The 106,857-nt window shown below is 43.2% G+C and overlaps 1 protein-coding gene across 1 annotated transcript; it reads left to right on the top strand.

Moving 5' to 3' along the window:
* The first annotated feature begins 17,564 nt into the window (after positions 1-17,564).
* On the top strand, positions 17,565-102,388 carry LOC140187771 (clathrin heavy chain 1). Its single transcript, XM_072243462.1, has 33 exons — positions 17,565-17,681; positions 17,773-17,915; positions 44,908-45,115; positions 50,484-50,752; positions 51,759-51,920; positions 53,176-53,289; positions 53,662-53,835; positions 56,599-56,796; positions 58,325-58,525; positions 59,806-59,958; positions 60,607-60,729; positions 64,238-64,375; positions 66,749-66,913; positions 67,041-67,221; positions 69,206-69,369; positions 75,183-75,308; positions 75,493-75,635; positions 78,584-78,818; positions 80,783-80,905; positions 81,577-81,722; positions 83,213-83,396; positions 83,481-83,673; positions 84,729-84,886; positions 85,976-86,140; positions 87,134-87,241; positions 87,573-87,740; positions 87,822-87,971; positions 88,845-88,976; positions 90,776-90,886; positions 91,704-91,874; positions 93,310-93,531; positions 100,804-100,879; positions 101,419-102,388. Exons 2-33 carry the CDS (start codon positions 17,874-17,876, stop codon positions 101,538-101,540), a joined length of 5,025 nt encoding a protein of 1,674 aa, XP_072099563.1. The 5' UTR covers positions 17,565-17,681; positions 17,773-17,873; the 3' UTR covers positions 101,541-102,388.
* The last annotated feature ends 4,469 nt before the right edge of the window (positions 102,389-106,857 follow it).

The following is a 106,857-nucleotide window of genomic DNA, read 5'->3' as shown; positions in this document are numbered from 1 at the left end:
GGTTACAAGTCTCCTTTCCTCCAGTGAAATCCGGACTCTGATTTGTTTAATCAGAGACACACAGGTTTCTGTAAATGCTGGAAATCTAGAGCAAAACACACAAAATGTTGGAGCAGCTCAGTGAGTCAGACTGTACCTACGGAGAGGCTCAGTGGGTCAGGCTGTACCTACGGAGAGTCTCAGTGGGTCAGGCTGTACCTACGGAGAGGCTCAGTGAGTCAGGCTGTACCTACGGAGAGGCTCAGTGAGTCAGGCTGTACCTACGGAGAGGCTCAGGGGGTCAGGGGGTCAGACTGTAGCTACAGAGTGGGTCAGACTGTACCTACGGAGAGGCTCAGTGGGTCCGGCTGTAGCTACGGAGCGGCTCAGTGGGTCCGGCTGTAGCTACGGAGAGGCTCAGTGGGTCCGGCTGTAGCTACGGAGCGGCTCAGTGGGTCAGGCTGTAGCTACGGGGAGGCTCAGTGGGTCAGGCTGTACCTACGGAGAGGCTCAGTGGGTCAGGCTGTAGCTACGGAGAGGCTCAGTGGGTCCGGCTGTACCTACGGAGAGGCTCAGTGGGTCCGGCTGTAGCTACGGAGAGGCTCAGTGGGTCCGGCTGTACCTACGGAGAGGCTCAGTGGGTCCGGCTGTAGCTACGGAGAGGCTCAGTGGGTCCGGCTGTACCTACGGAGAGGCTCAGGGGGTCAGGCTGTAGCTACGGAGCGGCTCAGTGGGTCAGGCTGTAGCTACGGAGAGGCTCAGGGGGTCAGGCTGTAGCTACGGAGAGGCTCAGTGGGTCAGGCTGTAGCTACGGAGCGGCTCGGGGTCAGACTGTAGCTACGGAGTGGGTCAGACTGTACCTACGGAGAGGCTCAGTGGGTCAGACTGTACCTACGGAGTGGGTCAGACTGTACCTACGGAGCAGCTCAGTGGGTCGGGCTGTACCTACAGGGAGGCTCAGTGGGTCAGGCTGTACCTACGGAGAGGCGCAGGGGGTCAGGCTGTACCTACGGAGAGGCGCAGGGGGTCAGGCTGTAGCTACGGAGAGGCTCAGTGGGTCCGGCTGTAGCTACGGAGAGGCTCAGGGGGTCAGGCTGTAGCTACGGAGAGGCTCAGGGGGTCAGGCTGTAGCTACGGAGAGGCTCGGGGTCAGGCTGTAGCTACGGAGGGGGTCAGGCTGTAGCTACGGAGAGGCTCAGTGGGTCAGGCTGTAGCTACGGAGAGGCTCAGTGGGTCAGGCTGTACCTACGGAGAGGCTCAGTGGGTCAGGCTGTAGCTACGGAGAGGCTCAGTGGGTCCGGCTGTACCCACGGAGAGGCTCAGTGGGTCCGGCTGTAGCTACGGAGAGGCTCAGTGGGTCCGGCTGCAGCTACGGAGAGGCTCAGTGGGTCAGGCTGTAGCTACGGAGAGGCTCAGTGGGTCAGGCTGTAGCTACGGAGAGGCTCAGTGGGTCAGGCTGTAGCTACGGAGCGGCTCAGGGGGTCAGGGGGTCAGACTGTAGCTACAGAGTGGGTCAGACTGTACCTACGGAGAGGCTCAGTGGGTCAGACTGTACCTACGGAGTGGGTCAGACTGTACCTACGGAGCAGCTCAGTGGGTCGGGCTGTACCTACGGAGAGGCTCAGTGGGTCAGACTGTACCTACGGAGTGGGTCAGACTGTACCTACGGAGCAGCTCAGTGGGTCGGGCTGTACCTACAGAGAGGCTCAGTGGGTCAGGCTGTACCTATGGAGAGGCGCAGGGGGTCAGGCTGTACCTACGGAGAGGCGCAGGGGGTCAGGCTGTAGCTACGGAGAGGCTCAGTGGGTCCGGCTGTAGCTACGGAGAGGCTCAGGGGGTCAGGCTGTAGCTACGGAGAGGCTCGGGGTCAGGCTGTAGCTACGGAGGGGGTCAGGCTGTAGCTACGGAGAGGCTCAGTGGGTCAGGCTGTAGCTACGGAGAGGCTCAGTGGGTCAGGCTGTACCTACGGAGAGGCTCAGTGGGTCAGGCTGTACCTACGGAGAGGCTCAGTGGGTCCGGCTGTAGCTACGGAGAGGCTTAGTGGGTCCGGCTGTACCTACGGAGAGGCTCAGTGGGTCAGGCTGTAGCTACGGAGAGGCTCAGTGGGTCCGGCTGTACCTACGGAGAGGCTCAGGGGGTCAGGCTGTAGCTACGGAGCGGCTCAGTGGGTCAGGCTGTAGCTACGGAGAGGCTCAGGGGGTCAGGCTGTAGCTACGGAGAGGCTCAGTGGGTCAGGCTGTAGCTACGGAGCGGCTCAGGGGGTCAGACTGTAGCTACGGAGTGGGTCAGACTGTACCTACGGAGAGGCTCAGTGGGTCAGACTGTACCTACGGAGTGGGTCAGACTGTACCTACGGAGCAGCTCAGTGGGTCGGGCTGTACCTACAGAGAGGCTCAGTGGGTCAGGCTGTACCTACGGAGAGGCGCAGGGGGTCAGGCTGTAGCTACGGAGAGGCTCAGTGGGTCCGGCTGTAGCTACGGAGAGGCTCAGGGGGTCAGGCTGTAGCTACGGAGAGGCTCGGGGTCAGGCTGTAGCTACGGAGGGGGTCAGGCTGTAGCTACGGAGAGGCTCAGTGGGTCAGGCTGTAGCTACGGAGAGGCTCAGTGGGTCAGGCTGTACCTACGGAGAGGCTCAGTGGGTCAGGCTGTAGCTACGGAGAGGCTCAGTGGGTCCGGCTGCAGCTACGGAGAGGCTCAGTGGGTCCGGCTGCAGCTACGGAGAGGCTCAGTGGGTCAGGCTGTAGCTACGGAGAGGCTCAGTGGGTCAGGCTGTAGCTACGGAGCGGCTCAGGGGGTCAGGGGGTCAGACTGTAGCTACAGAGTGGGTCAGACTGTACCTACGGAGAGGCTCAGTGGGTCAGACTGTACCTACGGAGCAGCTCAGTGGGTCGGGCTGTACCTACGGAGAGGCTCAGTGGGTCAGGCTGTAGCTACGGAGAGGCTCAGGGGGTCAGGCTGTAGCTACGGAGCGGCTCAGTGGGTCAGGCTGTAGCTACGGAGAGGCTCGGGGTCAGGCTGTAGCTACGGAGAGGCTCAGTGGGTCAGGCTGTAGCTACGGAGCGGCTCAGGGGGTCAGACTGTACCTACGGAGAGGCTCAGTGGGTCAGGCTGTACCTACGGAGCGGCTCAGTGGGTCCGGCTGTAGCTACGGAGCGGCTCAGTGGGTCCGGCTGTAGCTACGGAGCGGCTCAGTGGGTCCGGCTGTAGCTACGGAGAGTCTCAGTGGGTCAGACTGTACCTACAGAGCGGCTCAGTGGGTCAGACTGTACCTACAGAGAGGCTCAGTGAGTCAGGCGGTACCTATGGAGGGAAACAGTTGACATTTTGGGTCGAGACCCTTCATGAGGATCGATAAGATTAGTATTTGCTCTCAAGGTGTGGTTAGAGAGGGACAATGAACAACTATATATTTTGATCTAAATTTTTAAAAAGTATTCAAAGATAATGCTGTAAACAGTGAAGTTTATAGGGCTCAGTATTTGGAATTACTTAGTAACCTGTTCTTTCAGTACTGATGCAGGGTTTCGACATGAAGCATCAACTGTTCCTTTCCTCTCACAGATCTTGCTGGACACCAAGTTTCTCCAGCAGATTGTTTGCTGCTTCAGGTTCTAGTATCTGCAGTCTCCCTGAGCCAGCACCTCTCTTTTTCATTGAAGAGTGGCCACTGACAGTGCTCTTTGTGCTGCACCTGCGTGGCTGGTACAATTGGAAGGCGTCGGGTCTGGGTTTCACTCCAGAGGTTGGAGCACAAGATTCCTGGGCCAATGCTTCAGCAGCAATGTGGCATTGTCATTGGAGACATGGTAAACTGAGACTCTGTTTGATGGGTGTGGAGAAAAGCAAAACTCTTCCATGGCAACTCTCACAAAAAGCAGGGGGTCTCAGCAGGTCAGGCAACATCTATGGAGAGGAATAAACAGAGGACATTTTCAGGCTGAGACCCTTCATCAGGACTCTTCAAGTGTTCCACATCATTATTTTGAGAAGGAGAAAGGGAGTTCTCCGCAGTGACCAGGGCAATATCACTAATAAATGGTTGACATGATCATTATTACAGTACTGTGCAAGCCTTAGGCATCCTGGATATATATATATATAAGTGTGTGTGTGTCTAAGACTTTTGCACAGTACTGTAGTACTTTATTGCTGCAAAAAAAACATTTCAAGACATGTGAGTGATGATAAACCTGATTCTGATATGATTCTCTATTGTGGACTGAAAGTGGATGGGGACAAGGAGAGGAGAATCATGGTTGGGAAGAGGGGAAGGGAGGGAGCAGGAAGGATCAGAGGGACATTTTGTGACGATTAATAAGCCAATTGTTTGGAATCAAATGACCTTGCCTGGTGTCTTGGTGCTGGGTGAGTCTGCACCCAGGCCTCCCTCCACCCCTGGCACTCCTTCTCTGCCACCTGTCCCACGCCCCTCCCATGGCACTCCACCCTCACCTTTCCCAACATCCTTGGCTCCTGCCAGGTTTACAAACCCGCCCTCCGCTTCACTTTGACAAATACAGTACTGTGCTAAAGTCTTAGCCACCCTAGCTATATAGATGTGCCTAACACTTCTGCACCGTCCTGTAAGTGGTTGCTTGTTGGTGTTTCTAGTAAGCAAATTTACTCCTGTGCTTCATGCATAACAACAGTGATTGCACTAAAAGTTATTCATTGACTAAATACTTACAGCGTTGTGTCATTTGCTATATATAATAATCCATGTTTATGTGACTTCATGTAAGATTTTGAGCAACACACGCAGAATGCTGGATGAACTCAGCAAGTCAGGCAGGAGAATAAACAAGTCGAAATCATCATCGTCATCATGTGCCATCCTCTGCCAGAGCCTCAGTGACCACTTTCTTCCACTGTGGTCTGTCGGCAGTCAAACCTCTTGCATCTCTGGTGGTGAGGCTGGTCCACTTCTTGATGTTGTCGATCCAGGTTGTCCTCTGTCTGCCTTGGGAACGGTTTCCTTCTACTCTACCTTCAAGCACAGTGCGTTCCAGTGTGTCATCAGTTCTTGAGATGTGCCCAAAATAGTGAAGTTTCCTTTGGATAACGGTTTCCAGAAGTATTGGTTTTGTGCCAATCTCTTCTAGGATGAAATTGCTGGATCTCCCTTCCCTGAGGATCCGTCTATATGTCCACATCTCAAATGCTGTCAACCTCTTTTCATCAGCTGCTTTGAGGGTCCATGTTTCACAGCCGTATAGGGCTACTGGCCAGACGAGACTCTTGAGGAGGTGTATCCTGGTGTCAGTGCTCACAGATCTATCTTTCCAGATGTTCCAGAGTTTGATATATACAACAATAAATGTTTATGTGACTTGATGGAAAATCTTGTCTGGACAGACTATGTGAAATCCCTTGGAATGTTTTCCGACCTTAAGGACCACCATCACCAAGGATGTTTTCAAGAGGTGGCGTCTCGAGAAGGTGGCATCCATCTCTAAAGACCTGTCGCATCTGGGACATGCTGTCTTCTCGTAATGACCATCAGATAGGAGCCTGAAGACCGACTGGCGCGGTGTCACCGTGGCAACAACTGAACCAAGACTCTGGGTACTGGCAGCGACTGAGCCCAGGTGTGGAGGAACGGCAAAAAACTCTGCCACTGTGAGCGCTGGCAGCGACTGAGCCCAGATGCAGATGAATGGCAGACTACAAGTGAAAGTCCTACCGTTTTACTCAGTCCCCCTACAAGATTCACTCAGACTGGGTCTGAGCAGGTATTGCTAGAAGTTGAAGTTACTTTACACATGCAATAATGGGAGGATAAACCAACGGATTATTGGGAAGCCAGGGTAAGTCATTTACTGCCTCTTTCACTTTTTAATAACTCTGCCATGGTCGACCCCAAGCCAGGCTGTGAAGGGAGGAGGGTTGGGCATGAAGCTAGCAAACCCATCGCATAAAAACTCGGAGCTACAGAAACACCAGCAGTTGCTCTGAAGACCTCATCCCTGGGAGAGGAAGGAAGAGATGGGCTACACCTGGCATAACTTGAAATATTGGCCCAGGACCAGGGAATCTGATGAGGTGTTGTCAGTGGCCTATGCAGGGGTGATGGGTTGAACTCAACAAACTCACTCTTTTTGTTCAAGGGATGTGGACTTTACAGACTGATCGAGCACTTAATTGCTCGTCCATGATTGTCCTTGAGAAGGTGATGAAGGGCTACTGCCTTGTAACGCTGGGTCCAAGGTATACCCACAATACTGTTAGGGAGAGACTGCCAGGAGTTTGGGAAGGACAGTGTGTGGCTTGGAGGCAACATCCAAGCAGTAGTTTTGGTGCTTCTGTCCTTCTTGTTGGTAGGAGGAGGACAAAAGCGCCTCCATACAAACTTCTATTAAATGTTGAAATTGAACCCAGATCCAGCAGCTCGTGCCACACTTGCATCAACCTCAGAGTGAAGAAGCTCCCCCTCTGGTTCCCCTTAAATACTTCACCTTTCACCCTTAACCTATGACCTCTGGTTCATGCATCATGTCACATAAGGTTCAAACGTCAGAAAATGTATACAATATACATCCTGAAATGCTTTTTCTTTGCAAAACATCCACGAAAACAGAGAAGTGCCCCAAAGAATGAAAGACAGTTAAACATGAGAACCGCAAAGTCCCCCCCAGCTCCCCCCGTGTATAAGCGGCAGCGAGCAACGATTACCCCTCCCCCCAACAGCAAAATTAAATGCGCATCAGTGCAATCACTGAGCCCAAGCATGTGCTAAGTGATAGCAAAGACACGGACCTTGCAGTTACCCCAGAAGTTTCACATTTCATCCGAATTCAACAACCCACAGGTTTTCTCTCTCTCCACGGCAGGGGAGAGGGAAGTGTCCCCCATTTTCACAGCGGGCAGGAGACATAACAACAACCTGCTGCTTTACGATCTTAACAGATGACATAAGATGACATTCCACAGAGTTACACTTGTCCCTCTTTTGGTCACTGTGCAATTCAGTGTGTATGTTATCTCTTCTCCCAGCATTGGCCCCAGGGTCATTTGATGAGGTAGCCAATAACATGGCTACAAAGAAACAAAAGTCAATGCCACGGTTCTTTTATGCACACACTTTTAAATTTGTGTCACTGCAGTGTAAATCTATAGTGTCCAAGGCACCATGGTAGTGTAGCAGTTAGCATGGTCAGGCCACACTTAGATCCCCTCCAGTTTGCCTACCAGCTCCAACTAGGAGTTGAGGATGCCATCGTCTACCTGCTGAACCGTGTCTACGTCCACCTGGACAAGCCAGCGAGCACTGTGAGGGTCATGTTTTTTGACTTCTCCAGTGCGTTCAACACCATCTGCCCTGCTCTGCTGGGGGAGAAGCTGACAGCGATGCAGGTGGATGCTTCCCTGGTATCATGGATTCTTGATTACCTGACTGGCAGACCACAGTACGTGTGTTTATAACGCTGTGTGTCCGACAGAGTGATCAGCAGCACTGGGGCTCCACAGGGGACTGTCTTGTCTCCCTTTCTCTTCACCATTTCCACCTCGGACTTCAACTACTGCACAGAGTCTTGTCATCTTCAGAAGTTTTCGGATGACTCTGCCATAGTTGGATGCATCAGCAGGGGAGATGAGGCTGAGTACAGGGCTACAGTAGGAAACTTTGTCACATGGTGTGAGCAGAATTATCTGCAGCTTAATGTGAAAAAGACTAAGGAGCTGGTGGTAGACCTGAGGAGAGCTAAGGTACTGGTGACCCCTGTTTCCATCCAGGGGGTCAGTGTGGACATGGTGGAGGATTACAAATACCTGGGGATACGAATTGACAATAAACTGGACTGGTCAAAGAACACTGAGGCTGTCTACAAGAAGGGTCAGAGCCGTCTCTATTTCCTGAGGAGACTGAGGTCTTCTAACATCTGTCGGACGATGCTGAGGATGTTCTACGAGTCTGTGGTGGCCAGTGCGATCATGTTTGCTGTTGTGTGCTGGGGCAGCAGGCTGGGGGTAGCAGACACCAACAGAATCAACAAACTCATTTGTAAGGCCAGTGATGTTGTGGGGATGGAACTGGACTCTCTGACGGTGGTGTCTGAAAAGAAGATGCTGTCTAAGTTGCATGCCATCTTGGACAATGTCCCCCATCCACTACATAATGTACTGGTTAGGCACAGGAGTACATTCAGCCAGAGACTCATTCCACCGAGATACAACACTGAGCGTCATAGGAAGTCATTCCTGCCTGTGGCCATCAAACTTTACAACCCCCCCCAGAAGGGGTCAGACACCCTGAGCCGATAGGCTGGTCCTGGACTTATTTCCTGGCATAATTTACATATCACTATTTAATTATTTATGGTTTTATTACTATTTATTATTTATGGTGCAACTGTAATGAAAATCAATTTCCCCTGGGATCAATAAAGTATGACTATGACTATGACTATGACGTTGTCACAGCTTGGAGCATCAGAGTTCAGAGTTCAATTCTGATGTCATCTGTATGTCCTACCTATGAACCCTGTGGGTTACCTTTGGGTGCTCTGGTTAGCAGGTTAACCAGAGCAGGTTAAGTGTAAATTGTCCAGTGATTAGTCTAGGTGGGGGTTGCCGGGTGGTGCAGCTCGAAAAGCCAGAAAGGTCTGTTCCATAATATATAGTAGAAGAATTATGTCATTTGGCCCATCAAGTCTCAGCTCCAATCTCCTGCCTTCTTCTCATATTCTTTCTTGCCCTGACTAATCAAGAACGTATCAAACTCTGCCTTAAAGATACCCAACGATTTGGCCTCCTCAGCTGCCTATGGCAACAAATTCCATAGATCACCACCCTCCGGCTAAAGAAAATGTATCTGAATAAATAAATATTTAACATTTAATTGATGTTTTTTAAAACATTACTGATTTAAAGAATTTTTGTGATCACAAGCATGTACGTAATTATTTTTTGACTTACACCGCTAAGGTTCAAAAGGCCTAGGGAGCTTGTGTGCGTCCAGTGCAGGCAAGTTTGTCCCGACCTTTGGAACAGGCACCTCTCAGAAAAAAAAACCAAAAGAGACGAAAGTCAATCCACACCATGTCTGGCTGAAGTTTTGATTTACAGAGGAAAGAAAGAAACTTGTCACTTGGCTCCCCATCCACCCTCCCCTTCACCAGGGTTCACCTATCACCTCCCAGCTTCTACTCCCACACCTTCCCCACCACCTTCCTCCCCCTCCTGATGAAGGGTCCAGTTCGAAACAATTGGGCTCTTTATTCCTCTCCATTGAAGCTGTTCGACCTCCTGAGTTCCTCCAGCATTTTGTGTGACTGAGTATGACCTCTGCTAGACTTCTGGCCACTGACTACGATTGCGAGGGACTGTTGCCAATTCCTGCGGAATAAAAGCGGAGAACTCGGCTGGTCGGTTCCCACCCCGGGGTCCACAAACCCCTTGCTTATGGTATTGGTCCATGCAATAAAGAACGTTGCCCATCCCCGTACCCCTGCAAAGATGATGAAAGGTCACCAGCTGAAATGCAATGTGACCTTGATTCATTTCTCTTCAGATCCTGTGTGTTTCCAACACTCCTCCTTTCTACTGTAGATTTCAACTGCATATGATATTTTGGGGAGAAACGGTTAAGTTACTGGACAAATTTGTCCGTCTTTTCTCTGTGCAGTTTTTCAAACAAGAGAAAATCTGCAGGTGCTGGAAATCCAGAGCGACACACGCAAAATGCTGGAGGAACTCAGCAGGTCAGGCAGCATCTGTGGAAAAAGGTACAGTCGATGTTTCGGGCCAAGACCCTCCAGGAGGACTAACCGCAGGGTCTCAGCCCAAAACATTGACTGTAATTTTTCTATAGATGCTGCCTGGCCAGCTGAGTTCCTCCTTTTCACTGATTCTATTGTGTTTTTTTGTATTTACTGTGAATACCCACACGAAAATGAATCTTGGTAGTATTTGGCGACATAGTATATATGTACTTTCATAGTATATTTTACTTTGATCTTTGAAAATATATAGTGCCAATTAATTTAAACTCTTAAATAAGTTTTTTTTGGGTGGGTGGTTGCTTCATGATCAATTCTTCATGGAATACAAACGTAGTGTGGTGTCCCAATCCTGTTCGCCAGATCTGGAACACCTCATGATCAAGTGCCGTCCATTTTACCTGCCACAGGAGGTTTCAGTAATCATTTTGGTAGCGGTGCACGTTCCACCTCAGGCCAATGTCCAACAGGCTCTAGACGAACTGAGCGATGTGATCAACAGGCATGAAGCAGCACATCCTGATGCCTTCCCCGTCACTTTGGGGAATTTTAACTAGGTCAGCTTCAAAAAGTCGCTAAATAATTATTATCAACAAATCACTCGTAGCACCAGAGGAAACAACACACTGGACCATTGCTACACCACCATCAAGAATGCCTACCGTGCTATTCCACGCCCTCACTTTAGTAAGTCTGATCACCTGGCTGTACTTCTACTCCCTGAGTACAGGCAGAGACTGAAGACTGCAGCACCAGTAGTGAGGACCAAGAAGGTATGGACAAGGGAAGCACAGGGGCTCTCACAGGACTGCTTTGAATTGGTGGACTGGATTCATCTTCAAGTCTGGATGAGCATACTGCAGTTATTAGCGACTTCATTAAAACCTGTGTGGAAGAGTGTGTGCCTATGAAAACCTGCTGTACATTCCCAAACCAAGAGTCATGGATGAACCAGAATGTTCACAGCCTGCTGAGGTATAGCCAAGGCTCTTACCATTAATACTATATTCTGCCATCACATTTGACCTACTAAAATGAACCAGCTCACACTTATCTGGGTTGAACTCCATCTGCCACTTCTCAGCCCAGTTAGAGGCAACATTGGATGCACGTCAACTCTGGCAGGGTTTGTGGTCTATTACCCCCTGCAAAGTAAAACCCAACATCATGAATGGCAGTGATGTTTCACTACCAGACGAATTATGCCCGCTTTGAAAGGAAGAAGAAAAGATCCCTGCGGCACTCGGTGACCCCGTGATCTCTGTCTCGGAGGCCGACATCAGGCTGTCTTTCACGAGGGTGAACCCTCACAAGGTGGCAGGCCTCAATGGAGTACCCTGTAAGGCTCTGAAAACTTGTGCCAACCAACTGGCTGAGGTACTTGAAGACATTTTCAATCTCTCACTGCTATGGTTGGAAGTACCCCCCTGCTTCAAAAAGGCAACAATTATACCAGTGCCTAAGAAGTGTAGTGTGAGCTGTCTTAATGAATATCGGCCAGTAGCACTCACACTCACGGCGATTAAATGCTTTGAAAGGTTGGTCATGGTGAGAATCAACTCCTGCCTTAGCAAGGACTTGGACCCATTGCAGTTTGCCTATCACCACAGTAGGTCTACAGTGGACGTGAACTCAATGGCTCTCCACACAGCCTTGGATCACCCGGACAATACAGATACGAATGTCAGGATACTGTTCATTGACTGTAGCTCAGTGTATAACACCATCATTCCCACTGTCCTGATCCTGCAGAACTTGGGCCTCTGTCCCTCCCTCTGCAACCGGATCCTCGACTTCCTAACCGGAAGACCTCAATCTGTGCGGATTGGTAAGAACAACCCCACCTTGTTGACAGTCAAGACTGGTGTACCTCAGGGGTGTGTGCTTAGCCCACTGCTCTACTCTCTCTATACCCATGACTGTGTGGCTAGGCACAGCTCAAATACCATCTACAAATTTGCTGATGATACAACCCTTGTTGGCAGAATCTCAGATGGTGACGAGAGAGTGTTCAGGAGCGAGATATACTCCCAACAAAGATAAAACAGCCTACAGAGAAGTCAGTGCCCTGACACAGTGGTACCTAGAAAACAACCTCTTCCTCAATGTGGAAAAAAATAGTTGCTCATGGATTACAGGAGGAATGGAGACAGGCTAGCCCCTGTCGATATCAGTAGCACTGTGGCTGAGAGGGTGATTAGTTTCAAGTTCCTGGGTGTACACATCTCTGAGGATCTCAGCTGGATTGTACATACCGGCTGTGTGGTGATAAAAGTACGGACGGACAGCTGAAGAAGTTCGGCATGTGTCCCCAGACTCTCAGGACTTTCTACAGGGGCACCATGGAGAGCATCCTGACTGGCTGTGGCACCGCCTGGTACGGGAACTGTACTTCCCCGAATCGCAGGGCACGGCAGAGAGCGGTGCGGCAGCCCAGCGAATCTGCGGATGTGAACTGTCCTCCATTTGGGACATGTACAGCAGCAGGTGTGTAAAAAGGGCCCGGAGGGTCGTCAGGGACTCCAGCCACCCCAACCACAAACTGTTTCAGTGCATCGCACCATTAAGGCCAGGACCAACAGGCTCCAGACAGCTTCTTTCACCAGGCCATCAGATTTATCAACACAAATTGATCTGACTGTACATATGTGTATACAAAACAATCATGTCTAGTCAAGTCAAGTCACTTTTTATTGTCATTTCAACCATAACTACTGGTACAGAACATGGTAAAAATGAGACAACGTTTTCCAGGACCATGGTGCTACATGAAACAATACAAAAACTACACTAGACTACAGACCTACCCAGGACTGCATAAAGTGCACAAAACAGTGCAGGCATTACAATAAATAATAAACAAGACAATATGCACAGTAGAGGGCAGTAGGTTGGTGTCAATCCAGGCTCTGGGTATTGAGGAGTCTGATGACTTGGGGGAAGAAACTGTTACATAGTCTGGTCATGAGAGCCCAAATACTTCGGTGCCTTTTGTCAGATGGCAGGAGGGTGAAGAGTTTGTATAAGGGGTGCGTGGGGTCCTTCACAATACTGTTAGCTTTGTGGGTGCAGCGTGTGGTGTAAATGTCTGTAATGGCAGGAAGAGAGACCCCGACGATCTTCTCAGCTGACCTCACTATCCGCTGCAGGGTCTTGCAATCTGAGGGTGCAATTTCCGAACCAGACAGTGATGCAGCTGCTCAGGATACTCTCACTACAACCTCTGTCGAATGTGGTGAGGATGGGGGGTGGGAGATGGACTTTTCTCAGCCTTCGCAGAAAGTAGAGACGCTACTATAAATTCTAAATACTAAATTCTGAATTCTGTATCAGCAGACTGAATGGTGTCACAGCAACGTCAGTAAGACCAAAGAGCTGATTGTGGACATCAGAAAGAGTGGGAGGAGGGAACACCAGCCTACCCTCAGAGGGATCAGAAGTGGAGAGAGTGAGCAGTTTCAAGTCCCTGGCTGTCAATACCTCTGAGGATCTAACCTGGTCCCAACATATCGATGCATCTATTAAGAAGGCAAGACAGCAGCTATGTTCCATCAGGAGTCTGAGGAGATCTGGTTTGTCACTGTACTGTGGAGAGCATTCTGACTGGCTGCATCACCATCTGGTATGGGGGGGGGTCACTGCACAGGGTCGAAAGAAGCTACAGTAAGTGGTAAACTCAGTCCGCTCCATCTTGGGCACTAGTCTCCAGAGTACCCAGGACATCTTCAAGGAGCGATGCCTGCAGAAAGGTGACGTCCATCATTAAGGGCCCCCATCACCCAGGTCTTGCCTTGTTCTCATTGCTGTCAACAGGAAGGCACACACTCAACGATTCAGGAACAGCTTCTTCCCCTCTGCCACCTGATTTCTGAACGGACATTGAATCCATGAACACTACCTCACCACTTTTTAAAAACATTTCTGTTTTTGCACTACTTTACTGTTTAATATACACATATATTCTTAATGTCATTCAGTTTCTTTCTTTCAATATCATCATGTACTGCTGGCGCAAAGTTAACGAGTTTCACGACGTACACCAGTGATATTCAATCTGATTCTGTTTACAATGAAACCAGTGGACTGAAATTTACGAAAATAAACCTGGTTTGATAAATGCTTCACAGAAGGTAGTTGGCTATCCCTTTGTGGTGTGACGTCTCGTGATCTACCAGTATAGCTGACTTTTCAGTGCTTTAGCGGACTATTGAGTTTGGGGCAATCAGTGGTGACAATGTCTGAACGATGTGCAGAAATAAAGTACTAAGTACGTATACATCACCATACACTACCCTGAGATTTATTTTCCTGCAGGCATTCACAGTAGAACAAGGAAGTTTATTTATTTTTATTTGGAAAGGGCCCTTCCTGGCCAAAGAGCTGCATTGCCCTTTAACCCACCTACTTGACCCGAGCCTAATCATGGGACAATTTACAATGACCAATGAAACTTACTAACCTGTACGTCTTTGGACTGTGGGAGGAAACCCATGTGCTCATGGGAAGAATGTACAAACTTGTAACAGATGATGCCGGAGTTGAACTCTGAACTCCAGAACATCCCAAACTGTGGTAGCGTCATGCAGTAGAATCAATAAAAAAATACAAGAAAAACAGACTGACAAACGGCCAATGTGTCCCGACGAAGGATCTCGGCCTGAAACGTCGACTGTACCTCCTCCTATAGATGCTGCCTGGCCTGCTCCGTTCCACCTGCATTTTTTGTGTGTGTTGGCTGAACGACCAATGTGTAAAAGGCAAACTGTGCAAATGCAATAATAATACAAAATAAGTAAATAATACTGAGAAAATGACTTGTTGAGTCCTTGAAAGTCAATCCATGGGTTGTGGAATCAGTTCAGAATGGAGGTGAATGAAGTTGTGTCCACACCGGTTCAGGATCCTGATGGTTGAAGGATAATAATGGTTCTTGAACTGGTGGAGTGGGTCCCAAGGCTCCTGTACCTCCCTCCTGAAGGCAGCAGCAGGAAGAGAAATGAATAGTTCTCCTTTCATAGAATCTTATTTCTGAGGACGTTTGTATGAATATTGGTACTTCCAGAGTGTAAGTCACAAATACACCTGTTTTCTAGCAAAGGTGAGTTCAATATACACCAGCAGGAATGGTAGCCCAAACTTGCCCTGCATCGAGAATCCAATAGTTAGCTCTTAGCTGAGATTTATTATCTCAGGACTTGCCCTGTGTGTCACAGAAGCAGATGGAACATGGTATTAACACACTCAGCTGGGACTCCAGACCGGTGTCTGTGGAGGCATTGACTGCTGGAATGGGTTCCTGATTTTCTTGGGCCGTCCAATGGAGAAAGAATGATAATCCGGGAGAGGTGAGAGAAATGTGTCAACTGTGTCTGTAAATGGCCGTTGCTCCTTCTCTGGGATGGTTACAGTGACTTGCAGATTCAGGTGGATTGGATGAGATTAAGGAAGTAATTTCTAACTGCATCTGCAAGATATATTGATTCACACCCCACAACAACTCACCCCTTTCTCTTCCTGATGGCACTTCCTCGGCCTGAAATGTAGTCTGTTTAATCCCCTTCCATTCAGACTGCCTGACCTGCTGAGTTCCTCCAGCATTTTGTGCATCTTGCTCTTAATTTCCCTAAGAAAAGTATTGTGCAGCGTGTAAGTTCAGGGCAAATCTCCATGGTTTGAAAAATCTTAGATGATAGGGCATATACAAATAACTGGGGGATCTCCCTCCGTTCACATGCATACTTCTGGTCTGGTCGAACACTGCCCTACGGTCCACTGAGAGCCCTGTCTTAGTTCAACCCTGCTGTCTTATCCATCTTCCACTCCCTCCACTCCACCTGCTACCACTCGTGCTTTCCTCTACGCAGTTCTCAAGCTCAGGGATTCTGATCTAAACTTCTCCATGTCTAACTGGTTGGGCGCTGGATGAGAATTGAACCTGCACACAGCAGTAATGGGAATATTGAAGGTCAACACCCGTCAGAATAAAGTTTATTATCACTAAAATTTGTTCTTTTGCAGCTGCAGTACGACGCAAAGACAAGCTTAGTATTAATGACAATAAATACGTAGAGCAAATAGTTCATGGACCATTCAGAAATCAGATGGCAGAGGGGAAAAGCCATTTCTGAATCACTGAAGGTGGGTCATCAGGCTAGTAACAAGTAACTAGTAACTAGGAGAGTGCATGCCCTAGATAGTGAGGGATCTCAATGATGGGTGGCACTTTCTTGAGGCACCACTGCTTGAAGATGTCCCCGGGGTGGGGAGGTTTCTGCCTGTGGTGGAGGGATCAGCCATGATGAAATGGTGGAGCACACTCAATGGGCCCAATGGCCTAATTCTGCTCCCATATCTTAGAGTCATATGGCTGTTGGTTTCTGCTTTGAATGGAAATGTCTGAGAAACTATGGGTATGAGTTCAAGTAATATGGGTTAAAGTGTGACCAGGACACAAATTATAAAGATAAACTTGTAAATTTAAGATCTTTCTTACACAACAGTTGGGAAGGGTGGAATTGAGACACAGAGGCCAGTGATGATAGAAGGGACCAGACAAAAATAGAAATAGATAGAGCAAGCAACACACACAAATTGCTGGAGGAACTCAGCAGGGTTCAAAGGATTTTGACCCGAAACATCAGTCGTACTCTTTTCCGAGATGCTGCCTGGTTTGCTGAGTTTCTCCAGCATTTTGTGCGTGTTGCTCGGATTTCTAGCATTTGCAGAGTTTCTCGTTTGTGAGTAGATGGAGTGAGATGTTTTCCCCCGACTGCCTCATCCATCTCCTAATTCCACCCCTCCCTCCCCACCCTAACCTAGCTCGACCTGCTTGTCATCCTCCAATTGTCCTCAGTCGACCCATCACTCAATCCTGTATCAACATTCCCCCTATCCTCTTAATACTGACTATCAGTCCCGATGCAGGGTTTCAACCTGAAGCATCTACGATTCCTCCCACACCACCACCTGCAGATGCTGCTCCACATGCTGAGTTCCTCCAGCAGATTATTTGTTGCTCCTGATTCTGGTATCCGCAGTCTCATGTCTCTGACTGTATCTATTATGTATTGTAGGACAGAGGTGTCACCTTTCAGGTGGATCTTAAAATAAGGCCTTGTGTTTCCTGTTGCAGTGCAACTGATCAAATAACCCTCTCCAAAGAGCAGGGGAGATATTCCAAGTGTCCTGATCCGCAACAATATTATCCTTCAAACACTGTTACTAAGTAAGTATTATTTGATCACTTTATTGTGAGATTATGTTTAAGCTATTTGCAGAATTCTTACAACACAACTCAATTTTCCTTTTTAAGTTGAAAATATGTGCGGGTTATAAAGTTGACCTGAAGGATTTGTCTTTCCACTGATGTTGCTTAACCTGAGTGTTTTCCAGCATCAAGATGAGCAGGAAAGGCATATGCACAGAGAAAAGAATATGTTCATGCAACTTGTTAGTGTTTGGAATGGAAGACCCGCGGGGATGGCCGTGCGCCCAGCTGAGAAAGGACGGTGCAACCCGCCAACACTGCACCAGCCGCAGCTTCCAAATGAATGAAACCCGCCGCAGGGAAGGGGGCAAAAACCCGGAAGCTCCGTCGGAAGTGGCGTCAGTCACGTGTCAATGATGTGGCAAGAAATTTCTATCGAAACCTCCGCAGAACAAAATAGTCCTCCCAGCTCTCCCTACTCGGTGAGGGAAAAATAAAACGAAAAGCGCAAAAATGTATTTTTAAAAGTTAAATGTAGGTGAATACGGATGATTCTGGGCCGGTGAAGAGGCGATGTTGAAGGGGGTAGGAGGTACTCTCCCCTTCCCAGTCCTCGAGGCCAGGCTGGCGGCGGTTCACCTCCACGGCGGGGCGGGGCGGGTGTAGCACTCCGCCGCGCTGTTTCCGGTTGGCCGCCATTGCGGGTTGGTGGCTGCGCTGCGGCTCGTCGCCCCGGACGGTTCCCAAGCAGACGGAGGGAGCGCCGCCGACGGACAGGTGAGGCGCCGGCGGGCGGCCAGGCTCTCGGGAGGACTGGCACGGGCGTGGTGGCCGCGGTGTAACCGGCTGTCAAATTTCTCCCCCTCAGGTTCCTCACGCCCTCCCTCTCGCACCGACCTCCCCTCAGTCCGTGAGGCGCGACCCCGACCGCCGACACCACAGCCCCGGAGCCGGGACTCGACCGCCGACATGGCGCAGATCCTGCCCATCCGCTTCCAGGAGCACCTGCAGGTGAGGTCAGGTCAGGCCGGGCCGGGCTAGGCCGGCTGCGCCCTCGGGCTCGCCGGGGCCCGCGTTCGCCTCTCAGCCCAGCCCCTCTGGGAGGGGAGGGGAGGGTGGGTGGGGAGGTGGCGAGTGTCAAGCGGGAGCCGCTATCCCCGGCACCCGCCTCCCTCTGCAGCTCGGGTCTCGAGTTTGAATCCAACTCCCCGGGGGCCGGTTAAACCTTGAACCGCAGCCGGGGGCTCAATGTCAGCCGCGGGAGGAAATGTTTAACATTTCAGCCCTTGAGTTGTACTTCCTCCCCCTCCGGCCCTGCGCCGAGGAAGCGGACGGTCCAGTGGCCGGAGAAGGGCTCTCGCCGGCAGGGCTCCGGTATGCGGACTGCTGCTGCCTTTTTTAGTATGAACTCTCGGCCGCTTGAAACGTTTAACGGCTTGACACTTACGGCGGTTTCGCACTGAAACCGAGAGATTTCTCAAACTTTAATTGCCTGCATCAGGTTGAAGTTAGGAGTCACTACAGATAAATTATAAACGGGCTGGTCGCTGTATGTATCGAGCTGCTGACATCTCGTGTTAATTCGATGTCATGACTTTGGTGTTTTTTTTGGGGGAAGAAAGATTGTAAAGTGTTGCTGTTTTCGTACTCCCTGTATCCACACGTTTTTAATTACAGAGGAACAAGCTGAGGTGTGGGTGGACTGTGCTGTTTGAAGAATAAATACTTTGACTTGCTTGGCAAATCGGAATTGGAGGGAGGAATTAGTCATGTGACCTTTAGAACTCGTTCCGCCATTCATTCATCTTGTCTGACTGACCTTCTACCTCGGGTGGTTTCCTGTTCTCGTACGCTAATATGCAGGGATCCATTGATTTAGTTTAAGCTCCCACTAAGTAGGGGGGACAATTCTTAAACTTCCCATCTTTTAAAGTGAAGAAATTCCATCTCAGTTGTGCCCCTTCCTGCCATAGGCTCCTGGTGACAAGTTCAGCCAGGTGACACATCCTGCATCTGTGTCATTCAGCTGAGATGCAAATTTTAATGAGATCAAATTTCGATGAGATCACTTCCCCACTTTCAGCCGTGGGCCAGGTTCTTTTGCTTTTTCCTCATTGGCATGCCTGCCCATTCTAGAGCCAAACTTATTAGACTCAGTGCCATACACACAAAATGCTGGTAGAACACAGCAGGCCAGGCAGCATCTGTAGGAAGAGGTACAGTCGATGTTTCGGGCCAGGACCCTTCGTCAGGACTGACGGACTCAGTGCCAATTGTCTTTCAAGACCAAAACTCTATATAGTACTCCAGTGTAGTCTTGTAAATGCAGTAAGATGTATTTAACAAACTCCTGTGTATTTAAGGTAAATGTGTAATTTTCTCTGTAGTTTCCCTGCATGTTAATTTTCAATGATTTGTGTACAAGTGTATCTAGGTCCTTTTCAATATTATTCAAATCAGTTTGTCAAAACTTTTCAAGGCACCGACTTAACAGAAATCTGTTAGTGTAAACTAAATCTTAAACTGCTGATAGAATAATGATCTTCCCTGCAGTATGGTTGTAAATGCTAGTTTCAACTTTTCAACATGTAATGAAGGGATTGCTCATCTTTAATTGCCTGATAAACGTGCTATTTTTAGACTATGTGAAATTCAGGGCATTGTGGTAGTAGTTGAGTCGTGTTAGGGGTTGACATTGAATTTGTCTTGAAGTGCAGTTGATTGCTGTAAGTAGGTGGCGGTGTGTGGTTTTTCATTTTGAGAGCAGGGTAATGATCTGTTTGGGGGCTGGGGCAGTTGGGGTGGGTATTACAGCAAAACTTCAACCTAGCACAAGTGCCAGCTTGTGTACTCTCACTTAACATCCAAAACAAAGATTCTGAAGATGCTGGAAACCCAGAGAAACAGACAAAATGCTGAAATATCCCTTTCCTGGTGATTGGTCTTGGCCTGAAACGTCAACTATTTATTGCTCTCCAAAGATGCTGTCTGAACCACTGAGTTCCCCTGGCATTTTGTACATTAACATCCAGATAGCTTTAATTTACTTGATAGATGTCAAGCTGTGTTCCCAGTGAGCAGGTTAAAATTAAAGTGAACGTGGCCCTGGTGAGTGTAAAGGGCGGGGGGAAATTGCTGCTAAGCCAGATGTCATAGATAATGGATTATCAGAGTTCTGCTATACCATGGAACAGAAATACTGCACTGAAGTGTGGTGGCCTTCCCCCAAAAATCCTCATGTCAGGTGTATGTTTCCAGTACTTAAATTGCAAGCATTCTTTGAAAATGACTAATCAGATTTCAGTTCCTGTCAGACTTCGCAAATGAACCTGGCTATGCTACGATGTTAATTAGGGGCATAAGCAACCCTAAGCTCACCTCATTGATTCCACTGTTTTGGAAGGAACCCTTTAACAAACCCAGTTTACCATTGGAGCTTCGCTACCCATGTGGAAGGAGGAGGGCTGTGTGAGAGAGAAGGGTTAGATTGATCTTGGACATACGAGATTTTGTAGATGTTGGAAAGTCAGAGTAGCATAGACATGCACATATGCTGGAGGAACTCAGCAGGTTGGGCAGCATCTATGGAGAGAAATAAAGAGCTGACATTTTGGCCCAAGACCCTTCATCAGGACTCATCACGTCCAAAACGTCAGCTCTTTATTCATCTCCATAGATACCACCTGACCTGTTTCTCCTGCATTTTGTGTGCTCTTGATTGATCTTGGCACACCATAATGGGCCAAAGGGCCTTTACTGTGTTCTGTGTACCCCAGGTGGTGGTCATGACCTAGGTTCCCACTTATTTGTGTTGCTTCTTTATAATGGTCTCCAATTTTAAAACTGGTAAAGGTCCTCCAATTGAAACAAGGCTTGACCTGGTGAGCTCTTCGGGCAGATGGAGTCATCAGCCATGGTTGGCAGCTAAAGGAAAGCTCTGATCTCAAACTTCCGCTGCCTTGCGGCCATACCCATTCATGGGCATGCCTTCGTGAGTAAACCCTGAGGAACTGCAGTTCCTGAGGCAGCCCAATGTTAACTTTAATGCTGATACGCAACTCCTGTGACACAACTGGTGCCAAACTGTATTGGTGTCTGCCGTTCATTAGGATTCATCAGCTGTGTGGAGACGGAAGGTGGGGCATGGGCAGTAGTGTGTTCTCCATATCATACTTGGTTTTGTGATGTAAAATTTCTTTGTATGTTCATTCTGGATTGAAATCCCAATAAACCCGCTCATCTCACATGCTGGGATGTACAGTCTCCTCACTGGCATCTTGTAGGATGGTAACTGGTGCAGTATTCATTGATCATTACTGCATGCAGTAAATTGATATCTTTTGGTACTCATATAGCTCCAAGGCAGTTATGCACATCATTTTTCTGTTAAATAGTTATAGTCATACTTTATTGATCCCAGGGGAAATTGGTTTTCATTACAGTTGCACCATAAATAATTAAATAGTAATAAAACCATAAATAGTTAAATAGTAATATGTAAATTATGCCAGTAAATTATGAAATGTCCAGGGCCAGCCTATTGGCTCAGGGTGTCTGACCCTCCAAGGGAGGAGTTGTAAAGTTTGATGGCCACAGGCAGGAATGACTTCCTATGACACTCTGTGTTGCATCTCGGTGGAATGAGTCTCTGGCTGAATGTACTCCTGTGCCCAACCAGTCCATTATGTAGTGGATGGGAGACATTGTCCAAGATGGCATGAAACTTGGACAGCATCCTCTTTTCAGACACCGCCGTCAGAGAGTCCAGTTCCATCCCCACAACATCACTGGCCTTACGAATGAGTTTGTTGATTCTGTTGGTGTCTGTTACCCTCAGCCTGCAGCCCCAGCACACAACAGCAAACATGATCGCACTGGCCACCACAGACTCGTAGAACATCCTCAGCATCATCCAGCAGATGTTAAAGGACCTCATTCTCCTCAGGAAATAGAGACAGCTCTGACCCTTCTTGTAGACAGCCTCAGTGTTCTTTGGCCAGTCCAGTTTATTGTCAATAAAAACCAAACTTCCAGATTCCTGACCTGGATATCAAGGGTTGGGATGTTTAAAAACTGTCTCATTTTGTCATTTGCTTCTCTCCCACCCTTGTGGTTATTACCTGTTTTCGTCTAGCTGAAATAGAAAGTTATGCAAAGGGTCTTTTAAGAGACTCCTGGACAGGTATTTGGAGCTCAGAAAAATAGAGGGCTATGGGTAACCCTAGATAACTTCTTAGGTAAGGACATGTTCGGCACAGCATTGTGGGCCGAAGGGCCTGTATTGTGCTGTAGGTTTTCTATGTTATTACACCTACCAGTTTGTAGACCCTTTTCTTGTGTCATTTCTATTTGTACACCAACCTTTCATTCACAAAAGATGGACAAGTACATTACCACAATTTGGAGTTTTTGTGTGTACTTTAGTTTACGCAAGTCATCAGATCCTAATTCTGTGGTTTTGAAACTTCAAGTTTGTGAACTTTTTCACTAAAAGGAATGGTATTACTGGAACTTTGTGTTTGTCTTCAGGAAGTTTATCTATTTGTCGGTGTAACACTTAAAATTTGCAAATTTGAATTATGACCAAACTGCTGCTTTGAGTAACCTTTAAATCTATTTAATATTGTATTGATCCCAAGATTTTTAGTGTAAGCTTCACTAAATTTCTTAAAACCAAGGCTTGACAAGGCCTGACCGTCTTGCCAACATCTGTTTGTCTAGCAGGTGCCATCAACTAAACAGGATACTATTCATAAGATTAACATTATCAAAATGTAAGCACAACATTTTCCCCAGCCCCGTGGGTTTGGTTTAATACCCTATAACAAAGTTATGTGGTTGGTAGGTTAACTGGCTACTGCTGGTTATTGGGTGGTGGGGTGGAGATGTGTCTCTTATCAAAGGAGGTGTAAGGTGCTCCTTCCCTCCATTAGCCCGCAGGTCACCCTTGGAAAAAGTGTAGCACCTGCTAACCTCTCTTCCTCCTCTCCCCCCCCCCCTCCCCCCCCTCCCCCCTGGATCAGGGTCACATGAAGTCATGGGAGCAGGTGGTGAATGGTTGTGTGAGCAGCTGATGCATCTCACAAGTTCTGGTTATGTGACCGTTGATCCTAGGCAGACAGTTTCTGAAAAATATTGATAATGGCTGGTGTCACCCGTCCTGTAAAGGCACTGCCCAGAAGAAAACAATGGCATACCACTTCTGCAGATAAATTTTGCCAAGAACAATCATGGTCATGGAAAACCCATGTCAAACAACACGGCACATAAAGATTGAACAAAGTATTTACAGCTGGGTAATTGAAATAAGTTGAGCTTGTAGATGTTAATGGAGAAATGGCTAGGGGAATAGACTGCTTAAGAGCTGCAATAGACTTAATGGACTGAATGTCAAATGAAATGTAACGGCAGATCACAGCCATAGACTGGTGTTGGCTCTAACTCTTCAAATTTGACTAAAGTAACTTGCTCACTTTTTCAGCCCACAAAATGCTGGAGGAACTCAGCAGGTCAGGCAAAGCAATTGACATTCGAAGTTTTGGTCCGAGACTGATCATCAGGACCTCTACATTGATGCTGCCTGACCAGCTGAGTTCCTCTAGCATTGTGTGTGTGTGTGTGTCTGTGTTGCTCTGTATTTCAAGCATCTGCAGAATTTTGTACTTGCAATTTGCTTACTGTTTAATAGTTTTTGTGTAATTGTGAGACAATGTATTCAAATCTGTTTAAATTGATAACTGTAATGAAGTGTGTGCTTAATTTGTACCCTCAGATATTCTTTAACTGGTTTTCTGAATGCTCATGTTAGTCTAATCCAGGGGTTCCCAGCCTGGGCCCATGGACCCCTCAGTTAATGGTGGGGGTCTATGGCATAAAAAGGTTGGAAGCCTCTGTTCTAATCTATTAAATGACTCACCGTCCTGTAATTGAACATGTTCCAGTGGTATTGAACCATCATGTTGTAGTTACGTCCATGATGTATGTGAATGTAATATTCCTGCTGCAAATTGTTAGAACAGAATTAAATTGTAACTAACAACTTCACGTATGTGGGTGGTGTAAGAACATTTGCAAGGAGTAGCAATTGTTGCCTTTGGTTGACAGCTACATATTGGTTGATGTTCCTTCAGAGCCAAATATTGCAAAAAGCCAGCTTTTGGATCAAAAGAATTCTCTACCCTTAGCTATTGGTTTCATAACTTCAATTTGCTGACACTGCTAGAACTGAGATTGCCAGTAAACCTTGGGGTATATACTCTTGCAACTGCTGTTTAGATTGTTCTGCCTGCCTGACTAATTTTCTGTCTTTTTAGGTTGACCCTCAGTACAATGAGGCAAATTCAGTAATTTCTTAGTCCCCACCCAAATTTCAGTAGTTCTGGAACCCTATGATGGTGGGTTGGGAAGGGATCACCTTGACTGCCAGGCCCTGTCATGTGTGGGTGCAGTAGTTCATAGTTCTCTTGCAGGCCTTGTCATAGCCCACAAAAGGTTTGGTAGAAAAACTTTCTAAAATACCTACTTTCCCTGAGTCATCATGTGACCTCAAAAGCTGCTTGGATCTTCACGTAACCTTTCCATTTTTGTTTTTTACCACTTTCCTGCTGGTGCTTCCTGGCCCAGTTCCTTGTTTCCTAGATGACAGGACGTGATAATTGGATATTATGGGGAAATTGATGTTTTTGGAAACGTTAGCCCTCCTCAGTTGTTGAGGTCCCTGTAGGTTCAATTGCATCTTAATGAATTTTTGGCTCTAAATTGCATTATCACGTTAAACTTGATGGAGGATTGTGGAGACTGATTTGTACAGCCCTCTAAATTATGGTCTTTTTTAACTTTTGAATGCAGAGTCATTTGTAATTGGACTGCTACTTGCTCTGGTTAGATAACTACTACTTGGCAGCCATACATCTGTGTGACTTGATTAAATGGATTATTTCCCTGTCTTGGTTTTTTTTTGGGAGTATTTTAGTAATATGTGTATAGAATTTGAGCTAATTTTACCAAGATTCCAAGGATCAAACTGCAGACTAATTAATCACCACTTATTGTGCCTTGTTTTGAATTTTTAGTTGCTTCAAACATGCTATGCCTGATTACTACCCAAAACCTGGCCACTTTTCAAACCCACCACTTCCCACTTTCAGTTGAAAGTCCACAATTTGACTTATTTTAAATTAAAAATGCAATATTAAAAAAAATGCAACATTAAAAGTTTGCATCTGTAGCTTTAATTCATGAGCCATTGTTGTTTTTATGACTGGCTCTTTATATTGGTAGTGAGCATTCGTATTTTAACTTTATGCCAGTTTCCTAGGCAGCTGGTAACTTGGAAATCAGACCATGGTGTTCACAGAATTGGAATAAACTTGTTTCTTCACCAACAAAAGGCACATCTGCAGCAGCTTTATACTTGTGTGGGGTCTTCACTGAGTATCAGCTGCCTGCATGTAGATCAATATTTTAAGATCCCCTTCCCAGCATTGCATATGTTGGACTAACAGGCCTTTTTTTTTGCTTCTAGCTCTAAATTTCAAGGCTTGTTACATTTTGACTACCATGGTGTGCATTAATCATTAACAATATGGACATAGTAAAAGTATGCCAAAGAGTGAAACGAGCTAGTCCCTGCACATATTTGTAGGATCTATTGAGACTTGATGTACCAGCACACTTGCTATAGAATATTAGATGGGCTTTGTAACTTGTATACAAATCAGTGTTGTGAGCTTGCACCCTGGTACAATGGCTGAACTGTTACATTTACTTTTTATGTAAAGAGAATGTTGTGCTAGGGCTACTGACGAACCATTCCATTTTCGGGTATGCAAAATTAAATGGTCACCTCCATAATTCAACTTGCGTCACATGAATTTTGGTAAAGACATTTGAGGGAATCTGCCACAGAGCATACAAGAGGCTAAGGTCTGGCAATATTTTGTATCTTGGATTCATGACTTGTAGATTCTACATTTAAATAGTATTAAGAAGGTGAAATGATACCAGTTTTGGTCTCTGGGCTAACTTAGCCATAAGATAGTTCATGGACACCCAAGTGCTTGAAGTAACTTGGTTAAGTTAAAATCATCTCTGATGCTTGACAAGATGTGCCCTTTGGCAGGCTTGCTTGCAGGTTGACTAGAATCTAATTGTACTTGAGATGTTGCCTGCCAGGTGAGGGAAAGCAACAATAGTGATTGGTGTATCAAATGTTGGATTGTTCCACCCCAGATTTGACATGTCCTGTCTGAAGCAAGTTGGAGCTCCAGCACCATGTCATCACTTGGTTTTCAGAATGACTGAAGCAGATTTCTTGTCTCATCAAGATGGGGGGAGGGGTGGAAGGGAAGACTCTCTTTGCACAAGATCCTGGCTCATCTACGTTCTACATTGGAGTAGGCATCTTTGGCTCCGAAAAGCTTTTGCTGCCACCCTCTGCATTCAGGTGCTCTTCCACAGGATGTAAATTATGTGGGTAAACAAGGCATGGCTGTGCAGGAGATGTGTAAGGTGGTATGTATATAAATATAGCTATTGTTGCAGACTGCTCTAGAGGCAAAGTTATTTACAAAATGCCAGCTACATTGGTTAAAGTGTGGACCGGTTAAAAGCAGAAGTTGGTAGATTCTTGAATAGTAATGACACTGAAGGTTACGGGGAGAAGGCAGGAGAATAGGGTTGAGGGGAAAGTAAATCAGCCATGAGTGAATGGTGGAACTGACTTGATGGGCCAAATGGCCTCATTTTGCTTCTTTGTCTTGAGGTCTAACACTGAACCTAATTTGTTTCTGTAAGTTGCTTTTCAAAATGGGCATAATTGACAAAGTTGGTATTTTGTGAATATTGCCCTCCGACCAATGTAGCAGTTGTGATTTAAAACTGCATAACTTTCTGAGTAACTTGAAAAGGTTGAGACCCCCACAGTATTGTGAATCTACGGTTGAGGAGACGAGGACAGCAGGTTACTTGGCGTGAAGATAAATAATTTGAATGGCTTAACAACAAACCTGTAGTTTTATAGTTCTTGTTAATCTAAATTGAAATTCCATGATATTTTGAAAACTCTCCTGAATTAAGTGTAGGCTTCTGTGTGATGTCGAGTGACTTAAATTCTATCACCAGCCAATTCCGCGTAATCCTCTTTCTGGATTTAGAAGCATCCAGTCATCGGCTTGTCAGTTACCACTGGATGGTATCCCAGATTATATTTTGCCGTTGGTCTGATAATTGGAAAGGAGGCCAAGAGCTGCATGTGCATTTGATTCTAAATTTTTATTGAATGATCTTTTGTCCATTTCTTAATCATTTGTCTTAATGTATAGAATGTCTACAGGAGCTGGATTACATTGAGTACCTGCAAGTTCACTGCGCAGTACATTGGCATGTGCTACCAGTGTGTAGTGTCATGGCATTCTTGGTTATCAGCACATGCCTCAGCTTTGGTTAGATTGCTGCAACTTGTGCATTCCACTGGAAATCCTGAGTTTTTCTTGCCACTTTTAGTATGGGTGTTTTGCTATTGGCCGGATTGCTGTCACCCGACAAAACTAACAGAAATAATTTTAAAACAGTACTGTGCCTACTGTATTACTGGGAGTTATCCTACAGCAGTCTGGAGCCATTGGTTTTTATGTATAGTGAAATAGTTTTTGTCCACTTCCCATGGGACCAAGTTGGCAAATTGCTATATTATCAGTAATCGAAATGATAATGTTTCACAGTAGAAATGTGAAACATTTTTGAAGTGCTACTTTTTAAATAGGGTAGTATAATAAAATTGAATTATGTATTTGAGTAGTCTCTTGGACCAGTGATTGATTCAAGTCATCGTTGGGTAAAGGATAGTGTTCTCTTCAATAATATGCAGTTAATGTTTTAAATATATTGAGCATTCCCAGAACTACCTGCAGTACTGAATTTCAGTCTTGTAAATTAGTATTATTTAAGTTTGTGCTGTCCAGTGGGAATGACCTGTTAATCCATTGTTTCTAGTGTTGGACTGTGAATTTGCAGAAACTCTGGGTTCTGAGATTTGAGAATGGTCTCAACTGGAATGTGGAGCTCAACTGATGATGCCTGGGGGTCTGTTGAATCTGGTTTCTTCGTGAACTGCAACTGGTGACTGGTTGGAGTCCTGATTTTTTCCCTCTCTGCCTTAACAGAGGACTGCATGTTAAGCATGTGTTTTTTGCTGGCATTGAATTTATGTACCTTGTTGAGCACAAGTTGTTTCTTGCAGAAAAAAAATGTCAACTGTGACTCCTCTCCATAGATGCTGCCTGTCTTGCTGAATTACTCCTGCGCTTTGTTACTCATGAATGGATCTGCACCTTGTGGTATTACAGGATTGGATCTATTGAATGCTTATGGCCCTGCCGGTATTTACTTGAATGTTATAGTGCTGGGTGGAGACTTGGCAAGGTTTAGAAACCCGATGAAGGGTCACGACCTGAACATTGACTTTTTTTTAGATTATGAGAACACTCAGTCCTCTTTTATTGTCATGTAGAAATGCATACATGGATTAAGAAATAATACAATGTTCCTCCAGAGTGATATCACAGAAAACAGGAAAACCAAAGGCTAACACTGACAGAACCACATAGTTATAACATATAGTTACAGCAGTGCAAAACAATACCATAATTTGATGAAGAACAGACCATGGGCACGGTAAAAAAAAAGTCTCAAGTCCCGATCGGCTCCCGAGTCCCTGATAGTAGGTGGCAAAGGGGAGAAACTCCCTGCCATAAATCTCTAGGCACTGACAACTGCCGATGCATTGGAAGCAGCTGACGCAGAGTCCGTCCATCCGAAAACTTTGAGCCTCCCTCCAGCCTCTCCGATACAGCTGCCCGAGTGCCTTCAACCTAGCCCCGGCTGCCGAAACAAAGCCAAGGATTCGGGGCCTTCTGCTCCGGAGATTCCGGTTACCATACAGTATCAGCGGCAGCGAAGTGGGCATTTCAGAAGTTTCTCCAGTTGTTCCTCCGTACTGTCACGTCTGTCTCCATCAAATCAGAATTGTGCACAGTACCCTACTTGACAGATTACAGATATTCATCACCGGAAGGGCCGCGCACGCTGTGTTGCGTCGCCATCTTCTCCTCCTCCTTTTTATTCCTCTCTTTAGCTGCTGACTGATGTGATGAGTTCTTCCAGCACTTTGTGTTATTCAAAGTTTAGAACTTTGTGTCTGGAGCTAGTAAAGGCTTCCATGGAAGGAGTAACTCTGCAGATTTGTATCTGTAATACAATTATCCTGGTTTTAAATGTTAAGTCACTTGTACACTGGGAAATTAGCTTAAATTTTTAGCAATCTATCATCTGGGTTTAGTTTCTGCAGTATTCATGTAGTGCATTCTGCTGAAGTCCCAAGCAGCGCTATCTTTCTTGTACCATAACTTAAGTCTCTTCACACTAGAGGTGGCAGAAATGGTGATTGAGATGGACACATTGGCAATGTTTAAAAGCCATCTAGCTAAATACTTGGATAGGAGAGATTTGGACGGCAATGGGTCAAACGTGGGCAGGTTGGAATAGAAGGGCCTGTTCCCATGACATATGACTGACCCAAGATGTGGTAGAGGCAGATACGTTAGGGACTTTTAAGAAACGCTTGGATAATCATAAGGCTGATTAGGAAGAAATGGAGGGCTATGATGGAGGAAAAGTTTGAATTTATCTTGCGGTATGTTAAAAGGTCAGCAGAGCATGGGCTGAAGGGTCTGTACTGCTCTGTAATGTTCTGTTTTGATGTTCTGTAGGTTATACACTCAATGGCCACTTTATTGAGTGCACCTGATTGTTAATGCAAATATCTCATCAGCCAATCATGTGGCAGCAACTCAGTGTATAAAAGTGTGCAGCATGGTTAAGAAGTTCAGTTCACACCAAACATCTGAATGGGGAAGAAATGTGTTCTATGTGACTTTGACCATGTTGGTGCCAGACTAGGTGGTTTGAGTATCTCAAACTACTGATCTCCTGGGATTTTCGCTCATGCCTTTTATAGAGAATGATGCAACAAACAAACATCCATTGCATGATAGTTTGGGTGAAAAGCCTTTAGTGAGTGAGGTCAGAGGAGAATGGCCAGATTAGATCTAGCTGACAGGAAGGTGACAGTAACTCAGATAATCGTGCATTACAAGTGGTGCAGAAGAGCATCACTGAATGTACAACATGTTGAACCTTGGATTCACGATGGCCCACAGCAGCAGAAGACCACGAACATACAGAATTGTACTCAGTGGCCTGTTTATTAGGTACCGTTTAATTAGGTACTTTGGTCTGAAATCTAGAAATAATTTTAGTAAATTAGTAACAAATAGTAGAGAAAAGATACATTGCTGAACTAGCAGGGTCAGTTTGTAACATTAAGCTCTATATGGTCATAGTAATATTTGTTTTAAAATGTGATTTTAGCATTGTAGCCTTTCTCATTGATCTGCCAGTTGAGATTCATATTGCCTTGCAGTGGCTGGCTTTGTTCTTTTGGGAACATATTTAAGGTAACTGTTGTTGATCAACCATTTCAAATTGGTACAAGTGCACAAATAGTAATTTAGCTGAACAATTTGCCTATTGTCCTTCCTGATTAAATATTGTGGCATTATGACTTGAGTGTGGGTTTAGTTTGTGCTTAGTTGGCTGGATCAGCACTTGGAAAATTAAGTTGCCATTGATATTAATGACTTACCTGGCTCAATGCCGCACTATTTTCAGCAATATTTGTGGGGGCAGGAGAAGATTCAGACAATGGCCTTTTAGTCGGCTTCTATTGAGGTATATCTGTGCAAACATCTCGGCTTGTACAATGTTAGAACTTCGGGGGGGGGTGGAGTATGAGGTTAGTTGCCCATGAAACATACCTTTGACTTTTGAGATGCAAATATTTGGGTGCAAAATCATTGATTTGGGAGTGGAGCCATTTAAAATTTGTCTTTTAAAATGCAGTCAGACTATATTGACACTAGACTATCCTTTTGTAACACAAAGTGCACCTAAAGACAGTGATGTCTTGGGCCTTGACCTGCTTTGTTGATAACATATATAACTTTATGACAGGAGTTGCAGCATTGAAGTGGGCCCCTTTCAGTTCAGTTTGTGTTGATCATAAACCATCCACTTGTTCTACTCCTGTTTCTGCAAGACATTACATAAATATTCAAGCCCCAGCTGCAACTGGTACAATTGCTTAGTCTAGTAGATTGCCCATGCAGAGTATGCATTTGGAATGAGGAGATATCTGAGCTGCTTCCTTTACTGAACTTTGAGTGAGTAGTTTCTGTCCTGTAGACACAAACTCTGATCATGAGATTTTGCTGTTTTAGTGTACTTGTGTTCAAACCTAAATCTTGCTAGGTTGTAAGACTAAAATTGAGAACAAAGCAGTTACACTGGGATCTTGGTTCCTGTTATGAATGCTGGATGCAGCAGATTTGCATCCTTTCTGGAACTTGGTATGCATTCTTTCCACTGGAATAGGTTCCAGAAAAATGTTTTTCTAGGACTTTGAGCTTTAGTAAATAGTTCAGTTCTTTAAAATCTTTGAACTTCTCCTTCAGCTTCATTTAGTTTTACTTCATTTTGTGTACTTGACAGCTTCATTTTTGTCAAGTTTTCCAAATCATTGAAGATGGTAAGACATTTGCTTAGTGCAGTGTCCTACCTTGCCACATTCTAGGAGAGGGGCTGATCTTCGCAACCAGTGGGAAATCAACTTGAAGCAACAGCCACCTGAGCCTCTGTAGTTGACTTGCAGTATGTAGACAGGACATGTTTGCCCAGTTCCAAGATGTCAACTCTATGTATGATGATGGGACTTGTGCCACCATCAGATCATGTTCTCCTCCAACCTGCCATACTGCACCTTATTAGCCCCCGTTCACAACAACACTGTCTAGCCATATTCTGGAGTTTCTTCTCATTATAGACTAACTTTGATTCCATGTGTCAAAATAGCTGTTGGTTGAACTTGAGGGAAAGTGTGTTCTTAAGGTGACTACTTTGGTCGTGGCTTTAAAAAAAAAACACCCACTAAGTTGAATAATCCTCCCCTTGCTTAGACCTCAGCTTTACAACAGTCATCTTGATGCACAGGAAAAGATGCACCCAATGTCGTCTACAGTTCTTCTTTCACTGGAAGGGTTAACAAACTAACGTCAAACCTCTCCTGGACAAATATCCCTAACACGGGTTCTAGTTGCTGTGCCAGTTACATGGGTAGATTGCATTGCTAGCGTGTGGATTAGGGTGTACAATTGTTATTTTTATACTAGTGAATTTTCCTGTTTATAATTTTTATATAATCACTTATATACATGTAATTCAGTCATTTTTTTCTAGTAATTTTTCTGTAACAGGTGTTGCACTTGAAACTGGCTATTTTGGAGATTAATTGTTATCACTGGAATGTTATCCTAAGCCTGAGCATGCGATGGTCACAACAGTTCTCTTTCTTGTTTGTTCTTGTAGCACTTAAAATAGCCATATCCACCAAGCTTGTTGCTTCATTCTTCTGAACCTCTGGACTGCAAACTCATCAGATATGACACATGCTTGATATTGAACTCCTGAAGTGGAGATTCTTCTACAACTGTTATGTGCAGTGATTTTTTTTTTGATCAGCTAGATAGTAAGACTTGAGCATGTGCTGGAAGCTTCCTTGAAATGGTAACATCTGACTCCGAACAATTCCTTGCCCATGACTCATTAAGTCATTAATTAGAATCTGTGTCCATGCATTTAATGTTGTGTGGACATGGACTGACCTGACATTGCACATTTAATGCACAAATAGTAATTCGCGATCCTGCATTTAAACAAATAAGATGGGAGTGTAATTCCAAGTTGATTCTTGCTGAGAGAACAAAAATAAGGGATGTAGACTTTGTTCCTGAGCGTATTCTGTAACTTCCTTTGGCTCAATCATGATAATAAACTGCCGGTTGCTTTGCTTGTGTCCTGAACTTGAGGACACTCAAGGCTGCTGCGCAGGTTGACTCTGTGGTTAAGAAAGCATACTGTGCGTTGGCCTTCACCATAGAAAGGGTGCAGAGGAGATTTACAAGGATGTTGCCCGGATTGGGGAACATGTCTTATGAGAATAGGTTGAGTGAACTTGGCCTCCTTTTCCTCGGAGCAACGAAGGATGTGAGGTGACCTGATAGAGGTGTATAAGATGATGAGAGGCATTGATCGTGTGGCTAGTCAGAGGCTTTTTCCCAGGGCTGAAATGGCTAGCACGAGAGGGCGCAGTTTTAAGGTGCTTGGAAGTAGGTACAGAGGAGATATTAGGGGTAAGTTTTTTTACGCAGAGAATGGTGAGTGTGTGGAATGGGCTGCCGGCGACAGTGGTGGAGGCCGATATGATGGGGTCTTTTAAGAGACTTCTGGACAGGTATATGGAACTCAGAAAAAGAGGGCTATGGGTAACTCTAGGTAATTTTTAAGGCACGGATATGTTTGGCACAGATTTGTGGGCCGAAGGGCCTGTATTGTGCTGTTGGTTTTTTATGTTTCTAATCTGATTTATGATCACTGATATTGAGTGAGATTTGTTGCTTTGCAGCACCAGTAAAATACAATACAAATTTTATTCTAAATTACAATGAAAATATATAAACAAAATAGTGTGAAAGAGCAAAACAGTGAGGTTGTCCTTATTGTCCATTCAGAAATCAGATGGCAGAAGAGAAGAGGGTATTCCTAAAATGTTGTCTTCAGGCTCCTGTGACTTCTCCATGACAGTAATGAGCATGTATTAAGGGTCCTTAATCATGATTTTTGTCACCTTGAGGCACTGCCTATTGAAGATGGCTTTGATGGGGAGGCTAGTGCTCATGACAGAGCTAGCTCAGTCTATGACCCTCTGCAGCCTCTTCAGATCCAGTACAGATGGTGATGCAACTGGTCAGAAGTCTCTCACGGAATACCTGTAGAAATTTGCTAGATTCTTAAGTTACATACCAAATCTCCTCACTCCTAATGAGATACCGCTGCTGACATCCCTTTATAATTGCAACAATGTGTTGGGTTCAGAATATATAGCATTTCCCAGGAATTTGTAACGGCTCAGCCTCTTCACTGCTGACCCTTTCAGGACAGTTGTGTTCTCCTGAAATCCACAATCAATTCCTTGATCGTACTTGAGCTATTTTATGGAATTAAGTATTCAGCAGATCACCTTAAGTTGTCTTTTCCCATATATTTTTTTTAAAGCTGCAGCACTGACCCTACTGCCTTCCTCCACTATAAGCAGTTATCAGCTTGGGTCCAAATACCATTAATATTTTTGCGCAAACTAGTTTCTCCTGCACCAACTGCAGTTGGAGTATGGAAGCTTTTACTGGTGCTGTGCAATTGTTTTAGTAAACATTGACTTGTTCATATCTGTAGTCTAAACATGACCTTGTCTCGGAGACAACTGTCCTGAGTGTAATTGCAGCATTTGCTAATTGTGATACAGATTGCCTTGCTGTAACTCTAGGACGTTATCAGGAGCTTCAGTATTTGTCTAATGTGATAATTCTTCTGGCTTATTTGTACTGAATTGCATGCCCCTTTTTAATATCTAAGTAGCTTGTCAAGGGAAGTTGCTTTTTCAGATGGAATGAGGTTGCTGAAGTTGTGCAGCCAGCTAAGCCTGCTCTGATAGAGTACAAATGCAGAATTATTTTCATTGTGTAACTTATAGGAGTGGTGCAAGGAGTAAACCTCCAAAGCAGCACTGATTTCCCATCTCTTTCGAAATAACCAGTGCATGAAAGAATTTTTGCAAGAGTCTGACTTTCAGTTTTAATCGTAACCTTGGAGTGTTCGTTAATAGTAGGTTTGAAGGTGACATGGTAGCATAATAGTGATCGAAAGGTTGGGATTCCATTCCTGCTGCTGTCTGTAAGGAGTTTGTACATTCTCCCCATAACCATGTAGGACATTCTGGTTTACTCCTGCATTCTAAAGACACATGGGTTAAGGTTAGTGAGTTGTGGGCATGCTATGTTGGTGCTGGAAGCATGACAACACTTGCTGGCTGTCCCCAGCTCATCCTTAGACTGTGGCTGTTGATGCAGGCGATGGACTTAACAATGTTTTGACATACGTGTGACAAAACTAATCTTTTAAAGAGAATGAACTGTTGTAGTACTTGGTCACTTAGAAAAGACTGTTATAATTTTGGGTGTGCACAGTAATCCAGTGTCTGAGCCAATACACCAAGTTCATCCAATTAAGTTTGTGCTTTCATATTAAGTTGGCAGAGGAAATCTTGCTTTTCTACTGATTTTGATATACATATAAAAATAAATAAACAAACAATACCCTTGAGGCAAAAATCTCAGTTCCCTTTAACTACCCGTCCTTCAAATAGACTAACAATTCTCACCTGCTAAATGCAGTGTTAAAACCTTCATTTGTAAAATATGCAATTAATACTGATATTGGCTGTTCCTACACATCACAAGAATTCAAGAAACTTGATGAAATAGTTGATTAGTGCCTTAGAAGGAGTCTGTTACAGTGCCAAGTTTTCCTCCGTGTTGGTTGCTTTGAGCAGATGCCAGTTTCTTGCCTGCATTCAGCTGGTGTCATTTGATTGTACAATGCTTGGACCTTGCTGGTGGTTTGTGCATCAGTATTCTTTTTTAAAATTGCTCGTTTAAATTTCTGCCAGTTCTTGGTTCCTTGTATGAAAGAATCTTCAAGCTGTCACCTAATTTGAATGTTGTTCTTGCTTGTCATTCTGCACTTGGGTCTTGTGTAGTTATCCTCGAGTCCTGATCTTGCCTCCTGGTTTGCATTCATCTCTTCGTATAATTCTTGGAATTTTGAGAATGTGTAACTTGAGCCTAAACGTATTGAAAACGGAACTACCAAATGCCTTTGATTTGACTGTTGCAGGCTTGTGTTCAACTCTACCTCATGCTCTGGTTGTTATAAAATTTGTGCCCAGCATTTGGGTGATTTTTGTGGTTGCTGTTTGGATGCCAAGTGCTGATAGCATCACTTGGAAACATCAGCAGCAGATGTGCAAAGTTATTTGGAGTAGAGACCTGAGTATTTAAAAAGCTTCACTATGGTGCCACCAAACAACTTTTTTTTTACACAAATAGTGAATTACCACGATCACTGCATATGCCAAACTTGAAATGGGTTTCATTTAAAAAAAACTTTTCTCAGTCTTTCTTGCCCAAGATTACATGTATTCTAGGAGTCCTGGCAAGATTGACTAAATTGCTTCCTGTAGAGTTTGTGTTATAAGCCTTTCCTAAAGAGTCCCCTATTCTAAATTACTTGCTCTAGGCCAAGGTTTGTCAAAGTACCTGATCATAGTTATTTGATAGCAGAGGACTAAACTTCAAAGCCCGTGTTTAAATAAACAAGGCTGTTGCACACTTAATTGATAGAGCTCTGACCTGTCTGCCATTGGGGAAACTGGAATTTTAGTCAAAGCTGTGTTTAGATCTAAAACTACAGCTTTGTCTGCAACATTAAGTTATCCAGAGTGTAGCTGCTTGGTTCATGTAATTCCATGAAACTAGATAGATCAACATTGAAATTTGGTTGTTTAGCAAAATTTAAGCAGCTTGATCTTGTGACTAGGGTAGGTCTTACACAGTGAAGAGTAGGGCACTGAGGAATGTGGTAGAATGAAGGGATCTGGGAATACAGTCCATAATTCATTGGAAGTGGTGGCACAAGTAGGGCTGTAAAGAAAGCTTTTGGCACATTGACCTTCATAAATTAAAGATGTGAGTACAGGAGATGATGTAATGTTGAAGTTTCAAAGGTACATTTAATGTCAGAAATGTATACAATATACACTGAAATTCTTTCTTCACAACCATCCATGAAAACAGGAGTGCCCCAAAGAATGAATGTTAAATGTTAGAACCCAAAGCTTCCCCCTCCCACGCATAAGCAGCAGTAAAGCAACGATTATTCCCTCCCCATCTGTTTAAAAAAAACCTCAACGCTCCCCACCGAGCACTCAAGCGTGCAGCGAAGCATCAATAAAGACAGACTTGCAGTACCTCAAAGACTACTTGTTCACGTGGTAATTTGACATACTACAGGCTCTCTCCCTCCCTGGTAAGGGAAAAAGAGATGTCCCCATTTCACAGTGAGGGGGAGACATAACAAACAACTCACCAACTTGCATTGTTAAAAGTATGTTACGTCGCCTTTTCCGAGCTCTGTGCCCAAAGAACTCGGGTCTCGGGGCATGCAGCTAGCAGCTGCTTTTGATCTTCCGTGTACTCCCATGACACCAGATGGCGGCACCGACCCCAAGTCTGCCCGTCTCCAGAGCCACAAAATCCCAAAAACCCGAAGGCGCGCTAGTCTTCTAGGCCACGTCCTCGCTATATCGAATAGCACCAGTCATGAGACCGAGAGTGGATCCCATTCCCGCAAAGAACCGAAGTCAGCGTGTAACTCTAGGTCAGGGTCTTCAAAAGAACCCTGAAAGGGAAAAAAATAGAGATATTAAAGATAGAAATAGAGCTTTTTCTGAAGATGTTAGCAAAGGAGTCACTGTTAGGTGCCATCATCTCCTTAGTGTAAGTCGTATAAGATGGGTGAAGCCTAATTTGGTGTACTAATTTGGAGTACTGTTTGCCGTTTTAGTCACCTACCTACAGGAAAGATGTTCAGAGAAAATTTACAAGTATGTTGCCAGATCTGGAGGGCCTGGGCTACAAGGAATAGGTTAAACTCTTTGAACGTAGAAGATTGAGAGGAAATTTGAGAGGTATACTAAATTAGGAGGTATACAGGTTAAATACAAGCGTTTTCCACCGAGGCTAGGTGAGACTACAACCAGCTGTCACGGGTTAAGGGTGAAAAGTTTAAGAGGAGCATGAAGGGAAACTTTGCTCAAAGTGTTGTGAGTGTGGAATGAGCTGCCAGTGCAAATGGCACATGCGAGCTCTATTTCAATGTTCAAGTTTGGTAGGGGTATGGTCTCGGTGCAGGTCGATGGGATTAGGCAGGTTTCAGCATGAACTAAGTAGGATGAAGGGCCTGTTTCTGTGTACTTTTTGTCTCAACCATTGAATGAGAACGAGGAATTATAACATCTGTTTATTTTTGCTGTGAGGAGAATGAAAAGCAGCAAGATACATCACCTTACCATAAGTGAATACATGTAGCTTGAAACATTGTCTGTTATTAATTGCCTGCATTTAATTTGAGAACTAACAATTTAATTGAGAGGTGAGTGTGGTTTAATACACATCCAGACTGGTGATCTTGCACAATATATTCAGCAGTGGCTGAATAGTCTGACTACCACGAACTGTAGGAAGGTCGTGTTTTGTGGCCAGTGTTTGGGTAGACACACCTTGAATGCCATTCCTTGTACTTAAAGATTTTTCCCTTCCTAAGCAAGGAACTAAGAAAGAAAGCAGTTTTATAAAGGCCGTTTTATACCTCTGTACTTCATGCCTTTTAAGCCCTTTTTCACCAATGAGCTTTTTAAAAGTGAAGCAACACACACAAAATGCTGGAGGAACTCACCAGGCCAGGCAGCATATATGGGAAAGAGTGCAGTCAACATTTCAGACAGAGACTCTTCATCGGGTCTGGAGGGAAAAAAAGATGAGTAAGCATAGGAAAGTGGGGGGGGGAGGAAATACGAGGTGATGGGTGAAACCAGGAGGTGGGGGGAGTGGTGAAGTAAAGAGCTGGGAAATTGGTGAAAGAAATACAGGGCTGGAAAGTGGAATGCGATGGGAGAGGACAGAAGGCCATAGAAGACAAAAGGTGGAGCACCAGAGGGAGGTGGACAAGTAAGGGGATATGGTGGGTAGGGGGGGGGGCCAAGAAATCGATGTTCAAGGTGTTGCTCCTCCAACCTAAGTGTGGCCTCGTAGCAGTAGAGGAGGCCATGGACTGGGAAGTGGAATTCAAGTCGGTGGCTGATGGGAGATCCGGCTTTTTCTGGTGGACGGTGGAGTGGTCTCCCAATCTATGTCTGATCTCACTGAAATACAGGAGGCCACACAGGGAGCACTAGATACAGTAGATGACCCCAACAGACTTGCAGGTGAAGTGTCACCTCACTTGGAAGGGCTGTTTTGGGGCCCTGAATGGTAGTGAGAAAGGAGATGTTGGGCCATCTTCAACAGGATCCCACCAAGCACATCCTTTCCTCTTCCCCCACTTTGGTTTCTGCAGGGATTGCTCCTTGTGCAACTCCCTTGTCCATTCGTCCCTCCCCACTAATTTCCCTTCTGGCACTATCCTTACAAGCAGGACAAGTGCTAAACCTTCTCCTACATGGCCTACTGACCTTTCCTAACAGGTTCCCCCTTCTCCAGTCCTTTTTCTTTCAGCAATCAATTTGCCAGCTCTTTACTTCACCCCTCTCCCACCCCCCACTGGTTTCACCTATCACCTTGTTGCTTCCACCCCTCCCCCACCACCTCACTCTGACTCCTCATCATTTTTTTTCCCTCCAGTCCTGATCAAGGATTCAGTCCGAAATATTGACTGTACTCTCGTAGATACTGCCTGGCCTGTTTGCGTGTTGCTTGGATTTCCAGCATCTTCAGATTTTTCTTTCGTTTTGAAAAATGAAAATGTTTTGTTTGTGTTGGGGGGGGGGGAGGTTCCTTTGAACTTGCCAAAACAAATACAGGGTAATTACAGAAATTTTTCCCTTTCAGTTGAAATGGGAAATTCATTGCCAAAAATGGGGGTTGATTGGTTAAAAGTAAAGTTCATTGTCAAACACATGAGTACATGTATACTCAGGTGCAATGGGAAAAACTTGCCATTGCATCAGAGGCACATAATGTCAGCAAAGTTGCCAGAATACAGGCAGTTCTTGTGTTAGAGCAGTTTGGGTAACAGATGCAACCTTAGAATTTGCAAATCAGAGCAGCAGAGTAAAATGGATCCCTGTGTCACACTTTTGGCTCATTTTATGGCTTGTGTGCAGCTGATTCACAACAAGGATAATTGTGATGTAGATGTTTTTTTTTGGAACCACCCCCATAATGCAGCAGGTGCCTGTACATTTCAAATTATAGTTGATTACTATGCGGCAGGGATTGTACCAGTGTAAGAGTAGGATACTGGTGAGAAATCACTAATGGTCTTGAATGGTAGAGCAGGTATGAAGGGCTGAAAGAAACACCACATCCACAGTGGATTCAGATTAATGGGGACACGTAGGGATCAGTACATTTTGGCCCAATTAAGTGGCTGTCCCAATCAATTTAAGTTTCATGGAAATAGTTAAAAGGCTATTTTAAAAAGCTGAGTAAAAATTTAGTATTTAAAATAAATACAGAACAAATTAAAAACCTGCCAATACTATAAAACTGTATTAGTTCCTAATAGTTATTGACAGAGAAATTCATTCAGTGTATGCTGTCATGTTCTTCACAATCAGCACAGACACCTAGTGCAGATAATGGACTGCCTTCATACAATGCTGCCAGTGATTGCATCCCCAATCTTTTTCATTTAACATTCAAGATGATTGTCAATACCTTCATTCTTTATTGATCGTGTGGATATGCAGAGGCTTTTTCCTAGGGCTGAAATAGCTAACACAAGAGGGCACAGTTTTAAGGTGCTTGGAAGTAGGTACAGAAGGGATGTCATAATTTTTTTATACAGAAGAGTGGTGATTGCGTGGAATGGGCTGCTGGCGACGGTGGTGGAGGTGGATACAGTAGGGTCTTTTAAGAGGCTGCTGCATAGGTACATGGAGCTTAGAAAAATAGAGGGCTATGGGTAACCCTAGGTAATTTCTAAAGTAAGTACATGTTTGACACAGCATTGTGGGCCAAAGGGCCTGTATTGTGCTGTAGGTTCTCTATGTTTATAGTTCCTAACTTTAAGTAGTGAAATAGTTTTCACCAAGTATCCAGGACATCTTTAAGGAGTGGTTTTAAGGACCTCCAGCACTCAAGTCATGCCCTTTTCTCACTGTTTACCATCAGGTAGGAGGTACAGAAGCCTGAAGGCACACACTCAGCGATTCAGGAACAGCTTCTTCCCCTCTGCCAACCGATTCCTAAATGGACATTGAGGCTTTGGACACTGCCTCACTTTTTTTTAAATATACAGTATTTCTGTTTTTGCATGTTTTTAAAATCTATTCAATATATGTAATTGATTTACTTGTCTATTTATTATTATTATTTTATTTTATTATTTTTTCCCTCTGCTAGACTATGTATTGCATTGAACTTCTGCTAAGTTAACAAATTGCACGTCACATGCTGGTGGTAATAAATCTGATTCTGATTTCATTTTTACTCCATTTCTGGTATTTCCAAGCCTGAATGCTTGAAACTGTGGTGAGCAAAAAAATTCTGAATTACCTTGCTGCTTATTTCTTGCCAACAATCAGTGGCAACAATCACTTTTGAACAAAAGCACACACAACCGATGTGCTGTTTTAAAAACTGTATACTGTAAGCGTGGTTCACTCTATCGGCCACGCAAGTGCTCATGATTGATGCTAGTTAGAAACTGTTGCAACGTTCTTTTGTCCCAGTTAAGCAGCATAGTGTCCTAAGTAAACATAGAGAATCCTGGTTATTTTGTCAATTAGTTTTTGTTCTTTAAGAGTTGTCCCAAATAAGCGGCTGCCCCAATTTAACTGGAATCCACTATATTATAAAACTTGAACAGTGCAGGATGCTGGTGGTTTGGCTTTGATAGTTGAAGGATGAAGTTACTAGTTCTCCATTTTTAAACAGTGTCATTGTTTAATTATTCAGCCATCCTAATGTAACCCATGGCTGCCTTTGGGTGAATACTAGTTGATGTTGGGCCTTGTATCCAGTATGTCACAGTGACCCATTGCAGCTGATGAATGAAAAGCCCTTGAATCTGAGCATGTGATTTTTGTGGCGTTACATAATGGGTACCCATGGGCTTTCAGCTAATCTGATGCAGTTACAATGACTGGGTTTGCTTGAACCCAAGTAAGCTGAGGAGTAGCTACAGAAGACTACTTGTACCCTTCTGATGGATCTCCTTTTGGATCAAGATTTTTGCAATTAAAGCTTACCTGTATTTGTCACATGTACATCAAAGCATTCAATGAAATGTATTGTTAAACATTAAATCAAATTGTGCATCTGAAACATTAGGTATACTGAAGAATCTAAAGTAGTGATTGCAAAATTTTTCTTAATTATTGCTTCATCCCCTTGGTCTCGGATCTCAGCTCTGCTGACCAAGTATTAAATGAGTTAAAGATCCTTCTGCTTGTAGTCTGGGATTCTGGTCTGGTTGTGATGTAGTCCAACTTTGTGGAATCTTATGCATTGCTTCATCTTGAGGCTCTTCTAGTTGCTGCCTGTATTGACAATTTTGAATATGCCGCTGAGAGTGGAACTTGTTCACTCTGGATTTCGATGCAGGATACTCTTCACTGGAAAGTGGCCCTGGTTGTTTGGTATAGACCTAGTCTGACTAACTCTGGTTCAAACCCACCTCAGATGTGTGGAAGTCCATTATTCCTAATGGAGGGTACACTATTGGTGTTGGTTTTGAGTAGGCCTTGTCCTTTGGGTGAACAAGAACGAAACATACAGTTCTTCAGTGATTTAGGATATAGAACACAGAACAGTACGAAATAGACTTTTTGGCCCATAATGTTGTGGCAGCCATTAATTAATATTTTTTTTAGCTGATTTTGTTCCTCAACGTCTGGTCTTTGACATCTGGGACACAACATTGATGGTCATTTTTATTTGCACTGTGGAACATAGACTGTATTACAAACTTGCATTCTTGTATTCTTATGTCATTAAATTTCTGACATTCTGCAATTATTTCCTGCCATCAGCTGTGCTAGTTAGGATGTCTTCGTTCATGTGCTTGTAATTCTGTTAGCTTTGGACACTGCCAAAGGTTATTATCTACTTTTAAGCAGAAAATCTTGGAGCCCAGTAATCTGATCTGAAGAGAATGTAGGTAAGTATTGATCACTAATTTTTGTTCCAAATTCTAGATGTTGTGGTACATAACATCCTGAGGTGAGAAGTAAAGCTAAACATAAATTTTAAATTGAACCATTATGGGCAATGTTTTAATCTCTCCTGGATTTTTACAAGTGTTGAACTTGCAAATGAGGAATAGCAATTGTGGTGAGCTTGGTCTTATTAAAACCTTGTTCATTGCAAGTTTTAAATGAAGGCAATTTAATTCTTTGGCTTTCTCTTTTTTTTAAAGCAAGAATTCTGTCCACTTCTGCATAGCCAAAGAAAATGCAGTTACAAAATCGTGAACTATCAGTCACCCCACCTCCCTAATCAGAGCCTTCCCATCATAGTTTTTTCACTTGCTGCTTGGCTAGATTGTGTACAGTGTATCATTCCCGCTTTATCATCTGCCAGCAGGATGAGTTGTAATGCCAATTAAAATTGGTAGTTCAAATTTTAGCAGCAAATTTTGACAATCTTGACCATTTTTTCTACTATATTTCAACATTTGTTCCCAGTTCCCTTTGTCTAGTCTGATTATCTTTTTTTAAAGAACTAATTCTTCCCGTTTCTGGTGAGTGTGGATTCATGGGGACTTTTACCTTTGTATGTTATGTTGCTTTCTGGGCCTCTGTACCTTGCTGTGCAACTGGATTCTTGATTCCCCCCCCCCCGCCCCTTGGGAGAACAGAGCCAATGGAGACAGCTTTAACTAGTTGCATCAGCATCTGATGTGGACGTACAAGATCAGAAAATAAGTTGTGGAAAGTTGCAAGTTCAGCCAGCACCAGCCACCCCAGCATCCTGGACATCTTTAAAAGTTATTGCCTCTAAAAGGCAGTATCTATCATTATGGACCCCCATTACCCAGGACATGCTCTCTTCTCACTGCTGCCATCAAGGAGGTGGTTCAGGAGCTTGAAGATGACTCAACATTTTAGGAACAGCACTTCCCATGTACACCACCTCCCTTCCTTTTTAATGCTTCCTTTTTGCATTACTTAATTTGTATCTTACTGTAATTTAGTTTTTATATATTGCATTGTACTGCTGCAAAACAAATTTCACGACATTTACCAGTGATATTAAAGCTGATTCTTTGTCATTTTACTCGTTGGTAAATTGGCTTATTGTCACATTTACTGAAGTATAGTGAGAAACTGTTTTGCATGCCATCTATATAGATCATTTCTTCACCCAGTGCATTGCGGTATTAAAAAGGAAAACTAACAGAATAGAGTTTCATTTGGACAGTTTAAGGTAAATTCAGGTAGAGTTCATCTTGCTGTACTAAACAGTGTGATAGAAACTGTCCTTGAGCCTGCTGGGATGTGATTTCAGGCTTTTGTATCTGTTTTTGGGGAGAGGTTAGAGTATATCTGGGCTGGGTGGAGTTTCAGTTCATGCTGGCTGCTTTATCACGGCAGCAAAGTGTAGATAGAGTCCATGGAGGGGAGGTTGGTTTTAGTGATGAGCTGAGCTGTCTCCATAAGTCTCTGCAGTTTCTTGGAATCGCAGGCAGAGCAAGTACCAAGCCACGAGCCATCCAGATAAGATGGCGGCGTATAAATTGTTGTCCTCCTGAGGAAATGGAGGTGCTGGTGTGCTTTCTTGCAATGGTGTCTACATGGCTGGACTGGCTGTTGATGTTCAGTCTTAAGAACCTGAAATTCTCAACTCTCTTGAACTCAGCATTGTTGATGTACACAGAGACATGTACACCATCCATTCTCTCCTCCTTCCCCACCCCCCCCTTCCTGTCCAGTTCTTGTTTTGCTAACAGTGAGGGAAAGTTTGTTGTGATGACACCATGTCACTAGGCTTTCTGTCACCTTCCTGTACTCTGCATCTTATTTGGGATTTTGCCCACTGGAGTGTTGTCAGTACTTGTCAAAACGCCAGGTTGTTAGTGTATGTAGGGTAAATGCTGGCTAATAATTTAATCCTGCTTCTATTTGGTGCATCAGGGTGAAATGTTAACATTTTTCTTACCTTTGTTCATAAATGTATTGAACATTGACTCATTGATGCTCTTCTGGTTTCAGCTCCAAAATCTGGGCATTAATCCTGCTAATATTGGATTCAGCACCCTGACTATGGAATCAGATAAGTTCATCTGTATTCGAGAAAAAGTTGGTGAGCAAGCCCAGGTGGTTATCATTGACATGAATGAGCCCAACAATCCCATTCGCCGTCCAATCTCAGCCGATAGTGCCATCATGAACCCAGCCAGCAAGGTTATTGCATTAAAAGGTAAGATTTCCATTCCCATTCTGATATGCATTTTAATTCCACATCTCATTCCCATTCTGATATCCATTTTAATTCCATGTCCCATTCCCGTTCTGATATGTCTATCCACGGTCTCCTCTGCTGTCAAGATGAAGCCACACTCAGGTTGGAGGAATAACACCTTGTATTCCGTCTGCGTAGCCTCCAATCTAATGGCATGAACATTGACTTCTCTAACTTCCGTTAATGCCCCACATCCCCTTCGTACCCTGTCCCTTATTTATTTATTATTATTTTTTTTTCTCCCTCTGTCCCTCTCACTCACCCATCCTCTGGGCTCCCCTCCCCCCTTTCTTTCTCCCTGGGCCTCCCGTCCCATGATCCTCTCCCTTCTCCAGCCTCGTATCCCTTTTGCCAATCAACTTTCCAGCTCTTAGCTCCATCCCTCCCCTCCTGTCTTCTCCTATCATTTCAGATCTCCCCCTCCCCAGTTTCAAATCTTACTATCTCTTCTTTCAGTTAGTCCTGACAAAGGGTCTCGGCCCGAAACGTTGACTGTACTACTTCCTATAGATGCTGCCTGGTCTGCTGTGTTCACCAGCATTTTTTATGTGTGTTGCTAAGATTTTTATTTTCTGTGGCCTGATTTGGTCTCCCTAATGATACCTGTATCAGTATTGATTGTTGGGCCAAGACCGTTTACAGATTTGGTCTTTAACTACAAGTTTGCACCATCAATCATGTCACTGCTTTAGCAATTTCCTGCAAATGTACTTGTGAACAAAAACTGTTGGCAATGCAGCTTAATTTTCCATCCCATTCTGACCCATCTGTTTGTGGCACTGTGTTGTTTTGAAGCCTAAGGAGCACCTGAATTGGACCTTATTTTCCATACGAGTATGTTACAGCCTTTCTGGCCCTCTCCAATATTAAAAAAAAATGTTGGGGTATTTTCCAATCAGAGCTGAGTTCTGCAAGTCATGCATCTTGTACTGACTCTCCTTTGCCATTATCTTGATCTCCCTTAACTGAACCCCCCCCCTCCCCTCTTGTTAACCCAAGAACTAAGTGATTATAACACTCATCCCCATTGTAACCCTGGCCTATTCCTGTTATTCTTTGTCTTGTCCATTCTCTCCTCACCATCTCCACTATCAATTCTGGCATCTTCTGTAAGGAATTTCTGCATGTCCTCCCTGTGGAATGTGCCGGTTTTCTCTGGGTCTTGCAATTTTCTCCTGTGGTCCAAAGATGTTCCAGATAGGTTAATTGGTTGTTGTAAATTGGCTTGTTATTAGCTTGGGGTTAAATTGGGTTGTTGGGTTGTTGGGTTGCTGGATAGCGCAGCTCGAAGAACCAAAAGGGCCTTTTCTGCGCTGTATCTAAATAAATAAATCACTGCCTCTCCAGCTTTATTTTCTAGTGATCCAATATCCACTCTCATCTCTTTTAACCTGTCCTTAAGATCAATCTAACCCTTCCCTCTCCATAACCCTCTATTTCTCTTTCATCCATGTACCTATGTGAATGTCTCTAATGTATTTGCCTTTGCCACCACCCATGGCAATGGGTTCTATACACCCATCACTATCTTTAATAAGACGTATCTCTGACATACCAACAGACTTTCTTCCAGTCACAATAAAATTATTCCCCTTTGTATTCCCCTTTTGCCCTGGGCTACATGATCTATGCCTCTTGTAGACATCTATCAAGCCATCTCTCACCCCCCTTTTCTCCAAAGAGAAAAGCCCTGGCTCGTTTATCCTCTCCAAATAAGGCAAGCTCTCTAGTCCAGCTAGGACTCTGGTAAATCTCTTCTACACCCTCTAAAGCTTCCATATCTTCACAATGAGGTGGTCAGAACTGAACATAATACTCCAGGAGTGATCTAACCAGAGTTCTGTAATGTGTTCCTAAAGTCCATAAGGTTTGTAATGCAAGAACTGAGGTTTAACCCGTAAGATGACTTTTCCTTCAGTTAATTGTAGAATGATGCATTGCACCACTAACTGTAATTCAGAACTGGTTTTGATTGCTTTTTGGTTAACTTTTAAGCTAATGTGAGCCATTCTGAATTTAAACTGGAATCTAAATAACTGTTTGAATATTTTGGCTATTCAACATTATTAGTTTTCAACTTGATGTATCTTGTCAAGTAAGCATCTAGTCATTATTGTGTCTAGTCATTTGGCCACTCTGGATGAGAGTAATATAATTGGCTGCTAATCCAATCGGTGTAAATCTTGAGCTTCCTGAAGGAAATTTCAAAGGAAATTTATGAAAGTATGTTAACATGTACTACGTTGAGATTCTTGCAGGCATATACAGGAAAAATACAATTTATAGAACTTCATATACATTAACAAACACCAATATTCAAACTCAGACAAACTGTAAATAAAAATAATACTGAGAACATGAGTTGTAAAGAGTCCTTGAAAGTGGCTATTAACTTTCTGTGTTTGGTTTCTTGGTCTCAAGCTAGTTAACAGGAACCTATAATTGAGAGCTTGTTTTGCATTGCTTAATTGCAAACCAGTTTCTTTTGACTTTAACTTTGGTTAAAATTGTCCAAGCTTTATCTTGTATTGCAGGCCCTTCACTTCGTACTTTCCTCACTGTCAACATCATTTAAAAAGGCACAAAATTGAGCTTCCCAAGATTAGTTGTAACTTGTTTATGAATTGGCTTTAGATGGAAATAGTGCTATACACATCTGTTAGCCTGACATTTATTTGGGTTTGGTTTTATTATTTTTTTAAAAAAAAGAATGAAGAGTCCAAGCAAGGAGCCTTTTGGGGATGGTGCATCAGTTGCTCTACACTTCTAGTTCTTCAAAACCTTGGGTAGATTGTGAAACCAAAATTATTTCTGATTACCTGGCTACTTTAGTGCGGTCTTGCCTGATGCTAGCCCCCTAGGCCTGAGTCGATGTCCTAGTAGTTTAGTGCAGTTTAAACCAATTTGCTCAAAATTCCCTGTTCCTATTCAACATGGCAACCTGGTAAAATGTCTAACTCATAGTAAGTTTTGTATGTCTAGATTTCAGTGGTTTGTCCTGCTGCAGAAGTTCAGTTGTATGTTAATACAGTGACACTATTTAAATATCTGTCACTCTAGTATGTTACAGAGTACACTGCAGCATTGGGATGTGAACTGGAGAGGTGTGCATCACGCAGACATTAAGATCAGCAATGCTTGTGCTATACGCAAATCCTTAAGTTTGAAATTGGATCTGCCATGCCTGAGATGCAGGTGTTAGTAACATGTGTTTAAGAATGAAATGCAACTAACTATAACCTTTTTAATGTTATCTGAAATTAAGGAACAATTTATTTGGTTTTTAACTTTTTGGTTGAACTTAAATATTCAAATTAAGACCAGCTTTAAAAATCATTATTTCCTCTAATTTCTTCTAGCAACTCCTTCTCTCCGCCCCCCCCCCCCAAACCCTAGTAATTATTTTCAGTAATTTTCTTGCTCCCTTTCTACTCACCTGCCCATCACCTCTCTGGTGACCCTCCTTCCCTTTCTCCCATGGTCCATTCTCATCTCCTTTCAGATTCCTCCTTCAGTCTTTCAGCTCTTCCCCCCCTTTCCCCTCCAGCTTCTCCACTTTGTCTTTTTCTCCCCCCCACCTTTTTCTGTCTTTGTTCCCTCTTTCCAGTTCTGATGAAGGGTTTCTACTGGAAATGCTGTTTATTTCCCTTGTAGATGCTGCCTGACCGGCTGAGTTCCTCTAGTATTTTGTATGTTGCTCTTAAAATCCATCATTTTGTGCAGAATATTTCATGCTGACTTTCTGCAGGGAGTCAAGGTTTGGAAATTGGAACTACTGTCTGCTCACTTAACAGTACAATTGTGGAAGCTATAGTTGTGGCACACACTTGAAACACTAGGAGGATACAGATGATATGTGCACCATATAGTTCATTCAGATCTTCAGCTAGCTTTTTATGATGCCTAGTATCTGGTTTTTTACTGATTCAATTACTTTTTCTTTACTGCTTACTTTGTATAAGTAGATGGTGAGTTTTTAAAAAAATATATTAAACTCCGGTTACTGGTCCCGTTTGTAAATATATAACTTCCTTATTAGATCCTGACCAACTTCACATTTCAGAACTGAGATTCTGAAATGTAGTACTCGCGTCGCAAAAGTTGGAAGCTCTGAACTTCTGCTTCAAAAGTGACCAGTCTGGACTTGCATTTGTAGTTTGAACATGTCTTTTACACTTTAGCATAATGAATGGATTAGCTTAGCCTTGGCCAACTGCAGTTTGAATCTCCCTCTTTGCAGCTATGTAAAGCTGGAGAACTTGAATTAATTGAGTAAAATGCACATTTTTAAAAAAAAAAAGTAAACACTTTGGGTAAGATTTTAGAAAAAAATTGGTTGTATTGGGAATGGGTGGCCAGAATTAATTTTAATTTCAAAGTTTTTGGAGCTCACCAGTGTGACTTCAGGGCATTTTTTATGAAGTCAGAATTCTAAAATGTAAGTGCATAAATGCAATTTGCACTTTATGAACTGGACCAGAATGGAGCTTTTAAGTCTAAATTTTGCATCTTGATTGGCAGTGTTGTGTATCACTGAATATTTGGGATGGGAACAAACAAAATTGGGAGTTTCCCTCCTATTTAGCCATTAATGTGTTTGTAGAACTGGGAAGAAGTTCTAATAGCCTTTTGACCACAATTGGGTAAATGTAGTTTTTTATGTAATCAATTTATCTTCAATTGCTAAATGGTCTACTAGTGAAGATCAAAACTTGTCTGGTGTTTTGGATTCTGAATGGGTGAGTGGAATTCCTAATTAGTGTTGAATTGTGGGTGAGTTTTGGGTCATTTTACTTCAAAGTGATTCAGGATTCTGGGAATGTATGGTTATTCTGATCTTGTAAACCTTGGTCCATGTCTCTTTTTTTAAAAGTAGAAAAACTGTAGCATCGTTGCAAGTGCTGGTTGTAGATGTTCCCATCCTTGAGTGGTGTGGTTTGTTCTAGAAATGCATACAGATGAATGTCTGCCTGGTTTAGGCCTGTCACCATTCACATGTAATGCAATCTTGTAAAAGGTGCATCTTTTTACAATAAATAGTACATTGCTCAATACCTTTATTTCACACCTCTGTTATAAAGCTTCTTTCAAAGATGACGAGTCAGTCCTGGAGATTCTTCACTTAAACTGCTCACCAATTTGAAAACTAAAATTTATCATTCCACATCCTTTAGTTTAAGAATGTGCAGCTGACCTAATGGTAACAAATTGTGGCATTAAATTAAGTCCAGAAGGGGGATGTGGAGAGCAGAATAAAGATGGTTGAGCAATTTGGCAGTATCTTTGGCAGTGACTTTGGATTAATGAATCATTCAAATTCCTACAGCTGGCAAAACATTGCAAATATTTAACATTGAAATGAAAAGTAAAATGAAGGCTCACACGATGGTGGACGATGTCACTTTCTGGAAGTGGATCTCTCTGAACACAATTGCCCTGGTGACTGACACTGCTGTCTATCACTGGAGTATGGAGGGGGAGTCTCAGCCAATGAAGGTCTTTGACAGGCACTCCAGTCTAGCAGGCTGCCAGATCATCAATTATCGGACTGATGCCAAGCAGAAGTGGCTACTGCTTATTGGTATATCTGCTCAGGTATGCTCTTTTTTTTTAATTAACCAGATACTCATACTTTTTGTCCTGTATGGGCATAATTATTTCCATGAGCAGGCTTGTTGGAAGTTTGTTCAATTGTCTCAATTTCAAAGGTGGGGTGATGGTAGTGTTAAATTTGTATTGAAGCTTGCTGTAATGTTACTTTAATGAATAGCATTGATTTAAGACAAATTAAGCCTTTGTTTTATAAGCAGCAGCTAGGAGAGATTGGGGAGAGAGATTGGAGAAAGAGATTGCTGTCATGATGGATTGGAAATGCATAAGTGAGGTTTATGAGCTAGTTTTGTATTTCCGTACAGAAGTCCCTGTACGGTGGGAGGGGAGGGGACGTTGACTCAGACCATGAGAGGCCTGCGTCGGGCATTTTCATGCCTTACAAGGCGCAGATTGGAAGTCTGTGTGGGGTGCCACTCACACAGACACTAGAGCAATGTGTGATTAAGTGCCTTGCTCAAGGGCACAAACACGCCGCCACAGCTGAGGCTCAAACTAGCGACCTTGAGATCACTAGACCAATGCCTTAACCACTTGGCCACGTGCCCAACACTTGCATGGTGGTTTTCATGTAAAATTTTGACTCTCGGGTACCATAGCAAATAGCACAACACTATTTCAGTATCTGTTTCTCCCAGGTGCTCAGGTTTCCTCCCACAGTCCAAAGATAGACGAGTTAGTAGGTTAATCGGTCATTGTAAAGTGTTCTGTGATTAGGTTAAGGCTACATAAGTGGGTTGCTGGGTGGTGAGGGTCGTTGGGCTGGAAGGGCTTGTTCTGTGCAGTATCTCTAAATAAAACTAAAATATTAACTCTAGAGGCCTATGGTTTCGAGTTTCAACAGCCAAGGCTGTCCAGTTGAAAAAGCTGGTAGTTGGCAAATGACTATCTATTAGTTCCAGTGCACCAAGGGTTTAGTGCACATGATGGTCTTCATCAAACTTGGGGGCATAATTGGTCGGAAACTTTTAAGTTGCGCTTCTACTTACAGCAAAACAGAGTAGTGGGTGCAATGCAGCTCTACTCTCTGGATCGGAAAGTGTCTCAGCCGATTGAAGGCCACGCAGCAGCGTTTGCGCAATTCAAGATGGAAGGGAATGCGGAAGAGTCAACACTGTTCTGCTTTGCTGTTAGAGGCCAGGCTGGTGGAAAGGTGAGTCCACTGCATGTAGTAGCAGGTCACCATAGCTTAATAGTCTTTCCCCAGTTAACTGGGTAATTGCTGCTGTTCAAAATATCTCGATTGTCCCTCTGAAGTCCAAATGTGCTAAAGAAGCTGGCAAGAAATTTATTACCAGCTCCAAACCAATTTGCTACCTAATCTATTCATGGTTGGCTATGTCGCTGGCAGTTGCAAGGCTGTAAATACTGGGATCTACAGCAAAAAAAATATAGAGCCACTCAGGCTAAGCAGCAGTGGAGGAGATGAGGGGTCTAGCGGTGGGGGCAGTTGAACAATGCTATGCGGTCAGGCATTCCTGTCTCTGGAGTTAAAATTTGACCTACTTTCTGCAAGCTTCTGCATGCGACTTTGCAAGTGCTGAGCTTACCCATGGAAAGATGGTTCTAAAAATCCTAGTGAAGTACCTACCTCAAAGCGAAAAAAACCAAACTGCCACTGCTGGAGGAGCTCTAAGTCAAGGAACATCTGGGGAGAAAATGGGATAGTTGACATTTTGAGTCAAGACCCTGCATCAGGACATGGTAAAACCCTTTTTCCCCTTTTGCTGGGTGATGGCTTCCACAGATATCCCTCTTGTCTCCTCCATTGCAGCTTAACCTCAGTTCCTCTACTTTTTTATTTCCCTTTTTTTTTTGCTGTAGATCCAAGTATTTGCAGTGTTGTCTCAAGCAGCTTAAAGTCTGACTGGTAGTGTTGGCAGTTCCATCCTTCTCATCCTTACCAGCCGGCACATTAACAAAGCCTGATACCCTTGCTAGTCTGCGTAACATTCACTCCAGGTGCCTAATTCAATGCTTGACTGTAGTGTGTTGAGGATCTCACTAAAGTGAGCTTGAAGGATACCTAAACCTCATTGTACTTTTGGTTGTGGAACATGGAACAGTGCAGGCCCTTTAGCCCATAATGTGCCAATCTTTGAAACTACTCTAAGGTCAATCTAACCCTTCCATCCCACATCGCCCTCCATTTCTTTCATTCATGTGCCTACTACAACCCTCTGCCTTCTGTGGGATAGATAATTCTGTATCCAGCAATATAAAGATGACTAGAAATTTCTGACAGTAACAACAGGGAAGCTTTCAATACACTTCCATTTTGGATTAATTTGTACAAAATGCTACTGATATCCAACAATGTCTGGTCCAGCAGTTTGATTCAATAGATTGACTGGTAATGCTTAATTATCTACCTCTATGTATGCTGTTAATATTACTGTTTCCTTTAGCTTCACATCATCGAAGTGGGTACTCCTCCAACAGGGAATCAGCCTTTTGCCAAGAAAGCAGTGGATGTCTTCTTCCCACCAGAAGCGCAGAATGACTTTCCTGTTGCGATGCAGGTAAATTGTTATTTCATTGTTTTTAAAAAAAAAATGGTTGCAGCACTTTCCTATCCTATTTATGGAGTAAACTGTAAAAGTTAAATAATGCCATATTCAATTTGAATTGGACTGTTGAACTTTACACTGGGGACTGGATGTTGGCTTGAGGAAGGAATTTCTTGGTGCGGTGTAAATCAGCACAAACATCTGTCGTAGTTATGGTAATTTAGAACATTCATTAATTTCAAGATGCTGTTTGCAGCATCCAAACTCTGATGACAAATTACTGGTGAATAATGAGAATTTGAAGGTAGCAGGTACCAAAACTAGTGCATTAAAGTTTTAATTAAATCAGTATGAAATTAATCCCACTTTCTTTTCTATTTCAAGATAAGCACGAAACATGATGTTGTCTTCCTGATCACTAAATATGGATATATCCACTTGTATGATTTGGAGACTGGTACCTGCATCTACATGAACAGGATTAGTGGAGAGACCATCTTTGTCACGGCAGGGCATGATGCTACTTCTGGGATAATTGGAGTGAACAGAAAGGGCCAGGTACACTGATATACAAACTAGTTCAAAGATGGCAGTTCATGTGCATATACATAGCTTCAATTGTATAACAATTTCTAATCTTCTATGTCAAGTTTCAGTTTACATCCAAACTGCCTTTTCACAGATAAGGATGCCACTTGATTACATCGAAGTAAGTAAAACTGGGGTCTAATGTTTTAGAATGGGTCATGTTACCATTGGACTCTTGAGATATTCCAGGCTGCACAATTCACACCTGCACTGATTTGCCACACATTGTTATATCCCTGCACTTAATTTGTTGTAGGGTCTTTCCTATGGTCTTGTGATCAGTAGATATAGGAGCAGAATTGGGCCATCCGAACCATCAAGTCTGCTTTACCATTCTGTCGTGGCTGATTATTCCTCTCAACCCCATTCTCCTACCTTCTCTCTGTAACCTTTGCCCTCACTAATCAAGAACCTATCAACTTCCGTCTTAAACATACCCAATGACTTGGCTTGCATAGCCATTTGTGTCAATAAATTCCACAGATTCAGCACCCTCTGGCTAAGGAAATGTTTTCATCATCTGTTCTATAAATGTCTTATTCTGAGGCTGTGCCCTATGATCCTAGACTCTTCTCCCCCCCCCAACCCCACACTATAGGAAACATCCTCTCCACATCCACTCCATCTGGATTTCAGTAAGATCCGCCCTTCTACTAAACTCTTAACTACAGACACAGAGCTGTCAAGCTCTCCTCGTATGTTAACCTCTTTCACTGCTGGGATCATTCTTGTGAATTCCCCACCCCGGACCTCTGCAGTGCCGGCACATCTTCTGTGTAGGGGACCCAAAACTGCCTACAGTACTGAAGTCTGACATCAGGCAAATGTTGACTTTCAAGACTGCTTTCCAAAAGCCATTCCTCTCTGCTCTCTTGTAAACAGATTTTTCTAGTTGTCCTAGGTCTGAATAACAAAGATAGGCAATTGTTGGCCTGCCAAATCAAATGGGTCTCTGCATCTCTGGGATCACCACCTTCACGGTGGGACCCTGTATTGTACATATTTTTGCAGCTCCAAGAGCTAAAAGTCCCACCCGTAATGGGTGGAATACCTGCCCAGCGGTGGGTACTTCCTGGCTTAACTGTCTCAACTTTCAACATTTGAATGTTCAAACATATTAAATTTCAGTTTCGCTTCCTGTTGCTTTTCTGACATGTCAGTCCATGGCCACCTCTACTGCTGTGATGAGGCCACACTCAGGATGGAGGAGCAACATCTTGCACCCCATCTGGGTAGCCTCCAACCTGATGGCGTGAACATCGATTTCTTGAACTTGCGGTAATGGCCTTCCCTTCACCAGTTCCCCCTCCCACCTTACCTGCCTATTACCTTCCTCTGGTGTTCCTTCCCTTCCCTTCCCTTTCTTCCAAGGCCTTCTGTCCTCCATGAGATTCTCCCTTCTCCAGCCCTTTATCTCTTTCATCAATCAACTTTCCAGCTCTTTATTTCACCAGCCCCCTGTCTCCCAGTTCCACCCATCACCTCCCACCTTGTGCTACTCTCCCCCGCTTCCTCTACCTGTTTGCTCTGACCTCTTTCTCCCCTCTTCTCTCCCCCCCCCCCCCAGTTCTGATGAAGGGTCTCTGCCTGAAACATTAACTGTTTACTCTTTTCTATAAACATTGCCTGGCCCTGCTGAGTTCCTCCAGCATTTTGTGTATGTTGCTTGGACTTTCAGCATATGTAGATTTTCTTGTGTTTGAGTCTCTGAAGAATATTGATAATGGCTAGGGTCACCAGTCTTGTGGAATACTTCCCAGGGGAAGGCAATGGCAGAGCACTTCTGTAGGGGGAAAAAAAAATGGCCAAGAACAGTCATAGTTGATAAGATAACTTTTGTTTTAATCTTGAACTTGATGCAATTTGGAGTGATCTGTACAAAAGAATGAATCTTGTGCCTGCTGATAACAACTTAAATTTTTGAGTTTATTTATTGTATAAACCTTATTTATTAAGCAATTTATTGCTGTGGTGACTTTTCCACCGAATACCAAGCAACCTGATAAACTCCAGATTTTATGTTATTACACTAGTCATTCCTGCTCATCCTGACCTTGAAGATATGAATGAGGGTGTGACCTGTGTGCTGTGACTTATAGTGTGTACTGCGCCAGCTGGGCAAGTGCACATATAGGTTAAAACCAAAGCCATTTCCCAGGTAACTGTTTCCAGAAGCCCAGGTGTGCTGTCATATTGAGTAAAGATGGATTTCTGGATATTGAGCCAAGCACCAGCAGATGGCTATTTGGTAGTTTTAATTTGTTCACCAAATGGAATGAGATGACTATTTCGCTGCTGGCCTTTTTACGTTCCGTGTACGGGAATTTGAACCTTATTATATCCTCTTGTAGGTTATATTTGGATTGTAATGCTATGCTTCCCTTAAATTATTTTCCAGCATTTAGTTTCAACTAGGTGTGCATCATTTGCCACCTTCCCCAAATGAAAGTCGTCTTGCATATAAATTAAGATATCTGGACAGCTTTCTATTAATGAAAGCCTATTTCATTAAATGTCGAAGAAACTTGAGTATTGCGATATTTGAGTAAAGAATAATAGGTTAACTTGAATGCCTTAAACCAGAGCAGGTTCAACTTCAGAGGGATGTACTGTCCTAAAGGCAATCTCATGGTTCAAGAACAGTGTTAATAGTGAAGGTTTTATTGTTGCCATTAATTTGTATTTGATTTTTTGGTACATAATATAATTAAGCAATCATATTTGTTTTTGCAGGTGTTGTCAGTGTGTGTTGAGGAGGAGAACATCATTCCTTACATCACTAATGTGTTGCAGAACCCAGATCTTGCTCTCCGCATGGCTGTGCGCAATAATCTGGCTGGGGCAGAGGAACTCTTTGCTCGAAAGTTCAATGCTCTCTTTGCTCAGGGAAACTATTCTGAAGCAGCAAAAATAGCTGCAAATGCTCCAAAGGTAATGTTCAACGTAAATGATCAAAGCACATGTTTTACCATATATGACCCAGAGATTCACTTTCTTGCAGGCATACTCAATAAATCCAATAACCATAGAATCAATGAAAGTCTGTAGCCAGTGTGCAAAAGACGACAAAGTGCAAATACAAAAAGAAACAAATAATAAGTAACAACAACTATTGAGAACCTGAGATGAAGAGTCCTTGTGGGAACAGTTCGGTGACGGGGCAGGTGAAGTTGAATGAAGTTCAATGGCTCAGGGATAATGACTGTTCCTGAACGTGGTGGTGAGAGTCCTGGGGCTCCTGTACCATCTTCCTGATGACAGCGGTGAGAAGAGAGCGTGACCTGGGTGGTGGGAGTCACTGATGTTGGATGCTGCGTTCTTGTGAAAATGCTCTGTGAAGACGAGCTTAGTGATGGAAAGTGCTTTACTCATGATGGACTGGACTGTATCCACTACCTTTTCCATTCAAGGGCATTGGTGTTTCCGTACCAGGCCGTGATGCAGCCAGTGAATATATTCTTGACCATGCATCCATAGAAGTCTGTCAAAGTTTTAGATGTCATGCTGAACCTTTGCAAGCTCCCAAGGAAGTGGAGGCACTGCCATGCTTTCTTTGTAATTGCACTTCTGTGCTGAGCCCAGGACAAATCCTTTGGAATAATAATTTATAGCTGCTGATCCTCCGATTAAAAATGGGCTTCTGGTTTCCTCCTGAAGTCAATAATCAGCTCCTTTGGTCTTGCTGATGTTGAGCAACAGGTGGTTGTTGTTGCAGTGCTCAGTCAGATTTTCAGTTTCTCTCCTATATGCTAATTTGATTTGGCCTAAGACAGTGGCATTGCCACTAAACTTTAATATGGCATTGGAGCTGTGCTTAGCCAGACAGTCAAGTGTAAAGCAAGTAGAATGGGGGGGGGGGGGGGGTGCAGTCTGGTGGAGATGTTACCAATCTACACTGGCTATGGTCTGCAAGTGGAACTGCTATGATCATAGTTTCTCTGTGGAGGAGGGGGCATATAGTGAAGGGAGAATATAATTGAACCTGATCAGCTTAAGTTGAGGAATGATCTGGACGTCCTGACTCCCATCACTGGATCCCCTCTGTACTTGTTATCCTTGAGGCTGCACTCCAACTCAACAGCAGACATTTGTGCAGCATATAGTTGCTGTTAATATTATTGATATCCTTCATCTCAATGATCTAAATTTAGTGATAGCGTCACTTTAAATCAAGAGGACATGGTGACTTCCATTTTGGTGATATCTTGGAGTACTTGAGATATTCAGAGCATGTTTTAAACGAGTGCTGCCAGTGGTGGTAGTGGAGGCAAATGTGATAGAAGTATTTATGAGGCTTTTAGGTAGGCATGTGAATGTGCAGAGAATGGAGTGAGATGGACATTGTGTGGACAGTAGATTAATTTAGTCTAGCACAAAATTGTGAGGTGAAGAGTCTATACTGTTCTATTTCAGTTATCCATATTATGGCCTTTGACTTTGTATTTGTCTCTTAAAACAGGGTATCTTGCGCACTCCAGACACGATCAGGCGATTTCAGAGTGTTCCTGCTCAGCCTGGGCAAACCTCTCCTCTGCTTCAGTACTTTGGAATCCTGCTTGATCAAGGGCAGCTGAACAAATTTGAATCTTTGGAGCTTTGTCGGCCAGTGTTGCAGCAAGGTCGTAAGCAGTTGCTTGAGAAGTGGCTAAAAGAAGATAAGGTAACATTTCCTGCAAACAGATGGCATTCCGATTCGTTTCACTGCAGGCAGTAGTCCCTGTGCCCAGCAGATGCATTCAGTGCTCCAACCCAACAGCAAGCTAATGACCTTGTGCATTGCCACATGGGAGTGGGATTCTTGGCAGATTGGATCACTTGATGTTTACCTGTGAAATTGCTTGGAGGGTTATGGGCTGAATGCCAGCAACTGGGACTAGCAGGGAGGATGTTGTCAGCACGGACCAGTTGGGCTGAAGGGCCTGTTTCCCTGCCGTATTACTCTGACACGTGTAGCTAGCTAACCTTTGGGAATGAATGAGCTCAATTTTTTCCTACTTAAACTAAAATTGATACTTGTCAATTTTACACTTTTTGCAGTAATATTTTTTTAATTTTTAAGTATTGCACTGTTTTATTGCTGCAGAAAGAATTTATTGACATGCTCATGTATTAGGTACTCTAGTACACCTCATTACTGCAAATATCTAATCAGCCAATCATATGATAGCAGCTCATTGCATAAAAGCGTGCAGACATGATCAAGAGGTTCAGTTGTTCAGACCAAACATCAGAATGGGGAAGAAATATGATCCAAGTGCCTTTAGCCGTGGAGTGATTGTTCGTGCCAGGCAGGTGGTTTGAATATCTCAGAAGCTGCTAATCTGGCATTTTTGTGCACAGCAGTCTCCAGAGTTTAGAGAATAGTGTGGAAAAACATAAAGCATCCAGTGAGCAGCATTTCTATGGGTGAAAAGACCATGTTAATGACAGGGGCCAGAGGAGAATGCCCAGACTGGTTCAAGCTGACAGGAAGGCGACAGTAACTCAGATAACCACATGTTACAACAGTGGTAAGCAGAAGAGCTTCTCTGAATGCACAACACGCAAGCCATAGTGAATGGGCTACAGCAACAGAAGGTTTCCAATGTGTACTTATTGGTCACTTTATTAGGGACAGGAGGTACAGAATAAAGTGGCCACTGATTGTATGTCAGTGATAATAAACCTGATTCTGAATGAATTGAAATGAGCATTTTGCATATCTATATTTGCTCCTTGTGCTTGTTACATTGAAAATTTGGTCCTTAGTTAACCTGAAAGCTATCCATTGTACCCTGTTTATTGCTGCTGTGACCTGTAAGTGATCAAACTTTGTAACCCATCAGTAGGATGGGGTATAAACTTAGCTTACTAATTTGGGTTGTTCAACAAGTTTTTGACAAGTAAATTCAGGTTTTGCTCTGGTACATAAAACTTAATTTGTTAACTTTATTCCTGCAGCTGGAATGCTCAGAGGAACTTGGAGACATTGTGAAATCTGTGGACCCCACTCTGGCCCTGAGTGTCTACTTAAGGGCAAATGTCCCCAATAAGGTGATCCAGTGTTTTGCTGAAACTGGTCAATTCCAGAAGATCGTTCTGTATGCCAAGAAGGTAGGTTGTGTTTAAAAAGCAATTCAGTGATTTGCTTACAGCAGTGGTAGGACTAATGAATGAGTGTCTCATTTAGAGCATATTAAGCCTGCATTCAAGCTTTATAAAAATGTACTCTTCCCACTTCTTGAAATGGATTTCTTGATGTTTTCAGTTTTGGGAGCTGAATTGGACCTGGTTTGTTTAGTTGATGTGATTCTGTTTACATGGGTTGCATAGTAGGCTATAACTCTTGAGGTGCTCTGCTCTAAGATTGTGCATTGCCTTCTCCCTTGCCTCCTTTCTCTGCAACCACTAATCTTTTTCTTTCTTTGGGATTACTTTCAATATACTTTATAGATTTTAGTCACTACTTTGCTCTATCCCTGTTTCACCGTACTCCATCTTGTGTTACTTATTGGCTGTGTCTGCGGTATTATCTTGTGGGTTACTTTCACAAACTGGTTTGTTTTCCATTAATTGGATAGATTTTGCTGCAGTTGATTTGCATTTCAGCATATTGGCACAAACCACAAAGTAAGTCCATACTTTACTGCATCTTGAGAAATCAAGATGTTGAACGGTAGAAATACAGAATCTATTTTGACTGCTACCAGGACACGGGATTACCTTTCACATTTTGTTCAAATTTCCCTGGTCTTTCCTTAGGTTGGATACTCGCCAGACTGGATCTTTCTGCTGAGAAATGTGATGAGAGTTGGGCCTGATCAGGGGCTTCAGTTTGCTCAAATGCTGGTTCAGGATGAAGAGCCTCTAGCTGACATCACCCAGGTGAGAATTTGATTCTTGTCCTTACCTGAATTTAGGAGCATATATTAAAATGCATTATAACATAGCAATAAATGGAATGAAAGGTCTTGTGCTGAAACCTTTCCCAACTTGATTCAAGTCATCTGTTCAAACTGCTGCTGGGCTTAGCTGTCTTTTGAGTGACTTTCTAGCACCCGTCTTCCTGACTAGGAAATTCCATTGCTGTTGAATCATAAAGTGTTCTGCAGGATGTTCATTGTGCAGTCAGGTTCAAGAACAGTGGAGTATTGATGGGTTCATGGCTAAATGTGAACCAAAGATTTTTGGTGACTTGTGGCAAGTAAAACTGCATTTTGTTATTACTGGTACAGAGTGAAATGTGAGGCTGTGGTTGATTATCCTTTAGAGAGAGAGATATAAGAATTCATAATACTTTGTCATGAACTCACTCACTCTCTCTCACTCTATTCTGGGGGAGCTCAGCAGTTCAGGCAGCATCAATGGAAAAGAGTAAGTTGTGCTGGAGACTTTTTTTGGTCAGATGGCAACTGAATATAGCAATAATTGTGGCAATTCCACTCTGAATTGTAGCAAAAGCAGACTGCCTGGAATACATGGTGAAAATTGAGTATTTAGTTACTTGAGTATACAGTATATTTGTGGATGATTGGCATGGACTGAAGGATCAAAGGGCCTGTTTTTTGTGGTGTGGTGCTCTGACTTTGAATGGCATGGCTGGAATAGTTTTCACAGGGAACAATGAATTTTCAGTTCAAGTTTGTAAACTTTCCTGTTCACTTTGCTTAAAGGTAAAATAACTGGTACCAACCTCCTTGTAGGACCCACTCCAATGAGGATCTTATTTTATTGAATGGTTTGAGTTGGGTTTGGTAATTTGGAAATTTGAGATTTAGCTTTGTCACATGTGCATTGAAACATACAGTTAAAAAGGTGAGGTGACACTTCACCTGAGAGTCTGTTGGGGGCATCTACTGTATCCGGTCCTCCCGGTGTGGCCTCCTGTATATTGGTGAGACCTGCTGTAGATTGGGAGGTTGCTTCACCAAGCATCAATGCTTTGTCCACCATAAAAAGCGGGGTCTCCCAATGGCTACACCCTTTTTAATTTTGCTTCCCATTCCTTTTCTGGCATGTCAGTCCATGGCCTCCTCTACTGCCATTAGGCCATACTCTGGAGGGTTAACACCTTGTATTCCATCTGGGTAGCCTCCAACCTGGTGGCATGAACGTAGATTCTTGAACTTTGGTAACTGTCCATCCTCTTTCTCTCCCCCCCCCATTCCTATTTCCCTTTGCTTATCTCCTTACCTGCTCATCACCTCCCTCTGCTTCACCCCATTCCCTTTCTTCCTTGGTCTTCTGTCTTCTGTCTTCTGTCAGAGTCACCCTCCTCCAGCTCTTTTTTTTCACCAATTAACTTCCCAGATCTTTATCTCACCCCTCCCTCTCTCCTGGTTTTACGTATCACCTGTCACTTTGTACTATTTTCTCCCCTCCCTCCCCCACCTTACTGACTTCTCACTTTTTTTTCCCTCCATTTCTGATAAAGGGTTTTGGCCTGAAACATCAACTGTTCACTCTTTTCCATAGATGCTGCCTGGCCTGCTGAGTTCCTCCAGCATTTTGTGTGTGTTTGGATTTCTAGCATCCGTAGATTTTCTCTTGGTGAAATGCATTGTTAACATAGAAACATAGAAAATAGGTGCAGGAGTAGGCCATTCGGCCCTTCGAGCCTGCACCGCCATTTATTATGATCATGGCTGATCATCCAACTCAGAACCCCGCCCCAGCCTTCCCTCCATACCCCCTGACCCCCGTAGCCACAAGGGCCATATCTAACTCCCTCTTAAATATAACCAATGAACTGGCCTCAACTGTTTCCTGTGGCAAAGAATTCCACAGATTCACCACTCTCTGTGTGAAGAAGTTTTTCCTAATCTCGGTCCTAAAAGGCTTCCCCTCTATCCTCAAACTGTGGCCCCTCGTTCTGGACTTCCCCAACATCGAGAACAATCTTCCTGCATCTAGCCTGTCCAATCCCTTTAGGATCTTGTACGTTTCAATCAGATCCCCCCTCAATCTTCTAAATTCCAACGAGTACAAGCCCAGTTCATCCAGTCTTTCTTCATATGAAAGTCCTGCCATCCCAGGAATCAATCTGGTTAATCTTCTTTGTACTCCCTCTATGGCAAGGATGTCTTTCCTCAGATTAGGGGACCAAAACTGCACACAATACTCCAGGTGTGGTCTCACCAAGGCCTTGTACAACTGCAGTAGTACCTCCCTGCTCCTGTACTCGAATCCTCTCGCTATAAATGCCAGCATACCATTTGCCTTTTTCACCGCCTGCTGTACCTGCCTGCCCACTTTCAATGACTGGTGTATAATGACACCCAGGTCTCGTTGCACCATTCATTCAGATAATAATCTGTTTTCCTATTTAGCATCAAATCAGTGAGTTTGTGCTGGGTAGCCAAGTGCATGATTGATTCTTGCAAATAGGGATTATAGGACTATTTAAACAGAACAGTATAGGTCCTTCAACCAACAATGTGCTGACTTTTTAACCTATTTTAAGATTGATCTAACCCTTTCCTCTTACGTAATTTAATTTTCCTTTTTTAATGGAAGACCAGGCAGTAGAAAATGCTTGAATCATCCCTCAATTTTCTTCTCGTTACATTGCTGGTGTTTAGGGCACCATTGAAGGTCCTCTGTCTCTGGTGGCATTCATGACTTCCTTCATGTCAGTAGTTTCCCCTCTGTTTACTCTCACTTATGTAAGTCCTGGGTGAAGACTCAGGAATACTGTCTCACACAGACGTGGAAGGCCACTTCAGTGCCGTTTCCATAAGTTTTGTTTATCCAGTCAGGGTTGCTAGCTCAGAGCTGATTTCTCAATATGCTGTAGAGAAAATTTAGTTAGTTTTACCTTCTGAATGTTTACTGTGCCTGGACTTGGTTGAAGTTCATCCAGTGACCCTTGGCCACCGCTGATATGGAAACCTGCTGAAGTTGTGCAGTAGTAGAACTAGACCATCTGCATCATTTAATGTTTGTGGAAGGTCGCTTCTTTTCCTGTCACGATCACTCTTTAGTCAAAGAATGCCACAGCACAGTAACAGGCTCTTTTGGCCCATCTTGTCTACCAAACATATTCTGGCTAGTCTGCCATCAACTCGCATCTGGACCATGATAGATTCATAATGAGTCACTAATTTCTGAACCAATCACCTCTTTCACATCCCCCACCCACTGCGATCCTGCCATTTTCTTGAACACTTAATTCACCTCTTCTGTTTTTTTTCTCATTTCGGCATTTGTTTACACTACTTCAGATTGCACTGTGTTGGTTTGCATCATTCTGTTCTAAGCTTGCTGCTGTATCTATTACTGTGTGTGCTGTTTACTGGGCTTCATGGGAGCAAGGAATTTCATTGCACCTTGGTGAGTGTCCAATATATAAAGCTGAGGAGATCCTCTACTTCCAACTGTGATCTTGTTGCAGATTGTTGACGTGTTCATGGAATACAACCTGATCCAGCAATGCACATCCTTCCTGCTCGATGCTCTGAAGAATAACCGTCCATCGGAGGGTGCCCTCCAGACTCGGCTCCTGGAAATGAACCTCATGCACGCTCCCCAGGTACAGGTTTTGCTGCAGTGGTGCTTTCAGTGTGGACCGACAAAGTTACTTTACTTGGCTGTCCAATAACAAAGATATAAAGATAGCTTTGTCAGATGTACGTGGAAGCATACGATAAAATGTGTCGTTTATGTCAATTTCCAGAACAAGTGCTAAAGAGCATCTTTATATAGAGACGTTGACAGTTGTGCTTTGCCTGGAACTACTTGGGGTTTGGGACTCTGGACACTTGAAAATGGTCAGTGATATGATGTCTCCAAGGCCCTGTGCATTATAAAGGCCTTGATGTTGCTGGCCAGGTGGGACCAGGCCCTTGCACTGGGATGTGGAATCTGACTCTATTCTGGCTGGTATGGTGAGTGTTAGACTTTGCTAGGGTTAGCAGCAACTTCCTGGTGTTGACAACAAACTACCTGGGTCGTATGGTATTGTCACCATCTGTTAATAGGAAGTGCTGTTTCTTTTTGCATTCCCCCCCCCCCAAAAAAAACTTTCTGGTTAGTAATAAGCTCATGCTTAACAGTCATTATCAGAAATAAAATCTGGTAAATTAAGTGGCCACTACATTGCCCTAAGTGTCTGGCTGAATAGTAGAATCTAGGGTGCAGCTGTGGGGCGAATGGTTTAATGTAGAATTAGTGTAAAAAGGATGGTAGATGCCCTTTAAGACTAGAAGCACAATTAAACCATTTGGCCCATCCAGTCTGCCCTGCCAGTCATGGCTGATTTATTATCCTTCCCAAACCTGTCATTCTCCGCTTTAAATAAACCCAATGATTTGCTTTCTACAGCCAGCTGTGCCAGTGAATTCCACAGATTCAGCAGAACTTCTCTGACTAAAGAAATTTCTCCTCCTCCTCCTCATTGTTCTAAGTGGACGTCCTTCTATTTTGAAACTGTGCCCTCTGGTCCTAGACCTCCCCCACTATAGAAAACATCCTCTCAACATCCACTATATTTAGTTCTTTCAGTATTCAATAGGTTTCATGCCCCCTCATTCATCTAAACTTCAGTGAGTACAGGCACAGAGCCATCAAACACACACATTAGCCTCTTAATTCTGGGATCTATCCTGTGAACCTCTGGATCCTCTCCAATGCCAGCACACCCTTTCTGTATTTCTGACTGCAATGGAAGCATCCGCCAGGTCGAACAGCATCAGTGAAGAGAACAACAGTTGCTCTCTGGGGTCAAAACCTTTAAAACTCTGAAATGGGTGTTGCAGTGAGCAAGGGAATGCCCAAGGTGAGGTACAGGCTTGTCATCAAGGTCACAAACGCTGGTGAGCCTTTGGTTGGTGTCAAAGCAAATTTTAAATATGGTACAGTCACATCTGTGCTGCAAGAGGAATGTTACCTGTAATTAGTAAATTCAGTAGTTTGGATTGCATTATAACCATGTGCTGGATGAGGTGTTGTTTGAGCTGCAGGAGTGCACAGGCAAGCAGATTGGAGTAGAGGTTGTGAATTAAAATAGCTGGAAGATTGATTAGTGTGTGTGGTTTGTCTTCCATTGCAAATTGTTCACTGATACCCAAAACTAGCCTGCAAAATTTCTTATCTTCTATGTTCACTTGGAAATTTTAAATGCAATAACATTGTTTGTCATCCTTAATTCTAACCAGTTTCTCTTTCTTCACTGCAACAAATTTCAGGACATTTGCCGGTCATGTTAAATCTGGTCTGCTTCCTTCAGTTGGAAGGAACAGCAATGTACCTTTAGGCTGGCTCATCCTCCCTCTAGTGGCTGTTCTGCATAATTACACTTTGAACTATTTGCCAGGCTGCATTGAATGTTATTGCCCTGGGACAGTAATGAGGAATTTCTTTAGCCTGAGGGTGGTGAATCTGTCTAATCTATTTCCACAGTTGTCTGTGGAGGCCAAATCATTGGGTATATTTAAACTGGAGGTTGTTAGGTTCTTGATTAGTAAGGGTGTTAAAGGTTATGGAGAGAAGGCAGATGAATGGGGCTGAGAGGGAAAATAAATCAGCCAGATTGTATGGCGGATCGGACTCAGTGAATTAAATGGCCTAATTCTGATCCTGTGTCTAATCATCTTATCACTTTAGCCTACTTTAATATGAAGGAAGTGACTGCAGTGTTGAGAATGTCCAGTATATCTTTCTCTCTGCTCCTCATGTTTTCTATGACTCAGCAACAGATGTCTGGCTAATCTGGTACTTCCACTTGGAGTTGGCATCTGTACAGTGATTATATCTTCAAATCAAGCCCCTGACAATTTAAGAAACATCTGATATTTTATCTGGACTGAAGGAGGATTGTGTGCTAGTAGAGACTTGGCATGTTGTCATAAAATGCTTGATTTCCCCCCCTCCCCTTTTTACACTTTGATCATTGTTTTATTTGCAGGTAGCAGATGCTATTTTAGGAAATCAGATGTTCACTCACTATGATCGTGCTCACATTGCTCAACTCTGTGAGAAAGCTGGACTGCTACAAAGAGCTCTGGAACATTATACGGATCTCTATGACATCAAGCGTGCTGTCGTCCACACCCACCTCCTCAATCCGGAGGTCAGTAATAACGTTCCACAATTTGTTTCTGGGACATGGGGAAGGAGTAATTCATTTAAATTTTAAAACTAATATGGTTAAATTTCATATTGTAAAATGTTATATTTATGACTTTGATATTCCACAGTGGCTCGTCAATTATTTTGGCTCCCTCTCTGTTGAGGATTCTATTGAATGCCTGCGTGCCATGCTGTCTGCTAACATCCGTCAGAATCTACAGATCTGTGTGCAAGTTGCATCCAAATACCATGAGCAACTCGGAACACAGCAACTGATCGAACTATTTGAGTCTTTCAAGAGCTTTGAAGGTAGATGTTTAAAAATTCTATAGCATTACCTTCATGGAGAGTTAGCATTAAATTCGAGTTATTGAGTGAGCCAAATGCATAGTTTTTGTCAATTTAATTCTAATTGAATAGTGCAGCCTAGTCAGTATGTCCTGTAATTTCCCTCCTAGCTAGGTACATGTTTAATTACAGTTTGAGTAAGTGCTACAGCCTATGTAATTAAAGTTTACCATGATCCTTCATGTATGTGTAGAGGATCACCAGTAATTTGTTTGATAATCAGTTTGTGCCCATGCAGCTGCCGGTGTCTTCAAATGAATGCCACCTCATTATTTAAAGATGATTCCCTCTGTTCTGCAAGCAATTGGGCCAACTTGCAATGTCACCACTTGGTTCTGTGAACTAGTGCATGGAATTTCTGGGGTCAATTTGGAAGGCGGGGGATAGATGCATTCCAAAGATGTAGTAATATTCGAAAGGCGGGATGATGCAACTGTGGCTAACAAGGGAAGTCAAAACCAACATAGAAGCCAAAGAGCAAAGATTAGGAGTTGGAGGATTGGGAAGCTTTTAAAAACCAACAGAACGCAACTAAAAAGTCGTTAAGGTAAAGATAGAATATGAAAGTAAGCTAGCCAATAATATTAAAGGATACCAAAGATTTCTTCAAATGTATAAAGAGTAAAAGGCAAGAGTAGATATTGGATTCCTCTAATGAAGCTGTGCCCTCTGGTTTCAGACTGTCCCACTATTGAAAAGATCCTCTCCACATCCACTATCTAGGCATTCAATATTTCAATAGGTTTCAATGAAATTTCTGTTTCTTTCTCTCAGTGGGGGCACCATTCTTCTAAATTCCAGTGAGTGCAAGCCCAGAGCCATAGAATGCTGCTCATATGTTAAACACCCAAATATGCTGTCTGTACTCCAAATGTGATGTCCAAAGCCTCAGTATTACATCCTTTCATATTGTAGTCCCCTGGAAATGAAAGCTAATGTTGCATTTCCTTTCCTTGCTAATCACTTATCCTGCAAATTAACATTTAGGGAATTCTGCAAGGATTCCTAAGTCCCTTTGTTCCTTCTACCATGTACTTTTCTAAACTTGAACCTGCAATCTTCACTACTGTTAGGTTGAGTAAATTGGTGCAAGTACATTATTTTGGGTCACACTTCAAGAATTTGTCTGTCATATTCATTCATTAGTCTTTTGTCTTCACAGCAAATATACTTCAGCAAGGTTTCTGAATATTGCACTTACTTGTCTTCCCTTTTGTTAGAAATCCAAAGATGTGCATTTTAATTTAGACAAAGCTTTGTTTTCCCATCCTGTCTTGGCTAATTCTACCCTGTTCCCTACCCCTTGGGCACCATAATCATAAACAAAACCTTTATTCATGTGACTTTTACTTTGGTCTTCGTTCTCTTTGTCTTGTGAACATGTCTTCAATGAAAAGATCTTTGAATTGCTAATTACAAGTTAAGGTAGTTGGCAAATCGACAGGGCATATTCCAAGTAACATTGTGGGCATTATCATTGTGTCCAAAATAAAAGCTTTGGGTTTGAGTAGAGATATAAGAGATTGCAGATGGTGGAAATTTGGAGCTACGTAGAAAATGCTGTAGGAGTTCCGATCAGTCAACATCTATGGACAGAAATGGAAGCTGTTTTTGGTAGAGACCATTTCTCTCCACAGACGCTTCCTGATATGCTGAGTTCCTCCAGCGCTTTGGACTTGAATGAGTTTGACTGTTTATTCCCTTCCATAGATGCTGCCTGACTTAGTTTCTCCAGTATTTTGTGCATGTTTCTTTGGATTTCCCACACCTGCAGAATCTCTTGTTTATGATTCATAGTCTGACAATTTTGATGAATAGCTCCAATTTTGCATGCAAGATTTTTAAACCTGAAATTTGAAGTGCATGAGGATTTTGTCCATGGATATCAAGTAAAGGTGGCTGCTTCCTAAGTGAATGGCATACTATAACAAGCTTTTCTTTTAAGGTCTGTTCTACTTTTTGGGCTCCATTGTAAACTTCAGTCAAGATCCAGAAGTCCACTTCAAATATATCCAGGCTGCCTGCAAAACCGGTCAGATCAAGGAGGTGGAGCGAATCTGTCGTGAAAGCAATTGCTATGACCCAGAACGTGTGAAGAACTTCCTCAAGGTAAATTATTTCCATTTGTCAAGCTCCTTCATAAACTCTGTAGGTCAGTTCTAATAGCTGGTGTTACTGTTGCTTAGCAGATTGCTTTGCAATCCTTATTTCCAAACAAATTTCTTATCGATTGCCCCATGCCCCGAAGTTCCTGTTTGTGCCTGGGATTCAACTTTGCTGACTAACCCATAGAAATGTTTAATAAATAGGATTCATATATTTGTCCCAGTTGATGCCTGTTGGCACAAAATACACATGTTTGAGTTGGCTTGATTGTAGAACATGGCACAGTACAGGCCCTTCAGCCTGTGAAGTTGTGCCATCCTTTTAACCTACTCCAAGATCAATCTAATGCTTTTATTCTACTACCCTCCATTTCTCTTTCATCCATGTACCCATCGAAGAGTCTCTTAAATCTGTTATGAAGCTGTTTGGTTGCCAAAAATGGTTCAATATCTGCACTTGCTATTTTCCTGATGTAGGCCCCTGCAATTTTTTGTGTAGTAAACTGTTCACTTCTCTTAAGCTGAACTTCAGGCTACTCATTCATAAAGTATCTAGGCTGAACCTCAAAACCAAGCGTTGGTAATCAAAATCACACAGCATGAAATGGGTTATCTGTCCCAGCTTATCTAGGCTGACCAGTGAGCACCATTCTATACTAATCCAAGCCCAACCCTTGAGCAATGCTGAATACTCATTGTGACTCTTGAATGCTCTCAGCAAACCAGCTTCATCCATTCTCTCAAGAAAATCTTGTCATTCAAGCAGGTACTTGCCATTCTTTGGGTGAAGATCTCCCTTGTATCTCCTCCTGCCCTTGCTCTAAGCCAATACTATCTAGATTTATCTACTTTTTTTTTGTTTTTTTGTGTACAGGGTAGAAAACTTTTCCAATCTGTACTCCTTTTTATATACCTCAATTACTCTCCTCTTAACTGCTCCAGGGAGAACAAACATAGGTTTTGCAGTCTCTCCACATGACTGCTCCATCCTAGGCAATACTTTGGTGAATCTCCTTTGCACCTCTCCAGTGCTTTTACCTCTTGTCTTTACTGTGACGAACACAACTTCAGCTGGGCTCTGGCTGAGCTTTTATGTTACATAATCTGTCTGCATTCAGTGTCCTGACCACTGAGGGGCCCCCTAAGACACAGGAATACATAGAAGGATGTCTTAAGCATAGAATATTGGCCATGATACTGAATGCAGATGTAGACGATTGTGCTCCAACTTCATAATAATTACATACCCAATCTTTATGAAATTGGGACAAAATCTATATTCTGTGTCCTGACCAGGAAGGGCCAGCATTGTCTTCCTAGCCATTTTACCTCCCAGGATCTAAGGACTTTGTACTCCAAGATCCCTCCATTCCTCATACACCAAGCCCTTATTTCAAAAGATGCCCTAGCCTCATTAGTGCTCCTAAAATGTATCACCTCATTTCTGGATTAAACTCTATTTGCCACTTCAGTCCACTTTGACAATGATATAGATTTTCTCTCTAAAACTTAAAACCATCTTCTACTCAATCAATAATCCTTGCAAATCTTGCCTCCAAGACATGTATATTTCAAACAGTAACAGTTCCAGCACAGGTCCTAGTTGGGTATTAAAAGTATTGGATATCCATTTCTGAAAACGACCCTCTTCCTCACCTACTGTCTCCAATCAGCGATCCAGTTTGCCCACTTGCCCTGAGCTGAAGCCATGGGCCCTAACCTGTCTGAACTAATTTTAAAGGCTTTATAGCTACCCTGCCCTTACCAATGCACTACTGGCTCAGAAGGCTTGCACTAAATTTGAATGGTTTTCAAAATGAGGTGTTGAATTTGTGGCTGAGATTGGTCATTTGTACCTTAATTTGTTCTGTGTTGATCTAATTGTTTTACAGATCCCATTCACTCCCACCCCCCACCACCACAAACATCAAACCTGTTGACTAAAAACCTTTAATTCATTGCTATGAAGGCAGCCATTAAGTGCTTAAAGCTTCCTGCTGCAATAGAACTGACAAAGCTGTAGAAGCTTATTCTTCTAATGCTAATGTTTGAGAATGTTAAGCTTGGTCTGCTATCAATTTCTGAATATGGTGACCAGCTGTTGACGGAGCCTATTGTCTTTTTTGCTGTTCCTTGTATTTGGAATGAGCAGGACATGTATCAGGTAAACTACATGCAGGTTGCCTCTTTTTCTCCTTCCCTTTTGTTAAAGCAGACATGATCCTTCTGTATTGGTGCAGGATAGTGCTCTTGGATATGGAGATGGAATTAAAATCAGCTATATACTGGGATTCACAAGTTTCTTTTTCCACATGTCTGCCCAATTGCATTGCATTTAAAACTGTTTTGCATGCAGTCTTGCATGATGGGGCATTCTGACTGAGCTGAATAACTTTGTCTTGGTGAAGCATTTAGTTCATATTTAGACCTCCAAATTAAAATACAGTAAAGCTAAATGGTCTTGACTGTTACCATGCACTCTCCCAAACCTGAGAAATTGTCTAGGCTGCATCTTCAGTCAAGCAAGCAGTGTTGAATTGCACACACGAAATCCATCTTTATCTGATACTTTCCAATGAAAACTAAGACTTGATATGGCATAGGGGTATGGCAGGTTCACTGGACTAATCCACTTAGCTGGATTACTGATAATGCACATCCAAGTTCACCATCTCATCAGGGGAATTCAGTATATTGAATGAGTATCTAGGATTGGTTAGAGAAAGCATCAGAAAAGCACGTTACCTGAAGAGGACTTGCCATCCTGTCTTGTCTAGTTTATAACTTAGAATGATTGACTTCTAACTCTGAGCAACTTACTGAAGGATAATTGGGGAATGGACAATAAATGCTAATTTTGGCAACAGTTTAAAAAAGTTAAGCCTTTACACTGAAGCCAGCTAAATGACCCCAACCTCACCGGGTTTCTTAAAATGGGTAAGAGATGACCTTGATCTTAATCCACATTAAAAGTTAGTGTCCAACTTTGGGCAGACCTGATTGCAAGGGAGATCGTGGGGTAAAGGGTAGTGTTGGATTTCAACTGCGTCTGTCACCAGTTTGTCCAGAGATAAATGATTTGCAATTCATTTGATGCTGATTGACAAATTTGTAAGTTAACGTTTTGAGCAGAAGTGGACATTCAGTATCAGAAGGCAGAGTAAAATATTTGGAACCCCACAGTTTAAATGGAAAATGGAAATCGGAATCTGGTGTCAGGTTAGTTGACTTCACAGCTACCAAACTGGCATTGGGCACCTTGAGCAATTTGAGGCCAATTCACTGGTAACTGGTCCATGAAAGCAAGAGAAATAGTAGTTGGTAATATTGACAACTGCATTGTGTCCAGCATGAGCCCTGACTAGTAGAGTTTTATGGTTTGGTAGAGGTTTTAACACAGTAATACTTTAGGCTGATGGGCTTGGTGGCATGCTGCTAGATTATCCAGATTATTTGTTTTTTCCAATTAATACCTCACTCTTGCATGGTATAATCTTTCACTGATTTAGTGAGTTTAAAGAGCATAGAAGTAGGGCCCCAGTGAGCCAGATGCTGAACCTCTTAATCATCAAGTTTTATCAGTTGAATTGTATGTTTATAGTTATTTCACTTCCTTGTCTTAAATAGGAGTGGTTTTGGTGTTCCCATAAAATGTCCTTGGTACAAAGTCTTGAGGTGTTGCTGAATGAAAAGTGAATTGTCACGTGTGGCAAAGTACAGCAGGAAGCTTATCGAGCATGCTGTTCGTACAGATTAGTATACAGTGCATTGTTAGAGTAATGTAAAACAATAACAATGCAGAATGAAGTGTAAAAGCTACTGAGTCCAGTGCAGGTAAACGATAAACTCAAGATCATAATGAGGTAGATTTTGAGTTTGCATCCATCTTGTTGTGCAAGAGGTCCATTCATGAATCTGAGAACAGTGGGATTGAGTTGTCCTTTAGCCTGGTGGTACATGTTTTCAGGCTTTTGAATCTTTTTGCCCAGTGGGAGAAGAGAGAATACCTGGGGTGGGTGGGATCTTTGATTATATTGGCTGCTTTACTGAGGTCACGAAGTGTAGACAGCACACGGGAATCAGCCTCTTCTCTATGGACTGAGTTGCATCCTCAACTGTGCAGTTCCTTGCAGTCACTTGAAGGGCGTTTGCCATATCAAGCCATAATGCATCCAAACAGAATGCTTTCTATGGTGCATTTGTTAAAAATTGGTAAGAGGTGATGGGAACACTGAATTTCTTCAGCCTCTAATGGCAGAAATGTTGCTGATAAGAACTAAACCAGAGATGTTTCTTGCAGGATTGTTTAAGTACAGATGACAGAAATGGGCCATTTGAGAACTGGGCACAGCACTTGGAGTTAGTATACTGCAGACTGGCTGAAGTGCATTTTCCAAATCAGATTTAAAATTCCATCCATTTGTTAACATCTACTTTCCAGTCCCAGAGTGCTAATCCTGCAGTAATTGCAAACTTGAAGATCATTGCAATAGCTTTGGGTTTGTTATCTTAATGCATCTAATCTGGCTTGTCGCTGAAAAGGTATTATGCTAAGGATGAAAATTTGGGCAGGCCTTGCTAGCATTGAAGGCTACAGATCTGGTGCAGGAGCCACTAACTGTTGCAAGCAGAATCTCTAATGTTCCTTGCTCTGCCAAGCAGTGTGTGCCATGTCCTTGTGTTAAAATGGATTAGATTTGGTAATTAGAGCAAAGATGCATTTAAGATGAGCTAGACTTAATGGCTTGTTTTTAGAACCCTGTTCATAGATAGCTGCTCATTCCTTAGAGGAACATGTGTACAAGATGCCTTTATTTGATTGTAAGAATTGCCAAAACAGTTTTCAAACGTCTTTTGAGTTTTTGTCGCCCACAGCTAGTGCGACATACTGAGTAAGCTTAATGTTTTGGAATCTGTTTGAATTAACTGAGACTTTGACTAGAATTTGAGGTAAAATGTTGACCAGTAAGTAGATTGTATAAAGGTAAAATAATCTTTGTAAACATGAAATTCTGCAGATACTACAAATCTTGAGCAACACACTCAATGCTGGAGGAACTTGGCAAGTCAGGCAGCATCTATGGAGAGGCTGATCAAGGGTCTTGGCCCAAAATGTTGACTGTTTATTCCCTTCCATAGATGCTGCCTGATCTGCTGAGTTCCTCCAGTATTTTGTGTGTTGCTCTTCATCGTAAACCCTATTTATCTTTTGTTCTTCATGTCAATCTCTTTAACACTAAAGTTCCTTTCCTGAGCATGTCTTGGACATGATCCCTTTTGCTGCCTCTTTAAATGTTTTTGGCATAACTTGAGTGATCCATTACAGGACGTACATTAGAATATTTATAATTTGGGCCGGCTGGTGGCGCAACGACATTGGCGCCGGACCCGGGAACGGAGGTTCTCGGGTTCGAAACCAGTCAGGTCCGCTCCCCAGTGCACTTTCCATCCGTGCCAGGTTGAGTGTCGAGATAGCAACTCGACCTTGTAAAATAAAGGGAAAAATACTGCAAAAATGTCTGTGTGAGGAGTGGCGCGGCACACAGTCTTTCTCTCGCTCCACGCCTTGTAAAAGCCATGAAAAAGACATCATCATGGACGGACGCAGACGCACACGCACAGACTCACATGCACGCAGGCACACGCCAAAAGAAAAAAAATTATAATTTGACAAGGTGCTTTTACTACTGGAGGAAAGCAGCATCCTATCTGCACATCAAGGTTATGTATCTGAAAATGCCACACTTGGTTCCATCAAGAACAACAGATGGTTTGTGCTTTTGAACTTCAAAACTACTTGTTATATTTTGTTTCCAGGAGGCCAAATTGACGGACCAGCTGCCACTGATAATAGTGTGTGATCGTTTTGATTTTGTGCACGACCTGGTGTTATATCTGTACCGCAACAACCTGCAGAAATACATTGAGATCTATGTTCAGAAGGTGAGAACTCTGAGGGACAATGCTTTTGTCTAGTGGTTTGTGGGTTTTTGGGAATGGTTTCTGGGGTGAAAAGCTAAATTTGCCATTTTTGTTGCTGTTTGTATGCAAAGAGTCCATTTTGCCCACATACATCTCTATTCTACTGCAACTAAAATGTGTCAAAAACTCAATTATATTTGCACAGGTGAATCCAAGTCGTTTGCCAGTCGTGGTTGGGGGGCTGCTTGATGTGGATTGTTCTGAAGATGTCATCAAAAATCTGATACTCGTCGTTCGTGGACAGTTTTCCACTGATGAGCTGGTTGCTGAAGTAGAGAAACGAAACAGGTATCAAAACTATTCTGTGACTCTTCAGGCTAAGCTTAATCTTGCCAAAGTGATTGATTCTTTGCAGATGCGCCTCATGGGTTTGTAGTTGGAATAATCCATACTGATTTCAGACTTCCTCAGCTGAGGCATGGAAGGATTTTTCAGGACCAAGCACTGCTCCAGACACCCAGTTCCTCTCTGCCATCAACTTGATCTGGTCTGTTTTCGTACTCTGTATAGGCATATACGCTTGTCCATTTAGAGTCTGGATAAACAAGACCGCTAACCAAAAGGTGTAGTGTATGCCCTCCTCTCATTACCACCATCAAGGAGATGCAGTAGCCTAAAGGCACCCACTCAACGTTTTAGGAACAGCTTCTTCCCCTGCTTCATCAGATTTCTGAACAGTTCAGGAACACTACCTCACTATTTTGTTGTTTTTATTCTGACTTGTAGTTTTAAAAAGATTATTGCATTGTGCTGCTGCTACTAAACAAATTTATTGATGTATGTCAATAACAAGTCTGATCTGGTACATTCGTAAAATTTAAAGCAAGTGGGCTTCACTGGTTATAAAGTGCTTTGTACACAACCCTGTGGTTGTAACATTGTTCTGTTTTGGAGCTTGGTATCTGCTATACCCTTTAAAACATGAAAAATTCCAGGGTGGGGGGGAAGGGTTCCTGAATACTTTTTATCATTTTATGACAGTGAATCACAGTGGATTTGGCGGTTTTTTTTGACACTCATCAACAGAACAGACTCTTCTGTGTCAAAGTGAAAACAGATCTCTACAAAGTGATCCAAATTAAAATATAAAGCACTAATAATTGATTGCATAAGTATTCACCCCCTTTAATATGACACACCAAATCATCACTGGTGCAGCCAGTTGGCTTTAAAAGTCACATAATTAGTTAAATGGAGATCTGTTTTTGGAGACCTGTGTGCAGTCATAAGAATGTAAGAAATAGGAGCAGGAGTAGGCCACCTGGCCCATCGAGCCTGCCCCGCCATTCAATAAGATCATTGCTGATCTGTCCGTAAACTCAGCTCCACCTACCTGCCTTTTCCCCATAACCCTTAATTCCCTTACTATGTAAAAACCTATCCAACTGTATCTTAAATATACTTGGTGAAGAAGCCTCAAGATGTTTCAATTGATTGTAGTAAAAATAAATCTGTCCTACTGCTGGTAAGTCAGTATCCTGGCAAAAACTACACAATAAAGACAAAGAACACTCCAAGCAACTTCGCAAAAAGGCTATTGTAAAGCACAAGTCAGGAGGTGGATACAAGAAAATTTCCAAGTCACTGAATATCCCTTCGAGTACATTTGAGTTAATCATCAAGAAATGGAAAGAATATGGCGCAGCTGTAAATCTGCCCAGATCAGGCAGCCCTCAAAAACTGAGTGACTGTGGAAGAAGGAGGCTTGTGAGGGAGATCACCAAGAGACCTATGACAACTCATTGCAAGCTTCAGTGGCTGAGATGGGAGAGACTGCGCAGACAAGAACTGTTGCCCTGGTGCTTCACCATTCACAGCTTTATGGGAGACTGACAAAGAGAAAGTCACTGCAGGAAAAAACTTGCATGAAATCTTGGTTAGAGTTTGCCAGAAGGCATGCGAATGACTCTGAAGTCAGCTGGAAGATTCTATGGTCTTATGAAACCAAAATTGAGCTTCTTGGCCATCAGCCTAAACATTGTGTTTGGCAGAAGCCAAACACCGCACATCATCAAAAACACAACCATTCCTTCCGATGAAGCATGGTGATGGCTGCATCATGCTGTGGGGATGCTTCACTGCAGCAGGCCCTGGAAGGTAAAGGGTCAAATGAGTGCAGCAAAATAGAGAAATCCTGGAGGAAGACCTGATGCAGTCTGCAAGAGAACTGCAACTTAGAAGATTTGCTTTCCAGCAAGACAGTGACCCCAAACATAAAGGCAAAGCTACATAGAAATGGTTTAAAACAAAGTTAATGTCCTGGAGTAGGCAAGTCAGAGTCCAGACCGCAATCCAAGTTAGAATTTATGGCGACTTGAAAAAGGCTGTTCACTCATGATCCCCTTGCGATCTCACAGTTTTGTAAAGAATAACGGGGGGGGGGGGGGGGGGGGAATTGCAATGTCCAGAAGTGCAAAGCTGCTAGAGACCTATCCACACAGACTCAAGGTTGTAATTGCTGCCGAAGGCGCATCTACTAAACACAGACTTGAAGGTGGTGAGTAATTATGCAGTCATTTTGTGTTTAATAGTAATAAATTTAGACCAATTTGTAGAAATTTATTTTCACTTTGACACAAGTCTTTTCTGCTGATCAGTGTCAAAAAAAAGCGCCAAATTAAATCCACTGATTCAATGTTGTAAGCAATAAAAAATGAAAATTTCCAAGGGGTGTGAATACTTTTTATAGGTATTGTATACCTGTTTCTGTTCCCCCAAACTTTTTTGTCGAATCTTTGTAAGACTGGGATGAATTACAGAACAGAAATGCACGTGCTCTTCAACTCTCAATCGTGCTTATCTGTTAACCATCTCTAAGATTAATCCAACTCTTCTCTCCCACATAGTCCTCTATTTCGCTTTCATTCATGTGCCTGTCTGAGTCTAAAATATCCTTAATGTAACTGCCTCTGCCACCACCCTTGTCAGCATGGTCTGCTCCCCCAGCACTGTTTCTATTTTTAAAAAATCTATCTTTGACAATTTTCTCTCACCCCCCCCCCCCCACCAGTTACCTTAAAATGATGCCCCCCTTGTACCAGCCATTTCCACCCTGCTGGCTGTTCACTCTCTATTACTCTATCTTGTACACCTCCACCAGCTCACCTTCCACCCTCTTTCATTCCAAATTGATTTGGTATTTGTTCTCTCAGACTGCCTGGTGTTGCCCGATGATGCTTATTAGCCAACTTGGAAAAGCGTGTGCTTCCTGTTGTAAGTTTGTACGTTGTTTGCAGGTTGAAGTTGCTGCTCCCCTGGCTGGAATCTCGAATCCACGAAGGTTGTGAGGAGCCGGCCACCCACAATGCACTGGCAAAGATTTACATCGACAGCAACAACAATCCCGAACGCTTCCTGCGGGAGAACCCGTATTACGATAGCAGAGTGGTGGGCAAGTACTGTGAAAAGAGGGACCCTCACCTGGCCTGTGTGGCCTACGAACGAGGCCAGTGTGACATGGAGCTCATCAATGTGAGTGGGGGGGGTGGGGGGTGCAGTTGCCTATTACAGACCAATAGAATCAGTGCTACAGTACCAAGCTGTGCTAAACTGTATTCTGCCTCGTCTCATTGACCCAAAACTGTATCATGGCCCCCTCCCATTCATGTACTTTCCAAACCTCTCAAATGCTGAATTGAGCCTGCATCCGCTACTTAAACTAGCAGCTCATTCCACACTTGCACCACCCTCCTGAGTGAAGAAATTTCCCCTCGGGTTCCCCTTAAATATTTCACCTTTCATCGGTGTCCAATGACCTGTAGTTCGAATCTCACCTAAAAGCCTGCTTGCATTTACCCTACTCGACTCGACTACGTCAACTCAGGCCTAGGGGGCTGGTGTCAGGCATTTACCCTAGCTATACTCATAATTTTGTATACCTCTATCAAATCTCCCCTCATTCTCCTACACTCCAGGGAATAAAGTTCTAACCTATTAAGTGTTTCACTGTATATTGTGTCCATGAGTTCTGACAACACCTTTGTAAATTTTGTAGTTTACAAAAATGTAAAAAAAAAATAGTTTGCCCTTCATTTATTATTTCATAGTGAGGCTCTCAGTGAAATGCCAGGTAGAAGCATTTTGAAGTAATGTTCATGGATGCTTTCAAGCTAATTGAGTAACCTAGAAGCTTCATAGTGTTAAATAATGTAATAATTAGCATTAGAATGCATTGGGAACTCAGCTTAGGTTGGCATGTGCCTTGAAACTTCAACCTGCCTTGAAGAATATAACTTTTCAAGCTTGCTACTTAACTCACTGAATTCATCCTGAACACTGACACCTTACCTTGACACAACCTTTACCGGAGAAAACAGTAGCTTATTTTTAAGTTTTTAAAAGGTTGCTGCAGGAAGTCAGGCAACATCTGTGGATTGAAATACAGTTGATGTTTTGGAGTGTGACTCCATCTGGATTGAAAGGAGAGCTTGCAAGTATAGAGTTATGGGGCAAAGGTGGCAAGCAGTAGGTGGGATCTCAGCGGTTCAGGCAGCAACTATGGAAATGAACAAATTGTTGACGTTTTGTGCCGAGGCCCTTCTTCAGGACTAACGATTGTTGGATTTGCAGACGGAATTGGGTTGGGAAGAGAAGGGTCATGATGGTGACAGAAACTGGGAGGTGATGAGTGGAGATGAGGACTGCAGATTATGAAATTTCATAAGGAAGGTGAAGAATGGAGCAAAGGGAGGGAAAGCAGGCCGATAGGAACAGAGGGGAAGAGTATCACTAAGATTTGAGCATAAGTTTGATAATTCAGTCTTGATTTTGGAGTCAGAGTAATGCAACAGAGAAACAAACCCTTTGGCCCAGCTCACCCATGCCAACCATCACTTAGTCATAGTCATACTTTATTGATCCCGGGGGGAATTGGTTTTCGTTACAGTTGCACCATAAATAATTAAATAGTAATATGTAAATTATGCCAGGAAATAAGTCCAGGACCAGCCTATTGGCTCAGGGTGTCTGACCCTCCAAGGGAGGAGTTGTAAAGTTTGATGCCCACAGGCAGGAATGACTTCCTATGACGCTCTGTGTTGCATCTCGGTGGAATGAGCCTCTGGCTGAATGTACTCCTGTGCCCAACCAGTACATTATGTAGTGGATGGGAGACATTGTCCATGATGGCATGCAACTTGGACAGCATCCTCTTTTCAGACACCACCGTCAGAGAGTCCAATTCCATCCCCACAACATCACTGGCCTGGTCTTATTTGCTGCATTTGGCCCATATCCCTCTCGGCCTTTCCTATCCATGTAATCATACAGATTACCTTTAAATGTTAATATACCTACCACAACCACTCTAGCAGTTAGCTGCATATGTACAACACCCTCTGTGGAAAAATTTGCACCTTGAGTTCCTGTCAAATCGCTTTAAACTGTTTAAAACTATTGAAGGATATTCATGAGCTATTTTTCTCCTCCTTTTGTAGGTGTGCAATGAGAACTCTTTGTTCAAAAGCCTGTCGCGTTACTTGGTTCGTCGGAAAGATCCTGAGCTCTGGGCAAACGTCCTGCAAGAAACCAATCCTTACAGGAGGCCACTTATTGACCAAGTAAGAATCAAAAGTAACTTCATACCTAGACTCTGAAGAGTATACGGGGTACATGCAGCCGTGGATATTTTACATAATCATCTTTTAAATATGATTTGGAGGGGCAAGCCCATTGGTACCTTGAAATTGCATCCTCTTCAATGGGATTAAGCTGTCTAGAGTATTTGCACTATATCCAGGAAATCCAGTGTGAATCTTTCAGCAGCATTCACCATTTTAAATTGTAGGCGGAGGGGTAAGATGTACATATGATTGTGGTCCATTAAGGACTGAGCTGCTAATGTACTGGCGAATCAATTATGATGTTAGCCTGCCAGTTTGAGAGCATCAAACGGAAAAACTGATGTCTGCTTGAGACCGAATAAGATGGCCTGTCTTGGGGTTTTGAGGACTGAGGAACGGGGTTTGTTTTGCTCTGGTGGCTTTGTCACTTGGTATGTTTTTGTTCTGCCAGGCATGTTGGGCATGCTGTGTTGGCACTGACACTTGTGGGCTTCCCCCAGCACATTCTTGAGTTTGTTTGATTGTTAATGCAAAGGATGCATTTCACTATTTCAATGCACGTCTGATAAATCTGAAAACTGGAAGCGTGGTGTTTCTTTTTGGAAATTTGAGTCTGATTTGAAGCTCATGATACTGTTTCCACCTCCTCCTCCTCCCCCCCCGCGCAGGTGGTACAGACGGCTCTGTCAGAAACTCAGGACCCCGAGGAGGTCTCTGTTACTGTGAAAGCTTTTATGACTGCTGACCTTCCAAATGAATTAATTGAATTGTTGGAGAAAATTGTCCTGGACAATTCAGTCTTCAGTGAACACAGGTAAATCAGTATTTCAACTAGACAAATAACTAAGTTTGCAGTCCAGATCAATTTGTACTCTGCTATTGGCAGGTACGTCTGTAGGAGGCTGAATTTTATTAAAATAGTAACTTTCCCATGTCTCCTGTGTCTCAGTCCATACTTGAGCCTGAAGCTTTTTGTTCTGGCCTTTTGGTTGCTGGGCTATGGAGCCCCAAGGAGGACAAATCACCTAATGTGTTAATTGTTCAGGGTGCCCAGGGGCGTCTTTGTATACATATAAAAATAGACTATACTTTGAAGGCCTTTCTAACTTCATATTTGAATCCCAAATTACAATAAATCTAATTTGAATTCTTGTACTCAAAAACATGGATGAGAGTTGTGTAATTGGCCCCAGTGTCAATGACGTTAGGGGAATGAAAAGTGGTTCTTTTTCCATTTAGAGATATAGCACAGTAATGGGTCCAACTAGCCCATCTTGCCTAATTACACCCATGTGACCAATTGACCCATACATTTTTTGGAATGTGGGAAGGTGGCATGGTAACACAATGGTTAACACGTTTGCTTTACAGAGCCAGAGATCACCAATCGAGGCTCGTTTTTTTTTTTTCTTCGTGCTATCTTGTAGGGAGCTTGTATGTTCTCCCTGTGACGACGTTAGTTTTCTTTGGGTTCTTTTCCCCCTCATTCCAAAGACATACAGTTCGGGTTTGAGCTAGTAAGTTTGGGCATGCTGTGTTAGTGCTGATAGCGTGACAACACTTCCCCACCACAATCCTTGGACTGTGGTTGTTGATGCAAAGCAATGTGTTTCAATGTACATGTGACCAATAAAGCTAATCTTTCATCTTGAAACTAGAACAAACCCATGAGGTCATGGAGAACGTACAAACTTCCTACAAACAGTGGCAGGAATTGAACCTTGGTGGCTGCTGCTGTAACAGTGTTATGCTAACGGCTACACTACCTTGCCTCTTCTGCAAGGAAAGGTTGTCACCAATACTTATTGTACGCTCTACCATTTGGATAAAAGCAAGATGGATTCAGTGCCATGCCAGGCAGCATATCCATTAGCACATTGCTCTATAGCGCCAACAGTTGCTGATCTGGGTTCAATTCCTGCTGTTGTCTAAAGAGGTTGTATAGTATGTTCACCCCACGACTGTTTACTGCTTTCCTCCCACATTCCCACATTCCAGAGACATATGAGTAGAGTTAGTGAGTTGTGGACATGCTATATTGCTGCTGGAAGTGGGTTGCCCCAGCACAATCCTTGGACTATATTGGTCATTAATGGGCGGGGGGGGGCGGCGGTGGGGGACATTTCACTCTGTTTCAATGTACATGTGATGAATAAAGCTAATATTCAGCTAAAATACAAACCTGCATTTTGAGGGTTGGTTATGAATTCTTGCAGCATGAGAAACAATAGTTGCCCTAAAAGCTTATCTTGACAATATTAGCAGAGTTCAATTCTAAGGTTAGTCCTTCTTCTCTGAAACCAGGAATCTGCAGAACTTGTTGATCCTTACTGCCATCAAAGCTGACCGTACCCGTGTGATGGAGTATATCAATCGTCTGGATAACTATGATGCTCCTGACATAGCTAACATTGCCATCAGCAACGAGCTCTTTGAAGAGGCATTTGCCATTTTCAGGAAGTTTGATGTCAATACATCAGCAGTGCAGGTAGGGTGGTGAAGCTTGAGCAAACTCTGCGATTTGAAGCTTTGTCCGTTAAGGGGAGATCACAGCCTTTTAAACATTCCGTAGGTGCTGATCGAACACATTGGCAATCTTGATCGTGCGTATGAATTTGCTGAACGGTGTAATGAGCCTGCAGTGTGGAGCCAACTGGCTAAAGCCCAGCTGCAGAAAGAAATGGTTAAAGAGGCCATTGACTCCTACATCAAGGCAGATGATCCTTCGTCGTACATGGAGGTTGTCGAAGCAGCCAACAAAAGTGGTATGTTCTTAAAATGATTAATACTTTTCATTGAGCTCCATTATAAGTTTAATTGTAATGCTTGGTTATTCGAAGGGTAGTGACACACCCTAGTAGAATAATCTCCCAGTTTCAGTAGCCTGGGTTCAGTCCTGACCTGGCACTGTTTGTGCGATTTTTATCATATTCTGCAACTATATGGGTTTCTCCTGAGTTCTCGGGTTTCCTCCTGCATCCCAGATGTATGGGTGGGTATGCTAATTTTCCCTGAGTTAATCTGATCAGCCATTCTAGTTGGCCACCCTTCCCCTCTATCTACTACCTCCCATCTGCACTACATTGTAGGCACTTTAAACCACCCTTTATAATGCTGTTTACATTAGGTGCATGCTGGTTATTTATAAACTTTATTCCATATCCGCACTTTAATCTCACTGCTTGAACACCCAGTTGGGACAGTCTTTCATTGATTCCATTATGGTTATTATATTACAGATTTGTTGAGTATGCCGGCAAGAAAATGAATCTCACGGTTGTATATAGTGACATATAAGTACTTTGATAATAAATTTACTTTGAACTTGACCTTTAAATGTCTTTGTTGCACGTCACACCAACCCACCACAGCAAATTCCTAATACATATAAATGTATATGGTGAATAAAGTTCCAAACACGAGGAATTCTGCAGATGCTGGAAACTCAAGCAACACACACCAAAGCTGCTGGTGAATGCAGCAGACCAGGCAGCATCTCTAGGAAGAGGTACAGTCGACGTTTCGGGCCGAGACCCTGTCCTGACGAAGGGTCTCGGCCCGAAACATCGACTGTACCTCTTCCTGGAGATGCTGCCTGGCCTGCTGTGTTCACCAGCAGCTTTGGTGTGTGTTGGTGAATAAAGTTGATCCTTGGTGTAGATGGGAAGTGGAATTGATGAGGATGTGCGAATAAGTTGATGGAACAATGGGATTACTGAGTTGTAGAATAGTTGCGGAGTGTTTCGTCCATTTGGTTCTATGGGCAAAAGATAGTGCGCACACCAGTTTCATCTGCTTATTGCCTTATTTTGCTCACCAGGGAACTGGGAGGACCTTGTTAAATATCTGCAGATGGCCAGGAAGAAGGCTCGCGAGTCTTATGTGGAGACGGAGCTTATTTTTGCATTGGCAAAGACCAACCGGTTAGCAGAGCTGGAAGAGTTTATCAATGGACCTAACAATGCTCATATCCAGCAAGTAAGTTTTCATGTAGTAATATGTGCAAAGCAAGATTAAGCTATTGTATATTCAGTTAAGAGGATCTGAGAATATTAACACTGACCAGGGCTTCCGCTTTCTTCAATTTAAACCAACGACTGCAGTAACTGGCAAGAACCTACTAATGATTTAAACTTTACCAGTATTGAATAGCTACTAGTTTTAACAGTTTAAGGCATCCCGTTTTTCTCCTATTTCAGAGTTGTATAATCTGAATAAATTCCAGTGAAAATGAGCTAGAATAGATTACCACTATTCCATTCAATAAGATTGTGGCTGATGGAATATTGACTTTAATGCCTCTTCTCCCCACACCCTTGATGACTCGTACTTCAACTTGCAGTTAATCTGTGCCTTGCACAAGTAGGGAATTCCAAAGTCATGGACCCTAGGAAGAAATTCCTTTTGTTCTTCATGGGGCAGCCCGCGTTTTGAAACAATATCCTCTAGTACTAGGTATTTCTTGAGGAAATGATCCTCATCCTTCACTTTATCCTTCTCCAGGAACCCTTGGAGGTTAGGCTCGACCTCAGCATAATTCCCTTCATTCCAGAAATCCGTACAGTGAATCCTATGCAAGTTTAGACTAGAATGCAAATTCCTACCTGTGCAGTATGCTTCACAGATACTACTTGACCTGCTGAGTTCCTCCAGCAGATTGTTACTTAGTGCCGGCAACCTCTGACTTGTGTGGGGGTTTATTCCATTTTCCATGAGTGAACTTTATTCCGTGTATCAAATTTTTAGGTAGTGATTTATGAATTTCTTTTACCTGAATCAGCTTTATACTTCAGGTGTGATATTACCAGTACACAGTTACATCAAAACTGCCCCATTTTCACATTCCTATCAATTTTTTAAGCACCAATATTTCATTAGTTTTCTTAACTCTCGTACTTTATTTTCCCCCAATCCATTTGGAATTTGAATATCAGACGGGAGGTTCTGGTAGCATTTTTTTCCAGAGTACAAACTGAAAGCTCAGGGATGGATTGCTGTGGTATTAAATGCTAATTTAATGACTGTCCTTTGCTTGAACCTTTTCATCTATAAGCCACTTACTTGCAGGTTGGTGATCGCTGCTATGATGAGCAAATGTATGAAGCTGCCAAGTTGCTGTACAACAATGTTTCCAATTTTGGTCGCCTGGCATCGACACTGGTTCACCTAGGGGAATACCAGGCTGCAGTGGATGGTGCTCGCAAAGCAAACAGTACTCGGACTTGGAAGGAGGTACACCTTGTGCACTCTGGTACACTGCCTCTTAATTTGACTTCAAACATCTGGATCCATCAGTGGTGTATAGCTTCACCTTTGTTAATGTCCATCTTGCAGTTAGCATTAAAACTCTAAGCAGCAGTAGTTCCCTGGAAGAATGCTGGTCTTTGTGAAATTGACACTTTACACTGGAGTATATTTTGAGGTGCAGGGTAAATTGAGACTCTCAGAATTACTGATCCTTTCCTATCAATATCCTCGTTTCCTCATGTGCTTGAATGTAGTGTGCTTGATCTTCCTCCTTCGCCAGAGCATTTCTGGACTTCCATCAGATAATAGGAGCAGAATTAGACCATTTGGACTCAAGTATGCTCCACCATCCATCATGGCTGATTCATTATCCTCGCAACCCCATGCTCCTGCCTTCTGCTCGTAACATTTGGCGCCCTGATTAATCAAGAACCTATCAATCTCCACCTTAAATATACTTTGCCTCAACAGCTGTCTGTGGCAATGACTTACATAGATTCGCTACCCTCTGGTTAAAGAAATTCCTCCCCATCTCTGTTCTAAAGGGACGTCCCTCTATTCTGAGGCTGTGCCCTCTTATCCTTTCTGCACATTGGTCATAAGTTCTCAACCTGACCACCGAGCTTGTTCTTGTTGTTGCTCTGTGGTTAACGTGAATCTATGCCAGTATTACCTCAGTACCATGTGTTAACTTTCAATCTCTAATATGGATTGCTACCCAGTTTTCAGAGTCCAATTCAACTTGGTTGCTTCATCTGTTTTCCAAGTTACCATCTCAGTCTAGCAAATCTTAGCTCAGTGAGTTTCCCTTTTTGGTGTGTTACCAGTACAATACATGAGGTGCCCTCCTGTATTGTTCAGTGGCTTGAGGCAGTGTTTGTGAAAAATCTCAACTTCCATAATAGGCAAGCAGTTAATTTCACAGCAGATTCTGAGCTGGGGTGATTTTTCCATCACTAACTTTACCTTTGTTTTCAGGTGTGCTTTGCCTGTGTTGAAGGGAAAGAGTTCCGCTTGGCTCAGATGTGCGGTCTCCATATTGTTGTGCATGCTGATGAGCTGGAGGAGCTTATCAACTACTACCAGGTAATTTCTGCGTATTGGGAACTGGTCTTGAACCACCTTGGATGTATTTAGTTTTTACTGTTTAAAACTGGAGCTTAAAACTAAAAGGGTCCCATGCAAATATTTAAACAATTTCTCCCAATCATGTTTGAGGACATTTGAAGTCTCGTCTTAATCAGAACCTGCTTGGCTTGTAAACTAAATGTACAGTCTATATTCTAACTTGATGTTATAAAAAATGTTTAATTGACAAAATTGGGTTTTTAATATATATAATATTTGAGAATAGCTTATTTTGGCAGATTGGCATGATTTTAAACTATTCTGAATGTTCATTTGTACCCTCCTGCAGGACCGTGGTTACTTTGAGGAGCTCATCACCATGTTGGAGGCAGCTCTTGGTCTGGAGCGTGCTCACATGGGGATGTTTACTGAACTGGCTATCCTGTACTCCAAATACAAACCACAGAAGATGAGGGAGCACTTGGAACTCTTCTGGTCTAGAGTCAACATTCCCAAGGTAATCTAACTCTGCACTTTTTTTTTCACAAGGGAAGGCTTTATGTGCCTGAACACCTACTAACCGTGTGTACCTGCACAGGTGCTGAGGGCTGCCGAACAGGCTCACCTTTGGGCCGAACTAGTCTTCCTGTATGACAAGTATGAAGAGTATGACAATGCCATTATCACAATGATGAATCACCCAACGGATGCATGGAAGGAAGGGCAGTTCAAGGACATCATCACAAAGGTAGTCTTGAACAAACTATTTTCTAACCATTCTCTTGTGCATAAGTGGGAGTGCGCATTAAAAAAATACAATTTGCAGGAAAACTCGTGGTATCTCAGTGAAATATCTGGTGGCCAATTGTCCAAAGTAATTTAAGCTTTGTGAAATAAAGCAGCCCCTGAGAGCACTTAAGATTAGTGTAAGCAAACGCATTTAAAAGCACTGACTAACTTGACAGACGAATCATTTTGTGCTGAAAGCAATTTCTTTTAAAAAAGTTATTTTTAAATACCGTTTCAGTCCACTGGGTGGCAGTAAAGAAACTGCTTTCCTTATGTGGATGGAAGTTTTTAGTTTAAATTGGATGCTGCAGTAAAGTAGCATTTAGTGCAACGCTATTGCAGCTCGGTGCTGGAGTACGGAGTTGAATTCCGGTGTTGTGCGTAAGGAGTCTCTGTACTTTTTCCCCTGTGGAATGTGTGGGTCTTCCCTGTGTTCTCAGGTTCCCTCCCACAGTCCATAGATGTACTGGGTAGGTTAATTTTTCATTGTAAATTGTCCCATGATCAGATTAGGGTTAATCGGGGATTAGCTGGAAGGGCCTACTCCACACTGTATCGCTAAATAAATGAGTCTTGACTCACGTCTGGGGTGGGGGCTGAGCTGGTTTTGTAGCAAGTGCAGTAGCCCTTTGCCCTCAGTGATTAACTACCATTTTGTAATGAGGATATGAGAGCAAAACGAACTGGTAGTACATTCAGAAAGGTCAAGTGTATAAACATTTGGGAATTTTTGTTGCAATGGTCAGAAATAGCTGGAGCTTTTGCTATATTTAATAAATGTTCTGTCTTTTTGCAGCATTTTATAATCTGTATTTTGACTTTACATTTACAGGTGGCTAATGTGGAGCTGTATTACAAAGCAATCCAGTTCTACTTGGAATTTAAGCCTCTTTTACTGAATGATCTGCTTATGGTTCTGTCTCCACGTTTGGACCACACGCGTGCAGTGAACTTCTTCAATAAGGTATTTCCTTTAAGGGTTAATGTACGAGGAGTATTTTGATGGCTCTAGGCCTGTACTTGCTAGAGTTTAGAAGAATGGTAGGAGAGGATCCTCATTGAAACCTGCCAGATATTGAATGGCCCTGATAGTGGACATGGAGCTATTTCCTGTGTTGGGGGAGTTAGGACCAGAGGCCGTGGCCTCAGTATACAAGGGTGTCCCTTGGAACAGAGATAAGGAGACGTGCACATGATGCTGGAGAAACTCGGCAGGTCAGGCAGCAACTGTGGAGGGAAATAAACAGTGGACCCCAAGATCCTTCATCAGGACTGGAAAGGAAGAAGTAAGAAACCAGAATAAGGAGGTGGAAAGAGGGGAAGGAGTAAAAGCTGGAAGCTGATGGGTGAAGCCAGGTGGTTGGCGGGGGAGGAAATGAAGGAGCTGGGAGGTAGTAGGTGGAAAAGGTAAAGGCTGGAGGAGAAGGAATCTGATAAGAGAAGAGAGTGAGCCATGGGAGAAAGAGAAGGAGGGGGCAAATGACTAGAAGATGGGGAAACCTGTGTTTTTTTTTTTGCCATCAGGTTGGAGACTACCCAGGTGGAATATGAGGTGTTGCTTCTCCAACCTGAGTGGCCTCATCATGGCAGTAGAGGAGGCCATGGGGATTGGAAATGAAATGGTTGGCCACTGGGAAATGCTGCTTTTTGCAGACTGGGGGACTACATTGGTGAGCGTCTTTGCTCCAAGCTTCACCAATGTTGAGGTCACATCGGGAGCGCTGGATACAGTAGACAACCCCACCAGATTGGCAGGTGAGGTTTTGCCTCACCTGAATGGAGGAGAATGAGCAGGTGTGGCATTTCTGCTTGCAGGGGTAAGTGCCAGGAGTGAGATTAGTGGGGAGGCACAGATGGACAAGGGAATAAAGGCAGGAGCAACCCCTGTGGAAAGTAGGGTGTGGGTGGGGGAAGTAAAGATGTGTTTGAAAGTGGCATCCCATTGAAGCTGGAGAATGATGTGCTGGATGGGGAGGTGCCTGGGTTGGTAGGAGAGGTCAAAAGGAACTCTATCCCTTTTAAGGTAGTGGGAAGATGGGTGAGATGAAGAGGAATTTCGTTAGCCTGAGGGTGGTGAATCTGGAATTCATTGCCATTGGTGCCTGTGGAGGTCAAGTGATTGGGTGTATTATGATGGAGGTTGATAGATTGGTTAGTAAGGGTATCGAAGCTGACGGATTTGGGGGATGGGGGGGAGGGAAGACAGGAGAGTAATGCCGAAAGGGATAACAGATCAGCTGTGATGGAATGGCAGAGTAGGTTCTGGGCTGAATGGCTTAATTCTGACCATAATGTCTTGTGCTCTTTAACATCTGTTGCAGACCACTGATAATTAGTAGATTCCAAGCTGTGTTCAGTGATAGAGCAAAACGGCTTTGAGACAGCCCCCTTGGCCCACCTAGTCCATGCTGGCACAGTGCCCACCCAGGGGTGGCAGTAGAGGCAGATACAGTAGGGATATTTAAGAAACTCTTGGGCACATGGATGATAAAAAAAAAAATTGGAGGGCTATGTGGGAAGGAAGGATTAGATTGATTTTAAGAGTAGGTTAAATATGTGATCTTGTAAAAGATTGGCACAATACCATGGGCTGAAAAGCCCATATCATCCTGTAATGTTGTGTTCTATCCAGCAGTGTAATCTGATACTCAGCTCTCACCTTGTCAAATTCGTCTTCATTGAGGTGGGTTAGATGGTAAGGGGTTAACCTTTTATACAACTTGCAAAACCAAAAGGCTACTGCACACATTTTTGTCCCTTCAGGTTAAGCAGCTGAATCTTGTTAAACCCTACCTGCGCTCTGTACAAAGCAACAACAACAAGTCTGTGAATGAATCACTAAATAATCTCTTCATTCAAGAGGAAGACTACCAGGTGAGCTAAACTGAGGAAACTATCTTGGATTGTGTAATTTTATTTAGCACGGTATCAAGTGAGTAAAGCGAAGTAGATTAATCTTGTAATTTGGACAAAATTGATGGGAAAGATTTTCAAATTAACATGTCCAATAGCCTATCCTGGTCTAGTCATCTTGATGGCATAGCCAAGAAAGCTCACCAACATCTCTACTTCAGGAGGCTAAAGAAATTTTGCATGTCCTGTGAACCCTATCAATTTTTATTGATGCACCATAAAGTTTTTCATCTGTATGCAGAAGGGAAAAAGCTCTGCACGTGACTGTTAAATCTGCATTTGTGGACAGGGCTCAGCACCTGGGATCCAGCCTCCTCCGTGGACTCTGTCTATAATTCTCACTTCCTAAGTAAAGTGGCCAATATAATCAAAGACCCCACCACCTTGGACATTCCTCCCCCCCCCCCACCCAAATCAGCAGAAAACACATACCGCCAGGCTCAAGGGCAGCTGTTATCTGACCCTTTTACAATGAAAATTGACTCTTGAACTCGTCTACCTGTTATGATTTGCACAGTGTTTCTCTGCATTGCCCTTTTGGTAACATTTGATTTACCTTTTACCTCTGCCCTGTAATGACTTGTCCTGTATAAACAGTATACAAGACAAGCTTTTCACTATCTGGGTACATGTTGCAATAATAAACCAACACCAACTGGGTGCCAATTGACCACTCCCGAAGTGTACTCGATGTCAGTGAGACTGTCCTGTGTGTAAAATGGTAACAGTTCTTTAGATTTTTGCTGGTTGTCTGAGCTTAGTGTTTCTATTTGCTCAGGCCCTTCGCACGTCCATAGATGCCTATGACAACTTTGATAATATCGCCCTGGCTCAGCGGCTAGAGAAGCACGAGTTGATTGAGTTCCGTCGAATTGGTGCTTACCTCTTTAAAGGCAACAACCGTTGGAAGCAGAGCGTGGAGCTGTGCAAGAAAGACCGCCTGTACAAAGTAAGAGCTTCTGCCTGTGGGTTTAGTTTGTGAGTCCACGGTAAACTAATGACAGTTCCACACTTCCCAAGGATTGAGCTTGCAGTAAGATTCAAGGCATTAACCAGCCCCACAAGAATCAGCGTGTTGGAAATATCAGTCATGGATGGCTGGTGGTTTGTACTGTAAAAAACAATGTGGACCATAGCTCTAAATGTGAGCTCTAATAGAACATGGAACTTGTGCTTTTTATTAGTTAGTTCTAAAACTACCATAGTCATCTCGGAACTGAATGTGCCACTAGGCTGATCTTTGGGAGCCCTGTTTTCTAGCCTGGCTGTCAACGTGAAACTCTTCAATTGACATCAAAAATTGTGTAACTTTACTGTGAGTGGTGTAGTGGAATACAATTTCTGTCTAGGTAATGTGCTAAAGGAAAGGATTGGAGTATAAACGTGGGATTCTACAGGTGCTAGAAATCTTGAACAATACACAATGCTAGAGGAAATCAGTAAGTCAGGCAGCATCTATACTTGCTGTCCTTTACACCACTGATGTTTTGAACAGCAGTGAAGGTTCTCCATCTGTCTACCCTTGGCCATTTTCTCTGTTGTGCCCCAGGCGTGGTTCAGGGTCCTCATTTCTGCCTCTACAGTATGGCACCAAGTTGTCTTTGGCAGCATCTGTGGAGGGGGATAAACTGTCGATGTTTTGGACCAAAATCCTCCCAGACTGGAAAGGAAGCGGAAGTCAGAATGAGATGAGGGGAAAAGGAGTACAGGTTGACGGGTGACAAGTGAGATGGATGAGGTAGGAAGCTGGGAGGTGATGGAAGTTGTACAAATCGATGTTCATGTGATCAGGTTGGAGGCTACCCAGACAGAATGAGGTGTTGCTCCTCTAGATAAGAGTATGTTCAGCCATGGTATTTGCAAATGCCTGGGCTTGATGTGTGAGCACAAATTATTCAGTCTGATGTCCTGTTTCAGCTGGGTTTTATACTCATTGTATAAATGACCAGTACCTTCTGCGAAGATTTCATCTTTGATTGAGGATGGGTGAGGCTCAAGCATAGGTTGAAGTTGAAGGGTGACCTATTTAAGGGGAACTGGAGGGAGATCGTCTTCCCCCAGGATGGTGTGAGTGTGGAAGTGGTGGATGCAGGTTCAATTGCAACATTTGAGAAGTTTTGATTGGTAAATGGACAGGAGGGGTACAGAAGGCTGTAATCTGGGTCAGGGTTGATGGGACTAGGCAGAATAACAGTTCGGCAAAGACTAAATGGGCTGAAAGGCCTGTTTCTGTTCTGTAGTACTGACCCTTATCTCTAGCTGTTGAAGCATTTTAGTCTTGGATGCACACAGTCTAGTAGATGTCCATCGCCTGTTGTGGGTTTGGCTAGTGTATATGCCACATAGCTTGCATCAAATTCTGGACATGCGCTGTTTTGTTTCAGGATGCTATGCAGTATGCATCTGAGTCCAAGGACACTGAGCTGGCCGAGGAGCTACTACAATGGTTCCTGGAGGATGGGAAGAAAGAATGCTTCGCTTCCTGCTTGTTCACTTGCTATGACCTGCTGAGGCCTGATGTCGTGCTTGAGCTGTCCTGGAGGCATAACATCATGGACTTCTCCATGCCGTATTTTATCCAGGTGATGAGGGAGTATCTCACAAAGGTAGGTGTTCGACAAACCGAGCATAAAGACTCGTGTGTCATCACCCAGCTGCAGTTGGGTTTGACCTTGCCTAGAGGTTGTCAATAGCTTCCAGTTGAAGTGTCAATGTGTAGCCTGATTAAACTGGTAAGCATCGAGACTGATTTATTTATCACATACCCATAGAAACATACTGTGAAATGCATCATTTTGAGTAAACAACCAACAGACCTGAGGGTGTGCTGGGGCAGCCCACAAGTGTTGCCACATGTTCCTGTGCCAACATACCACGTTCAACACAATACAACAAATCAGAACGCAGCAAAACAAGCCCCATTACTCCCTGCCACCCACGCACATACAGTCCCCTAACTACAGGACGGGTCATCTTCTTTGGCCTCCAGACTCTGACTTTGACTCAGACTTTGAGCTCTGACTTCCCTGGACATGATGTAAAATTGCTTGTTTTTTTTTTAAAGTACTTGCTGTGAGGCAAATAAGCAGGTCAAATCAAAGAAAGTGTCACCTGAGTATCCTACAAATCATTGTTTAATGCCAAATTGGAAGACTACTGTCTAGTTTTGTTCTCACTCCTATTCCCCTGTAGAAACTAAACTGGAAGTGAGTTTCCATTGGAGGGGCCATATGTAAAGCAGCTCCTGACATCTGGGCCACTCTGCCCAAAGAGTTGCTGTAGGTTACTCAGCCTCTGGACTTTTCCCTGCTGTTTTACTAAATCAGTGTTTAAACTATAGCAAAATATAAACAGATTCTATAGCTTTGGTAGAAATATCTGCCGTTAATCCTCCAAAGGACTTTATTTTAGAGTGCATTGTACCTCATTTAATTTAAACCTTGCCCTGACTGTATGCCATTTGCTACAAGATTGCAAATCAGCCACTTGTGCTGGTTAGCTTCAGGCTGGTCCCAGTATGTATTAAGTGGGTGCTATTTGACTATTATTGACCATTTTTACTTCAGGCACCTGCTTGGTACCTTCAGCTGGCCAGTAATGTTGGCTGATGGAAATGGGTCACTGGAGACATACAGTGGTCCTTTCTGTCGTTCTCCCCACTGACCATTGATCTGTACTCCATTTGCTTTGAACTCTTGAACATTGAGTTGGCCAGACTTGAGCTGTCACAAAACGTGATTAATTATTTTTGGGTGGTAGGTACAAATTTAAAATCTCTTTAGTTAGCGGACGATCCTACAGCTTTTGGTATATCCAACGGGGATGATGACACTGAGGGTTATATAAATAGTCTCAGCCTCAGTTCATAATTGAACTTTGCCACCTGACACTGCTCAGACCGAATTTGACCTACAAGATCAATCCATAGAATCTCCTGGTTAAGCTGCTGGAATTGTCAACCAGCCCAGACTCGTCCAATTCTTATATCTTCCCTGCAGTTACTTCTCCAGCCACCTTGCATTCCTGTATAAAATTGATCCTTTTATTATGCTTGCTGAGTCTAAGGTTTTTCTGTACTTGTTCGTAAGCTATTTTAATTTGCTTGCAGATGAATGGCATAATAAAAGATGGGTTTGGAATCTATTTTTGTATTTATTTAGAAATGCAGCGCAGTAACAGGCTCTTTTGGCTCAATGAACCCACACTGCCCATTTGCACCCTTTAGACTAATTAACCTACTAACCCTTACGTCTTCAGAATATGGGAAGAAATCGGAGCACCCAGATGAAATCCACATGATGTAAAAACTCCTTACAGACAGCATGGAATTGAACCTGGGTTGCTGGTGTTATAGTGGCATCACACTTACCGTGATGCTCCTTCATTCAGTTTTAAAGCCTACCTGGAGTTTTTTAATTAGGTCAAATTAATTTTAAAAGTAATTGCCCTTTCTATCTAATTAACTGTCTTGGGACAAAATTACTTGTTTCCCTACATAGGATGAGCTGTGTGCTTGCTTTTCCAGGTTCATCAAATTAATCTATTAAACAGTCCTTGCCATATTAGTTGGCAATTTAGATGGCTTGGGAACTGGTTACTTTCAGTGGATTCCTGAGTAGTCTGAAATCCTCTAACGTGCCAATTACACTGGAGATTTTGCTCATTATTCAATTATATTAATATATCTAATCATTTCTAGTCCATTCAATTTTATTCTGCCAGTATTCATCTGTATAGTTGGTGTCCTTCCTGATGTTTTGTGGTACACTAAAATGCTGCTCTTTACTGTTCTCTCTTCCCTCCCTGCCTTCCTTTATCCCCTTCATTCTGAGTTATCCTTTTTTTTTGCTGTTTTGCGTCTTTCCCCTTCTGCTTTATGTGCTGGACATTGGAGTTTGGATTCTAAGCTGCTACCCTCTGAATTTCCTTGCAGGTTGATGAAATAACGAACAAGGTGAAAGTTGACTCCATTTTCCATCTTAGTTCTGGAGCCTCAGGAGCTCTGCATGCGTCGTTTTCTTCCCATCTTACACTGCTTTATAACTCCACTAGATCCACTGCAACCCCTTTTCAGGCAGAGCTATCAATGTTGAGTGAAGACCACCCACCATCATTACTAGGTGGCCATATAGTGACTGGTTCCCAATCTCTGCCTTGCAACTGCTCCTTGTTCTGAAACATTCTAGCATAAAGCCCAAAGCTAAGTTTTAAATGAGGATATTGAGATGTAAACAATCTAGTGTAAGAATTAACTATTTCTAGTGACAAATACAACAGACTTTGTGGGATTTTGTAATAAGACTTGTCCCACATGCCATTTATTTAATGGATTAAAACCAGTTTTGACATACTTGAGGCAGGGTCTCACCCCTTCAAGGATACTTTCAACTAGCATTAAAATTGTACTAATTAATTGAAGCCACAATTACCAAGTACATTTAGTTTAGTGCCTCTGCCCTGTGGCTCAGTAGGTAAAAACTTTCTCGGACCTGGGGACAACGCCTCGTGGTATTGGGTATAGCCATTCATCAGTGCTTCCCCCTTCTCCCCAGCCACTGTTTGTGTGTGTGAAAAATGGGTAACTGGACTGCAGTGTTTCTTTAAAATCTGAGCATGTGCAACACTGTCCACAAGGAGGTCACCGTTGTGGCCACAGGTATTGCTGTTTGGCTGCATGTGTGCTTTCGAAGAGCCTGTATGGCTGAACCATCTTTTTGTTTTGCTTCAGTACTATTGCCTCTTTTTCATGCACACATTAAAATGAAATTATCATTTTTGATTAAAAAAATAAATTGTGGAAAAGCCTTTGCATTTGTTTTATAACTGCTATTAACGAGGGGTATGTAAAGAATTTTCAGTCAATTTCCATGCAGATCAGTTAAAAACATTTGAATTCTACACAACATTACCAAAGTGTTTGCTTATTGTGTCCTCTGATCCAGTTAATACCTCAAAGGTTGAAAGGCATCTCAAGTTTCATTTGTAAGATGCATTATGGTAGGTGATGCTAAATTTATTTCAGTTTCTTAATTTTGGGTGACAAGAACAATCCCACAGAACAATCTGTACCCTAGATGTTAATGGTATTTAGATGGACGGGGAGTACCTCTTGCATGGTGCATTCTTGGGGTCCAAGTTTCAGGTGGGGAACTTATTCCTGCCTGGAAATTTCCAGACAGAGCCCAAGGTCATGGGAGTAGGACAGGAGAATGTTGTTGAAAGGGAAAATACAGTAGTATGTCAGCCATGATCAAATGGTGGGGCAGACTCTGGGCTGGACGGCCCAGTTCTGCTCCTGTCTGATGGTCTTGGTGGAAAGGTATTGATTTTAGTACATCAAAAAATCATGTGGAGGAACACAACAGAAATTTGTATGTGGGTCTCCACTTCCCAAAATCAGTTTTTAAAATTTTAAACAAGACTACAAATGATTAGGGTAGAGACACAAGGTTAGTATTTAGTCTAAGAGCAATTAAAGATTTTTCAGATTGATAAACTGGTTTGATTTAGAAACCAGTATTGAAACTGAGCACGTTCTGCATTGAAAGTGTATGCTTTGAAATGAGACAAAAGTTGTCTGGGTGTAGGGTCTTTCCTGCAAGTGGGTTTCGCTCTTCAGTAGACTTGAATTTAGATTTGCATGAGCAATTTATCTTGATGTTGTTATACATCAAGCTGCCATTCATGTGTATTCCAATGTGAGGATTAGTCACATTTGGATTGTGCTGTTCTGACATTAGTATGTGGTAGTTCGCCAGGGTTTGGGGGGGTGGGGGTTGGGGGCTTGGGTTACAAAAGAGATTGGTCTTTGGTCCATTGGAAACTTGAGGGGTGACCTTGTAACTTGAAAGGCCTAGAATAGTTCATTGAACCTCAGGGCAGGAGAGTCTAAAGCTAGAAAGAATGGGTTTAAGGTGAGTTGGGAGGGGAATAAGGGAGCTCTGAGGGAAGCCTCCTTTGGGTGCGTTAGTTATCTGAACTAGCTGCCAGAGGATGTAGTGGGGGCATTTGGGCAGGTGCTTGGATGCGGGCCCAATACTGGCAAATGGGGTTGACATAGATGGGTATCATGGTTGGTATGGATGAGTTGTGATCCAATTCCAAGGACCTAATTTGTGAACTTTAAAGATGGCTGTTAATTCTCTTGTCTCATTCCCCAATTACCCCCTTAATATGGAGTTTCATTTGATTTTTCCCAAATGAAACTACCCTTTGGGATATCAAACAGCTTAAAAGCAATTAATGCAAATTGTAGATTACTAAAGACAAGGCCTTTATACAAGACCCAATTTGTTCTGACTAGCAAAACAAACCAGGTTCTCCCCACACAATTGACTTGTTAGTTAGTCTGTGATCTGCCTCCTGATTAATTTCTCTGCATACCTCCTGACTAATAGTAATATTGTTAACAAGCATGGGGGTGGGAGACCATTCAATGGATAAAGTCCAGGATGCAAATATTGCATGCACTAGTCAGCATCTGGTCGTCCAAAGTCTTGCTAACAGTTTCTCTTTGCACAGGTCTACGTGAGCTGCCTACATCCTTTATTCAGCTGGGGGTAAACAATTAAGTGTTGTCCAAGTTCAGCCCTCAAGCTGGCTACTGTCAGAGGCACAAACGTGCAACATTGGCCTCAATATTTGTCCTGGGCACATACAGTTCTCAGAGCTTTTGAAATAGCACAGCAGAATCACAGGATCAGTGGGAACTTGTTGGGCTTGTTTAGGGCATAGATGAGTCAGTCAGGTTGAGTGTGTTGTCTACACAATGTGATGGAGAATCTGGAAACCGTTTCTACACTTTGCTGCATTGCCACTGTCAGAAATGATTGCAGTACTCAAACATTTTGCTATTAAAACTTCCAGTGTTAACTAGTGTTCTCCAAATGTGGTAACGAGCCTTTAGAAACAAGTAACAGTGAAGGATCATCATAACAAAATACTCAGCCCTTTGGCCCATTTTGTCCTGCTAGCTCTTCAGTCTTCCAATGAGAATGCCTGTTCCTGTGTTCCATTTATTCTATCCTCCGGTGTCTGGTATCTTGGAACAAACATCCTGCAGCCATTGTGATAATCCAAGAGCTGTGAATGATGCACATTAAATTGTGGGTGAAAATAAGTGGGAAGGGTGACTGGCCATTTTAACTCAGCACTGGCCTTTGCTCTGTGTGTGTGTGTGTGTGTGTGTGTGTGTGTGTGTCCTTTTCAAGCTGTTGTCCCTCTGAAATATTTCTCCAGTTGCTTCTGCCCACTTCACAATCATTCCAATTTATTGCACAGCTCTTGCGTTGTGCTTGGAACCTGTCATTGAGCTTTGCACTGTTGTAAATTTGTGCTTTTAATGCCTGCCCACTTGTGAAGATCCTGTTGAAAAGAGCTGATGACTAATGTTACACACAACCCTTTAAGTTCCAATAGTTAACCAATTGCACAGCCTTCCCTGAGCAAGGCTGTAATTCCAGCCCACCTTGACTATCGCAAGGTGAAGAAAATTTGCTGAGGCTAGTGCATCTTTGGAGTTCTTTACCTGAGAAGGTTGACAGTTGCGGGTGTGTTGGGGTCTGTGTGCAGAATGGTGCTGTATGAGCAGAGCCTGATCTCATTGTCTTGGAGAAGGACTTCCCCTGGTGTCCTGCTGTACAGCTGCCCATGTTGAAAGTACTCATGCACTGGCATCTTCTGGAGCAGCACTTTGATGTTTGTATTTTCACTGATGAGTTTTTTCTGTGTCTGGATGTGGTGGGTGATGCTACTTTCAGAAAGCAAAATGTAAACTTTTGACAAATAGTATAATAGTAATATTTACCAACGTAGTTTAAATTTTAAGGAGCGTCTAAAGTACTTCATTCCTTATTTAATGCATTGCGTCCAAGAGATTAACGTGTCCATCCAAAAGAACATGGTGTTTCACTCCTAATCTAGGTGTAAAACATTCATAGGGGCTTCCTGCTTTAATGATTATTGCTTAGAGTGGCGTGGTAGATGTTAGCTGACTGTCACAATAGAGCAATATTTCTACTCTAACCTAACCAGTACCTCCCTTTCTGCTCGTTGAACTCGCCGTTTTTCCCCTTGTGCTTCTCCAGCTTCCCCTTCTAAACTTCTCTTCAACCTCTTGTTCCTTAATTTCCCCGGTTAAATTTCTTGGGAGCTGATCTTACTGGCCTTCATCCAGCACAGGCATTGACCACTTTCATCATGTTAGACCTCTGGACCAGTCTGTTCGTCCTTCACTGTTTTTGAATCGGTAGATTTTCTGTTGCTTCAACCACAACTCGTGATTCTAGCAGGAGAGTGTAACTGCTATGTTGAGTTTTGTACTGGAAAGGTGTAAATTTAAAAAGTCAGTTCTCTCCATTTAACCTGTTGACATTAAGGAAGCTTCCACTGAGTGTTCACCAACTTCTCCAGGTAATATTCAAGAACAAATAATTTGATGGCTAATACTATTGGGAATACAGATGGGAAAAGTTTAATAAGATGTACACATCTTCGTTTTAATTTGAAAGTTGTGGATGATTAGTGCAGTTGCCAACTGCGTTGCTCTTCCCACTTCAAAAGTAACTTACTGCTTGGTTGGAAACTTCAGGTCTAAGCAAATACCTTTCAGTGTTTTCCCTGTCATTAGAAAGCTGTTATTATTGTAACGTATGTTCCAGGCTCCATCTAACTAGTCTTAGAAAATGCTAGATAACAAATAATTTTTTAAAATAACTTGGACAATTAAACTGAGTGTTTTGCATTGCTTGCCGCAATCTGTTGAATGGTCGCTCATTCAAGTGTTTTGAACTCGAAGCATCTTTTAAGGCTTTTCCTTGAGCTGAGTAGGAGTTTGCTCTCAGCAGACGAGTGATTGATTTATTTTTGTTTTTGTTTAGGTGGACAAGTTGGACATTTCAGAGTCATTGCGGAAAGAAGAGGAGCAGGCCACTGAGACGACACCCATTGTTTACGGTCTGTAGCTGATAATGAGTTGACTTAAGTTTGATTAAAACAAGAATTGAAAATGCTGGTGATCAAATGCTACTAAAGTGGTTTGATGAACTGTGCTGAGGATAGGCTGAAGTGTGAGACTTGAAATCTTTCTCCCTGCTTTCTCTCTCTCCCCCCAACCCCGGCCACCCCAAGCAGCATGCTGGGTTGACTTTTAACTTCTAGTGTTGGTTGTTTTAATACTATAACCACTTCTGGTGAAACCCTGATGCCTAAGCTGCAGGTATGAAGCTCCATCTGATTACCTTTGCTTCAAAGGTGTTCTGTGTTTTTGCACTTCAAGGACATTTGATGATACCTTTTAAATAAGTTCTCTACACAAATTGCCTGTTCCATTGATGCTGATTCTTTACAATTGATCAGTGTTTGTACAAACAGCTATAGTGCTTTCACTGTACATTCAATAGGAGTAATTGCATTTTAAATAGATGAAATTCATATAATTTCACCTTTATCACCTCAGTGGGGGAAATACAATTAACATCTCTCTCCCTCCGCAGGCCAGTCACAGCTGATGTTGACAGCAGGACCCAGTGTAAGCGTCCCTCCACAGGCGGCCTTTGGCTACAGTTATGGTGCCCAACCATATGCTCAGCCTGGCACTTATGGGTACGGTATGTAAGGTAATCGCAAGCTACCCACCTGCTCAATGTCTGCCAGATTCCCTTCATCTTGCAACGGGGAAGAGGAAGTAAAGCTCTTTATATATTGTATGTCATGAAGGACTCGAGTCTTTTTTTTTGTTTTGTTTTTCTAGTTCTAAGTGTCTGGATCACAGCTCTAACTTGTTTCTCACATTCCACAGTAATTAGATTGTGATTTTTCTCTTTGGATGGGAATGGTTGTTTCATTTAAAGCTCTTGGTGTGAGCTAATGTCCTGCAAACGTCTGTTGTAAAGAATTTAATTTTCACTCTGTAATGAGGCAATACTTCAATGTCGTATCTCCCAACTGTACCAGCAACTTGTGCTGTATTTAAAATAAAGTAAATCTCATTGTATTCCTAAACCGAGTACAGGACTTGGCTGCTTACCTGTAAGATGTTGATGAGCAAAAAAAAAAAAAACGAAACACTAATTACAGTGCACCAACACCATGACTTGAAAGCTGGAAATTATGTAAAGGTGTACAACAAGTTCAGCTGACCCATTGATGTAAAACTTGGGCTCATCCCAAACTATGCAGGCTCTGTTTAAACTCCTTAGAGGCTTTCAATTTCTACTACGTTATTCACTCACCGTGGTTATGTATAGCCTCTCTGTGCTAATACAGTGCTGATGTGGGACCATCAACTCCCCAGAACCAGTCTGTTTCCAACCCTGTGCTAAGGTCTTGCGTTTGCTGGATATTGTGGTGTGTTAGGTCACTGTCTTTGAGTGTACAGAATAAAGAATTAATTAAATGGTCCTGTTGGTTTTGTGCAATTTGAAAACAGATTGGAAATAAAATAACAGGGCTCTGAATCTCCAATGGTGTTCGTGTTGTTCATTTTAGCAGCTGTCCGCTCTGCCACAGCTCAAATGGAACAAGCCAGAAGCTGCACATCCTGTAATTGTGTTCACTGTAACGGAGCACGTTGGATTCAGTAGCAACAACTTGTCCATGGATTTGCTCATTTTACATTCTGTACAAGCAACGTGTTCTTGAAACCCAAGTTGGACAGTTATCCCTGCTTGCGGTATGTTTAGCACAACACTTTTCAGAACCAGCAGTCAGTGATCGAAGTTCAAATCCTGCCACTTCTGTAAGGAGTTTGCATGTTTTCCCTGTGACTGTGTGGATATCCTCCCAGTGCTCCTGCTTCCTGTACATTTTAAAGATATACGGTGCTTTGCTCACATAAGTGAGTATTAAAACCTGAGATTTCCATTAATTCAACTGAAAATGTTTATTGGCCTCTGAAAAAGGAGCATGTGATTCACAAAGTTGTAAAGCTTAAAAACCTAAATCAAAAATTGAAATGTCAGCAGTTCAAAAGTACCCTTTGTTCAGCTGAACGACCTCCCACAGGTATTATAGCTAGTGGTCTTTTTGGGTAAGTCCGTACTAGTTCTATAAAAACCTAAAGAAGCAAGATTTGCCTATTCCTCCTTGCAAAATTGCTGAAGCTGTGCCAGGTTAGCTATGGAGGAGTAGTGGACAGCAACCTTTGAAGTCTTAGCAGAGATGTTTGATCAAGTTAAGGTTAACTTATGACCAGGCCACTCAAGGACCTCAATTTTATTAACTTGAAGCCACTCCATGGTTCCTCTGGCAATGTGCTGCTGAAAGTTAGACTTCCTCCTCAGTTGAAGTTTTCTAATAGGTTAGCAGATTTTTATCCAGGTTAACTCTGTAATTAACAGCATTCATCTTCGGGGACGGTTTACAATGACCAATTAATCTAACCAATCTTTGGACTATGGGAGGAAACCAGAGCTCAGGGGAAAACTCATGTATTCCAAGGGGAGGATGTGCAGAGGCTCCTTGTTGGCACTGGAAGCATAGTGACACTTGCAGGTAACACATTTCAGTTTCAATGCACATGTGACAAAGCTAATTATTACATTTAAATCTTGAGCAAGACCTAAATATACACTGAACCGTTCTCATCCATCAACTTCATTTTCTCATGAGGCTTCTGATTGGGATGAATTTGTACTTTTGGGTTTCTTTCATTTATTCTTTGCATCTGTGCTTGGCCGTGAATTTGTATGCATACATTTGCTACAAGTAGCAATAGCAGTCCTATCTTTACCCCTTGAGGTGTGAGGTGTGTGGTGTGCAGTGTACAGAATCAGGTTTATTAACACCGGCATGTGACATGAATTTTGTAACTTAGCAGCAGCAGTTCAATGCAATACATAATCTAGCAGAGAAAAATAAAATAATAAATGTTAATCAATTATGGTATGTATATTGAATAGATTAAAAAACATGCAAAAACAGAAAGACTGTATATTTTTTTTAAAGTGAGGTAGTGTCCCAAATATTCAATGTCCATTTAGGAATCGGATGGCGGAGGGGAAGAAGCTGTTCTTGAATCGCTGAGTGTGTGCCTTCAGGCTTCTGTACCTCCTACCTGATGGTAACAGTGAGAAAAGGGCATGCCCTGGGTGCTGGAGGTCCATAATAATGGACACTGCCTTTCTGAGATATCGCTCCCTGAAGATGTCCTGGGTACTTTGTAGGCTAGTGCCCCAGATGGAGCTGACTAGATTTACAACCCTCTGCAGCTTCTTTCGGTCCTGTGCGGTAGCCCCTCCATGCCAGACAGTGATGCAGCCTGTCAGAATGCTCTCCACGATATGACTATTGAAGTTTTTGAGTGTATTTGTTGACATGCCAAATCTCTTCAAACTCTTAATTAAGTATAGACACTGTCTTGCCTTCTTTATAACTACATCGATATATTGGGACCAGGTTAGATCCTCAGAGATCTTGACACCCAGGAATTTGAAACTGCTCACTCTCTCCACTTCTGATCCCTCTGAGAATTGGTACATCACAAAAGTTTGTGTTTCCTGCAGTATGTTGCTTCCATTATGAAGTAGTTGGCCTGTAGCAACACTAGGCTTGAAGTTTGGTAATATTCCAACTTGAACACAAGATTCTATTTGGAAATCATTTTGTCTTTGCCCCCACACTGTTCCTAGACCTATTAGAATGCAGCTGCTTCAGTTTTGATCTGATATCCTTTTGGATCTCCCCATTTTACAGCATTAATATTGTTTTTGTCACATCTACCAAGATCCAGTGAAAAGCTCATCTTGCATAGACTGTAGAGATCAAAGAATTAGACAGGCCAGTGAGCAAGAATAAGGTAGAACAGTAACAATGTGGAACAAAGTGTAAAAGCTACTGTAAGAGTGGAATGCATGTGAATAATGAAGTGCAACATCATCGGGTAAATAGTGAATGCAAGAGGCCATGTTATTGTACAGGAAGTTCATAAGACATTGGAGCAGAATTAGGCTATTTGGCTCATTGAGTCTTTTCCACCATTTGATCATGGTTAATCCATTTCAACCCCAGTCTCCTGCCTTCTCCCCATAACCTTTCACGCCCTGACTTATCAAGACTCTTGTCAACCACTGCCTGAAATATACCTGATCACTTGGCCTCCACGACCACTTGTAGCAAAAAAAATTCCACAGATTGATCGCCCACTGGCGAAAGGAATTTCTCTACTGCTGTAAATGGACGTTCTGCTATTCTGAGCCTGTCCCCTCTGGTCTTAGACTCACTCACCAAAAGAAACATCCTCTCCACATCTGCTCTAATAAGGCTTTTCAACATTCAATAGGTTTTAATGAGCTCACCCCTCACCCCCCCCCATTCTTCTGAATTCCAGAGAGTACAGGCCCAGAGCCATCAAATATTCCTCATATGATAAGCCTTTCAATCCCAGAATTAAAGTATGATAACAATGGGATAGAAGCTGTCCTTGAGCCTGGTGACAGATGCTTTCAGGCTTTTGTGGCTCTTGTGTGCTTTTTTCTTCCGGGGAGGGGGGCAGGTAATTTTGCTAGCTCGAGCAGCAAGAAGTATAGACAGAATCCATAGAGGTTTATCAGCCAGAGTGTGCTCCATGTGTTCCAGCAGAGAAATGGGATCTGTGGACCACCATGCCATGCTAACCTTTACTTGTCTCCTCCTCTGCCTTGCCAATTTCAGTGAATTTGTATCTCCAACCCTGTGATTACCTGATTTTCCCCTACCACCTAAGATGATTAGGTGCAATGATCGTGTGGATAGCCAGAAGCTTTTTCCCAGGCTGAAATGGCATAGTTTTAAGGTGCTGGTAAATGGGTACTGAGGGGATGTCAGGGGTAAGTTTTTCACACATAGAGTGGTGGGTGTGTGGAATGCACTGCTGGTGGTGGTGGTGGAAGTGGATACAATAGGGTCTTTTAAGAGACTCTCAGATAGGTACGTGGAGCTTAGGACAATAGAGGGCATTGTGCCAGGGAGATTCTAGGCAACCTCTAGAGCAGGTTACATGGTCGGCACAAGATTATGGGCCGAAGGGCGTGTGATGTGCTGTAATTTCTATGTTCACCTCTGACAGCACGTTTCAGATACATAGCATTTTTTAAAGGGCATGACAGAAGTGTATTTTTAAAAATATATATTCTTCTTCTCACCCTCTTGTTGTGGATGTTTGTTGTTGTTCGTCCTTCGTAGTCGAAGATGACTCAAAGCCAAATGGGAGATTGGTGGCTGTGGGTCCAGAGGTGACTGATGAGGCCAATCCGGGCCCTGAAGGCTCGCCCACATGTGGGACACAAGTGGGTGGGTGCTGTCATGGCAGTGGATGCTGCTTGGGCCTTGTGCACAGCACGCTTTCGTTGCGCCTCGATGATGCGCCTGACTTCGGCTGCACGGGCTCCTGTGGTGATCTTGCTGCGCCAAGCTGGACGGTCGAGGGCAAGCGTCTCCCACGTGTTGATGTCGACACCCAGGCCTTTGAGGGAAGCTTTGAGGCAGTCTTTGTAACGTTTCTTCTGCCCCCCGACTGAACACTTGCCCTGACACAGTTCTCCATATAGCAGCTGCTTAGGCAATCGGCTGTCTGGCATTCTGACCACATGTCCAGCCCACCTGGCTTGGGCTTTCAGCAGGAGGGTGTAGACACTGCAGAGCCCAGCTCGTTCCAGGATTTCCGTGTTGGGGACTTTGTCCTGCCACCTGATGTGGAGGAGTCTGCGGAGACAGCTCAGGTGAAAGTGGTTGAGCTGTTTGGCGTGTCTGCTGTAGACAGTCCAGGTCTCGCTGGCGTAAAGGAGGGTGGTAAGGACCACTGCACGGTAGACCTTCAGCTTGGTGGTAAGGCTGAGTCCTCTCCGCTCCCAGACGTTCTCACGTTTTGGATACCCCTCCCATGGAAAAGGTTCTGACTGACTACAAAACAAACTGAGATCACCCTTCAGCATCCCTCGCTCCAGGTGAAATAAACT

The sequence above is a fragment of the Mobula birostris genome, chromosome 25, assembly GCF_030028105.1.
Source record: "Mobula birostris isolate sMobBir1 chromosome 25, sMobBir1.hap1, whole genome shotgun sequence".
NCBI classification, from domain to species: domain Eukaryota; kingdom Metazoa; phylum Chordata; class Chondrichthyes; order Myliobatiformes; family Myliobatidae; genus Mobula; species Mobula birostris.
Note: the sequence above shows the minus strand (reverse complement) of the source record. Positions and strands in the feature narration are given on the sequence as shown.

What these genes read in the sequence shown, in the direction of transcription:
- LOC140187771 (XM_072243462.1), top strand. Translation starts at nt 17,874, where the DNA reads ATGGCGCAGATCCTGCCCATCCGCTTCCAGGAGCACCTGCAG. An exon ending in GTGACATGGAGCTCATCAAT is followed by an intron (nt 78,819 to 80,782) that starts GTGAGTGGGGGG and finishes CTCCTTTTGTAG; the next exon opens with GTGTGCAATGAGAACTCTTT. An exon ending in TCAGTCTTCAGTGAACACAG is followed by an intron (nt 81,723 to 83,212) that starts GTAAATCAGTAT and finishes CTCTGAAACCAG; the next exon opens with GAATCTGCAGAACTTGTTGA.